This window comes from Melanotaenia boesemani, chromosome 11, assembly GCF_017639745.1.
Source record: "Melanotaenia boesemani isolate fMelBoe1 chromosome 11, fMelBoe1.pri, whole genome shotgun sequence".
NCBI classification, from domain to species: domain Eukaryota; kingdom Metazoa; phylum Chordata; class Actinopteri; order Atheriniformes; family Melanotaeniidae; genus Melanotaenia; species Melanotaenia boesemani.
This window is the reverse complement of record NC_055692.1, coordinates 32,792,794-32,936,972: the sequence shown is the minus strand read 5'-3', so window position 1 is coordinate 32,936,972 and position 144,179 is coordinate 32,792,794. Positions and strand designations below refer to the sequence as shown.

The 144,179-nt window shown below is 38.6% G+C and overlaps 2 protein-coding genes and 1 long non-coding RNA gene across 6 annotated transcripts; 1 reads left to right on the top strand and 2 right to left on the bottom strand.

Annotated features, from left to right (window-relative positions):
• The first annotated feature begins 46,810 nt into the window (after positions 1 to 46,810).
• adgrd2 (adhesion G protein-coupled receptor D2) lies at positions 46,811 to 115,863 on the top strand. 4 transcript variants are annotated; one of them, XM_042000567.1, is made up of 25 exons: positions 46,811 to 47,239; positions 47,415 to 47,472; positions 47,614 to 47,838; positions 47,962 to 48,603; positions 50,899 to 51,021; positions 51,674 to 51,768; positions 54,005 to 54,295; positions 56,116 to 56,227; positions 71,490 to 71,624; positions 71,832 to 71,940; positions 75,680 to 75,785; positions 75,889 to 75,944; positions 76,106 to 76,232; positions 76,332 to 76,435; positions 76,666 to 76,768; positions 84,758 to 84,911; positions 95,370 to 95,503; positions 97,372 to 97,487; positions 101,999 to 102,119; positions 108,494 to 108,535; positions 108,641 to 108,694; positions 108,784 to 108,931; positions 113,454 to 113,512; positions 113,614 to 113,644; positions 115,081 to 115,863. In XM_042000567.1, the coding sequence occupies exons 1-25, from the start codon at positions 47,195 to 47,197 to the stop codon at positions 115,086 to 115,088; spliced, it is 3,198 nt and encodes a 1,065-aa protein (XP_041856501.1). In that variant the 5' UTR covers positions 46,811 to 47,194; the 3' UTR covers positions 115,089 to 115,863. The 4 variants fall into 4 exon arrangements, with proteins under 4 accessions (XP_041856501.1, XP_041856500.1, XP_041856499.1 ...); XM_042000566.1 differs by having other exon boundaries at positions 113,611 to 113,644; XM_042000565.1 differs by having other exon boundaries at positions 50,896 to 51,021.
• LOC121649611 lies at positions 106,629 to 109,821 on the bottom strand. The gene is made up of 3 exons (XR_006012138.1): positions 109,732 to 109,821; positions 107,254 to 107,257; positions 106,629 to 106,640 (listed from the first exon to the last, which is right to left on the bottom strand). It is a non-coding gene; the product is annotated as an uncharacterized LOC121649611 (long non-coding RNA).
• Positions 115,864 to 117,829: 1,966 nt separating the features above from the next.
• LOC121649682 (nuclear receptor subfamily 5 group A member 2-like) lies at positions 117,830 to 138,572 on the bottom strand. Its single transcript, XM_042000684.1, has 7 exons — positions 138,329 to 138,572; positions 136,647 to 136,765; positions 136,200 to 136,341; positions 134,951 to 135,606; positions 128,003 to 128,122; positions 126,449 to 126,596; positions 117,830 to 119,827 (listed from the first exon to the last, which is right to left on the bottom strand). The coding sequence occupies exons 1-7, from the start codon at positions 138,348 to 138,350 to the stop codon at positions 119,574 to 119,576; spliced, it is 1,461 nt and encodes a 486-aa protein (XP_041856618.1). The 5' UTR covers positions 138,351 to 138,572; the 3' UTR covers positions 117,830 to 119,573.
• Positions 138,573 to 144,179: the final 5,607 nt, after the last annotated feature.

The following is a 144,179-nucleotide window of genomic DNA, read 5'->3' as shown; positions in this document are numbered from 1 at the left end:
AACAAATGATCCCCTCTTATGTACAGGGGGAAAATCCCGTTGTACAGGCAGGGAGCCAGGGAGCAAAAAGTATTCCCACCCCTTCACAGTGCCCCGACATCAGCAACTCTAGAGTGGTAGAGCCTAATTCCTCTCAGGAAGACTGGTTCCCAAGCCTAAGCTGTGCTTAGAAATGAGTCTGACTATATCTAGCAGGAACTTCTCAACCTCACAGCACCTCAGGTAAAACAGCAATATCAAACAAGTTATTTATGTTAAGAATTCAACTCTGAGTTTCAATGGCAAGAGCACACCTGGTCCGTGGCTACCATGGTCAGGTTAATCCTGCGTCCTGCTGCTCCTCCCTTCTTTTTGAAGATTGCCAACAGTTTGTCAGAGTAATGATCCAGTTGAGCCATGAAGGTTGACAGCAAAGGAATGGTGGTAATTCGGGTAAACTCTGCATTTACCTGAAACAGATTGAGATAAAATGAAGGTTAATAGCAACACATGGCTATAACTTTACAAGTCTTGGGTTAATGGTTTACATTTAGCCCCCCCCCAATAACACTACCTGATACTCGGAAAACAGAGCTGGCCATCTCTTCTTAAACTCTGCGATGAAGGGCATATCTTCAACTACTTCTCGTCTCCTATGGGCGAAGCTTTTCTCCATCTTGTAGTTGATTAGCTGGTAGTTGTTCCTCTTCTTTACCTCAAGTGTAAGTTCTTCCCTTTCTTTTTCAAGGCTTTCTCTGGTTTCACCTGCTGGGTAATCAGGGCAGAAGTTGACCTCTGCTTTTTTTGGCTTCTTCACCTGGTTTGGACTTTGACCCGTGGCACCTCGCTTTTCTTTGACACTATTGATGCTCAACTCTGGGCAACCAATGTTTCTCAGTCTTGTGCGGTAGTTTGCCATTTTATACTTTAAACTAATCTTCCATCCATAGAAGCCTGTAACTGAACCCTGCTCCTTTAAAGCAGGATACTTGGTTATCAGGGCCCGGGCGACGTCATCAAACTCTGCACTTGATGGATAAACTTTATATTTTACTATTTCTGATGCCAAACCATCAAGTATATCTGACTTCAGTTTGGGACTTGGACTTAGAAGTGTACCACTGTCAAGGAAGGCTTTATTGGCCTTTTCCAATTGAATTTGTACCTCATAATTAAACTGAGGTATCGGGAAATTTTGCGGCCACAGCTGTGACCTCAGTGAAACTGAAGATGTAGATTCAGAGGAGGAAAGTATATCCATGTCTGATGCTGTGGACACAGAACTTTCATCTAAACACTGTGAAAGAGGTTGGTATGTGGTGGTGTCTGACTCAGGTGTTAATTGAATGACTTTCACAGTGCTCTTGTCTTTGATTTCTGAGATGTCTGTCAAGTTGATAAACTCATTATCGAGTCAATGTCTCTGTACTGCAGTCTGAAATTGCCAGGCAAGCTGAATTGTCTTTTAATTTCTTCCATTAGATCTTCTACTGAAACTGGAATCCCCCTTGGCAAAGTCAGTTTTGCTGCATTGTCAACACCAAGTACAACTCTCAGTGATGCAGCCATGTTGTGCTTATTCTGAAAAAAAAAAAAAAGAAAAAAAGAAAAAAGATAAATATCTTCAGACTTTGCATAATAAAATTCACTAATGCAATACGGTTTTGGAGTAATCAAGTTTTAATAATCGATAACCCATTGTACCATATTTCATAAAAATAATTACCTGTCACAAGCACAAATCTTTTTAGAGTCACCATCCGTAAACATCCAACTTTGTAGTCAGCCAGAGGATACTGATCAGAGAGCTCTTTCAACTGAACTACTGCTAACTGTGTTGTTGGATGCAGCTCAAAAGCCCGATAGTGGTCTCTGTACCACGAGGTCAACTGTTTGATAATGAGACTTAAATCATTTCTGATAATGCATAGTTGAATTATTTCTGAAAATTCAGGCAGACCACCACATGCTCCATGTACAACTATCATGCCTTTTTTGTACTTTATGCCACTAACAGTGACACTTTTAGCCAGGTTTACAGTCGTTATTTCTGGGTATTTCTGGCTGATTGTGCTAGCAATATCATTTTGGAGAACATCAACTGGGATCTCTGAGATTTCATTAACATCCAAGGAGAGGTTTTCGTTGTCAGCACAAAGCATATGATGGGAAATCATTAACTGATGTTTTGTTGCCAAAGATAAAGTTACATTCCTAAAGTTATTTATATGCCTTGCAACCTGCTTAAAAAAGCTAAGTTTAGCTTCAAATCGCATGGTCCACAAAGACACAAGGGGACCAAAACATTTTATCATTTCTGGATAGTGTTCCAGAAAATGATGTTTAGGTAACAATCTTTGATCGGGAAACAGTTCCTGATAACGTTTTCGATGCTCTGATATTTTGCACTCCAAGTATGCAATGGATTCTACACTATGAACAGGTGCAGTGACCAACTCTACAATGTCCTTTAAATCCAAAATCACCTGCCAAGCAGGTTCCTCACTGGGAACAAGTTTTCCTACAATGAAAGGGAGAAACCGAAGAAGGCACCAATTTTCGTGGGCATTGCCCCCTACCGAGTGTTTTTTATTAAATGTTTTAGGTAACAAATGAGGCCGGTTAGTTTTGTCTCCCTCCTTGTAAGGAAAGGAATGGATCAGACTGTTGAGGTGATCAAGACTGAACAACTTTTTAGATATAAGCACCTGAATGCACCATGCTAACTCAACAGGAACTATGCCCTCAAACAGGTCGTGGACAATATCTGGTGGATAACCTGTTGTTACATTAAAGTGAGAGAGTGTGCTAGTTAAAATGCAAGACGTTCTTACCCCAAAACAGCTTATTCCTTTTTCTTGAGCTGATTTGACATGAAGCTGGTGAACTTCCTTGGTTCTCTGCTCAAAAACTCCTGTTTTTACTTCTTGTGTCTGGATGTCAGAAACCTGAGCTGTGCAAAATCGACAGAAATATTTTCCTGAAAAACTCTGTACAAATCCAGCAAGCCCATGAGCTCCCAGATTGTCAGCAACAACACACTGAACTGTGCCCTTAATAAAAACTCCAAGATGTTGAATAAATAGCCCTTGCTTTTCAAGAATCACTAAATCATGCAGCAGAGGTTCAAAATATCTTCCCATAGCCAAAGGTTTTAACATAATCACTTTTGCATAATAGTGCCAAGTAGATTGACGAAAGGGTCGAGCTGCAACCAGGAGGCAAGTTCCCCAAAATCCAATACACTGCGCAAAGTTTGTGTTTCTTGCGTGAGGTGCCCAATGGATTGCAGATCTCAAAATCATCAATATAAAAACAAAGGGAAATCCTCAAATCCTCACTAAAAAAAGGATTTTTTTGGTAATGATCACCATCCTAATAGCTCACATATTGGTTTGCCTTTGCACATAAAGTTGTATGATGATCAACTAGCTTTTCAATGATATTTTCACGAGCAAGTAACTGGTGTAGAGACTTTAGTAAGGGAACATACTGGAATGTTTTGTTGGATCTTGCATCCAGTACATACTCAACAGGTTCCACAACGTTAAAATTTTCCTTGTAGTATTGTTTGCGTTTGAACGCAGTTGCCAGTGCACCTCCCTTGGCAATAGCTTTTACCAAAGGATTATTAGCAGAAATGGCAATGCTGAGCTCATTGATTATGGTCTGGTCAACTTGGAGGTTATGTTTACTGAAAATATCACAAGCTGTAATGTGTGATATAGGTAGCGCTGCTGAGGTTAAAATAAAATGTAACTCTTCAAGCAAGCCATCAATTGCTGAACATGGCACATGTGAGAAAACCTCTAATCTCAAAAGAACAGTTGCTAATTTATGAATGATTGTTCCTTGTAAGTTCTCATTTCTGTCTACATCAATCAAATTATGACTATTTAAATCTGAAGCAGTTTCTCCAAGATCATCTAGACTGTCTTTAGGTGTATAATGGTCACCATGTTTCACTAGTTCTACTTTAAAGTCTGAAACTGTGCAATGTGGATGCCTTCTGTTCTTATGTGATTTGTAAGTAGCATATATATTAGTTTGAAATGTACAGTTCTGAAACACACAATTTACAGTTTCATATTGCTTCAGGTGATTGTTGATATGAGAGAAATATTCTCTGCTAGATGGTATTTCACTTCCAGGGCACAAAGGGCATATAAAAACACCTAGTTCTGGACTTCTAGTATGCGACACATCAACATGACAGCGGCTCAGATGAGTTTTTAGAGCATTCCATGTTTTGAATGAACATGGACATTGATAGTATGCACATGGATATGGGTGTCGCTGACCGTAATGATAATGTGTTAATTTGTAGTGTTTTAGTAACTGGTACCTTGTGGACAGAGACTCCGAGCACTGTTTACATCTCCACATCCACAACCTGCAAAGACAGGAGACCATAATTAATAAACTCTTCAGCTTCAGAATAGGTACTTCTTATAAAGCAAGTGGAACATAAAAAATACTGAATGGAGCATTGTACATACCAGTTTGATATTGCCACATTATGCCTTTACATGATCATCAGCACTGCATTACGCTACGTACAAATATTTAGATTTTACAACTATGATATAAAATAAGAATATGAAATGGAGCTCAGGGAGCAAGATTAAGAATCAAAGTGACAGTTGACTGTTGTTACGGGTCAAGTTCAAACAGCGTGATAACATCACCTGGAACACGAAAAAGAACAAATATCTTGCTTATCCTGGAGTATATGACAAGCGTAACACACGTCGCAGGCATTTCGATGCCGTGTTTGGCGCCATGCAGTTTGAAAAAAAGTGGCAGGTAACGTTGCCTATGAGGACTTAATAAATTAAATCTCCCAAGCTAGACTTAAATCAGCGCAAGTTATGATTAATCACAACAAATAAGAACTAAATGACCACGGAAGATATATTTAAACACACACACGCGCGGACATTTAAGCTAGCAATTCCCCTATTTTAACTTTCAAATTGTAAGACCAAAGACAATAACCAGGCAACACAAAACCCGTTCCCCGTACCCGTTCCGTTGACAGAACTTAGGTTCACGCTGTGTTATTAAAAAGCGATATTACTTACCAATTTTTTCAGGGACGATGGTTTCAACGGACATGAACGATTCCTCCCGCTTCCACTTGAACAAATACCGAAAGGGGTGACGACTGTAGCGGGCTCTGCAGCTACTGCGCATGTCTGAAGCTGCAGCTACTGCGCATGTGTGAAGCTGCGTCACAATGAAGTATCTTTGCCTGAGTGTATAATTTATGTGAGAACATTAAGTTCGTTTAAATCGTATGTGTTTTGTCACTTTGACATCTCTTCTTATTATGTTATTCCAATGTGACCTTGTTAAGTTCTATGTAAAAATGTAGTAATTACAGTGATTTTAACTAAACAAATCAATATAATATGAAAAACATCACTATTTCATTTCTTAGAGTGTAAGCGCATTGCAAGGAGTTAAAATTTAATAACAGGGCCGTCAGACCACAACATGACCCTGACAGTTAGAAAACTTACTAAAAGGAGATTACAATACTTTGGTAAATCTGAAAACACTAACAACATAACACTGATTATTCCTAAATCCAAAACTTTGCAATTTCAAAGGGAATTAAAGAACCAGAATTGGGAACAAATCATGGCAATGGAGGATGTGGATGAATGTTATACTTTCTTTACTGCAGTCATCACAAAGGTAACAGAAAAATTCACAAAGCAAATAAAATGCAACTAAAATAAAAAAAAAATTCTTCCATGATTAAACAAGGATATTAAAAAAACTAATGAAAATGCAAAATATGGCCCTAAAGAAATCATTAAGATCAAAACTTACCTTAACTTACAAAAGTTTAAGAAATAAAGTTGTTCCAGAATTACCAAAAGCAAAAGTGTCCTATTACACTCAACTGATAGGCAATGCAAGGGGCAACAGTAATTCACTTTTGAAATATTTAAATACCCTGACCAACACCTAAAATCAAAGGAATTGGGGAACTTATTATAGATGGCAAAAATATTAACGACCATGCCACTACGGCAAACAAATTTAACTCTTATTTGTACAATCAGTAGAAGAATTAATTAAAGACTCTGTGGCCAGTGAGCATATAAATTGCTCAGGTTTTTCAGCCTCTACAGACTGTTTTCATATCAAAACTGTTGATGAAACAAAAGTGGCACAAATTACTGCACAACTGTAAAATTCAAAATCAAATGATATCAATAACATTAATAGTTGCTTTCTTAAAAACTACAATAGCATCTTGATTAAACCGTTGACGCATCTTGTCAATCTGTCTATTAAAACCTGTAAATTTCCATCTGGCTGGAAAATAGCAGTTGCTGTACCAATACTTAAAGCAGGAAGTCTGGACTTAATGTGCAATTACAGGCCCATATCAATTCTCCCTGTATTATCGAAATTGATTGAGAAAGCTGTAGCTGTATAATTAGTTGGCCATTTGGAAGCCTATCAGCTCCTCCACCCACAGCAGTTTGGTTTTAGAGCCAATTATTCGACTGAAATAGCAAACTTCTGTTTTGCATGAAAAAATCCCTGGATCGGGGTCAGGTGGTGGGGCAGTGTTTTTAGATCTCAAAAAGGCTTTTCGAAATGGTCAGTCACAGCCAGCTTTATCTAAAATGTCATTCTTCAACATTTCTCCTGAGGCAGTGGGCTGGTTTGCATCGTATCCTCAAAATAGAAAACAGTGCGTTAAAGTGGCCCAGGAGAAGTCTCCATTTTTTAAATATCCAAATGAGCACTCAACAGGGCTACATACTGGGGCCCTTGCTGTTCTCTTTATAAATGACTTACCCCTTATCTGCCCAGGTGCCAGTTGCCAGCTTTACGCGGACGATGCAGTTTTTTTGCACCTGCCAAGTGCCGGAGCAGGCAGCAAACGTTCTGTCCTCCTGTATGGCTAAGGTGGCTTATTCAAATCCAGCTGGTACTGAATCTAACCAAGACAGTAGCAATGTGTTTTTGTATTGGAAAACAAAATGTGGAACATAGTTTGCAAATACATTTGCAAAACAAAAACATAAAATCGCTAACAGAATTTACATATCTTGGGTTGGTCCTTGACCCCCAACTGAGCTTTGATAAACATATTAAGAAAATTTAAAAAAACAATAAAAAACAAATTGCTAAATTGTTTTAAGCTAATCAGGCACTAAATCCCAGACCAGGCTGCCCTCCTTTATATGGATGCTATGATATTATCACATATATCCAGCGGTGTAGTCTACGTGATACGCAGGTATACACCGTATACCCACTAGAAAAGGTCACAAATTTCCATATTACCACTAAAAAAAATTTGCTAAGATGCGTATCAACATGTTTCGTGACATAACTTTCATTTTTTCGGCCATAAATTAGCCACGAAGCCGGCCCGTTTAGACCATGATGAATTCTGTCAAAAGTAATGTTGAGCCACCGCAGAGGGAAAGCAGCTTGGGGGGAACCGACCAAAGCAGTGAATCGTTAGGGGAGGTGTGTCTGTAGTGGTGTATGTGAGTGTGGTGCGTTCGTGTGTGCAGTAAGTGAGCCTGTGAACTTTCTCCCAGTTCCTTTCTCCAATCTCTGCCACCTGATGATGGTGGGGCATCCTTGGGAGCTGATCCAGGAAAAGTCCACCGCCCGAGAGGAGGGTAGGGGAAGGGTGAGGGGGACTGAGCATCCGTCAACATAACCTTCCAGGAATATTTTGGGGATCCGATCACACCAAGAGGCAGCCCACCCATTTCCACAGAGGCCAGCACAGCAACCATCCAGATCAGGGCAGATCAGAGTCCTTGTCACAGCTGTTGGACTGCAGTGCAGAACCCCCAGCCACTGTGACGAGGGCGATCACAACCCCCAGTCCAAGTAGGCAAAGCTCCTTCCCGTGAGGAAAGGAATGACTGTTATACATCTTGTGTTTCCATTTAGAGAACCAGTCTTTCATGATGTCGGTTATGTGTGGATGCAAACTTTATTAATTACTGGTGCACATTCACAAAGTATACATTTAAGAGCAGTTGCTGCTTTGGGAAGGGTGCTGCGGACAGATGTTACACCAGGACATGATGTATGAGGGTGGGAGGGGGGATCAGAGTATACCCACTAGAATAAACTAGACTACAACACTGCAAAGATCCTATTGCTTGACAGCATGGGGCCAGACCACTCCCTCAGCCACAAAGTGCATTGGGGTCATTGCACAATCAAGCAATAAAACTTATGGACAGAAAACCAATCCGCTACCACCACTGTAAAATTTTTGAAAAGTTTAAATTGCTAAGCTCTGCAGGTTTTAGTGGCTATTCAAATGTATCAGTAATTTAGCACCAGAGTCACTTAGTTGATTTGTTTAGAGACAAAACAGCAATAGAGTCACCAGAGGTTCCATCAAGCAGAACTATAAGCTCCCAGACTGCAGAACTTTGTTTGGTCAGTCTGCCTTTTATAAAGCTGCAAAGCTGTGGAATACATTACCAATTGAACGCAAGACAATATCTGAGTTTAAAGCCTTCACCACTAGGCTTAAATTTTGGCTAGAAAAAAAATAAATAAATAAAAGACTGTAACCACATGTAAGTAGTACTGTGTGTGTGTGTGTGTGTGTGTGTGTGCGTGTGTGTGTGTGAATGAATTATAGATTTGTATTGTGTGTTTAGGTGAGTTTTATATAGGTTTTTGTAATACACTGTTGTATTTGAATGTAGTGTAGAAAGGCCCAACCAGGGCCAAGAGTTGAGAACTAGTTTTGGCTAAAAACTCCGCATGGCATCCGCTACAAAATTCACATCTGTACATAGTCACAAAATTTTGTACAAATGCAGTGTACCTGTCAAATAATTCAAATAAAAAAAAATAAATAAATACACGCAAGTGATGCAAACCATTCAGTTATACCTCTGAACCTAATTGTCATTTTTCCTTTGCATTCCATTCATTTACAGAGGTAAGTCGATGCAATGTCAATCTTATAAGTCACAAAAATACATGTAAATTCTGTCGGACATCCTGCAATAAAATAATTTATCTGTTCAATGTGATAAGTTTTTGTTTAAATGTATTTTGTCATGTATGCTATAGATATTGTCCTTTTAACCCATGGCCTCCCAGCTTTTTTGTTTAGGCAAGGGCAAGGCATTTTCTTTGTATAGCACATTTCATGTACATGTAACCCACTTCTGGGTATGTACACGTCGCTACCTAGGTTCGTAGGAGCAAAGAGGTGAAGCAATAACCAGTACAGACAGGTATAATTAGCAGTTGTAACTTTTTAGTTTTGACTATTATTCCAAACAGTGCGCAATAATTTACATATGGGCCCCTTAATTTAAAATAAAATAAAGAAATTGTCCTTCCAGGATGTTAAATCCAAAGAGCGTTCAATGTGGATCCAAAGTTCAAGTCAACAGTCAGGGAAATAGTCAAGTCAGAAAAAAACTGATGTTGGCTCGCGGTGTCGATCAGTGGGACTGATTAAATCCTACCATACAGGTTGGCTGGATGGTGTGATGGAACTCAAAGTTCAACTGGGAGGCTCGCCATCAATTGGGTTTCCGGTCAAGCTCGTTGAATGCAAAGAATGGGAAATGAAGAGAGACCCGACCTGCATTTACAAAACAGGTTCATGATCCAGGTTCCAATGCAAAATGAGCTAATTAGATTAATCCAAAGTGTTGTACAACATTAAATCCATTCTTTCAATATGGAAAATAAAAATATTGTTTACAGACTGGTCAACGTAGTTATCTTCACAACAAAACTCCTGGTGTCAAAATGTACCATTTTAACCAATTGTAACTACAGTAAAATGAAATCATATTTTACCAAGGAATTCACTTATTTATAAGAACAAATTACCCTTTAAGGTAATTGGCACCTTCCATGTGTAGTATTCTCTTTTGTTTTAAACCCCTTTTAACATAGGATTTTAAACTTAAATGAACAATAAAACAGAGTTTCAACTAAGAAAGAAAAATAAATAGCAGCTGTACTGCTTTTACACATCTCAGTTAACTTATATATATATATATATATATACAGTGGCGGGCCGTGCATATCACACCTAGGCCTTCAATGCCGTGTCACTTAGTCCAGCCTACATTTATGCACCTCATAATAAGATCAATATGACACCATGGCTCGAGAATACATACGGAAGCACACTTTTTAAGCCTATTCATAACAGCGGTGGCAGTAGTACTACACTTAACTGCTCAGTCGATCAGCGGGATGTCTGATATTTACAGTGTGTGTGATACGCGCAAATTGCACAAAAAAAAAAATCCAAGAAACAGCGAGGCCGCGGAAGGTGATTCGCATAATAGCGAGGGACCACTGTATCAAGTTCTGTATTTCTCTGTTTCATATAAAGTAAACTAACTGAGATTAACAATCATTGTGGTTCTGAGCTTCTCCCAGCATTTTATTTGCCTGTTACAGTATGATTATCTCAGTGTTTCAGGAGGCTACCATGAACTACAAACCTCACAGAGGGAACAACATACAAACAATGACTGTAGTGACCTACATGTTGCTATTTTTCTGGTGTGGATCCAACTCAATGAGTGCATGTTCCTTCGTCCAGGAGATACATTACCTATCAGGAATAACTACCATGACTCAGCAATGCTGCTCGATGGAGCCATTGTCCAGCAGCATTTAATGAGCTTCCCTCGAGCGCTCTAAATTACGGCCGTAACTGAGGCATTTTGCTCCATAAAAAAGTGAGAACGTCAACTGCTCGACAATGATGTCAACAACTCTCAGAAGTCTAAGACAACTTGAATGCAGCATAAGGCCCCATTTTGGGTAAAAGTAACATGATATATTATCTCCATTACTCTGTGCTGCAGACGTAGCTCCTACATTGGGTTCGGCCTGGGAGGAAATGCAAATACTTTGCAGTTTTTAATAAGTAAAAACATGAAAACACAAACTTTTACTACTTTTCTTTTGCATCTCTGACAGAAAACTAGAACAAACGGATGAGACACGGAGCCCCAAGACTCATCCTCATGTTTTTAGTGTCCTTAACACTGATCTGTCGACCAGTGGTATCAGCGGATAAGTCCGCTTTGTTCCTGTTAGTCAAGTTCTAGTCTTGAGTCTGCTCCTCCATTCTGGTTCTTCTTCTGCAGTTTTTTGGCAGTTGGCAAACAATGTATAAACAGTGTATATTTGACTTCTGCTGTGTCTTTGTGTCAGCTGCAACTGTTGTAAATAGACTACATTAGAATAACTGTGCATTGCCTTGACAGGTACATCAGTGTGGGAGCACAGGGCAGAGCACCTGATGCAGGAGTGTTTGCAGAGTCGGATTTCAGGCAGGCCCTTGACAATGGTCTCCTCAACCTCCCTACAGCGGATCTGCTTCCAGGCTCCAACATACGAGCCCCTTATGTTCCTTGGAGATGATGCCTACCCTCTGCACCCTGACCTGCTGAAACCATATTGTTACTGCCAGTTGGACCATCAACAGAGAGTCTTTAATTACAGACTGTCGCGTGCACGCAGAGTGGTCGAAAATGGATTCGGAATATGGGCAAACAGGTGGAGAGTATTCCACAACACTATATTGCTGAGCCCTGACAAGGTGCAGAAAATGGTATTTGCTTCTGTGTGTCTCCACAACTACTTGCATGAGGTCAGGTCTGAGACATGCACACCTCCAGGGTGTCATATGAGGCTTCTTTGCTTGTGTTTGAAATTATTTCTGATTATCAACATGTTGATTTATATGTAGATGACGAATTTCTTTCACACATACACATGAAAAACAAAAAAGATTTGTGCTCCCATATGGTCCCAAAGAAGAAGCATCTATTCCTTCATAAAAAATACTAATGACATCAATTCAGTTTTTTTGTTTTCTTTTTTTTGCTAATGTTTGGCATACCCAAAACCTTCATCACCACCAAAGCCCCATCCCCATAATATTTATGTTATACAGAAAATTAAATAATTCCTATAAGTTTTTAAAATACCTAATAAATCATTTAAATAATTAAAGAAATGCCTACCACCCGTGCTGCACGGGGCCACTCAGACCATGTTATGCTTCATGTGATACTAGCTACATACTGGCAGAAACTCAAAGTCTCTTATGAGGCTCCTTAACAGCTGATAGGAGTCTGTAACAACGGCCTGTACCCTGACTTTATATTGTCAACCACAGTAACTGCAATATTATTTACTGCTTATGTGTCTTATTACACATAATAGATATTGCACATGCATCTTACCCTCTACCGGACCATCAGACTGATCTCTCCTTCTGGAACACTGTTGGTGCCAGACCAAAGTCATCAACCCCGGCCAGAACCTGGTCTGATGTTGTTCGTCACAGAGGTAAATCCAGCAGGAAATTTAAAGCTCCAGCACTCACTCCACCATCTGAAGTCTCACTGCATAATAAATATGATGTGTTGAGTCATATTAAAATGAATGATGATGAATGTAATGCAAGGATTTATCAAAATTCAAGAAATAGCCCTAAAACTCAGCCCAGGGCTAACCAGACCAGGAGGAGAGGCCAAAATTCCACAAACAGGAGGACTAGAGAAGCTATCGGCACCTCCACACAAAAACAAATAGACACAATTCTGATTGGGGACTCTATAACAGCATGTCAGGATGGCAAAGACGGAAAATTTAACACTTTTTGATACATCAGTCAGGGAACTGACAGAGATGTTGCCGACCATTCTGTCTTCACATCCAGATGGTATGAAGATTATTGTCCACACAGGGTCTTTTGATATTCTGAGGAGGAAAATTGGCTCTGAGATCCTGAAAAAAGACTTTTCTCTGCTGTTGGAGAGACTGTGTCAGTTGGGAGCACACCATGTTTACATTTCAGGACCCATTCCTACAGCAGGTAAAGGAATTGAACTTTTCAGTAGGCTTCTTGGCCTGAACACATGGTTATCAAACGCATGTATCACCCATGGGATAAAGTTCATTGATAACTTCAATATCTTTTGGAACTGTAAGGAGCGATTCAGACCTGATGGTGTGCATCCAAATCTAACTGGATGCAGATTACTTGGTGCACACTTGCGTCATGCTGTTGGGACGGCAAACCCAAACATGAGTGTACAGATAAGAGCGAAGGACACAGCAGAGAGGCGATCAACTCCCAGCTCTCCCCCCTCACCAGACCCTCTTCTCCACATCACCCAAGGTCTTAAAAGGATGTCTCTATCCAGGTCTGAACCCCAGCGACCACCATCTACCAAGAAATACAGGGCTCCCCCCCCTCCCCCTCCTCATCCTCCTATTAGATCATCTGTCCTGACCGAGCAGGGCATGGGAGGAGGTTCCCAGAGCAGCAGAATTCACAACAAAGATAACATGCCATGATGCATTCAGGGTCCTTGCTGTAGTTTTGCTACTACTGACAGCTGTTCTGAGATCAAGCCTGGACCCAGTAGGATTCCTGTGTTAGTTAGTAAAATAAGGAATCGAACACGGTCAGCTTGTGGGGTGAATCGATCTAATCTGTTAACTGTACCTTGTATAACTCAGAATACAACAGAGACCAGTGTAAACTTCATAAAGCTAGCTGTACTAAATGTTAGATCTCTGTCCAACAAGTCACTGTTAGTTAATGACTTCATCATTTCTCACAGTTTAGATTTTCTTTTTCTGACAGAAACATGGTTAACAGAAGACACAAGTGCTACAGTTCTTAATGAAACAGCACCCCCTCATTTTAGTTTCATGAATAAATGTCGAAACGGGAGGAAAGGGGGAGGAGAAGCTGCCTTATTTAAAGATTCATTCCAGTGTAAAGAAATGTCATTTGGTGATTTTACTTCTTTTGAATATCTTAGTTTTATTTTAAGGGGCATTCCTAAAATCCTATTTCTAATCATCTACAGACGTCCAGGACACTGTGTAAATTTTATTGATGAATTTTCTGAATTATTGTCGGTTATCTCTACTGATTGTAACCATTTCATCTTAACTGGGGATTTTAACATTCACATAGATAACATGACGGATGGTAATGTCAAGGAATTTTGTTCCATATTGGACATGTTTGGTTTGTGGCAACATATAAAACAACCGACCCACATTCGAGGTCACATTCTGGACCTGGTTATTTCAAAGGGTGTTGATATTTCTTCTGCTGCGGTCACTGACTTGGCCTTGTCTGACCATTTTTGTATTTTGTTTGATTTACTGATCACTCAGAATGTTCAACCAACCTGCTTCTCCGTTAGGAAGAGGTACATTAATGAAAGAACAAGTGCTAAGTTTGTGGAGGCCATAGCTATGTTACCAACAACCAGTGCAGAGTCAGTTGATAGACTCCTGGATAATTTCAATCTGAAAATCTTGAATGTAATGGATGCTGTTGCACCGATAAGAATCAAGAGCAACTTGAGCAAACAGAAAACACCATGGAGAAACACCACTGTGGTTACCAGCCTAAAAAGAGAATGCAGAAAAACTGAGCGGAAATGGCGGAAAAATAAACTTCAAATTTACTATGAGCTGTACAAACCAAGCCTGCGTAACTATAACAATGAGTTGTGCAAGGCCAGAGAGCTGCATTTATCTGAAATGATTAACAGGAATGTCAACAATTCTCGCACTCTGTTTGCTATGATTGAAAAACTTACAAATCCTCCCAAACAGATAAGCCCAGAGCTCCTTTCCACTGAGAAATGCAACCAATTTGCAAACTTTTTTAGCCAAAAAATTAAAACAATTAGGCAAAATATTAATTCCACACAGTCAAACAAGAAAATTAGTCTGTGTCTAAAACCCGGAAATAATTCTGATGTCATGTCACAATTTAAAATGGTGAATTTAAAAGTCCTACAAGAAACAGTTTGGCATTTGAAATCAACAACATGCACTCTGGACATGATACCATCCGACTTTTTAAAAACAGTTTTTACCTCAGTAGAAAGTGATCTCCTACTGATAGTTAACAGCTCGCTGGCATCAGGCATTTTTCCCAAGTCACTAAAGATAGCTGCTATTAAGCCACTCCTAAAGAAAAGGACTCTAGACGCCTCTGTAATGAACAACTATAGACCTGTCTCTAACCTCTCTTTTATTTCCAAGATTATTGAAAAAGTTGTATTTCACCAGCTTCATGACTTTTTAAATGAAAGTGGAAATCTTGATAAATTTCAGTCCGGCTTCCGACCTCATCACAGCACTGAAACAGCTCTGGTCAAAGTGTTAAATGACATTAGGTTGAATACCGATTCTGGTCAAGTATCAGTCCTGGTTCTGTTGGATCTCAGTGCTGCGTTTGATACTGTAGATCACAGAATCCTGTTGCACAGGCTGGAAAACTGGGTTGGACTTTCTGGAGCGGTCCTTAACTGGTTCAGGTCCTATTTAGAAGGCCGGAGTTATTTTGTTACGATCGGCAGCTATGAATCCGAGCGAGTGGCCATGACTTGTGGAGTCCCCCAGGGGTCAGTCCTTGGACCTCTTCTGTTCAACTTGTATATGCTCCCTTTGGGTAAAATATTACAAAACTATAGCATTAGTTATCAAAGTTATGCAGATGATACACAACTTTATGTGTCTCTGTCACCAGACGACTGCAGTCCAATAGACTTATTGTGTCAGTGTCTGGAGCAAATAAACACCTGGATGAGGGAGAATTTCCTACAATTAAATGAAGACAAAACTGAGATTATTCTGTTTGGTAGCAAAGAGAAGAGAGTCAGCATTGGTAAACACCTGGAGACTCGGGCTCTTAAAATTACCAACCAAGTTCGTAACCTGGGAGTGTTGATAGACTCAGATCTGACTTTCAGCAGCCATATCAAAGCTGTCACTAAGACAGCTTTTTACCAGCTCAGAAACATCAACAGAATTAAAAGTTTAGTCTCCCAGAAAGACCAAGAGAAACTCATCCATGCGTTCATCTCCAGTAGACTGGATTACTGTAATGGTCTTTTAACAGGACTTCCTAAAAAGAGCATTAAACATCTGCAGCTCATCCAGAACGCTGCTGCTAGAGTTTTAACCAGGACTAAGAGATCTGAACACATCACACCAGTTTTGAAATCTTTACACTGGCTTCCAGTCAGTCACAGAATAGATTTTAAAACCCTTCTGATCATTTACAAATCCCAGAATGGTTTAGGCCCAGAATACATCTGTGATATGTTCAGAGAATATAAACCTAGCAGAGCTCTTAGATCCAAAGACTCTGGTCAACTAGTCCAGGCCAGAGTCCAGACTAAACATGGAGAAGCAGCATTTAGCTGTTATGCTGCAAACAAATGGAACAAACTGCCAGTGGAGATTAAACTTTCCCCAAATGTAGACATTTTTAAATCCAGGTTAAAAACTTTTCTTTTCTCATGTGCCTATGCATGAAATCTGCACGGTAACTTTTTTTTTTTTTTTTTTTTTTTTTTTTAACTTGCTTTTAATCATTTTAATGTAATTTATTATTTTATTGTGATTATGTGTTGATTATGTGTTGATGCCTTTTACTATTCTAAATATCTGTAATGTCTTTGTTTTATGTAAAGCACTTTGAATTGTCCTGTACATGAAATGTGCTATACAAATAAACTGCCTTGCCTTGCCTTGCCTACCTCATGACGGTTTTCTTTTGCACAGCTGATCATTCATTGTTGAATGTGGCACAACAGCTTATGCAGCACACTGCACATTTATGTACATAGAGTAGTTACTCAGTTTATTTTATCCTATCTTTATGTTTATCTTCTATCAAGTTTTTCTTTTTCTAAGTTTTTTATTTTTTATTTATATTCTTTTATGGCATTCAGTGCAGACTGCAAAGTAAGAATTTCATTGTTCAGGGAACCTTGTTTCCTTACAGGGCAAATGACATTAAACACTTTGAATCTTGAGGACATCTAAGAAGTGGACCAGTGGAGCTGTGGACTATGTTTACTACTGCTTTGAAGGGCAATGTGCTGGACCCACCATTCCACAACAGTCCCAGCAAACCAGCCACTTACCCTCCCCCAGCAGTACAGGAGATGTGGCCTCTTTGACGCTGCTCACCTCTAAAGGTCCTCCCACCCCCACCACACCAACACCTCTTTGTCCTGAAGAGAGGTAAACAAAATGTCCTCAAGAGCAAACATATTCCAGAGCTAGGGTAGCAGTGGGGGGTTACGCCCTGTAAATACTGTTTGTGGTGTTTGTTTATTTATTTATTTATTTATTGTGTGTGTGTGTGTGTGTGTGTGTGTGTGTGTGTGTGTGTGTGTGTGTGTGTTTGTGTGTTCTATTTTCATTTTTATTGTTTTTGCTAACCCCAAGACAAATTCATTGTATGTGCAAACTTGGCAATAAAGACCTATTCTGATTTTGAAATTGTTTATTGGTCAGAGATGCTGAGTAAACATGAGAAAATTACTTGGAGTATCCATGCAGTCAACTTCAATCAACTTTGTTTATTAGATTAAAAATACTATGCTACAAAAGCTCCAATGCTGGACAGTTAAGAAAAAAGAAATGACATTGAAAATATGGCTTGTTACATATTTTGGAAGAAACAACAAATTTTATTCCAAAATCATTTAACAAAAGGTTAAAAAAAACAAAAAAACAAAACAAAAGGTAATCTTTAAGCAATCAATACTGTTTTAGCCTAAACATATCTTTGGCCTTGAATGAATCTCAGTGATGACAGTGGCACAACAATGCTTACAGTTTCCTAACCTAACCTTAGTCTTGGTATAGGCACAATGGCCAATGATTCTTTTAAGTGGAAGGTATGTTGCACAGGAAAATGGTTCAAAACCTACTTCCTAAACAGAACATGAAAGACTTTGACTGTAATAATATCTATCACTGTGAAATGTGAGTTCTAGCAAGCACCACACCAGGTCTGTTGGCATCAAAGCTGTGACAGAATATAAGCACACGCAGCAGGATATTAAAAACATTGCTCACTGTTTTCTCATGAAATACTGTCATGTCTATGAAATTATTTTTATATACACATACACAGTGTGGAAGTTTGAATATACATACCTGAAGTGCTGATAACTCTTGATCTGTGGGAGCTTTCGGAAGTAGGGACTCAGGTGTGCCTGCCAGACGATGGTCTTGACCAGGGGTAGCCAACGTTGGTCCTCAAGGGCCCTAATCCGGCAGGTTTTCCAGATTTCCCTGCTCCAGCACACCTTTTTTTTAAAACATATTTTACAATCCTCAGATAAAATCAACTAACCTTGGTGATGTCTGCCAAAGTATTGACTCTGGTCCTCATGAATGCTTGCTTGATCAGTCTAAAGCCACAGTCGGGGGCAAATTTGGTGTGGTCAAAAAGTGGATGCTAAGCGTGGAGTGAAGCTTGTGTCCAACACGCCAGGCGCCGTACCAGAGCATGTTTCTGTTTTGCCCACTGCAGTTGTCACAATGAAGATCTACGTCTATTTCTCCAGCTTTGAAGCTGGTGAAGAAATGATGCATGTAGCTGATGACTTCATTGCTCCCCTTACTTGTCGACATGCCTTCATCGATCAGGAAATTCACCTGTTTTTGCAACCCTTCACAGGAGACACCAAAAAGGCCACATTTTCATGGTGTCAGGAAGTACATTGGACCAGGCTAAAGAGGGTTTGAGGGGAAGTGCATCTGAAGAAGACAGAGGAAAAAAGGAATAGATAAAATTAAGCTGTGTGTATTTTTATACCAGTCTTTATAAACCAAACAACAAAAAACTATAGGAAAAACAAAACAACTTTTGGACTTAAAAGGAAATAATGTGTGATGTGTGATAAATAGTACCTGCTGTGTAAAATCAAAACTGTAGTGCATCCTGACCTTCTTGCTTGCTGCTGAGGAGGGACCAAAAGACAACCGAGAGTCTGTGCAGGTCTTTCTGCAGACAGCAGTCATCTTGTTGTACACAGCTCTCTCTTTTTCCACAAGCTCAAGATGATCCTGTTGCTTCTTGACTGCTTCAGATTTTCTCTCCTCTGAAAGGTTTGCACTCCTTAGCAGCTGGTCATTATTCTGTTGGCACTGCCAGCAGAGGTCCATACGGGGCCTGCAGCTTCTGATGTGCGGGAGTAGCTGCTTCCACAGTGCTTTGAAGCTTGATTTACAAATTGCACGCTCCCCTGAAAAGACAGATGATTATTATTATTTATGTATTTATTTATTTAATATTTATCATTTACTATTTACAATTTATTATTATTTTTTACACATACACATCCCTAGCAGACTTCATGTAGAGATGCCACACTGAGGCCTTGGACACATGAGTTGGCAGTAACTTCACATGCCAATCCCTATGCCCAGGACATCGGCCAGGCAGCATGATGGCGTTGTCTTCAGGATAGTTCTTTATAAATTCCACAGCTCTGTTGATCTGTTCATGGCTGATGAACCTGTGTGTCTGTGGCCGTGGGCTCTTCTTCCTTAAACGTGGTCCTGCCCCATTCTCTTCAAAGTGTCTGATGATGTCAGTCAATGTGTCTTTGCCAATTCTGAAAAAGGCAAACAAAGATAATGCTTGTTTCAGATTATGGTATATTCAGATTATGGTTCATGCTAACAGGCAGTTTAGCTTGTAAAGCAATCACCTGGGGGCAGTTTGGATGCATACATCCATTTACCAGAGGTGAAATGTAACAAAGTATTAATACTTCGTTTTTGGAACATTTTAGTTACTTTCTACCAAATGAAATAACAAATTTAAAAAACATGCTTCCAAAGCTGCATTTTTGCCATATTGCCTAGAAATCCTCTGGTCTTGCGAGACGCTGGAATATCACTTGACAAACACAGTAGAGCAGTTCTGTATTGTTGCTTTCCTAAAGCAGAAGAGTCTAACAAGTAAACCTCCACGGGTCATAAAGGTCACTGACAAGAGGTCCCAAGTAGGGATTAATATGCTCTTTGGGCTCACACGGGCCAGGAATGATTCCTGCAATGACAATGTTCTCCTGCTTAAATCTCTCCTCATGAGGCAGATTCATTACAACTAGATGCATTACACCTATGGAATCTTTAACTCGGTCATAGGGCTGAAACCAGTCCACATTAAGCATGAAACCTAGATTAATTGCTTCACAGAGGAATGGCTTGCTATTATAAGACTGAAAGTCTTTCCAAACCTTTCCATCATACACATCAGCATATATATTGTCAGACATGTCCCGTAGTGTTCACTTCTCACAGGCTTCATTTAAACCTGGTCTATGTACTAAATCTTGCAAACTCTTTGGAACATTTCTGTAGCAAAAGCTGTGTTTAGTGTGTAAATATGTTAACCCTTTTTTCCAGTGACTGTTTTCAAAAGCAATGTTCCACATTCCTTATGATGATGCTTGTCTTGTTACAATGATTTGTGGGCATATTTCTATTCTGTTGGGGTTGTGTTTCTGTGTTTTAGTTTGTTTTTAGTTGGTTCTGCTAAGAATCGCAGGAAGCGATTAAACCAGAAGTGAGCGAACCGGAAGTTGTGTTGATCAGGTAGTAAGCGCATGGCGAAAGGCAAATTTGTTTATTCTGTACAACAATCTAGCACCATCTGCATACGTCTCATGCTTTATGATAGCATCGTAGGTATGTATTGGTTATATGGGAAAGCAGCTACCGTAACCGATGGTTATTTTGTAAGATGATGATTCGTTAAAGTTGTTATATTGAATTACGTAATCCAGCTAAAGTACTGTTGGGAAATATGCCATACTCTTCTAAAAAGGTTCCTAATTCCTATAAGAATGTTAGAAACAAGTGAGTTCATAAGTCATGACAGGAAGAGATGGGTCTAAAATGACAAGTTTAAATGAGTGCATAAAACTTATTTTTATATTAAAACAGAATGGCTAAGCTAATTGTTTTCTTTGTACATGTTTATTCATGCCCGTATCTTAGTAGAGAATTGATTATGTTTATGTATTTCAGTTTCACCCTCTCTCAAATGTCAATAAACCTGCGGACAAAGAGTCAAGTGTCTTCAGAGTCTTGATGTTGGGAAGGTGTTTAGCTGACTGTCAAGATATACGCCAGGCATATATTGAGGACAGCACAACGCTTTTGAGCATGCTTTCGGAAAGTAATACGATTACATCTTGCAGATTTTTTTCTTATGCCTCGTCCATCTTTTACAATTATTGTTCCCTCTTCAAGTGTGTATATTTCGTTACAAACTGGGCATGCCACATAGTTAATGCAGAGAAAGTATTTTTCTGACCATATACATGGTTGAAGGAAATCTTTCAGCCAAATTTTTCAATTTATCAAGTCTGCTACCAACCGCAAAAAGAAATGACCTAAGCAGATCTAACAGTGCAATTTAAGTGTTATCTGAAATTGTAAAATGTGACTTCCACATAGTAAGTTGAAGGATAAAATATATGTAAACCTTGAGTACTGAACATCGTCTACATTGCTTTTATCACTCCCCTCTCCATGTGCCATCTCCCCTGTAGACTGACTCATCACTATGCTGTGAGTTACACAAATATAGGACATTAAACATTAATCCAAGAATTAACCTTAAGTGAAAAATGTCAGGGTCAGATCAGTGTGTTATATCTGACAATGATAATCAAATGTGGCATCACATATAATGTGATCGTATTTATAATATATTATCATATAACTTTACAAGTTTCAAGTATTTTTTGCCTTTTTTAAAGGCAAGTTAGATGTACCCGGCATCCAGAAGGTTTGCTTTTGTTTTTAATCCTATGAGATGGGATAATGTTTCGTGTGAACACTCACTGTACCGGGTTACAGTGTATTGTGTAAAAATCCCCAGTCGTCTGTGTCATTGCAAATCTTGAGTGTTTGAATAGAAGGTAATTAACTACTTGATTTGGGAGATGTTTCAGCTGTCTTGTGGATGAGCTATTCAGCTGCTAAACACACAGGTGGTGAAATTTAGACTTAGAAGCTGTTGTTTTGAACATTCATAATTAGGGGCCGTTGAAGTCCCAGTCGTCTCACCACACCAACACACCAACTATCTTCTTAGTCATATGGAGCATTGTCACGTCTGAGCTGTTTACCTGCCTCTACTGGGCAAGTATGGAGCCTACGGTATGGAACTATTCAAGCTGAAACTACCCTACTTGAGTAGAGGTATTGTAATGATTATTCCAGTGATTCTCAAGCTTTTTTTCTTTGAGGACACCATTCTTGCAAATACCCAAAAGCTGTGCACCCACACAGCCGGCCTTTTCTGAAACTACATGCTTTCACATTTTGGCGGGGTTCACTCGTTTCCATTGACAAAACCAAAGTTAACATGAAGTCTTTTACATTCATATTTTTTCTTTTTTAATCAGGATGAATCATCTGCACTGTAGTGTCTCTAAGACATGTTTATCAATAAAATGATGCAGTAAAAAGTACGGTTACCAGGATACATATGCACTACTAATTTAAAAAAAAAAAATCAACTGGATTTTTATAGTGCTCTTCCTGGAAAAGTGGCAGCTAATCGATGCTAGTGGTGTCTTCAATCTCCACCAAACATTCATACACAAGCAATGTGGATGCTGGAGACAAGGAGGCTGAGGTGTTTCAAGGACACAAGTTACCACAGAATGACTTGGGGGCAGAAATCTGACTCCAGACCTTTCAGTCACTGGATGACCTGCTTTACCACAATAGCCACAGCTGGCTCTCTGCTACTGCAGCTCCACCAGTTCATTGACCTCACCAAATAACAGTACATGGACTCCAACTGTTTGTATGCACATGTGGCCAACTATTTTTTTTAAATTATTTTAAATAGCAGATTCTCCCAGCCACCATTTATTAACTGTTTGACCTGGTTTAAAACAAAAGGTGTTTTCAGGCTCTTATAATGCAGGTTCCATGCCAACAGGCAGTGTAAATAGGTCAACTTATTTAAAACACAGTCCCTTTTGACACCATCCACACACGTCAAATCTGTGTCTTTTTAAGCTTTGATACCCTGGCTTCATAGGACAATTTAGTCCTGAGAGGAAAGATCTGGCTTCTGACTTCAAATGTCTGATTGTCCCTATGACTTGCCAAACACAATCTACAAAATTTATCTACATTAAATGATTCCTGAAAACCAGCGAGACAATGTGCTCCTAAGTTTTCAGCAGAGACAAAAAGCACAGTACCTTTAGCATTAGCCCCCAGCTGCTGGATAAAAAGACCTTAACACGGCCAGCAGCCGTGGTACAAGGAAGCGGACCCAACAGCAGATCACTCAGAGAGGCAAGGGGAAACGTGCAAACAATGTTTATTGATAAGAAGTCTATGTGGCTTGGTCCAGGTCCGGGCAGCTCTTCGGTGGAGGGGTGAACCAGGAGATGCTCTCTGTGGAGGGTAATGTGAGCAGGAAGGCAGGCAGCTTGATATGAGGAGTAGTCCAGATTCTGGGTGCTGGGGTTAACCGAGGGATCAAGGTCTTCGGCTGTTGGACTGAGATGACAAGGTCAATAATCCAAGAACAAGGTACACGATAAATCGTGGAAGAGGCTTGATTACCACGCTGCATAGAATGACAATCTGGCGAAGACTGGAGCTCCTGCATGAATCTAAATAGCCGGGAGTAGAGCCGGCTAACGAGCACGCTGATGATCTGCAGGTGGTATCAATTGAGGCTCCAGCCTCCGCCCTCCGTCCCCATGGCAACCTGCTCAGCCCAACCTGCAAACTCAGACACATACACACAGAGCCATGACAGACCTTGGGTTTCAAGTATTTGTATGTCTTTCAAAAGTGGATCTAAAACAATATTATAACCAAATTTTTTAAATCATCACTCTTACACAAAACTGCAAGGTAAATAGACGACAGAGTGGATCTATATTTGATCGGTAGATTTGCAATTACCCAATACACAGCACACACTTTGTTTCTTTCTGGAGGTACCTAATGGATGACACACTTCAAATTCATCTATATACAAACTGACAGCAATTAATAACTCCTTCCTGGAGAGAACTGGATTTTCTTTGAAGAATAGGCCATCACGAAATGACTTAAATTGGTCAGGCTGTGAGTTAACATAAGATTCTAATACTAACACTTTGTCAAGGACATCATTCCTACTCAGCAATTCAGTTATCACACGCAATATGGGCACATACACAAAGCTTCTTTTCTTATGTGCATCCAATAAATACTCTTTGAATTGTCTTTGAAAAAACGTGATCTTTTGTGATCAGTGTCAAATGGTCCCCTCCTTGACAGAAAACCAAGAGGATTTGTTTCCTGAATGGCCTCTGTCAATAATAATGCCAAAATGTGGCCTTCAATGTTAGAGTTGTGCTTCCTCAAAACCTTTTCAATGGATCTTTTGGTGCATTCTCCAGCTAAAGTACATGCTACATGACAGCACCTGGGTCCAACTGGACTCAAAAGCGATCTGACTATCACTTAATTATGACGTCCCATCTTGTTTCAGTTCATGCTTGTGTTGTTCTTATTCTCAAATGTAAGTCGCTTTGGATAAAAGCGTCTGCTAAATGACTGTAGAATAGAATAGAATAGAATAGAATAGAATAGAATAAAGTGCCGATTTCATAAAGTTCATCAGCTATTTCCTGTGTTGCTGATTTTGATACATGCAAAATTGTCTGCATGCGCAGAAATAACGATGCAAGTCTATGCTTAATTGACTCCTCATTAACATCTTCAGATTCATCATCTTCTAGGGTATCATCTTGAGAAACATCAATAGGGGCAGGTAAGTGAGGAGGCTGGGGGCAGGTAAGTGAGGAGGCTGGTGGCAGGTAAGTGACGCTAATGCTGTAGGTGACGTAGTTCCGGGGGAGACGGCAGATTCAAACTAGGCGCGCCCAAACATTTCTACTTTCATTCGATTGTATTTTGTGCCAACTTAATCAAAATATTCTTTAAAGTAGGACTATAGTGTCTTTAAAAGGTACACTCTGGAGCACAGCGGGGAGGATTTGGCCAGCCTGACAGATTTTATAGATCGTTGTTACGACAGAATCGTCATGGGGAAACCGAACAACACGTCCACCCCCTCCACCTCATCCAAGTCCAAGAGACAGCGAAATGAGGATTCACCTGGAGCTATTTCACCACCGGGAACGACTCAACAGATGTTCTGATCTCTATAGATAAGAAACTCAGTAGTTTTGATGCGCGTTTGAGTCTGGTAGAAATTCTCCACAAGGAGTTCCAGGCGCTACGTGAATCATTAGAATTCAGCCAGAAGCAGGTGGAAAGTCTGGCTGCAGAAAATGCCGGTCTCAGAGAGACGGTAAAATCCCTCACCGAGGGCTTGACCCGTCTCTCAGATGAAAATAAGAAGATTAAGGAAACGGTGATCGATCTGCAGGCGCGGAGCATGAGAGAGAACCTGGTGTTTGCAGGGATTCCAGAGCAGACGGAGGAGGACCCCGAGACCACGGTGAAAAACTTCATCAAAACCCACCTGAAGCTCCCGGAGGAAACGGTGAAAAACATCTCCTTTCACAGAGTCCATCGGCTCGGCGGGAGGAAACCCGGGTCCAGCAGACCAAGACCCATAGTAGCGAAGTTCGTCAGCTTCAAACAGAAGGAGCAGGTGAAGAACCAGGGCCGCGAACTGAAGGGGACCAACTTCGGAGTAAACGACCAATATCCGAGAGAGATTCTGGACCGACGGAGAGTCCTGTTTCCCATCAGGAGGAAATCGATCGCCAATGGCGCTCGCGCTGTCATCGCGGTGGATAAACTGTTTATTAATGGACAACTGTACCGCGACCCGGACATCACTCCGTGGCTCTTCTGATCCCAGGTGCTGTAAGTCAATCTCTCCAAATGATCACTCTTAACTCGCCATTATAGATCACTGACAGTAGAACACACTGCTCGTCTCACCACAGCCTGTACACCTAGATCGATGTATTTTTTTCTGTTTTACCACTCTTCTCACTTTTCACTTTTCACTATCTTTCTATTTCACGTCTTCACTGTTAATTGTAATCCAGCTCGTAATATCAGCAGCGCACGCAACACCGTCAGGACGCACAGCCGCACCATACATGATACATATAAACACTCGCGTTTTATGTATGAGAGAACACGCATTAAGGTAGACTACATATACGGACATTTAACATACGGACAAACGCGCGCAATCAGGCTGCATGCAAACACGCGCGAATACGCAAGAGGGGCGCACAAAGACACACGCGTCAGTAACACGCATGAAGCATTAAACCGTTCACAATAACCATGTTAAAAATCGTCTGTTGGAATGTACATGGGGCCGGTTCCAGGGAGAAGAGGTTGAAGATCTTTAATAAATTACAGGAGCTGCAGGCTGACATTGTCTTACTACAAGAGACTCATTTAACAAACTCAACCATAGACCTTCTTAAAACAGCTCAGTTTCCTCATGTTTACTCAGCTTGTTACAATTCTAGGCAGAGAGGAGTAGCTACTCTTATTAATAAGAGACTAAATTTTGACATAGATAGCACAGTAGTGGATCCGGAAGGCAGATTTCTGATAACTTCATTATCTATTTGTAATATCAAATTATGTATTACCAATGTGTACGGCCCCAATGCAGATGATCCCTCCTTTTTCCACTCCCTGTTTGCTACACTCCAGAATTATTCAGATAACAGAATAGTGCTAGCTGGTGATTTTAATGTAGTCTTGACTGAACAAGATCGCTGCAGCACATCAGGTAGTCATCGAGTCTGGCAGTCGTCAGAAACTATCAAACAGTACATGAAGGATTTTGGTCTTTGCGATGCTTGGCGCTCTCACCATCCTAAACTAAGAGAATACACCTTCTTCTCTTCAGTTCACCACTCCTTCTCTAGAATAGATTATATTTTAAATAGTAACTCACTAATGGGCGACATTTCAGAGACTCAGATACATCCAATCAGCATCAGCGATCACGCACCAGTTTCATTCACTCTGAGAAACAAAAACAATAAACCGACTGGTCAAAGCTGGAGATTTAACACCTCTTTATTGAAAGATCCTGAGTTTATTGATTATTTTAAAAAAGAATGGTCAATTTATATAGAAAAAAATGACATGCCTGAAACTTCAGCGTGTCTTCTTTGGGAAGCAGGAAAAGCAGTAATGCGAGGGAAAATAATTTCCTTCTCCTCACATAAGAAGAAGAAGGAAACAGCAAGAGTTTTAGAATTAGAACTCAGGATTAAATCATTGGAGGAGGCTTACCGCATTTCCCCCGAAGAGCACACAATGAATAATATAAGGAAAACTAAATTGCAGCTTAAAGAAATTATAGATAAAAAAACACAGTTTTTAGTGCAAAGACTTCGCTTGGAGAACTTTGAACATAGTAACAAATCTGGAAAGTTTTTAGCAAATCAACTAAAAACAAACAAGGAGAAAACAACAATCTCCTCTGTTAAAGATCAAGACGGAAACATCAGCCATGACCCAGACAAGATAAATGACACGTTTAGAAGCTTCTATAAAACATTATATGAATCACAGATTAATCCAACAGATGAACATATTGAACAATTTTTAAACAACATTAATCTACCAAAACTAAAAAATGAAAATAAAATAAATTTAGATGCACCTATTACTGTAGATGAACTCCACGAAGCTCTCCAACATATGCCCAACAATAAAGCCCCGGGTCCAGATGGTTACTCAGCAGAATTTTACAAGGAATTCTGGACAACGCTAGCTCCTACATTTTATAATATGTTGTTAGAAATACAGGAAAAACAAAAAATACCGCAAAATATGAACTTAGCTAATATAACACTATTGCTAAAACCAGGCAAAGACCCCACACTTCCATCCAGTTACCGTCCCATATCTTTAATAAATGTAGACCTGAAAATAATTAGTAAAGCTCTTGCCAGAAGGATAGAAAAAATAACCCCTCTTATAATACATCCGGACCAGACAGGTTTTATAAAAGGTCGACATTCATCTACTAACACGCGTAGACTAATTAACCTCATAGATTACTCTACTTTACATAATCTAGAATCCACAATCATTTCTCTAGATGCAGAAAAAGCCTTCGACAGGGTAAACTGGAAGTTTCTATTTGCAACACTAGACAAATTTGGGTTTGGATCTGCTTTCATAGAGTGGATTAAAATATTATATAATAACCCAAATGCATGTGTGAAAACCAACGATCAAACTTCTCCAAGCTTCCGCTTACAGAGAGGCACCAGACAGGGCTGTCCACTCTCCCCCTCACTTTTTGCCATATTCATAGAGCCGTTAGCGGCTGCTATTAGAAAAAATATAGAAATTAAAGGAATCCAGGGCAAAAATATAGAACATAAAATAAGTCTTTATGCAGATGATGTATTACTCTTCCTTCAGAACTCACAAACATCACTCTCTGAGACAATCACAGTTATTAATAAGTTCTCATCAATATCTGATTATTCTATTAACTGGTCTAAGACTACAGCCATGTCCATCAACTGTGACCTACAAAACATCCCTAATATCAAAATACAGACAGGAAACATTAGATATTTAGGTATAAATATTTCCCCCAGATTATCAGATTTAACAAAATTAAACTATGTTCAGCTACTAAAAACAATAGAAGATGATCTCTTACGGTGGAGGCGCTTACCCATCTCACTAATGGGGAGAGTTGCCACCATTAAGATGATGATTCTACCTAAAGTTAATTATTTATTTTCAATGATACCCACTAAACCCTCCACCAGTTGGTTTAAATCTCTGGACTCTTTCATATCCAAGTTTCTTTGGAAAAACAAGCCGTCACGTATCAGTCTTAAAACCTTACAGCAGACTAAAGATAGAGGAGGACTGGATCTACCAAACTTTAATCACTACTTTATAGCTAACAGGCTGCAGTACATCTCCAAGTGGCTCAAACCCAGTTATCTGGATGAGCCGTGGCTAGATGTGGAGCAGGCTTTGTGTGAGGACTTAGTCATCTCTGACCTGCCGTTCATCAGCTCAACCATTAAACCATATAAGTGCTTTAAAAGCCTTAACATCCGTTTTTCCTTAATGGCTTGGTGGGAATTCTGTAAGATAACCAGATCTTCCCTCTTTCCATGTAGACTTACACCCATCTGGACCAACCCTGACATCCTGCAGAACAAAAAGATGATAAACTTCACTCAATGGAAGACTAAAGGAATACAACAGTTAGGACAGATAATAGAAAATCGAAACTTTGTATCTTTCAACACAATTGTCTCACAGTATGGAATCAACAGCAATAAATTCTTAGAGTACCACCAACTAAAATCAATTATATGTAAGAAGTATACCCCTGTACAGTTAGACTTGCAGCTTCCTGTCAGAATAGCAGAATTCTTGAATCTTAATACTCCAAAATTATTATCAAAAATATATAGATTACTTGCAAAGCTAGAAGACAGGATATCTCTCCCAACTTCAAAATGGGAAGATGATTTATCTAATAACTTTGATCAGAAAAGATGGTCACAAATATGTTTAAACACATTTAAAATGACTCAGAATTCAAATATACAACTAATACAATTCAAAATTCTCCATAGAACTCATTATACAGGACACAGGATGTTCAGGATGGGCCTTTCACCATCAGATATCTGCCCACACTGCTCTGAGAACACTTCTGATAGCTACATCCATGCGCTGTGGTCCTGCACACCTGTCCAAAGGTTCTGGATTAAGGTGTGTGAAGATCTCTCAAAATGGTTTAAAACCAGTTTTTCTGCAAACCCCACACTTTGCCTACTGGGCGACGTGGGTGACACTAACATAGGAATACACTCCATAAACTTGGTCCTCGCAGTCTTATGCATCGCAAAGAAAACTATTCTTGTGAACTGGAAAGATAAGAATAATTTGTCTATCCAGCAGTTTAGAAATCTCCTGTTAGATCACATCAGCATTGAGACAATGTCTGCCTCCTCCAGGAACCAATCAGATGACTTTCATTCCCTCTGGTCCCCTGTGACTGGCTACATCACCTAATGTAGGTGGAGGATTGCGGCTTCGCTTGGATGGGGGTGGATATGGGTGGGGGGGTCCCTGGTGGCTCCGGGTCTCCGGTTGTCTCCTGGGTGGGGATCTCGGCTGCTCCGCTGCTGGGTCGGCTGGGGGTTCCGGTCTGGGCGGGCGGCATTGGGTGGGCCCCGGGGTGGGGCTGCCTCGTGGCGGTGGGGGGTGGCTGCCGGGGTGCCTAGGTCGGTGTCCGTCGGCCCCTGGCCGGGTGGCCGGTCGGGCCCGGGGTGGGCCGGGTGGGGGCCCCGGGCTCTGGGGTGTCGGGTCTCCCCCCTCTCCTGGGGGTGGGGGGTCTGCCGCTGCTGGGGGGGGCTGGGCCCGTCCGGATGTGCCGTGCCGGGGGTTGGTCCGTGCCCTGGTGCTTGGTCGCAGCCCCGGAACCTGGGTGGGGGTGTGTTTGTATATAGGTGGGTGTGTGTGTGTGTGTGTCCGTAGGCATGCTGGTGTGTGGGTGGGTGTAGAGGGATGTGTGTGCTGTATGTGTGTGTGGGTGTGTATGAAGGTCTAGGTGTGTGCGTGTATGTGTGTGTGAGTGGTGTGCGGGTGTGTGTGTGGAGGTCTATGTGGGATGTGTGTGTGGGGGTGTGTGAAGGTGTGTATATATGAGTGTGTGCACGTGGAGGTCGAGGTGTGTGTGGAGGAGTGAAGGAGTGGGTGGAGGCGTGAGTATGTATGGAGGTGCTTGTGTGTATATGCGGGTATGTATGTGAGTGCGTGTGTAGTGGTGTATGTGTATGGAGGGGTATGAGAGTGTGTGTGTATGTGGGCACCGGTGTGTGTGTTTATAGGTATGTGCGTGAAGTGTGTTTGTGGAGGTATGTGCACGTATTGAGGTGTTGGTGTATAGAGGTGTGTGAGAGGGTGTGTGAGTGGCTGGGGAAAAAAAAAAAAAAAAAAAGGGGGTTAGGACGTGTCCTCTGGGGGGCGCCCTGGCCGGGTGTTGGGGGCGTGGGCCTGGGGTTCCCTTCCTTTGCCTCGCCCCCCTCCCACTCAGAAAGAGGAAAGTGGCCCCTTGGGCTGGTGGCTGGCCCCTGGGGGGGTTCGTGGCGTGCCTGGGTTGGGGTGCCTGCTCCGGGCCTGTGACGCCCTTCGGGGCCGGCGGGGGACGGGGGCGCCCTAAGCCACTGGCGGGTCGTCTTCCAGGGGGGAGGCTTACTCCCCTCTGGACCTACATCTCCTGACCCCTCCCCTCCCCCACTCTTCACTACATACACAGGTAGGGCTGTGGGAGGTGTGCTTGTTGCGCTGGGCGGGGCAGGGGGGTCATCATAGTGGCCCCGTTGCTTCGCCGAGCGGCAGCATGCCTCCCAGCTTTTAATTCCACTTAGTCACTGAGCACAAATAACATTTGCAACATACAAACACGTTTTGGGGGGTGGAACATGCGAGGTCAGGTGGGTGGGACTGCTCAGGTGGCCCCGCCCCCTCCTCAATGCAGTTACTGCCCCCCAATTTTAACCCTCTTTTTTTAATTGCAAACAGCACATAATATATTCCATCACTAGTGGGGGAGGGAGGGGGGATGGGGTCTTCAAGCGCCCCTGTCTCCATGGATGGCCCGGGGGCGGGGCGGGCCGGGTGGCATGTCGCGTTGGCCCGGGGCGTGGGCGGGCTGTCCCGGGGGGTTTTGGCTGCTGGCCCTGGGGGGAAGGTGCTGTTTTGGGGGTGGGGAGTGGGGGGGCGGGGTGGGGGGGGTGGGGGCCTGGCTCGTGTCTCCTCGCCTCCTGGCTGGGGCTGTCCCCCCGCGGCGTGGGGTGGCGGGAGGATGGTGGTGGGGGGATGGTGTTTGTGTGTGTGTGTGTGTTGGGGGGGTGGGGGGGGGGGTGGGGGGTGGGAGAGTGGTGTGGGTGTGGGGGGATGGGTGGTGGAGGGATGGTGTGTGGGAGGGTGGGGTGTGTGGAGGTGGATGCGTGGTGTGTGGGAGGGGGGGTGGTGTGGGTGTGGGAGGATGAATGGTGGAGGGATGATGTATGTGTGGGAGGATGGGGTATGTGTGGGAGAATGTATGGTGCAGGGATGGGGGAGTGTGTGGGAGGATGGATGGTGGAAGGATGGTGTCTCTGCGCTCCTGGGCCCGGGCCCTCTGCCCCGTCTGTCCCGGGCGGCCGGTGCCCGGGGGGGTCGGGGACTGCTGGCCTCGGCCCGCCGGGGCCGGTGCCCTGTGTCCGCGGGGCGGCTCCTGCTGGGGTCTCCTGCTGCTGCTTTCCTGGGCGGGCGAGTGGTCGTCTCTGTGGACCGGTCGGGATCTGTTGCCTGCGGGGGGGCTGGTGGCCTGGGTCTCGGGACCGCTGGCCTGACTCTGGCCTCTGTTCAAGTGAGGTGGCATCTGCATGATCACTCTGCATGGTCACTCCTTCCTGAACGTCTCCACACAGTCTTTGCGTCGCCGTGTGGCCGAGTTCTCCAACACATCCACACAGGTTTCTCTGCGCGTGTTCTTGAATACAGCAGTTTCACTTATATCTATTATCATATTTTTTTTTCTTTTTTTTCTTATTTCTGTTCTTATTATTATTATTACTCTTACTCTTATTATTATTATTGTTACTATTATCAACTAGTTGTGTAATGACCTACTGGCTAGGATGATCTTAGCTATATACTGTATGTTGTAAGTAGTATGGATTACATGGTCTTCTGTATGATGTTTCAAGTCCCCACCCGCACTCCCCACACCCTTTCTGTCCCTCTCTCTCCCCTCCCTCTTCTTTCTACTTTCTTTTCTCTCTCTCTCTCTCTCTGTCCCCTCCGGTCGAGTCCAGCATTAAGAGTCTGATTTAATAAAGTTTTTCATGTCATCAAGAGGGACTTTATACATGTAGTATAAATCCCTGCTTGATAGAGTAAAATTGCCCAGCACCAGACGGCAGCCAGACAATCATTCTGTTTGCAACGATGCTGGACAAGACAGGTTAAAAAAAAAAAAAAAAAAAAAAAAGAGAAACATCAATGTTGATTGGTGCAGTAACATCACATTCCCCACACTGTATTTCTGGTGGATCATGAATTAACTCAGGTCTTAAATCCTTCAACACACAACCACTGTGACATCTACTTCTATGCACTGTATAATATACAGATATTACACACATATTATGTGGAATACACATTTGAATGGAAAAAACAATGCCGAAAAGGGCATTTCAAAGGTTCTTTAATTTTCAAATGACCTCGTAGATGAACAAAGTAATCTTTAAGCGTACATAGCTCTGAATACTTGCAAAGTTCACAATTCAGTGGGTATGTCACAATGCTGCCTTCAGGAGCCACAGCATTTTGAGTTTGACCAGTCACTGCATCATGCTTAAGTAAATGATTTTTGAGAGCTACTTGAGTCTTGAAAGAGCAAACACAGTCACTGTTGATGCAAGGGAAACGACAAGATCTGCTATATTGTCCATGTTTCAGTTTGTAGTGTTGAATTATACTGCGCTGGTTAGCTGAGGAAAATGGGCAAAACTTACATATCCACTTCATCCACTTGCAAACGCATGGTAATCTCTCCCTCCCTGTGAAAAAAGGTGATGCAGTTTAGTTTACGTTCGTGCATAGCTCACAGTCACAAACATAGTGGCCAAAAAAAAAATAAAATAAAATTCCAGGCAGATGTGGCAACCATGGCATAAGTGGACTAATAAGCTCCACACCAAACGTCTACTGATAAAGAATGCAGCTTTCGTCAAAGTGTAACAACTGCGGTGAAATAAGTTTTAGATTGTTTTAAGTTCAGCTTATTTTAAAGTGACAGTCCAGTGGTTTAAAATGCGATTAAAGAAAAGAGATCTCCAATAGTCATAATTGATTATTTTTAATAAAAAGAATTTAATAAAAATACTACAACAGGTGAAAATAAAATGGCAAACTTGTGTGTTTTTTAGATGGCTACCTGCTACAATTCTTTTTCTAAATCATACTATTTAGAGGCTGTTAAAGAATTTACTTTCTTCTCATATTTAATCATTAAATGTACATTTTTGTAATTCAGATCTTTAGTTTGGACACACTAGGTCATAAGTACAGTTTATTGAAAAGCTTGCTTGTTGTTCATCCTTTATGAGGATTTCCGTTTTACAGAGACTCCGGTAGCTCCAGGGCAAATATCTGTCGAATATAGGTATTTATATATAAAACTGATTTCACCACAGTAGTGTAACAAACGCTAAGCGGATTTGCGGTAGATGAAAGGTGCATCGTTTATTAACCCTAACTTTGCCATTATTATTTACAGAATGAAACTGAATGTGCCATGCAATCGGTGCAATAAATGCAGGAACTACACGCATGTCACACCTTCACTTCTTACTGCGCTTAAGATTTCCCGCCTGCATCGACTGTTACCAAAATTCAAATCCCGTTAACTAACTGCACGCAACTATGCACTCTTGTTTAATATGTTAGCAAAAGTTGTTCACATGCAGTGAACAAACATGAAATCGACAGGAGTTATTAATTATGACAAAAATACTTTTACGTTTATGTTTTTATTTTTTCACCTTGGATTAACGGTCCAATGGTAATTAACATTAAATGTGTAATTTGAGTTCGCTAGCTTGTCTTGGAAGCTAACATAGTACAAGACAGGGGGAAGACAGCTACACTCTTTAGGTTCAGAAACATTTCAGCACTCGTACAGTAAAACAAAAATCTGAACTCACCTTAAATGTTAACCAAAGACCTTCTGCTGCTTCAGTTTTCATAAAAGTCCCTTTAGTCCTGTGGGATGTCGTGAGGCGATGATGGCCGTATCATATCTTGCAAGCACGGGTTGACAAAGGGCACTGTGTGGTGTTTTGAGCATGTGCAAAACTCCTTACTACATTGTTCAAGTTGGCCAAACACGCATATCTGAGTGGGCAGTACTAACTGTCAGATTATACATTAGTTGAAAGGATGAAAACTTAACGTGTTTAGTTGTCTCTACTTTTTGGCAAAAACCAGTTGACCTAACTCGGGAAAAAAATTTGGAGGAACTAAAAGCAAATATTATTTCTTACAGTGTATAGTATGAACAACAGATAAAATGCTACACTGTCCTAGGAGGTTAATACTACTCCAACTGGCCCTCTGACATGGTGTTATCACTACCCAGCAATTGTAGGAACGTACTCTGACTGATAGCAGGTTGGTGTTGATGGGCACGTGTGTGTGTGTGTGTGGGTGTCAGGAGGTGGAGTGACATGGTGAGGTGGTGGTGCATGTGTGTGGGTGTCAGGAGGTGGAGTGACATGGTGAGGTGGTGGTGCATGTGTGTATGAGTAGGGGTTGAGTGGGATGGGTTGTGGATATTACGTAGATTCCTGAGCCTCGTATATAGCCCTCATAATCCGCTGCTTGATTCTAGTTGTGACTGGTGGATCCGTAATGAGCTTTAATTCTGAGGTAATCTGAATTCCAAAAGTGGTGTCAGCTTCTGCAGCTGTTGGTGGCCTACTTCTACTCTGAAGAGTGCTTGACATCTGCTGTAGAATCTTTATTTTCTCCACTTCAGTGGCATCATTGGATTGGACTGGCTTGCACTTTTTGGCTGTGTTGGGATGTTGGGGGGGTATGGAAACTCAGTGGAGTTGATGATTCAGCCGAGCCATTTGACTGCTCTGGATCCTCTGGGTACTTCATCAGTATCACTGCAGAGACGCTCCTCTGTAGCCAAGGTATTTTTGACGGAGAGGGGAAGCTGTAAGTAATGGATGATATGGTTTATCTGGTATAGACATATCTGCATGTAACATAACAACATTATAGCCAGTAAAAGGAAATCAGCGACCAACAAATTCAAAGCAACAAAACAAAAGACAGTACCATATTACACTTATACTGGTTGCTGTAGCACACTGGGTGACGTGTTTTGAGGATGGACAAGAACAGGAGCTTCAGCATCTATTTCTGCTTTGCTGTCAGCCACTTCTCCTTGCTTTTCAGGAGTTTGGAATACTGGGTCCTCAATGTTGTGGCTCTTCCACATACTTTTTCCACTGCAATTATAAGCACCCACAACTGTTATTGTTTATTCCGTGTCTCTGATACACAAACTCACACACTCACGCTCCTAAACTCCACCTATATCACTGTCCAAGCCTGCGGTAAAGACAGGACGTTTCAACACTAAAGTAACCATCAGAAATATAAAAACTGCACAGGCACAACAAATATCTGAAAAAAGAAGACTGAGATTTTTGCAAACTGACTGCAGACTGATGAAACTGCCAATAAAAACTAATGCATCTGAACATTTCTGAACAGCAAGACAGCAACTTTCAAAGCAATGTTCTCATAATCAACGCTATTATTCAAATATTATCTGTGCAAAAAACATTGCACAGTGATAATGAGTGAGTGTAAAAAGGTAAGGCATGAACTAATCCTACAGACTAACTATAACAATAAGGGGTTCACAGTGATTTGACAGTAGCAGCAAAGTTGTATGTATTTGTGGTACTGTGTACAAGCAGAGTTCTATGTTATGTATATGGCCACACAATAATGAAATGTGTAGATTCTCTATATAGTACAAACACTTCTAGTGGGGTACAAAGTAAATAGAAGCTATGGCACTGCTTTGGGATGCAAGCAGAAGTGAAGCTTCTCATGCAGTTGTGTTCAGCGGTAGAACACGGCGTGGAGCAGGACTAGGAGTGACCTACCTATCTGATAACTCCATGGCACTGGCAGTTTCTTGCCAACCTTTGTCCTTTTCGTTTCCTACAACTCCACGAGTTGCTCCTCCATCTCTGAGGTCCACCGGACTTTGGGTCTCATGTCACACAGCTCGCTCTCTGATTGGCTATATTCTGTACCACGTCACCATCCACGCAGTCAGCATGCACAAGTCGTCTGCATTCCTCTGGAATCGGCACTGAAATATTAAACATGTTCAATGTTCCCAATTGTCGGCTACGACCCGTTTCGGAGCGGATTATCGGGACAAATCGGCTCGTAACACACCACAGACCAAATGATGATTGGACAGGGAAATCTCACGATGATCAGGCGTTTGCTGTCCGAGGTCGGGAAGAGGCAAAATCGGGACAAAAACAGCCCAAAAATCATTATGTGTGTACTAGGCCTTAGGGAACTCCTAAGCATCTTAAAAGTCCTCTTCCCTGCTCTTAACAGATCTCACCTTAGGAGCTCTCGTAAGAGATAAAATTCTTTAGGAATAGCTTTTATCTTTACTAGGATCTACTTTTCACTTTTAGGGGAAATTATAAGAAAAGATCATGATTCTCAGAATTTTCTTGGAATTTGGCCACTAGGAGCAACTCTTTGCACTAAGAATCTTTAGGAATATGCCCCCTGATCTGCTTTCTGAGTATTCTATTCAGTTCTACAGTCATTTAGCAGACGCTTTTATCCAAAGCGACTTACATCTGAGGGTTTTTTTTTTTTAACCTGTCCAGCATCTTAGCAAGCCAAATAATAGTGTGGTTGCTGTTTTTTGCTGAAATATTTGCTCTGTCAAGAGGAGGATTATGGATATAAAGCTTCTCTTGATAATCTGATTCATTTATTTATTTACTTTGAATTATGGAACCTACGTAATCTTGCTGGACCTGACCTGGACAGAAAAAGAAGGAAGACAGCAAAAGAGAAAAGCAGAAAAAAGAAAGAGGAGACACTTTTACAGAAAAACAGAGCTGATAGTAATCAAGTTCCTAAATACTAACCAAAAAAAAAAAAAAGAAAAAGAGCACAAACGCATCACAACAACAATCAAACAAACAAAGTACTAGATAAAAATGAAAATTTCTCTCAACGTACAAGCCCCCCGGACAACTCGGTGACTGTGTCAGCATGCAAAGATCGAGGAATAAGGAGTGATCAGTGATGAGCAATGATGAGTGAGATTGTGCAAATGCAACCATGCCTCTACGGAGCTTAGAGGCAGACCATGGCAGCCCAGAGACCCGGGCCCCCAGCAGCAGCCCCGAAGAATAATGAAATTAAACCAAAATAAACAATATATGAAAGATGATATCTTTGTAACCTATATGATTTGGAATATGATCCGATGCCGGCCTTATTATCTTCCGTGTGAGTTCACATCGGTTGTCATGACAGTAGTGTATGTTCCGCCTCACTCCGATACCAACAAGGTCATGGAAGAACTGTTTGAAGTTATCAACAGGGCAGAGACTTCATGGCCAGAGGCTGCGTTTATTGTAGCCGGGGATTTTAACAGTGCCAACCCGAGGAAAGTCCTGCCGAGATACCAACAACACATCAGCTGTTCTACGTGGCAAGAACACACTCACACGTGTTTGCTTAAACATGATCAAGGCCCTCCCTCGCTCTCCCTTTGCGAAATCTGATTCAGTTCTGCTGCTGCCTTCCTATAGACAGAAATTGACGTGTCACGGACCAGTGACGCAGACCATTCAACAGTGGTCCGTCCAATCGAGTTGCAGCATTCAAGCCCATCCCACCAGGCTCAGGCACAGCTTCATAACATAAGACTTCTAAATGCTGTCAGCAGCAACGCCTTTAAATAATAGCATCTTCTTATTGCTTATTAAATATTTTACTGTATAACTTTGTAATATTTGTAATATTCTTGCTTTTTGTGTTCCACTATTTTTATTGTGGTTTATATTCTTTTTAGCATTGTTAGGAGAGCCTGGGATCTAAGAATTCCACTGCCAATGATCGCTGATGTTATTTTTGTGCAATGACAATAAATTTATTCATTCATTCATTTTACCACAAGTCATCCCAAAAGACATACACCCAAAATAGCTTATGAGCAATAGACCTGAACACTATGGTAAAGAAATCCCACAAAACTAGTTATTGTTTAACTTATTATGGCTTCAATTGTGCACATTGTCATTGAAATGATTTTAATTTCTAATTTGCTTCTAATTTATTTTTATATGTATGAGCATTGTAATGAAATATCCTTCACTGATTCATTATGTATAACACAGTGTTATAATAGTTGCCACTTTCCATACCTAATGTTGCTGCTGCTGATGATGCTGCTGCTGCTGATGGTGCTGCTGCTGCTGATGGTGCTGCTGCTGCTTGTGCTGGCTCACCAGTCTCCATTTCATCTGTCCTACCCTCTATAAAATCGTGACATCAAATTAAGTCTGTAGATTAACACTTGTGAAAAATAACATAAAAAAAAATATCTTAATGTAAACAAGTGGGCTGTAGCAAATACAAAATGTATCCAGGAGTAATATAAAAGTGCTTCAATAGCAGCAGTACTGTGTTTTTTTCCTAAAACCTGACTGCAAAATTAACAGAAGCTCATTTTAATATAAAAATTCTTTAAGTTGACCACAAACAAGAGATTCAGTCATTTTTGAGAAAATACACAAATTTGATATTGACCTGTAGTTGGTTAAAACTGCCGGATCGCCTACTTTTAAAAGAGGAACAACAAAAGCTGACTTCCAAACTGATGGAATTTCTTTACTTTCAATCAAAAGATTAAAACATATCCTAAGAGGCTGTGCAACAAAATTAGCAGCCATTTAAAAAGATAAGGTTCTATCAAGTCTGGTCCAGGAGGTTTTCTGTGATTTAAACATTTGAGGGCCTTATGCACTCGCTGACAGTAAAAGGTACAAAATTAAAACATCTGAGGGTTTATACAGGGAGTCGTTGAGGCAGCTCCTATAGAGTCAAACAAAGAACCAGATGCTACAAAATGCTTGTAAAGATATCTTTCTTTGACTGAGCTAAATAACTAACTATCAATGTCCATGTCTGATTCTGACACGTCTCCTACTGGCTCATCTAGTCTGTAACTAATCTTTGCTACCCTCTACCAAATAATGAAATCAAAAAACAGAAAACAAATCAAGCTTATAATAATACAATGTTGTAATATAATACAATTTTTTAAAATCAACATCTTCCAGCACAAGGAAAGCATTACCTTTCCTGGCTATCTAGAGCTGTCATTCAGAAATGGGAAGGGTACTATGGAGTACACAGGAGGTACATGAGATAAATACAACTCCAGGTAATGAAAACTTTGAGTAATAAATAATTAGTAAAAAATTAAAATAAAATTGACATGAAAGAACAAAATCATATTTACTAGAAAGTTTACATTACTATTGAAGCATTTCCCATGTCGTTTTTGCAATTATAATTTTTCCTAACAAGGGGTTTGCCCTGATCCGGTCCAGGGTACAAGACTGGAAAAAAAATATTTCAAAAGGGATAAAGTACTGAAAAAGAACCCCTGCTATAGAGCATGAGCAATCATGATTCAACATATGATAACTTAACATGTTTTTTGTTCAAATTTGGACTTAAATGTGCAGCCTTCATTTGTGTTGAGATGTTGCATTAACACTAACTAAGGATAACTAAGGTTAGCAGCTTAGGTAGCACTAGCATACCTAAACAAAAATCCTGTATAAGTCAGAATGATTGTTGGCTATTGTAGACACGTATATTTCCAAACCCTGATTATAAGGCAACCCCCAATTTCCATAACTAATCTTCAGAAAAAGACTATCAGTGTTTCCCCTAACATTATACCCCTACCAGATCAAACTGAACTATTCTGATCTGATTTCTATGTAATAGCAAGTCCCAGCAGAAGTCCTTTAAGTCTCATTTGCTCAATAAACTGTTTATACTGAGCTCTTGTATTAACAACTAAATAGTCAGGTGTTTTTTTAGCTGATATGCACATAGACTGTGTAGGATACAACATGACATATGTCAGAGCTGATCTCTCTGTCGCGGTCTTGGAGTTTCCCCCAAGATGTGCGCACACATTGACACCTGCGCACGTGTAGCATAATCTAATGTCTTGTGTAGCGACCCCGACGGCGATCTGCTTGTGTCAAACAAAAAATAAACATATTTAGGACAATACTGTATATCTTACCTTTTACTTTTCTTCTAAAACAGCTCAGGAGTTGTAACTGCTTTATTTTAGATTTTCTGTCCATTTTGCTAGCTCTGGTTTGCCGCGCTCGACTGCTGCTGCTCTCTCCTCTGCACATGCGCACACAGAGCCCCCCGGTTATCGGCTGTGGGTTTGTGGCGCTATAGAAGCAACTACTGTAACGTAACGTAATTTGACGCTAATCAGACCCTGCAACCCACAGTCCAGTCCTGCTCAACCCAGCGTTGTTCTGGATGTGAGAGTGAGTGAGTGTGCGAGTGTGTAGCCTGTGGCTGTTGAAAAATAATAATGGAGCGGAGCGGCTGGAGGAGCAGGCGGCAGTTAAGTTTAACAGCGTCTATATACGGTGATTTACATTGGTCTTTGCTGCCGGGACTAGACTCAAAAGACCCGGGGCTAAAGCCCCGGGAAAATCAGCTGACGACGCCACAGGTAACAGTATGAACCTCAGGCCAGTCAGCTCCAGGATGTAGCAGGCTCAGGCCGGTTAGCTTTAGGTGGACACAGCAGGCTGTGGCAGATTAACTCAAGGATGATGCAGTCCTCAAATTTCAAGAACATCCACAATCCACAAAATTGTCAGTCCACAAAAACACTGACTCACAAAGGGACATAAAAAAGCTATAAAATCTTTAAAAATCTTTAAGAACAACAAAACACAGACAGACACATCACAGACAAAAGATATGCTGCCATCTTGGATTTGGATATACAGGAAGTTATTGGAAGCTGTAAGTGAATAAATCAGAGAAATTATGTTGCATTTGCTTTGAAGGTTGTAATTATCCTGTCATAATAATGTGCTTAGATTAGGGCTCAGCAGCTCTAGTCCTTGAGGGCCAAGTTAATGGTTGTCCCAAACATATTTTTTAATTCTGCAACGACCCATTAGATATAGAGTCAGGTGTGTTGCAGCAGGGTAATCTCAATCCTGAATGATGGCAGTCCTTGACCACCAGAGCTGATAAGCCCTAGCTACAATAACATCAACAATCAACTTATCAAATATCTGATTACATAAATAGTTCTAATAGTTGAGAAGTCATTTAACATGTCATTCATTAAATACCTTATAAATTCTTGGAAACCTTATCTAGGACAGTGTCACACCTGAAATGCACATGATTTCTGAAGCCCCTGATATGCATTTAGAAGCCATCACTTCCTGCACAGCATCGCTCACTGCTATCCTCCAGGCGGCCAGGTAATGACACTGCGCTTTCAGCTGAAAGCCAGGCTGTGGAAGACAAGTGAGATACAAAGATAAAAACCATCAACAACACACTACAAAAGAAGATAAAATTTTGCAAACAGCCATTCATTACAGTTCTACTAATCAAAAGATGACACCAGGTGAGTGTAATCCTTCATCGTGGCCATCTGATTTCATTCATCATCTGCAAGCAAGTCTGTGTCTGAAATTAATGATAAGGGACTGAATTTGGTTTAATTTCTGTTGAAATGTACTTCTTAAGGGTAATAAATACTTTGTATGCCATCATCTATAGCCTACTGACAGCCAAACAAGAAGACACAGGTAAAGATAATTTCACTCACTGTTCAATCATAAATAGTAGATCTTTGCAACATGGACTTCCTAGCCAATGAGTTTATCATGTATTATGTAATTGCATTACTGTGTGGCTCACCCCTTTTACATAATGTGTTTGGAAGTTTGCAGTATATATACACATACAAAAAACACTATGGAATCTAATATGGCTGCCAACCTGTGATGCCACAGCATAAAATTAGATGAGTAATTTTACTTTTGTCATAAACTCTAGCTCATATTCAGCATTTTTCTCATTTAAAGTATGCCTTTAAAACTTTAAAAACTCCTAACTCTCAAAACCCTTGCTCCAGCCTTTTAGATCACCTGAAGACTTTTCCAAAACATGTTTGGAGCAGCCCAAAAATAAGGAACTGCATTACTCCAATCACGAAGGAACAAATGCATGAACTAGTTTTTCTGCATCATTGGTGTTTCTCATTTAATGAAATTAATGAACAATGCCAGCTACCTAACACACATTCACATTCCCTACTTGTCACATGCAAGCCTCTCACATTAATTTTCAATGCACCTGATTCCCTTCACTGTCACTTTTCTATGCACAGGGAACTGCTATATAAGTATATATAGCCAGAAATCCTCTGGCAGTAAATGATACGCCCGGTGCACCAATAGCAAACCAGCTTACTAGCTCAGAAAACCCAGCACGTCCGAAAATGTAGCATCATCTCCACTGAGTCCAATCCTGTTCGAAGTGGACACAACTAACCATGGACTTGCCTATCCTTCTCTCCCTCTATCTTTCTTTTCTCTTTGTGTTGTGCCAACACCCTATATTGTTTATATGACTGTTTTTAAAGCCCGTCTCCATGGTGATGGTGTGACCCCTGCTGCTGTTCCTCAGTAGCTGGCCTGATTGATGGCTAATGGGCGGCCATAAAGGCTATCTGCTGTTGCCAGATTAGACCAGGCAAACATGCCCTCTGATTGTTGATGTCCACCAGACATGTTTGCAGGGAACATTCTGCAAATTTCTGTCTGCAGAGTTACAAATATTATAACTTCTGAGACGCCCAAGTACGGATTTAATTAAAAAAATATCAACATTTTGCAGCAGCTAATACTCGACATGGTCCCGACTGCTCATTCATAAAACTTAATGTTTATAAAATATGTTTCTTCTCAACACCTGCTTCCTTCTCTAGGCACAGGTTCACATGGTAGAGATTTTCACTTTATTTCAGCACTGTTCTCCAGCAGAGCAGCTGAGAGAAACTGAGGCGTGTTGCTATTTTTCTGCCCCATCCTCTCTCACTGGGGCTGTTCTTCTGGGAAAAGGCTTCATCCTCCCTCCACATTTATGTCACTGGCCTTTTGTGTGTGACAATGCTCGCCCACGGAGTGTTTGACGTTTCCATACCTCTCTTACAATTTGTGAGTTGTCATGGCAATGCACCGGGTAGCAGCGGTGGCAAAGTTACAGTGGAGAAAAAGCAAGCAGAGGAGGGAGGTCAATTAGCTTGGTCTTCTTTTGTGAAACTCTGCTTTCTGCCATCTGCTGATTAAGAGAGCTCTGACCAGAGGTGTTTGTGACTTCAAGCTAAAAACACCACAAATTACTCAAAAAAGTGGGAAAAACCCAGGCAATGTTCGGTCATGAAGCTGACTCTGAAAGCACTGCATCTCCTCATTGTGGTCAAAACAATGTGGTAAAGATGTTAAGATTTATGTGGTTTTACTTGCTGTGTTGAACCAACCCCCCAAAACCTGAATAGTCTTTGGCTGAATGCTAATCTTCTGAACAGCCGACTTTTTCCTTTTTTTCCAACATTAGATCCAGCAAAAGAGCTCTGAACAACTGTTTACACTCTATGCTCAGGCCCTGTAGTGTGAGAATGTACTCTGTGTTCATAAACGCACACACAAACACAAGCATACACAATTTTCACTCTAGCCTTCAGATGTGCTGCTATTATTCCTGCAAATACAATAAAAGCTTATGGTTGGCTGCAGGCAGAGCACAATGGAGAATTTCTATTTTAAAAGTATATCATTTCCTGATATTTTGAATAAGGTTTAATAGGTCAAGGGGACTTTTACTATCTTGTGTTGCTCTGGGATGCAAAAGGAATGCCTTTTCTGCATTTTTGTTCATGGCCACCTTTGCTATGACAGTCCAAAGACTGGTGCTGACTCATTCCAGCACCGCCCAGTTTCCAACAACTGTTCACTTTACAAGGAAGTTAACGAACAAGTCATCATTCAGTCCATACAACCTAATAGGTTGCTTGTTCATTCCCTTGAGTAAAACTCATGTCTGTGTCCTATAAACTAGCATCCCTAAAGGCAGTGTGAGGTATTGCACATCTCAAAATTAAACTTCCGAATACATTTTAGCTTTTTTGTGAAAAAACTAATGCCATTGTTATGTTAACAAACCACACAATGCCATATATATATATATATATATATATATATATATATACAGTGCCTTGCAAAAGTATTCACCCCCTTGGCCTTTTACCGAGTTTGTTACATTGCAAACTCTAATTTGAATATTTTTTACAAATCAGAATTTTATTTGATGGATCTGCACAAAATAGTCCAAGTTTTGAAGTGAAATGAGAAATATAAATACAAAAAAGACATTTCAAAAATAAAAAACTGAAAATTGCCATATATATATATATATATATATATAGTATAAACTTTTCTTTTTTTCTTTTTGTGTTTCTTTACTGATCAGTGTTCCTTTGGCAGAACTGTGAAACAGGGTGAAAATGACCTTTTATGAGAAGGTTACACCTTTTGGTCTTTAATTACAATGCTGGCATACTTACCAGTCCCGGATCAATTTGCTGATTGTTACTTATACGTATGCTCAAACAATATTTGAATATTTTCTAATTACAAAGTAAAGATACTGGAGAGTTTCTATTTTTTTTTTTTTATTTAACCTTAATTTAACCAGGAAGTCCCATTGAGATTAAAAACCTCTTTTGCAAGAGAGTCCTGGCCAAGAGGCTGCAAAAAGAATCAGTTACAACCAAAATAACAAGTACAACAATTAACAGTTAAAATTAACATTCTGTCTGTAAAATAAAAGATCTAAGAATTTACAGAATTAAATTTTTGCTGCTAAAGGTGGTTCGGACATTGGTTTAGAAATAGAGACCCATATGGTCGGGTTTGGATTTGATTTGACTCACGGCTTCTGTCTGACATGAAGTAACATAATCAAACAATAAATGACAAATATATATATATTACAAGGCATTATCTTATTTAATTTTTTTATGTTTCTTTTTGCAAAACTTCACTGGGATTTAAACCTCCTACAATCTCCACTTTTTTTTTTTTTTTTTTTTTGTCCCTTTGGCCTTTCATTCCGTCCACAGTTCTGGATACGATTGAAATGCACAAATCCAAAATAGTTTTAAAAGTAGATAAACATGTTTTGTTCTAAACAACTTAATTTGACCTTTGGTGCACCTTTTTGGGCTTTTCTCATCATGGTTTCTATTGTCGAGTAGACTTTATTCCACTGGGCTCTTGTCCAATGTTTCATGCTGTGAGCACTTATTTAGGTGGAATACTAATGGCTGGTTCTGCCTCTGTTGGTCTTTTCCTGGATTATTGGATTCAAGGTGTTATGGTGGTGAGGTTTCATTGCAACCGACCCAAAAAACACCATCCCTGTGTGAAAGTTTCTCTAAAAAGGTAAGAAAGCAAGCAAATCATATTGGATGAAATTGTAGCTCAAGCAAAGCATCAAGATGATCTTTGCGTCACACTTTTTTTCTGGCTGTTAATTGTAAAGTTAACCACTGTTATAATTCTGTTTACATCAACTTTAATCTCATGTCAGCTAATGAGCTTGTTGTAGATTTGGAGATCCATTGTTTAAAACAATGGTCTATGTGATAGCCTTTAATCCTCAAGTCATTTACTGTACAAAAAACTGGACAAAAACAAACTATAAAAAATATTTTGTCTGGTTCTGGAGGTGTAGGGAACAGGGAGGTGTAGGGAAGCTATTAACATCAGCGGACACAGAAACTGTTCTCAAGCTTGCAGCAAAAAAACCTGCTGATGAGAGCTGCATGCAAAAAGAAAAACTTCATGATTTACTGTGAAGTGGTAACATGAGGAGAACTAATCTTTTACTGACTATGAAGTACAGCAATGAAACTGATGTAACAATTAACTGAAGAGAGTCCTGTTGAAGGCATAAATAAAGGCTAAGTGGTAAAAATGTCTGCCACCCCGCTGCTGTTCATGAACTCTCTGTGCCAAATGCTTGACACTGCTTGCGCAAGAAGGGTCCTTTTAAAAAATGACCCCATTTGCATGAAAAAGGCACATGGCTTCAGGGTGGCAGGGAGGGAGGGAGGGGTGTTGGGTCTGGAGGAGACAGACGGAGACTCTTGGACCGATGCAGTGTGATCGCCGGCTCTTTCCCAGTCAGGAGACCAGAGACACTGCTGGATATGATCAACACTGACTCTGAGCTATTGGATGAGGAGCCTGGGCTGGATTTGGTTTCGGCTGTCCCGTTTATGTGGCTGCTGTTCCCATATTACTCAAAGGCTCTGCAGTGTTCTGGATAATAGATGGGATTCTACAGCTGAGAAAACAGCAACGATGAATTGTGTGAAAGCATTTTCCAGAATCTCTGAAGAGCAGCTGCTGAAGAATGATTCCCTAAAACCCGTCTGGCTTCCCTTCCCCTGCAATTCTTAAAACTACATTTCAGATATTTTGATTTTGATTACTACAGACAGTTAAGTGCATTATACATTGGATTAAGGGGAAAAAAACATTTTTCCAGGTGAACTGACAACACCTCAGGTAGAGACAACACCTGCTCAGAAATGACTGGAGCCTTGCTTACTGGATTCATACTCTTCTTGCTGAAGGTAATAACTTTCTCCTTTCCAGTATTACATAATAAGTGTCAAATATATGGTTTGTTCATAATTTGTGAGAGTAGTATGAAAATGCTGCACAAATCAAGACGAAAACATTGATGATTTTATATTGTAGCGCATTGTTCCAAAGGCAGATGGGGTAAATTGGACTTCTTTCCTGTAGGTGGTTTGTGAAAGTGAGCCAACACATGCTGGGACAGACAGAGTGGAGGACTCTCATGGTGAGAATGTGAACTTACAGAGTCCAGTTTTTATTTTAGCACCAATTTCTCTGCTTAAGCCTTCAAGCCTCGTGTGTTACATAACGCATATTTGATTTCACCTCATTCTACTCCTGATGTGTAATATGCCTTACTTCCTAGTCCATCTAACGCCACAGTGGGCTCTCCAGCTGGTCAATGACTCGCTGCCCTTCTCCAGAGCTGATAGCTTTTGCAGAGGCCAGTTCGGTTCCCTTCTTCCATTGGACCAGTTAGAAGACCAGGAGGAACCGCTGGAGCTCCTACGACAGATAGGCCTCCGCTCACCAGTCTGGGTCAGGGATTCCAGCAGACCAGTCTCCAAGCCTGTGGCTGTCTCCAGGCAGTGTGAGTAGAATCAGTATATTTAGGTTTTGTTTTTTTGTTTTTGTTTTGTTTTTGTTTTTTTTGTTTTCTTTTTGTTTTGTTTTTTTTCAAAACTAATGCAATTTCTTATTTTCCCTTGTTTAGATTTGCAGTTCTCAGCTCTAAACTTCCCAAAGGAGTCCCGTGAGGGCTTTGCTCATGTCAACATCTCCTTACCTGCCTTGTCATCCATCAGTGTGTGTGTTCGAGTTCAGTGGGACCCAGAGTGGAATGAGGTGTCAACCATCTTCTCCTATGCTGCACCTGTCTTTACCAATGAGTTTCAGCTGCGAGGCCAAGTGGACGTGCAGGGTCGCATCCTCCTGGCACTCATCATTCATGGAAAGCATCTTCCATACAAGGCCTCGTTCCCAAATAACGGAGAATGGCATCACATCTGCGTCACGTGGCGCCGGAACAGCAACCAGTGGGCTATCTATGTGGATGGGGACAAGAAAGACATGGGCTCAGGCAGTGACACGTACAGGGATATCTATAGGGATGGGATTCTGATCCTGGGTCAGGACCAAGACTCATTTGGTGGGAATTTCACAGAGCCTTTTTTTGGAAATATTACAGACCTGAATGTTTGGAACATGTCTTTGGAAGCAAGACATGTTCATAGCCTGAGCTCATGTTTACCCAGTTCACCCATGTTAACCCAGGACATGCTGTTCAGCTGGAATCTTGACCTCATCAGCAGCCACCCTGTGGTCCAAAAGGTGCAGGCTCTTCTGTTTTGCCCAGGTAAAATCACACCGCCTCACTAGAAATATTCAGTGCTTGTAAGATACAGGTTTTCAAGTGCTCTGTTCAGGGGACACAACTAATGTATCCCTTTGTCACAAATCCTCTCCTGAAAATAAAAGGATAGAAGAGCTCTTACACAGGAATTACCTCTTAGCAGCAAGACCTAATGTTTTTGCATTGCCTACATGCTAACCATTTGGATACATGTTTCTTAAATGTAGGACTCTGAAATTTGATATGACATTAGATGACTATCTCAAGCTTCTTCTCTATTAAAATAAAATTCCTAGTCTTCAGTCATTCCTGAGCTTGTGGAAGTTGCAGTGTCTCCCTGCACTGTGGCTCTAAAAATATTAAAATAGATCTTGTTGAAGATATCTACTCATTTCATTATGAGCATGCAATTTTCAAGCAGAGGCCTAAAACTGTGTTCAAAATGGTTTAAAATCTTCTGTACAGCTTAGTCCAATTAAGGGTTGCAGGGAAGCTGAAGCCTATCCCAGGAATTAACCGGCGAGAGGCAAGGCACACCCTGGACAGGTTGCCGATCCTTTGCAGGGCCAACACGAAGAGACAAACAAGCACTCCCACTCACTCCTAGGGAGAATTTAGAGTCACCAATTAACCTAACACACACATTTGGATGGTGGGAGGAAGCCCGGAGAGAACCCACACATACACCACACATCCGGGCTCAAACCAGTGGCTTTCTTGCTATGAGGCCGTGATGCTAACCACCACACCACCCTGCAATTAAAATAAATAGTGAGCTTTTTTATGCTTTACAATGTTTGTTTTCTAGAAGTGTCAGTGGTGAATCCAGTGAAAGCATATGGAGCTTAGCTAACATATGGAATATCAGTCCATCTCAGTCTGTATTAAGCTTTATTATTATGGCAAAGAGAACTTGATGAGATCCCTGAATCAAAGAAAAAATATTTCAGAACAGAAAAAACATATTTACAAACACATGCTATCCCTTTAGGCACTTCAGTTTTAAAAGTTTTTAAGGGAAAATGCAAATAAAAGAAATGTTGATTATGAACCAGAGTTTATGATGGAAGTGAAACTACTCATCTAATTTCATACTGTGGCATCACAGGTCCAATCAAATCCCACTGAGATTAAAAACCTCCTTTACAATGAGGCCTGGTCCAAGATTGGCAGCCAAATACAAAATTACAGTTACATAAGGTACCCACTTAAAACACACAAAAGGCAATTAAAAATAGAAAATTGCTTTTTATAAGCGAATTATGAAAAACAAGTGCATGTTGCAGAGTCAGTCTCAAGAAATCTCTGTTCAGATTTAAAAGCACTCCATGCCATTAACTCAGTTTCCCGTCTTTCTACAACGTGTTCCAAGCAGAAGCCTTTTTACCCAATTCAGACCGAGCCTATGGAACAGAAACTAACAACGGATCATGTGATCAGAGTGATTAGGGTATGTAAGTAGGCAGTAAACAAAGCAGTGCCTTATAAATAAAAGTGCACCAGTGACAGATCCTTCGGGTGACCAGACCATCCAACCCGAGAGTATAAATCCGTGTGTGGTATGTCAACAAGCAACGGACACAGATAAGCAGTAGTTAAAATGTTTAGGTAAATGGTTAGAAATAGGAAGAAAGGGCGATGAGAAAACATCAGAAACAATCATTTAAACATCTAATGGAGTTGGCTGAAAGTAACAATTAAGCATGATGTCCAATAGTTAAAAGTAACATCATTAAACATCAGTTTAAGTGATCGTAAATGTCAGTGGTTTATATTTCACTTAATTTAAATGGGAATTTGACTGTGTTACTTCAGAATATTTTCTATATACATCTCACATTAAACAGTGTCACTGTCACACTCTGGAGTTACTTCCATTGTACATTTCCATAAAACACAGTGGGTGGATTCCTCTCTTACATGCTATGGATTTCAGGGTTTGTGATGCTTCTAGAAACAGCAGGGAAGGATAAAGGAGAGACTGAATCAGTTGGAGGTGGGTGGGTGAGGGAATTAGCGCCATGCTATGTCAAACTCTCCATCCTCCACTGTCCAATTCCTTTAACAAGATCCATGCAAAAGGAATAGAAGTGGTTTCATTTTCTTCTTTTTTTTAAAGCTCTTCTTAATATTAAAATAGATCAGTGACCACTTGATTATCAGGAAAACATCTCTCCAAATTAAATGTCACACTGACCTCACACATTACTCACATATTTCCTTATTAAAGATCTAGTACATTAAAGTTGCCTTTCTCTTCTTCTGTTTTCCTGTCCGACCATGTGAACGTGTTAGCAGGAGTGCACCAGCAGATGGCGCCGCAGGGCTGCAGGACCCTGCAGGGTTGGTCAGAACAGCAGCCACCGTTGGGCCTCACAGACTGTTCTGATCTGTTGCCATTTATATGCAGGAGCAGCAGAGGTGAGTCGCACATCATCGCCAAGATCAGAGTTTTCTGATGGTGCAGCAAGAATTGAACAAATGAGAAAAAACCTGGTTGCACAACATCCGACTGTAGCTTATCCGCCCCCCTGTCCTATGTGTCTATTTTTTTCATTGTTGTTTTAGTGCTTTAGCTGTGTTATTTTAACGGGAACTCTGTAACTCTATTTACAAGTCTCCCGGATGAATAAAAACAAGCTTATCACGCACAATCTTTTAAAAAAAACTATTCATCTAAGGATGCATTTTCCCTGTCCTTCACTCTAAGTTCCTCGTTGTTTCTCCTTTGTTTCATTGGTTTATTTATAGCCAGGTTTAAGAATCAGCAGGAAGGAGTATATTGTTAACTGATTTGTGCAAGGACATTTTCCATCACAGACACGATCAGGTTTTACAAAGCAATTGTTCTGTAGTTGATAAAAAGATTTGAAGTGAGGTAAGTGGACCTCAGTTTTCTGACAGCATTAAGATCAGTTGCCTGCTGTAAGAAATAACCTTTAGCTTCAAGTTCAGTGTTTACGGTAGGACGCCTCAGCTGGGTTTCAGTGAAATGATGATTTGTCTGAGCAGCAGAGAATCATGTCATTTCTGTACATCACTCACTCAGATGTTATGTTGTTTGTGGATGCAGAGCGATACCTGAGGATGAAGCAGATGAGGGAATCTCAGAGCTCTCAGCCAACTGCATTTATGAACCAGCTGATGAAGCTTTCCAATACCAGCGAGGTAGACAACCTATACGTCTTGATTAAAACTTTACCCTGATTTAAATTTTGCATTTCTTGTTTGTTTTTTTTTTTTGGTTTTTAGTGTTAGTTGCGAGTGTGGGTTTTAGGAAGGTCGATTCACAGTAGCAATGGATAATACAAAAAAATAATGTGTGACCATGAAAAAAAGGTTTCTGTAGCCACTGATGTTTATAAAAGCTTTGTGCCAATGTTAATTAAATACAAATGTTTGCCCATTTAGATTTAAGCAATCAAATACTAAGAATCAGCAAAATGGTAAAGTTTTAAATCATGTAGAATGACCTTAGCCAAGTCATTGTCATTTTTATTTATGTATTTATTTTATTTTAGCCATTGATTGTGGGCATTAGTTTTGAGTTAGAAGCTCTAAATGCAAAATTATTCCTTTCTACTCATGGGCAGGCCAAACCTATGTCACAACCCGGTGGTCACGTGACCATGAACAGCTTCTTAGTGAAATTAAACTCCACATCATACCAGCGTCCCTGTAGAAGTGTGCAACTTGTTCTCATAGATTTAAGTTTTCTCAATTGGGTTTTCATTTAAAAAAAAGAGAGAGATCCAAAATGCCATACTGATACTCTGTGTTGAGGCTTCATGTCTTTCCTCCGTCACATTATGAAGGAGCTGCTAAAGAAACATTGAGAACTTCACTAAAACCATCAACAGACGCTTGTTATTTTAACTGTAACCAGACATTTCATTGTATTTATGGCATCTATGTAAAAACAACCACAAGTTTTAAACAGTAAAATCACAATAAATGTTTTACTCACCAGGTTCAAATGATCTAAACATATTCCTGAATATTTCAAAGGACTTTGAAGTGTCAGCATTAACGCATGATAGCCGCTAACCAGTCATCACTTCTTTCTTGGTTTTGTGTGTTTTTTTTTTTTTTGATAGTTCAGAGAACATCTCTTATTGTCTGTGGAACAGGTATGCTAGCCAACCACAGCACAACTTTTCGTCAAAATTTAAAGTGAACTCTATAAAATCAAAGAAAAATCTATGAGGATCAACACTGAAAATCCAATAATTTTACAGTTTAGCAACATTATGTTTTCCGGGGCGAAAGACCCGGATGTGACAAAGTCCACAAATGTTCCTGGATGTTTGCATCTGCCTTGTGTCTATAAAGAACCCTTTAAAAAATTCTTGGATCACTTGTTCCCTATTCCATTTCAGATTTCCAAAAGAAATTTATCAAAATCTGTTTATTAGTTTTTGAGTTATGCTGCTGACAGACAGACAAACCAGTGCTGAAAAAACAACCTATGCCATGGCCTGGTAATGATTGTGTAAACCAGTTTAAAGTCCCCAGTTTGAGTCTGACACGCTGCCTCTTAAAACCTCACTAAAGCAGCCTTTTAAGGCTCTGTCGTCATGTTCTTTTCTAATAAAGTTAAAAAAAGTTCTATCAGACACGACATTACCACAACCCCGTGTATTTCTCGTACATTTTGAAATAGTTTTCCAGTGAAGGACAAACTCTGACACTGAAGAAAACATATAAATTTGTTTTTGTTGTCATTGTCATTATTGGGGCAGATACTGTGGAGGTAGTAAAGTGCAAATAGGATTACATAAAAAAAAAGGTTAGGAGTTAAATTTGATTTCAGGAGGTGTTTTTGGCTTCCTGACAGAACTTCCTGTGAGTGAAAAAAAATGAACCATGAATTATAATATGACTAATCTGGATCATAATTAATTATGATTTATTTAAGTGATTATAATTGTATTCAGTATCATAAATTGGACAATTTTTTTAAGTGCCTCAAAACTCCACATTATGTTTACCACAAAGTTGGGAGGATTACTACATAGGTCATACCAAACTAAAGCTAGTCCACAGAAGAAGAATAAATAAATAAATAAAAAAACTTTTCTACTTAAAACAAGGCAAATAAAAACCCTTGGACTTAACACCAAGATTTTATATATTGATCCTTATCTCTGAGTTGCATTAGCCATGTTTAATAATTACATGTACTTCTGAACATACCGTTACAATCTCAAACGATGAAACAATAAAATTAACTCTGAATCAAAGTTGGGTCAACATAAACATTTACTATAATTTCACCATATTTCAGAGAAAAATGTTAACCAAACAAACAAAATCTGTCACAGCATATTCTCAAATAATTTAAATTTCATACTGACTTAATTTATGTATAACAAATATTTGTGTATTGTTTTTCCACGCTCAGCCAGTACTGGGGCAGCAGCGACTGGGGCTGGACGGCCTGGCCCAGGCTTCGGTCCTGCTGAACATGTCTGCCCAGGCCCTGGAAGTCACGCAGCAGGAGCGACTGCAGCCTGCCGACATGGTGTCACTTATCCAGCTGCTGTCTGTGACCGCAGATGTTCCCTCACAGCCGCCTTCCAGAGCTGAGAATGGCAGCCAGGAAAACTTCCAGGAACTCGGTCAGCACTTCATCAGTGTGGCCGACAGCATCATCAGCGAAGACAACACCCTCACGTGGCAAGCCATCAAAGAGGTAGAACATAAAGTACACAGTGTCGTGTGCTGTCTTCTGCACAGATTAAATGCATCATGAGTTTTCACGTGTGTAGTTTGTGTATGTACTTGCTATTTAACCCAAATCTATTGATCCTTTACATATTAACACGTTGAAATATGAAAATGTTTCATGTTTTAAGACATATTTAACGTTGACTACACTGAGTCTGGGCTGAAGTGTTAGTCCACAGTCAGAGGGATCTCTTTTGTCTTTCTGTATGAAGGTGCGCAAGACCCCATGACTATGGACTGCTATCTTTAACAGGTGTACTTTTCCATTTTCTTTTCTTTTTTAAAGTGTGAAAAAACAGTGAGTTTTGACCTGCATGACAGGAAGTTCTCCTATTTTGAACCTTTATCACAATGAGTGTGGGCTGAGACCGAAATTCTTACTCTTAAATACAGTGTGTTCAGTCATTACTACAACATTGCACCTTTGTGTGTAACAGTAAATTTATGATGTTTCCTTCTTGCTTGGCGAATGAGTATGGCTTCAGTCTGAATTTCCCAAATTTAATTCTACCAGCTGCTTTTTAGGCCGAGCTACTCTGTCTGCAAAGAATGAACTGAGATAAAAAGACACAGTAGCTCTTTAACGCATAGCAAAGTCTTAAAATCAGTTATCGTGTCTTACTATACTGAATGCAGATGCTTCGATGCTGGGCACAAGGGCTCATTCAAGGATTTAACAGGAATGTGAGATACAATGTGAACCTGAGTTATACTAAGCTCCTCCATAGAAACACTGAATGAGAGAATATTGGAGGAAACAGAACATTTCTAAGTGTGAATGAGTAGATCCAACATGACATCCCTTTAATTTCTGTGGCAGTGTCATTATAAAACTCAGGGATTTTCTTCATTTATTCATAGGCAGTTTCTTTATGTTCTGTGGAATTGGCTTTGTAACTGGGGAGATGGAGCAGTGGTGCAGGATCAGCTCAGATGGTGGAGGTAGACAAACTGATATCAGGAAACTAAATGTTTTATTCCTGAAAATGGTGTTTTGTTTTTCTGGAGCTACTCGTGGTGCACATTTCTGCTGTTTATATTTCAAACCACTAGAGGACAGTATAATTCTGTAGCTACAACACTACGGCTCCAGCTGGAACGATGAAGATAGGAGCTGATAAATCCAAAGTCTGCCTCCAATACATTGTTCAGTTCTTCAGTTTTTACTCTGAATTTTTGACAGAGAAACATTTTATCTATTTTATATTTGGCACTTTGTATTTTTCTTATTTTTGGTTTAGTCTTTTTTTTTTCTTTCAGATTTGTCTGTGGACCATTGATGTGTGGAGTATATAGGTCTGCATGACGTATGCCTTATGTGAAGAGCTGTTTCTCTCAACACTTTGCCTCTCTTCTCCCCCCAACACCCCCCAGCCTCTGCCTCTCAGCGCTCCAAGGCCACATCGGTGCAGACTCAATGGATGAGAGGCACTCTGAAAAACTGCGGCTGTACTCATACACAAACCTCCCTCGCTCTGCTCCCAGCTCTGTCTCCAAGGCTCAGCTCTTAGATGGGAACACTGAAATCAGAATGCGGGATTTTAGAACAGACAATGACTAAATCTATGAGCTCTGCGTTATAGGCTTATCTGCTGAGCTTTGTGTGTCCTCCTCAGCTAAACGACGTACACACACAAACAGTTAACTGCACTGAAAGCATTTTCTTTTTGTGTGGCAGTGGATGGTCATTTTGAAGTGTCCTTAGCTTTGATGAGTTTGTGGCGCAGGGCAGAATGGGTGAGTGCTGCTACTACCGCTAACACACTGGCGCTCTGTGTGTTTTAGGTGGTGAACGGCCCCATGGATGTTGTCAAGAGCATTGACCGGATGGTGACCCGCTTAAGCCCTCGCTTGATGGCAGAGACTGATCACCTGACCATCCGCAGTCCCAACATCAGTGAGTCACACTGAAATGAAGGAATCAAGAAAATCTAGCAGAGGCTTTGTCTTATAAAGAGATGGCACATTTCATCCAGGCTCTGGGTCCATCATCCAGGAGCTTTAGAAAACCACACAAGTGTAATTATGTAACACCTGACCTTCAAAAAAGAAGCTGTTCATTACCCGGCGGTGACAGAAACAGTGGAACTGCAAAAAAATGTAATGTTTGGAAAACTGATCATGATCAAATCAGATTCTCTCTTGGCTAAAAGTTTTAGACACTACAGCTTTTAGGTTTGTCTTCTTTTCTTGATCATAATTTGTTTTTCTTTATTTTTGCAAACTAATAATTAAATATTATCTCAGAATCAAATAATCAGATGCTTCAGAGACAAAAGCAGCAGTAGAAACTAAAGACATCCATAACTACAAAACTACAGTAAGTACAATTTACATAACCTATTTGAAGTAATGATTTAGCTACAGTTACAAGAATTACAGAAAAATACATTTATTTGTAATTAATATTATTTATTTATTTTGTCAAAACTTTTTGGACAAAATTATTTTTAGTAATGAGATTGAAAATCACCCCTACAATCTGACTGTCTGACTGTCCCACCCCCAGCATTCATACATCATCATCTCACCACCTGCCTACATGGGGATGACATTTGTTTGTCCCAACTGTTCACATTTTATAAAGATGATCGACAAAGTGATAAATCCACCAGGTGTCACGGCTGTGCAAAGTCAGTTGACTTATAGAACTTCAAACTTCACTCAAATTTTTTTCTTTGTCACTAACATACAGTAAGTCTTGTGCAGCAGTGTTGTACTAGTTTCTGAAAAAGTACCAAGTTACAGTTACTAGTTACTACATTCAAAAAGTAACTCACTTTGTGGATTACTTAAACTAAAAAGTAATGCGTTACTGTTAAAAATAACTTTTTAGTTACTTTTGTAAAATAACATTTATAAAATTCTCAAATTAATATCATTGTAACTAAATTACAGTTTTGTACGAACTATCAAACAAACACTAATTTATTTAAAGTCAGGCCAGCAGATTTTTTGAAATGGAAAAAATAGAAGAAAAAACAGCTGCTCAAAAATGAAATCCATGCTGCATGTTGAGCCCTCCAATGCACAATGCATCTTTCTCCTGCTCTTTTTAATATATCATTTTATTTACATATTTCCTTAGTTATTCTTGGGCATTGTTACTATTTGAAGTTGTGCGCGTGGGTTGGGGCGTGCCGGATCGGATGGTATACAAATAGGTTTTCAAAATATTAATAGAAACTTTTAAATTAAACAGGAAACAACTCTACACAACTGACGTGACACTTACCCCTCCTGTGCACCCCAGCGCATCCCAGAAGAGCCTTGTCGCGGCTCTCTGCTAAATTACGCTCCAAGTCTATTTTTGACGGAGCACGCACCCAAAACGCATCAAACTCAGTAGTTTGGTGGCAGACAGGAAATCAGACACGGGAGCAGTGTAAAAACTTCCTTTTTTTTTTTTTAGATAGAAGCCCCCGTGCATTTGCTCTGCTGAACCATGTAAACATTATGTGTTTAATCAGTCAGTGTTCTTCTTTTCCATCATGGACTATGAGATGTTTATCCTTGAAGTGGAGAATCACAAGATTTTTTGTTTTTCCTGTGATTCCATGATCTTGCGGATCCAGCTAGGCAGACTGCAGTCGCGGGTGCTCTGCACCTGACTCTCTCCTGGTGCGGACTGAAGCGCCACGGAGGTCAGAACAAAACTGTGGCGCAGCTAGACCGCGGCGCACACGCACCCGGTGGAAAGAACGCCATAATAATTTCTCAAGATTTGTGAACCTTGTTGGACTGCCTAGGGGCCTTTTCTTGAGGCTTTAATTAACAGCTTAACGAGGTAGTGAGAAAGTACGAAAATTAATACAACATGTAGAAAATATGACACGGACAACGCTGCATGCTCAGACCCACCCTGCAATGGAAGAAGTTTCTCATTAAATATAAAATCACCAGGTCAGTTGTTTATTGCACATAAAAACACAGACACCCCCCACATTTATCCCCACCCTGTCGCAGACAAAGCTTCTTGTGTAGGATGAAATGACTGAACTAATGCAAACTTTTTTCTTGTTCTTGCTGCCTCGAGAGCAAGAACAAAGTTCTTGCTTCTTGCAGCGTATTTAACAAGCTTTACTTGCTGCTAAAAGGTGAACCGACCCCATATAAACTAGACAGATACAAGATTATCTTAACCTGCTTATAGCAGAACATACAATAGAATAAAACTTAATGTCAGTGTTACTAAGCTCACTTTGTTTGAACCAGCTGCTGATGATTGAAGTGAAGAACTTCAGCCTCATCTGGACGTGATGATGGACCTGCTGTTGTGTCTGAAACTGAGAACCATGTGGTTCATGAAGATAATCTTTGTCAATACTGATGTCACGATGTTAAAGGCAAAGGCAAATTTATTTGTATAGCACATTTCATGTACAAGACAATTCATAGTCTTTTACATAAATCATTACAGCAGGGTGCAGACAAGTGCATTAAAAAAATAATAATAAAAAAATAAATAAATGAAGATTAAAAGAAATGCAATTAATGAAATAAAAGCAGAAGGAATATGCTAAAATAAAATAGATAAAATGCAAGAAATAAAGACAATATTAAAACATGATTCCAGCTTAAAAGAACCAGATGTAGATTTTGACTTCTAAATAAAAACTATTGAAAAGCAGCAGAGAACAGGTGGATCTTCAACCTTGATTTAAATAGACCAATACATAATAAATGTTTCAGCTGATCTGAGGCTTTCTGGGAGTTTGTTCCAGACATGTGGAGCATAGAACCTCAGCTCCCTCCCTGAAACTGAAAGGTTCAGTATATGTGATTGTTATGCAATAAGCCATTTGCTAGGATACCCTAACAAACACGAGCCATGTTTTGTATTGTACCTCCTGTCGTACTGTGAACTTCTTCTACTCTGTATCTTAGAAGATGCAGGCTGGACAGCTTTCTGATTCATCCATCTATTTTCTATGGACCATTCCCCCTGACGTTACACTGTTTGTTTACACCAGCACAATGGGTGGCAAAAAGCTAGCTGGGTTGAAGAAAACAGCAGATGCAGATAACATTAACATGATGTAAAAATTAGGGATGTCCCAGTGATATATTTAGGAGTTAACGTTACAAACAATTACTGTGAGAAAACATGGCCGTTTAAAGATTTAGCTGTTGTTTATTGAGACCACAAAGGAAAATACATGTCCAGCTTTTCCTTGACACTTAAAACTGCGTCACCGTTGTGATCCGCAGCAGAGGCCGAATTTGTCTAATACCCAACCAGTTTCACCGCAGTCGCTTTTCACTGTGAGAAACTTGAGAATGTTTTGTTTGTTTGCTGCTAACGATGCACCAATCCACATTTTTTTACTTCCGATCCAATTCCGATACCAGAGTTCTATTATTAATGCTATTGTTGTTTTTTTTTGTTGTTTTTTTTATATATGAGGCTTTAATAAACTCCTCTTTAAAAGCAAATATATGTACAAATGCATGTCCCAAAAGGTAACTTGAAGCATAAGGTCAGAAAACAGGAAAAAAATCCCATCCGGAAATCAAATATGCAACTGTAATGTGAAATTTATTCATTTTCAAGACATAGTTACTAGATACTACGTACTGGTGCAAAATACAAGATAAAAACAACAACAACAAAAAAAAAATGTCAACACCACAGATCTCCACTATGCAGCAACACAGCTTTTAAGTGTCAACAAGAAAAAAAGGAGAAAACTTCTAGACTACACCTCTCCAAATAAAATTGGATCATCTGATCAGCACAAATTAGGTACACAGCCTCTTGTAGCATAAAAAAAGAGAAAAGTTTCAAACAATGTGCATTTGATCAGTAAATTCTTGCTTGTGTAGCAGCAATGAATTAAGAAGGTGATCTAATGACAAATATGAATAAGTATACTGTAAACATCAATAACTGTGTGCATTTAACAGCACAATTCAAACACAGCAGGTTTGGCAGTGAAGGTGAACTGATTTAGCTGAACACTAGAGTCTGTAACCATGAAGAAAACAGTAAAACGTGAATGCCTGATGGAGTGACCTGGTGTTTAGCAAATCTTACTTTGCCACACAGCCACAGACCCACACAGACACCCCACACATCCACATGTGAAGACACACACACAGACCCGCAGATACACATACATAGAGATCCACGAGTTAAAGCTTTTTCAGTTTAAAACCAAGCCAACATTAATAAATAGAGCACTGACATAAAATGTGCCTCACCTGTCCCTTTAGCTTTTACGCTGTCTGCTGAAAGTTTACTTTGTATGTTGCTGTCGTGCTTTGGGGGGTTTTTCCACACTGCGGACATGTTGAGTGGAAAAGTTTGCTAACCGGAGTGCTGCGTGTCTCATTGGGACGCATACACGACGCCTCGCCAACGTTGTAGACATAATTATTGGATCAGAAATTTCCCCCAGGTTGGATCGGAAATTACCGATCCATGAATTATGTTGGTGTCGGAACTTGATACCGATACTGGATTGGATCGGCCCCATCCCTATTTGCTGCTTCACATAAAACACGACTTCCATATAAACATATTACTTGACCGTCCTCCTGGTTACACATGAACAATGTTTTTGTATCCATTTCTTGTTGCATGAACAAGAAATCTGTTCAAGAGCTAAACAAATGAGCAAGACCTATAAACAAAACTTTATTGCAATTTGTACTCTTCTATTTTTGCTTGCTGTTGTCTTTCAAACTTCCAGATACTTTTCCTTTTGCCTTTTCTTCTCAGGAGTGCACACAAACACAAAGATGGACTGGACATGGGGACAACGGTTTGTCTTTTACCTAGGGGAAGACTAAATTAGCCTCAATTACATGTCTGTTAACACCAGAGTAATGTGAAATGTCTGGTCCCAGGGCGCAATAACGTTAAACCACTGTCTTCACTTTTACAGAAATATATATTCTCAAAATTCAAACAGCCTGCCATAAATACACCTGGAAAGTGTATGTGTTGCTGCTGTGGACTAAACCATTTTGCACAATTTTAGAGAGGTGATAGGCCATCTAAGAACATCCATTATTATTATAACACAAAATTTATTCTGCCTGCATCATTCAGGCAAACTGACTTTGATTATCATATTAATTAATTAGACATTTTAAAAACACCAAAAAAAAAAAAAAAAAAAAAAAAAAACTGGGTTCTCTACAACGCAATACAAAATACAAAAAATTTTAGAGACTCTTGGGAAACCATTTTCTCAAAACAGAAAAAAGCAAACAAACGAACAAACCAAAAATAAAAAAACAAAAACAAAAGAAGCAAAACAAAAGTACTTGTGATTAACAATTATAAATCTGAGATGTTGAAGCCTAAAGTGTCCATTTTTCCCATTTTTCTTGACACAGTTCTTCTTGTGTCCTTAGTCTGTGTGTCAGGATCTCCATCTCTAATATTCCTTTTACAATTCGTAGGCAGTCTTTAATGGTAGGTGGTTCCGATCTGTAACATTTTTTAGTAATAGCCTTTTTACATGCTGCTAAAAAGATATTTATTACATATCTATAACTTTTATCAGTATTATTTCCCATACAACCAAAGTACATCACCAGACATGTTTTAGGAATTGTGTAGCCTATTGTCTTGACAATTACTGAATGTACATCGTCCCAAAATGACACAAGTTTAGGCATAACTAGAACACATGAGCATGATTTACATTAACATCTCCACATGGACTTTTAAAGCTGTGATTTTAGGAGTTATGAAAAATCTAATTATATTTTTACAGCAGTGTTTCCCTCCAGATTCTTAAGGAGGCTGTTGAATGCTGTGTTCTCCAAATCTTCAGCCACTCCTCTTCTGAAACATCTATTCCTAGTTCTTTTTCTCATCTACAGTGTTATGGGTTCTCTTAGCTATTAAATGTTTGTAAAGGCAAGATAAAACTATACTTCTTAGAGTGATATATTCCAATAATCATTTCTACTAATTTGTTATTATTAAGATCAATATTACTTTTTAGTTTTTTTATCATAAAAGTCTCTTAATTGAAAGAAGCGGAATTGGTCAAACTCTTTCTTTAGTTCTTGAAAACATTTAAAACATCCAGTTAGTACACACCAAGCTGTTATACCTTTGTTAATCCCCTGTTTACATGTCAAATCCTGTGTACCTGGGATAATTTTATTATTATAAGCAGGCCATTGAAGTAATGGTAGTTCCTTTTCTAATTTGTTTTTCCTTATCGCCTTTAGCCCAATCCCCAAAGTAAAATATGTTACTTTACTTACTTGAAATTTCTCTTCCATGTATAAATTTTTCAATATTTTTCCATTTTGAAACATAACTTATATCACACCAATTTAATCCAGGAGTTAGTTGAGAGGCATGGCAGTACTTTGAAACTTGGTAATGCCATTCCTCCCCTTTTTTTCAATTTGTAGTTTTTCTAATTTTATTCTCTATTTTTTAGCATTTCATATAAACCTTGAAATAAGTCTGTCCCATGCTTGGAATTGCTTTTCTGGTATTTCCACGGGGTGTGCTTGAAAATAGTAAAGGAGACGAGGCAGGACGTTCATCGTCACCGTCTCAATTCTAGAACTCGGGTCAAGATTAAGGATCCCCCCCCCCCCCCCCCCCCCCCCTTTTTTTTAATAACAAATGATATGACAACATATATGACAAAATACAAAACCGCATATATAAAATATACAGTATAAACAACAATATCATATTTCAAAGTCCAAAAAAAAAAGAAAAGTTATCAGGTATAAATCAAACCTCTTCAATTTCCCCTTCTTTTGATCCCTTTCTTTCTCTTTCCTATCTATATATATCTTGCAATCATCAGTATGATTGTAAAACTTTTTGTAACACTGGAAGTCAAAAATAAGAACCAATCTTTCCTTTTAGATAATTGAACTATCAGGTAAAAGGGAACAATAGGGGAGTACAAATCAATTAAGATATTTTGATATAAAATGCTTAACAGAGTTGCTTATAGACCAAAGCAACATGAAAAAAAAAAAACGAAAAAGAAAATTAAAAGGGGCTTAGTTTAACACATATTTCTCAATGAGAGTGTAAAATTTCATTGCTTGGGCACTATTAATTAATTTTAAGCTTTTGTGAAACAAGGAAAGCTCATTTTTTAAAGCATCCATGTTGGAGGACATTTTGCTAACCTGCTTTTATGTATGTAAAATTTAGTAAAGATTATAATATTATTAATTAAGAATAATTGATTTTTCTTCGATAACTATCCCACATTTTATAAAATTAAATGAGGTAAAATCTATATGTATGGATTTGTATTGGAGCCTCTCTTGTATCAAATGCCATAATTTATGAATCGTTTCACAGCTATAAAACAAATGTTCTGTTGATTCGTTACCCTTACATAAATAACAGCTATCTACTTCAAATTTAAATTTGGATCTGATGAATTCATTGGAAGGATATATTCCGTTTATAGTTTTGAAGTGAATTTCTTTCTGTTTAGGAGGAATCGGAAATTTAAGGCATCTTGTTCTGATTGTTTTGACATCTTGTTTACTATAATTCTGAAGAAGAAAGGATCTTCTTTGTTGGGCCTGGAAACATTATGTTGACCATGTACTGTTTTAGAAATCAGTTATTACATTTTTTATGCAGAATATCTAGACCATTTAATTTCAGACATTGTAATGTGGGTATCGGTGTGTTGTTTGTATTACTTTTAATCATTGGGAGAAGTGCTAAAGGGATGTTATTAATAATTCTTCTGTATAAAGTAAAGGTACAATTTAAGTTGTATTTGTTGTTAAATTCCTCCAGATTTAACAATTCTCCACCGTTGTTCATGAGATGTACAATCAACCAGATGTTTTTCTTTTTCCATTCATCCATATATACAGATTTTCTTCTATTTGTGATCACTCTATTGTTCCATATAGGCACGTTATGTTGGCTAAAATTGTGCTTGAACAACATCTTCCAGTAAAGCAGGACTTGCTGGTGAAATGTTGAAAGTTTTGCAGGGAGTTTCGATATTTCAAAGTCACTTTTCAATAGAAAATCTAGTTCACACAGCTTATTAAAGACCAAAGATGGTAACGCAAACCATATTTCATGGTCCTTTTTTAAGAAAGATTGGATCCATTTAATTTTTAAGATACCGTTCACTACTTCAAAATCGATTGCTCTTATTCCCCCTTCATCAAAATCCTTTAATAAATCACCTCTCCTAATATAGTGATGTTTCTTTTTCCAAATGAAGTCAAAGTTTAGTTTATTTACTGTTTTTATTGTCTTTGGGGGAATGGCCAATGAAAAAGCAGGATAAATTAACCTGGATATGGATTCCATTTTAATTAAGAGTGATCTTCCTAATAGAGATATATCTCTTTGAAGCCAACTTATTAAGTATGGTTTTTGACTTTTCAGTAGTGTTATGAATATTGTTTTTAACTCTGGAATCTGGACATTTTGTGATTTCGATTCCTAAATATTTTACTACTTCTTTTACAGGAATATTCCATAATGATGCATGAGGGCAACCATGTATATCCTGAGTTCACATTTTTCCAGGTTCAGATGTAAACCTGATGCTTTAGAAAATAGGTTTATAGTTTTTAAAGCAATAGGAATTTGTTCTCTGTTCTTAAGAAACAGGGTCGTGTCATCAGCCAGCTGACTTAATAACAAATGTTGATCATTTATGTTTAGTCCTTTAACCTCTGAATTTTTAACAAGAGTTGCTAGTAGTTCAGCTACAGTGATAAATAGGAGAGGAGAAAGGCTACATCCTTGTTTAATCCCTCTTCCTATTCTAAATCGAGGACATGTACCCTCTGAGAGGGAGATACAGCTGTTAATATCCGAGTGTAACATAAGAATGATGTTCAGAAATTTATCTCCAAATGCCAGGTTCCTAAATGTTTCATAAATAAAAGTATGTTCGACAGAATCAAAAGCTTTGTAGAAATCCAATAAGAGTATGAATCCATCTTCTTCAATTAGATGTTTGTAATCAATGATATCCAGAACTAATCTAATATTATTAATCTTCCCCTAAGAAAACCGGATTGAGTTGGACTGATTATTTTTTGTAACCCCTCTTTTAATCTGGCTGCTTTAGCAGATGTAAGGATTTTGTAATCTGTGTTTAGGAGAGTTATTGGTCTTAAGTTATTTAATATTCTTTTGTTTTTACCTGGTTTAGGTAGCAGTTTATTTAAACCTTGCTTCATTGTTGTCATCAGTTCCTCATTGTTAATGCATTCTTTGATTGGAAAGTAACATTTTAATTTCATCCCAGAAATGCTTGTAGAAATCTGCTGTAATACGTTCCAGGGGAACGAACTAATGCCATCGTTTTTATGGCGTTGTCTAATTCTTCTATTTTTAAGTCTTCCTCACAAATATCTCTGAAAGAGTCATCAATTTTAGGGATCCATTTGTCTATAGTTTAAAAAAATATTTCAGCATTGGATTTTCTATAGGCTGATGTGTATATTTCTATAGAATTTCCAGATTGCTTCTGATATTCGTTTTGGATCAAAACGCTCTTCTTCGTCAGTTATAATAGAGGAGATTGTATTTTTTTCCGGTCTTTGTTTCTCTAATTTGCAAAAGTAGGAGGAATTTTTTTCCCCCTTTTCAATCCATTTAGCTCTGGATCTTATGTATGCACCATGAGCTAAGTTCCTTATCCTCTTCATTCCAATTTTCTTTGTTGTTTTGAGTGAGAAGGGTTTTAACCAGTTCAGATTCCTTTTTATTATTTTCTTCTTTCATTTTTTTACTAAAGGATATAGATAGAGAATTTTAGAAATTCCCATTTTTGTGTTGGTGAGCCCAAGTATACATCATCTTGAATTTCCAAAATAAGGTTTCTAATTCCCTTACAAAAATCTGCATTGAACAGTAAGCTGGAGTTAAATTTCCAGTAATCTTTAGGCTTCCTTTTGTTATGGTTTGAGATAGTCAACTCTATTATACAGTGATCACTTAAGGGGCTATGAGATATTTTAGATTCTGTGACACATCTTTCTAATAGACTGGATATAAGCCAAGGGTCAATCCTGGACCTAGTTTGCCCGTTAGGTTTAAACCAAGAAAATTGTCTACGATCTCTATTTAATGTTCTCCAAATATCCGTCTGGTGATTTTCGGTCATGAAAGTTTCAATAACCTGGTTCAGGTGAACCTGTGAATATTTTGTTGGCCATCTGTCCATCCACTCGTCTGGTGTTAGATTAAAATCACCTCCAACCACCCTGTGTTCTGTTATGAATTTGGTTGGAGCCGTTGATAACAATTGTTAACTCCTGTAAAGGTTTTCTGTTTTTCTGTTCATTGTTGTAACCATAAAGATTTACCAAAATCAAAAAGGTGCTATTAATTTTTAGGATACAGGCTATCCAATGACCACATTTATCAGTTTCATGGGTGATTATTTCACCCAGGCATCTGTTAAAACATATGGCAGTTCCTGCAGATCTGTTCGTCCATGGCTGAGTAGGATTTTATCTCCCCATTGTTGAGTCCAAAAGTGTCTTCTTGAGTGGAATGCGTTTCTTGAAGAAATATGCAGTTTGATTTTTGCCCTTTCAGAAATAAAAAAAATAGCTTTAACAGAGTCTTTGAGTCCCCTTAGATTCAAAGAAGAAAAAGAAATATTAACTTGCAACTGGAAAACTGAACACCTATAACAAATAAACAGAAAGACTGTTTCAGTAAGGAAGAGTGTTGAAGAAGTGGAGAGCGTACTTGTGAGAGTCCCTTGTTCAGTCGTCTCCACTGCGTTATTGCAATCATAGATCTGCCATCACCCTCTATGTATTTCTTCTTCAACATACGCTTGCCTTCGATGAAGCCGTATGGACCCCTGAAGCCCGTCGCCTTGCCTTCCTTCCTCGCCTGCGTGGCCACATCGCCGGTCTCGCCAGCCAGCCCTCCCTCATTAGATCTTCTGCGAAGCGGATTCCTTCTGTTTTACACACCGTCGCTGACTTTGATCTCCTCCAGATGTCATCTCTTATTATTCGTTTGGAGAAGAGAATGATGATCTGTCGGTGTCGGTTGTCAGATCTCCTCCCCACTCTGTGCACCACATCTACCGCATTGTCAGTCTTCTCTTTCAGGTCTGGTGCAATCTGGCCCAGAAGTTTAATAATGTCCGTCCTTAAGTTTTCATTGCTAGTTTCTTTTTTCCCTTTAATGCGAAAACACCATCTTCTCTTGTATCTCTCTAGTTCGCGGATTCGATCTTTCATGACCTCGTTTTCTTTTCTGAGGGTATCCGCTTTCTTCTCCAGAAGGTTCACTTTTGTTTTGCATTCCTTCAACTCCGTTTTAGCAATAGTAGCTAGCATAGTGCTATGTTGTCTCATCTGCACGTGTATTTCATCCATACGTTCATCCACTCGTTTACCAAGCAAGTTAATGGCTTCTAAAATAGCATCCATTGTTTGCTTACTTGGTTCTTCTGGGGGGGTACCTTTCACCTTTTTGTCTTCTTGGTTCTTTTCTGGTGTATTTAGCCAAATTTAATTTGTACCCCGAGTAAAATCTTCTCCTTTGTAAATTGTGAATAGAATTGGAGATAGGCTACATCCTTGATGAGTTGAACGTTCGAGTCATATGGTTTCAGTTAAATTACCATTGACTTTGATTCGAGCCACAGGTGACTAATAAAGTGTCCTGACACACTGCACTGCTTTAGCATTGAATCCAAATTTGTTTAGAACTTCATACGGAAAAGACGAGCTAACACTGTCAAGCGCTTTCTCTGCATCTAGACCTACAAATACTACTCTAATTTCTTCTTCTTTTATGTGATCTATAATATGCAGACTCCTTCTAATATTATTCTCGGTTTAGCGACCCTGTTTGATCTTCCCCAATTATATCTCCAACAAATTGTTCATATCTTTTAGTTGTAATTGAAGTGTAAATCTTATAATCTACGTTAAGCATGGATATTGGCCTATAATCTGCACAGGTCTCACTTTTCTTCTTTTTGGGAATGACTGTTATAATTGCTTCTCTCCAGGAGGGGGGAAGAATTCCTTGCTCTAATGTATGATTAAATGATGCTTGCATCACTGGTATGAGTTCGACATGAAATGATTTATACTATTCTGATGGTAGTCCATCAATATTGGGTGTCTGATTTGTTTTGAGTCTACAAATCACCTTCTCTGCTTTATTTCTTGTTATAGGAGATATTAGTAGATCAGTTTGTTTATTTGCAATAGAGGGAAGATCTAGGCTCTGTAAGAAGTTTTGGATTTGGTCATTATCTGTACCCGTTGGTTGACTGTACAGTTGTTCATAGTAGCCAGTTGAGAACTGGCTCCATTGTAACATCTCCGGTTGGTATGTTTCACTTCGACCTCAAAATCAGAAACTAAACATCAAAAGTTTTTAAAAAATGCAACTTCTATAATGCAGTTTCCAAAATCTTCCCAAACACAGACACCAGGGAAACTCTTGCCTCTGTAATGTAGGCTACGTTCACACTCCAGGTGCTCCGTTTTGTTTGCGTGGTCGTTCACATTATCATTTTAATGCCACCTTCATCACACTTAAGTGTGAACATGCGTGGCTGTGAAGTGACACCATGCAGAAGAAAGCTCAATGTCACACAGTGTGTGATGTATACAGAAGTAAATATGGATGCTTCATGCTTGTGGACATCAGTTTTGGAAGTACTGGCACAGTCAGAACCAACTAAATTTTGCTCAATTCATGAATGAAATTATTCAGTATTGCCTTGAACCCCTTCCACAGGTGCAGAATTGGGGCGTTGGTCTCAGATAAAATGCAGCATGACCGTTACTTAGGTCCCTTCGACACAGATCGGATATGTATCCAATCTAGGACCACATATGAAAGTGGCTTTGGTTGGATTTTTAAAAATCAGACTTGTGTCATTCAGACTGTCATTAAAAAATCTGATTTGAGTCACATATGAGCAAAAGAATCGGAATTGAGCTGCAGTGTGAATGAAGCCTTATGGGGCATTAATCATAAGTTTTACTTTGTTTTATTTTTAGCATGTTTTATTGCTACATCTGTTGCACCAAGGCACCCATATAAAAAATTACCTTGTTTGTATCTCAGACACCAGCAGCTTTGATAAAATAGCAGTAATTGATGCCCTTATAGAGAGATTGTTTTGTTTAAACATAGATTTGATTTAAGATAGCTTACTCTTGGCTGAAAAGTTACATGGAAAATAGGCAGCAATGTGTGCAAATTAATGAGACTGTGTCAGGATTTAGGAAGGTTAACTGTGGGTTACCCCAGGGATCGGTGATTGGTCCAAAGCTTTTCTTACTATATATTAATGATGTCTGCAATGTTACTGAAAGGTTCAAATTTGTTATTTTCGCAGATGATACAAATCTATTTTGCTCTGGGAAAAATTTAAAGGAACTTTTGTATGCTATTGAAAGGGAGCTAGACATTCTCAAAACTTGGTTTGATGTAAATAAATTGTCTCTCAAAATTAAGAAAACTAAATTCATGGTTTTTGGTAATCAAAAACAACTTGATGGGGATATTAAATGAAAAAATTGTGATGTTGAAATTGAAAGAGTTTTTGAGACAAATTTTTTAGGGGTTGTGATTGATCATAAATTAACATGGAAACAGGATATTGATCACATTAAAGAAAAGATTTCAAAGTCATTAGCAATCCTGTATAAATCTAGGGATATATTAAACTATTACGCCTTGTATATATTATATTGTTCACTTATACTTCCTTATATATCTTACTGCGTGGAATTGTGGGGGTCGACTTTTAAAACAACTATAAATTCAATAGTCATACTTTAAAAACGAGCTATACATATTATTAATAAGGCTGGTTACTATGATCACACTAATCCAATGTTTATAAAATCACATGTTATGAAATTTAAGGATTTGGTATCATAAAATAATGCAAATCATGTTTAGAGCTAAAACAAAGTGTGTACAAAGGTTTTTTTTGTTTTTTTTTTCAATACAGGAGTGCAAATATGATTTGAGAGATGTTTGTAAGTTTACTGTACAAAAAAGCAAAAAAGGGGATTAAAAGGAGATGTATTTCTATTGTTGGGGTTAAATTATGGAATAATGCTAATGAAAATGTTAGAAGGTGCAAATCGCTTTTGGTTTTCAAAAGAATGGTTTATAAAGCTATTTTTGAGGGTTACAATTGTGAATTGAAGTATTCAGATGTCCACCACATGATTACAACACCTTTGATAGCAATCTCAGCCTCCAGTCAAGGCTTGGAGGACTTTTCATTTAAAGATTTCTCTCACCTTCCTATTTCTACTAACTTGATTAACTTTTCTTCCAACCAGGTTAAATAGGAACACTTTGAGAAAAGTCAACAAGCTGCACGGTTTAGTTTAGTTTGCATATAAATCAGGAGTTATTTTACCTCCAAACGAATTACCCATTTTGGAAAGCTTTGATTTGATATGTTTTGGGTTGAACTAAAATGTTGAAAATGCAGATTAAAAGTCATGCAGTTGTGCTGAGTGAGAGCCTTTAGTTTTTTGTACAGCTGTCTGTCATATCCTGGCCCTGAAGTTATACCACTTCTTTTTTTTCTTTTTTCTTTTTTTTTTTATAGTGGGCTGGTTTGTCAATCCTTGTTTGTGGCTCTGTGATGAACTGCCAACCTATCCATGATACACCTTGCCTCTCGCCTGATAGCAGCAGGGATAGGCTTTAATTTATTCTGTTAGATTTAATTAACCTCCACGTTCATTTTTAAACGCAAAGTCGTAGATGTGTGGTCTTGGAGTTGTAATTGTAAATGGTTGTTCATTATTCACTTTCTCAAAATAATGATATCCAGTGTCTGCCACTAATTCCTGACAGGTTGAAGTAATCTCTTGGCTTCTTACAATTAACCAGAAATATGCTAAAGTTACCATGATAATAACTTTTCGGCTTGCATTTATTCACCTTAGTGGATATTTGGACGATTGCCATTGTTTGAATAGTTTCGTTTAGAAAAATAACAGATGAGAAGCAAATAGAAAGAAGATGTGAACATCATTTATATGAATATCATCATTCAGGATATAGTGCACAAACCTTTTCCACTAAATCAACTTAATGAAAAAATATTGCTTATGTCATTTCTTAATGGCTTATGAATAATTATCAATGAAAGTGAATATCAGCTCTGTAAATATGCTCTTTGTTTATTTTCTTTCAGAACTGGAGGTGCAGCAACAGAGGCTGCAGGAGGGATCCAAAGTGCCAAGCTTCTGTGGACCAGAAACAGAAAAACTCACCAAATTAGACTGTATTTCAGTCCCGCGTCAGAAAATACAGGATCTCCATAACAACGGTAGGCAAAAACGACCAATCTTTCTACACATGCTCTTTCAGCCACATATTTAGAGTTGAGCATTGCAAGTGAATGCAGAGGACAATGCAATAATGCCAGGCTTAGGAATGTATAGCTTGTATTCACACACTTACTGTACAATGCATTTCTCCTCCTATTAGTGTTTTCTTTGTCTGATTCAATCTGGCCGGTGTGTTGAATGTACAGGCTTTTATAAGCTCACCTTGGTCAACACGTGGTATGGATCTCTGAGGCCTCTCTTTAACCCAGAGGAGAACATCAGCATGGTTCCTACTGTCACTGATGGCAGCCAGAGGTAAAATCGTAGTGCAAGTGTGGCTGTAAATATTCAAGTATTGTGGAAAAGGGTTCCTTAGAACTTAAAAGTGTTTAAATATGCTTCTGTCTAACAGTAAAACCTTTTTTTCCTTGTCTACATGTCATGTTATGAAACTGCAATGAAATTTTAATTGTTTGAATGACTTACATTTAAAAACAGACAGACTAGCAGTGGTAATACTGATGCTAGCATTGAATAGGAGACTTAAAGGGGTAGTGCATGCATCGTGGAAGGTCCAGAGAGCCACTTGGGGGTCCAGAGTCGCAGGTTGGGGACCCCTAATGTTGTGTTTGTAAACCAAAATTTGCTACATTTTGTTTATATAGCTGTAGGACTTCTTTTAAAGGAAAGAGACATTTTGCATGTAACAAAGGATTTATCACATTGTTTAATGGTTCGCTTGGTAAACCGAACCAATTTTGTGGACTCAGCTGCTTCGGCCGTCACTCAATTGTTTCAAACATCAGTGGTCGCCACATCATGCCTCAGCACAGCAGTGTCCTGGTAGAGCAGGGCACAGGAGGATGTGCAGGAGGTTCACAGAGCAGCAGAATTCACAACAAAGATAACATGCCATGATGCGTTCAGGGTCCTTGCTGTAGTTTTTGCTACTACTGACAGCTGTTCTGAGATCAAGCCTGGACCCAGTAGGATTCCTGTGTTAGTTAGTAAAATAAGGAATCAAACACGATCTAATCTAACTATACCTTGTATAACTCAGAACTGTTTCTTAATGAAACAGCACCCCCTCATTTTAGTTTTATGGATAAATGTTGAAACGGGAGGGAAGGGGGAGGAGAAGCTGCCTTATTTAAAGATTCATTCCAGTGTAAAGAAATTTCATTTGGTGATTTTACTTCTTTTGAATATCTTAGTTTTATTTTAAGGGGCATTCCTAAAATCCTATTTCTAATCATCTACAGACGTCCAGGACACTGTGTAAATTTTATTGATGAATTTTCTGAATTATTGTCGGTTATCTCTACTGATTTTAACCATTTCATCTTAACTGGGGATTTTAACATTCACATAGATAACATGACGGATGGTAATGTCAAAGAATTTTCTTCCATATTGGATGTTTGGTTTGTGGCAACATGTAAAACAACCGACCCACATTCGAGGCCACATTCTGGACCTGGTTATTTCAAAGGGTGTTGATATTTCTTCTGTTGTGGTCACTGACTCGGTCTTGTCTGACCATTTTTGTATTTTGTTTGATTTACTGATCACTCAGAATGTCCAACCAACCTGCTCCTCAGTTAGGAAGAGGTCCATTAATGAAAGTTTGTGGAGACCATAGCTATGTTACCAACAACCAGTGCAGAGTCAGTTGATGGACTCCTGGATCATTTCAATCTGAAAGTTTTGAATGTAACCGATGCTATTGCACCGATAAGAATCAAGAGCACCTTGAGCAAACAGAAAACACCATGTAGAAACACCACTGTGGTTACCGGCCTAAAAAGAAAATGCAGAAAAACTGAGCGGAAATGGCGGAAAAATAAACTTCAAATTCACTATGAGCTGTACAAACAAAGCCTGCGTAACTATAACAATGAGCTGTGCAAGGCCAGAGAGCTGCATTAATCTGAAATGATTAACAGGAATGTCAACAATTCTCGCACTCTGTTTGCTATGATTGAAAAACTTACAAATCCTCCTAAACAGATAAGCCCAGAGCTCCTTTCCACTGAGAAATGCAACCAATTTGCCAACTTTTTTAGACAAAAAAATTAAAACAATTAGGCAAAAATATTAATTCCACACAGTCAAACAAGAAAACTAGTCTGTGTCTAAAACCCGGAAATAATTCTGATGTTATGTCGCAATTTAAAATGGTTGATTTAAAAGTCCTACAAGAAACAGTTTGGCATTTGAAAAAAACAACATGCACTCTGGACATGATACCATCCAACTTTTTAAAAACAGTTTTTACCTCAGTAGAAAGTGGTCTCCTACTAATAGTTAACAGCTCACTGGCATCAGGCATTTTTTCCAAGTCACTAAAGATAGCTGCTATTAAGCCACTCCTAAAGAAAAGGACTCTAGACGCCTCTATAATGAACAACTATAGACCTGTCTCTAATCTCTCTTTTATTTCCAAGATTATTGAGAAAGTTGTATTTCACCAGCTTAATGACTTTTTAAATGAAAGTGGAAATCTTGATAAATTTCAGTCCGGCTTCCGACCTCATCACAGCACTGAAACAGCTCTGGTCAAAGTGTTAAATGACATTAGGTTGAATATTGATTCTGATCAAGTATCAGTCCTGGTTCTGTTGGATCTCAGTGCTGCGTTTAATACTGTAGATCACAGAATCCTGTTGCACAGGCTGGAAAACTGGATTGGACTTTCTGGAGCGGTCCTTAATTGGTTCAGGTCCTGTTTAGAAGGCCGGAGTTATTTTGTTACGATCGGCAGCTATGAATCTGAGCAAGTGGCTTTGACTTGAGGAGTTCCCCAGGGGTCAGTCCTTGGACCTCTTCTGTTCAACTTGTATATGCTCCCTTTGGGTAATATATTACAAAACTACAGCATTAGTTATCAAAGTTATGCAGATGATACACAACTTTATGTGTCTCTGTCACCAGATGACTGCAGTCCAATAGACTTATTGTGTCAGTGTCTGGAGCAAATAAACACCTGGATGAGGGAGAATTTTCTACAATTAAATGAAGGCAAAACTGAGATTATTCTGTTTGGTAGCAAAGAGAAGAGGGTCAGCATTGGCAAACACCTGGAGACTCGGGCTCCTAAAATCACCGACCAAGTTCGTAACCTTGGAGTGTTGATAGACTCAGACCTGACTTTCAGCAGCCACATCAAAGCTGTCACTAAGACAGCTTTTTACCAGCTCAGAAACATCAACAGAATTAAAAGTTTAGTCTCCCAGAAAGACCAAGAGAAACTCATCCATGCATTCATCTCCAGTAGACTGGATTACTGTAATGGTCTTTTAACAGGACTTCCTAAAAAGAGCATTAAACATCTGCAGCTGATCCAAAACGCTGCTACTGGAGTTTAAACCAGGACTAAGAGGTCTGAACACATCACACCAGTTTTGAAATCTTTACACTGGCTTCCAGTCAGTCACAGAATAGATTTTAAAACCCTTCTGATTGTTTACAAATCCCACAATGGTTTAGGCCCAGAATACATCTGTGATATGTTCAGAGAATATAAACCTAGCAGAGCTCTTAGATCCAAAGACTCTGGTCAACTAGTCCAGACCAGAGTCCAGACTAAACATGGAGAAGCAGCATTTAGCTGTTATGCTGCAAAAAAGTGGAACAAACTGCCAGTGGAGATTAAACTTTCCCCAAATGTAGACATTTTTAAATCCAGGTTAAAAACATTTCTTTTCTCATGCCTATGCATAAAATCTGCATGTTAACTTTTTAACTTATCCTGCTTTTAATTATTTAAATGTAATTTATGATTTTTTTGTGATTCTTGCTACGTGTCGCTGCCTTTACTCTTTCTTAATATCTGTAATGCCTTTGTTTTATGTAAAGCACTGTGAATTGTCCTGCACATGAAATGTGCTGTACAAATAAACTGCCTTGCCTTGCCTTGCCTTACATCTACTGATTTGTTAATCTGACATTAACACATAAAGGTGACATGGGTTTATTAACAGTTTATTTAGTGTTTTTAAGAATTAGTTTTATGTTGTAGCTTTGACCTTTTGATGCATTTTTTTTAAACCAGGTATCTGGGCACTTTTCTGGGTTCTTCTGTTATTTCCACCACAGTACTGGGAGATGACCAGCCAGTTAGCATGGCAGTTCACTTCCAGCTCCAGCACCGAGTTCAGGTCAACAAAGTCTAACATTTGTTCTCTTGGATATGGTCCTAAAAAAAACAACTTTATTTTATGTTCATTATCATACTTATCATATATCCTACTCTGTCAACAGGATTCTGTTGGTAACGTCTTTGATCCAGTGTGTGCCTTCTGGGATTTTGACCTCAAGTAAGTTATGATAATTTTACCAAATTATCATAAAAGGGAAATTAATTTACCTAAATTACAAGGAAATATTTCAAATAAGTAAAAAATGTTGCAAAATATTTTAATTTATGACCTCCCTGTGAATATGTTGATCTGTAAATATGTTTTATTTGTGTTATTAGTCCAGAAGCTGGTGGGTGGTGGAATACCAAAGGCTGTGAGGTGGTGTCCAAATATTATGGCTACACTGTGTGCTACTGCAACCACACCACCAATTTTGCATTGTTGCTGCAGGTTTATGAAGCTCAGGTAACATTTCTTAGTCCAGCACTCATTGTGGACTTTGTGTAGACTATCATCAACAGCTAGTTATAAAGTACCTGCTCTTTGTTTGTGTTGCCATGTTAGAGAAGCCCAGAAAATGAAAAAGCTCTGCAGGTGCTGACGTTCATTGGCTGTGGAGTATCTCTGTGTGGCCTCCTCTTCACCTTCATCCTCTTCATTGCTGTGGGGTGAGTCACAAACACCACAGAGTGCAAGCTGAAAGCATCAAGGGTGAAACACATTTCAGAAATCCCTGCCAGATTAACATCAATAAATGAAAAAAAAAAAAAAAAAAAGCTCTGTAGGTGTGTGAGCATCAGCACAGTGGAAAATTTCTTCATAAAATCCTCTTTGAACTATTCTTCAAACCTTCACACAAATATGACCCATACCCTTTTGCATGTGGATCTCTGTGCAGCGTCCCTAAATCGGACCGTACCACTGTCCATAAGAACCTGATAGTTGCTTTGGGCATGGCTGAGCTGCTGCTGATGTGTAGTGACTGGGCATCTGAAAATGAGGTGAGTCCCTATATTTTTGAAAAACTAAAATTGTGTTAGAGTACTCAAAACATAGAAAGAAAACAGAAACTAATGAAGAGTGTGGCTGCCTAAACCACCACACGTGGCCCACAAAAGACTTGCCAGTGTTGTAACTAAGCTAAAAGTGGCACAAGTAGAAGATTAGGCCTGTCTACTATCTTTGGAATTCTTTTTGTTTTTTTCAAATTATATGTTTAGCTAGTGTTAGTAAGTGTTGGGGTAGTTACTCTAAAAAGTAATTAGTTACTAGTTACTCATTACTTCTGTAAATTGTAATGAAATTACTTTACTAGTTACTGCATTTGAAAAGTAACTTCACTACTTATTATTTTACCGTTTCTTAATTCACCGTGCAGACACGAAAAACATCATAGCCGAATCATCACTGTCTGTCTGCAGAGTGTTTACTGTATACTGTAAAACCACAAGAACAGCATCCCTGTCTGTGGGAAGAAATGGGCACACTTGTCTCATAATCATGTTTTCTAGTATTTTTCTAAACCTGGGCAATTCAATAGTCGACTGGGGGAGCATGTCTCCAACAATGAACCCTGCAACTAGCCTGCAACTCTGCTTTTCTCAAATGTCAAAAAGATGTCATCTTTGTTAGAGTTGTATTTTATATATAATGGTCACAAATGGTCAGGCACTAATTGTAACACATAGTGAGTTGCTGTTACAGCCTGTCAAGTTAGTAAAACAAAGGGAGACATGACATCATAATGGTGGCTGAAGACAAACTGTAATATTAATAAGTTTTTGGTGCTGCAGTGTATAAACCTCCTCCCCTCTGCATTCACATCTCTCCTCCTAAAATACGCCTCAACCTGCAGCTGACGGAGTGATGAGCGCTCGTTCTGTACTCTCAGATATTTTGTACGCTTACGTTTCATCTGCAGTTACTAGCTGCTTAACTAATGCTATGCTTGGTTGGGATAACAGCGATGTTATTGCTAACATAGATGGGTGTTATTTTTAGGATATTTCTGAACTGCCGACATTTGCCAGTTCTTTATTGCATGCTCTTGATGTGCTATTACGGCTACAAGTCAACGTTGCAATGCTCTAACAGTTTACATGCACATCCTGTTCTAGTGCTTCACATTTCAAAATAAGAGTTCCGCTTACAGAAGCTAGCCAAAACATTATAACGGGGAACGCTTTAAGCTAATTTAGCACAACTTTAGCAATGCAGTGTAAATAAAAAGCTGACCGACACAGCGAAGCACGCGTCATTTGTCATTACACATGGCATAGTTAAACTGAAACTGGAGACATGCTGAGTCATTATTTTCCCAACATTACTATAAACTTACCTGTTGGCAAGCTCCACTCGGCCCATTGCTTTAATATAACCTGGCGAGCTACTAGCTATCCCGGTAGAAAAGACAGGGGGATGACTGTGGGATTGAATGGAGTCAAAACTTCATCTAGTGGACAAATACCGCAAGGACATCATTCTGCACGACTCCCAACACTAACAGCATTTACTGTTTTATGAGAAGACAAAATCAGCGTATAATCAGCAAAACAACGGGCGATATTAGCCATTTTGACAAGGGCTAATATCGCCCGGGTTAATCGGCCTGCCGATTAATCGGTTGGGCCCTATAACAAATCAGAATTTTACACATTGACAAACATGACTCGAGTAATGCAAAAAAACACGTTACTGTAGTCCAGTAAAGTAATTTTGTTTAATTTTAAGTGTAATGCATTACTTTACTTTGTTACCCAAAAAAGTAAAATTGTTACTATAACGCGTTACTTTGTAACGTGTTACTCCCAACACTGATGATAGTAATACTTTGTGTTAGATACTAATATTAATAATATTACTATTTATCAGTTGTGGAAATTAAGTGACACCCTCATCCAATGATGAGCTTTTACATATCTAAAAAAAAAAAAAAAAAAACTGGCACAGGTGTACAACTGTAGATGCACAACAATACTTTACAGACATTACAATACTATACATACAGACATACTACACTGTCATCCATTATCTAACAAGGGTAAAAAGCAGCCAGGTGCCTCAAATAAAACTTCATAATGATCTTCTCTATTTACAGCTTGAACTTCCTGCTTCTTGTTTCCTAACAGATGTCTAAGGGCGTGTCCCAATCCACGCACTTCTATACTTCTAACACTACATTTAAGTGCCTAGGGCAAAAATTTCTGACACAGAAATTTCTGCTTTTATTCCTTACTTCCTGTTCTTTCATGTTACAAAATAAAAGCCTCACAATTTGCTTAAGCCAATAATCCAACAAAATAACTAACTCAGTGGAAAACTGAGTTACTGATGTCTTACTTACATGAAAAACAGAATAACTTTGAGATCACCAGTTAAGATACCTTTATCAATAACTGTAGACCCATGTCTAAAGTCATCAGTCCAGCCATCCATGTTGCCAGGTGGTAGCAGGCACAAGTTAATAAGGAATCACTACCACTGCTGGACTTGTCTATACCAGATGGTTTCTGTGGTTTCTAAGTATATTCCAACATGTAAAACTTACATGTTGGAACATACTTAAAATAAACAGAGAATATGCTTTTTTAGCATGAGAGGAGAAAAGATAAACAAATGGAAAAAAGATGAGGGGAAGAACACCAGTGATTCCTGTTTTAAGCATAAACTGTGCAGGAAAATCACCGTTACCCACAGTAACTTGCATCACTTTAGCACTGCTGACACAAAAGATGGTATATGCTGCAGGATGGGAATGCAATCTCTGTCACTTTGCAGAAGCCATGTGGCCTTGGGTCTAATTAAGTCACTTAGAGTAAAAGAAAATGACAAACAAAGAAAATAAATAGATTAGAATCCTCCATAAACACTTTAATTATAGCAGATTGAAAAAGACACATTTATTTAATATTTCAAAAGGTATTAACATGGAGGACTTTAAGAAAATATACTGTATACAGGTGCTCATCATAAAATTACAATATCATGAAAAAGATAATTTCCGTAATTCCTGACAGAAATATGTCAGTCTGTGAGGAATGAATGTCTACATTATACAAGTTTCACTATTTGAATGGAATTACTGAAATAACTCAACTTTTTCATGATATTCTAATTTTATGACAAACACCTGTGTATAAGAACATGAGAAAGTCAAGTTTATTTTCCATCTGTGACCATAAGGGATTAAAAAAGTGGCTGAAACAAGTCTGCAAAATAAGCAGGGACACATTTTAATATTAAATGATTTGATAAAAAGAAACTTAAGATCAGGTCCAGCATGCCATTGCCGGGGATATATCAGGAGTGATGTGTTGGGATTTATCCCGGTAGCAATATTTTGCTTTATTTACAGGTTCTTTACATGTATATAACAATAAACATGTCGCTTGATGACAGATGTGTGTATTACAGTTTCAGCCTTACATATGGTCTTGGCACCACAAAAGCTGTGTTGGAGACATACGGTAGTGTTCCAGAGGCTTACTGGAGGCAGTTTCATGAGCTGAAGAGGCAGCAGGGTGAGTCATATTCAGATCTGTGGCATCGGCAGGAGATAGTTGGCTGATCATTTTGAGGCTGTAGGTAAGATTGGGGTTGGAAGGAGCGTTCATGATGATTGAGGTGAGGTGACCATCACAGGCCAGCTCTAGATGGAACTTTACATTTCCCAGTGACTGACGGTGGTTTTTCACAGCAGTTTCGGTCAGGAGGCCTGAGTTGTTACATACTCTGTGAGAAGTGAGAACTTTTTTCTTGTTCTTGAGGCCATGAGAACAAAATGATGTCATTTTGCTCTTGTGGTTGTGAATGGGGACTGTTCTCAGTGCAACAGCCAAGCAGAACTTTGATCTGGCTTCTCGTGGAGTATGTAAGTTGACAACCCAAATAAAGGTCAAGGTTCCCTTGCAGATCTTTGTTGTTTTCGGTGCCATAAACTGGGTCACAAGAAAACTCAGTGCCCTAGCTTTGCTAACAAGCATAATACTCCAAAACCAGTGGGCCTTGAGACAGTGGAGGAGGAGTCTATGAACAAACTGAAAGATTATGAGGGGTCCAGTCTAAAGGTACTCTTTCTGGTGCCAGTGAGGGACTGGGAGTACTAGTTACTATTCTAAGGGGGTACTACGCAGACTTTAATCAGGAAAGCATTGGTGAAACTTCCAAGCTCTAGTTCAACTGGGCAGTTTACAGTGGTACAAGGATTGGGAGGGTATATTAGTGGCAGGTCTAATCAGTGTGGCTGAGGCACCAAACCTTCCCATAGACCTAATTATGGGAAATGATGTGGCTGGAATTAAAGTTGCTCCAGTGGTATCTGAGTATCCGGCGGACTATTCTGAGATCAATGAGTTAGAGTTCCTGAGGTTTTTGCCTCCTGTGTGGTTGCCCAGGCACAGGTGGAGAGGATCCCCTTAGGGGGTGAGATGAACAATAGTATAGGGGAGCAGTCATTTGGGGACTTGGTAGGGCTCCAATTTTACATCCAAATTATGCAGACAAGTAATGGCTGAGCTGAAGATATCTTCTAGATATTCTTCTGCTTATCGTCCACAATCACAAGGTGCCATAGAAAGATTTCATGGGACCCTTAAAAATATGATAAGAACATATGTGGAAGCTCATTCTAAAGAGTTGGATGAAATCTTGCCATTTCTTTTGTTTGCTGTCTCTGGTGCTCTGGTGTTAGAAATGTTTCTTAGGTAAAAAAAAAAGGCTCATCTATAATTTTAATGTGATTAATACACAACAATACAGGATCCAAACTATTAAAGTGTTAGATTCTGTGACAGATTCACAAATGGAAGCAAATAATTGCTGCAAAATCAAACTCAGAGTGGAGAATGGACATTGTTGATATGCATTTGCCTTTCTCTCAGGAAAAAATTGATACAACCAACCAGGAGTTAGAAACGCTCTATAAACAAGGACAGTGGTACATGCATGAGGCCAGCATGGCACAGAGAGGACATTCTTTGCTAAATACTTTAAAAAGGTTGTGGTTTTCTCACTGAATGGTAAATAGATTCATGGGGTTCATGGACAAGAGGAGCAACAATGGCCTCTGCAGGAAGAAGACCAGACTGCAGGCAAGAAGAACTGAAAAGACTGTAGTTCTTTTCTCTGCAGCAGTGGTGGAGCGAGGCTGTATACTAAGAAAGGAAATGATTGTGTTCTTCTCGCTGTCACATCAGAGAGACATGAGAAATGAAACATTATTACATTAATAATCTGGATCACTCCCCCCAGCAGTTCAGGTTTACTGTCTGGTGGTGGTGGTAGACTGGATCCTTGTGTGGCTAGCTCCACATTGGAAGCTGTCCAGGCTGCTGACATTGGGGCTGGGGTCTGTCTCAGTCTGATCTATGCCCTTTCTCTTTACAAAAATGTAAGACATATCTTCCTTTCTCTTCATTCTTACATCTTTCTATACAAGATCAGAGTGGTTACAGGATATAATTCTTCACATTTTTATGCTGTAGCTGCTTCAAAATCAACTGGCAGCCTTGCTAACATCCAGTTTAAATGAAATTGGATTATGTAGTTTTAGCTTAATCGGCGCTAACTAACGTAAATACTCTTTGAGCATCTTTAAAGTTTTTTTCAGCTTTCAGCAAATCTTTATTAACTGAGTTGATTTGTTGTATTCACTAAATATACTCACTGGAAACTAAATGTGACATGGTTTTGCCACATTATCTTAAAATCCAGAGATGGGTAACAATGATTCCCTCTGTTACATTTACTTGAGTAACTTTTTTTAAAAAAAGACTCCTAAGAGTAGTTTTACTACCATACTTTTTTTTTTATTTGAGTAAATATGTGAAGAAGAAATACTGCTCTTGCTCTGCTACACCAGACAACACTCGTTCTCTTTTTCTTTTCTTTTTTCATCATTTAGTCGTTTAGATATGTTTTACTTTGCCAGGGAGATGTTGCCAGTTTCACCAGTCAGACATAGCCATGCAGTCACATGACCAACACAAGCCATGGCATCATACCTGCACAAACTTCTCACACAAGTAGACAGAGAATGAAAAACCCATGAAAATGTCAGAGGGAACTGTCTCTAATGCGAAAAGTGAAGACATTTAAACGCCTTTCGTCTTTTATACAAAACATGTTTTGCCCACGCAGAGAGAGATTCAACGACAAGTTGGATATTTTTCAAATAAATTAGTTTGTGCTCATACTGTTCATTTGTGAGAGACGTTATCTTTCAGGGGTCTGTCATCTGCATGATCATTTTCACTGGAACAAAAATATTTGTTGATCATCTGGAGGGCTTCTATTGCTTCACTTTAAAGTGCAGGTCTGACATTTAGTTTTTGTTTGATATCAATGGACCATGCAAAACCAGAGATATTATAGGTTTCATTTAATAATGCAAAAATATTTATTTGGGTCTCAGAACCCCTCAGGGGGACTTTGCTGAGGGGTTTGCCCTCGAGTTGTGTGACAAAGTTTAAATGTTTGTTCTGGTGATAAACCCCTTTTATCCATTTCCTTTTTGCCACCACTCAACAACAAATGGTAATTTCATTTGGGACTAACCTGCCTCTGTCGAAAGTGTGCCTGATGGGCCGTCTCTTCTACTATGCTTTAATGTCAGTCATAAATGTAGTACTTGAAAAGGCTAATGTTTCCTGAGGTGGCATTTCACATAAAAAAGTTTTAGAACCACTGATATCGACCCTTTTAGTGTTTATAAACATTTAGTTAAAAGCAGCATAAGCTAATCAGATCACTACACATTTTCTATGGATTAGCTTTAGCTACCAACTAAAGCAAATTATGAGTCAAGATCATTTTGGTAACTCGTCTACTTACATTATTTCTAAAAAAAAAAAAAAAAACATAAAAAGATAAATCAGATGTTAAAATCAAACTGGCACTGAACTTGAGTAATGTTATTTTGAAGTAACACTTCTCTCACTTTTTTACAGTTTTTGGCTATTTTACCCACTTCCGTTTAAAACTAATCTAATACTATCATTTAACTAGATTAGCACTGCTACGTAGCTTCATGCCAACAGTGGGTTAATAGCCCTACATAATAGTAGTTTACTTGCACAAGGACAAATTCTCTACTAGAAATGTGAAGTCAAATGTTGATATTTTTAAAGGATGACTAGTCATTCAGTCATTCATTATGTACCACTTAGTCCATAACGGGTCACGGGTAAGCTGGAGCCTATCCCAGCATTTAGTGGGTGAGAGGTAGGGTACACCCTGGACAGGTCACAGTCCATTGCAGGAGACCGACAACCATTCACACACACACACACACACACACACACACACACACACACACACACACACACACACACACACACACACACACACACACACTCACTCACTCACTCCTATTTAGAATTTAGAGTAACAAATTAGCCTAACATGCATGTCTTTAACTAGTTAGGAAACTATTTTCAAATATACTTCAAATTGCTGTAGTTACACTGGTGATTCCTGGGTTGGATGATTGAAAAGATGTTTCTGTCCCCTTCCAGCGACTTGTCAATCAACTGAGGTGGCACCAGGGGTGTCTGATCAGATTTCAAAGGTGGCCATTGTCAACCTGTTCCCCCCTCTAGCTTCACCCCAGCAGTGAAAGAGAATAAAGAGCCTGAGGTTTAAACTCAGTGGGGGCCAGAAGGAGCTCAGGTTCAATAATACTTTACTTGACAATTATTGTCAAGGCCGCTGTTCATCAGTCCTGCAGTGGACTTACAATCACCAAGTACCTGGTTCTGACCCAACACCATGAATTTATCCTAAATGGAGCTGAGCTGAAGAAGCAGAGAAGACATTTTCTGGTTTGTCAAGCTGATTTTGTGAAAGACAAAGAGTGATTTCTCTCGACAGTTAGTGTAGCTTACATAATATATAATACATAATAAGCTTACATAATCCTGACAAAGCATAAAAAATAGCTGGGAATAGAGCTGCCTGTAAATCATGGTTTCCATATACTTTCAATCCTGCAGGCAGCATGTTTCCTGGTGACTGCACTACTTCACCTCTTCTTCATGGCTTCCTTCTCTTGGATGCTGGTGGAGGGTCTTCTGTTGTGGAGCAAAGTTGTGTCTGTCAACATTAGCGAGGATCGCAGGATGAAGCTCTACTACCTCATCGGCTGGGGTAAACTCTCATCTTATTTCAGTTTTGTTAAGTTTTTTTTTTATTTATAAGATATGAACAGTGGTGTCTGTATGAACTATGGTTTCTAGTAACATTGCTACATAATTGTCCATGATGTAAAGAGTGATTCTGGATAACATATTATTTGTAATTTATTGTTCCATCTTGTGCAGTGGTACCAAGATCAGGAAGAATTTATCAGAATTGACTTTTTCTGAAGAATAATATATACTGAAACATCTCCCAGAAAAGATTATACAGTAGTTCATCATACAACCCAGATCCCCAGAAAGTTTGACGCTAAGAAAAAAAAACTAAAAATACAATGATTTCCAAATCTCAACTAAACATATTTTATTCCCAATAGAAGATAAACAACATGTCAGGTGTTGAAACTAGAACATTTACTATTTCATGGAAAATATTGGCTCATTTTGAATTTGATGGCTGCAACATATCTCAAACAAGATGGGACAGAGTGATGTTTAGTATTGTGTAGCGTCCCCTTATCTTTTAACCACTGTCTGTAAATGTTTGGGAAGTGAGGAGACCAGCTGCTGGAGTTTTAGGCGGGAAGTGTTGTCACCTTTCTTATGTGTTCCTGAGAATAATGTCTGATTTTGACACAAAGCTGCCTGAGGGCCTGAAGATTACAAGCATTGATTTTTGACCTTCAGTCTTGTCCAGTGCACACAGAGATTTCTCAAGATTCTTTGCATCTTTTGATGATATTATACAGATGATGGGATCTTGAAAGTCTTCACAATTTTATGCTGAACATTTTTCTGAAATTGGTAATAATGTTTCTGAAACTATTTTAACATTTTTTAGACACAGTTTGTCTCAGATTGGTGAACCTCTGTCCATCTTTACATCTGAGAGACTCTGCCTCTCTGAAATGATCCTTACATGCCAAGTCATGTTACCAACTGGATGCCATTAAGCTAATTAATTTTCAAATGATCCTCCAATTGTTTTTGATTTGTGCCATTTAACAATGTCTTGTTGCCCTTGTTCTAACTTGTCCCTGTGTTGCTGCCATCAAATATCAGAGTTTAAACATCAAAATATGAAAAATAAAACAAAATAAATATGGCTTTATGAGATTAGCTAATAATTGCATTCTGCTTTTATTTAAATTTCTTAACTGGGTGCTATTTTTATTAATTAGTGACATAAAGAGACCGTATTGTCAATTTAAGGCTGTGTCTTCAAAATACTCAGGATCCGTCACACAACTTAATCCTCTATCATAACAAAATAATTCTCATCCCTGATGAAAATGAACTGATGTAAGGTGTGACACTACTGTTTTTTAAATAAAGGTGCCTTAATGCTTCCGTCTTTCTCTTTAGAAGAGTGGCCAAAATAATAATAATAATAATAATAATAATAAATCCAAAGTACACGGTTAGGGTTAGGGTCAGGGTTTTTATTTAGTTACATACAAATTTAAAAGCGAAGAATTCTAATTTAAAACCTCCATCATTGGTTCTGCAATTATCAGTTTTATGTTGATATTGTTTTTAGTAACAAACTCTGAACCTTTTCTCTCCATATTAACAATTTATTGAAACAGAATTCTTTTAACACTCATTAGGCCAACATTTTGTGTGTGTATGACTTTAAGAATTGTGAAAATTTAGGCTTTCTACATTAGTTTTGAAAACTGTAGTAATCAACAGAGATATCTAAAATCCTCTCTGCTGTGTTACACGATGTTTGACGTTTATTGGTCCAGAGCCGTGTTTATATTCAGAAAGATATGAGCTAATTTACATACTGACACTTTAGAACTCCTAAAGCAGTCTGAAACCCATCACACATGCTTCCTTGTTTTTTTTTTTTTGTTTGTTTTTTTTACTATTCTCTATGAATCATTACGGCTGGGAGTTGAAATAATGAAAAAGGATGAAAATTTAAAATATTTTATTTATCATAGAAGAAAATATTGACTTGTTCTGGAAGGTGATGACTTGCATACGTTACTGTTTATGGGTCAGGGTTTATTTTTTGGATACTGTCCTACAAAAAATAATGTGGTCCATCTTACAGTTTCTAATCCTGTGTCCTACGTTGGAGGTGTTGATAAAAGTACCTATTTCACATAATCTAGTGAGACTGGGCTTTTTCTGTTCCCATGACCCTCACGTGTAAATAGTTCTGAGAGTGAAAGTTACTTCAGCAAAGTTCAACTTCCAAATGACTGAAAAGCGTTTCTACCTTGCTGTCTATTACTGTCAATAAAAAGCCAGGAGTTCATGACAAGATGTAGGAAGGTACAAACAAGAAACTTTACATAACCTCAGTAATCAGTTGTACCTCCTTTTTATAAGTCTATTAAAGAAGATTAAAAGTAACAAGACACAATGAAATATTTTCATTCAGATGTTTTCAAAAGGTTTAATCTCGAGCATGTATTACATGTTTTATTAGCTTTATACCTTCATCCCAGTTCTTCCTTTGTTTTTTTCCACCTAAAGACAATCCCCCAGATTCAATCAGAAAAGTTCCACAGCTGTCAGGCTGGAATTTAGAAACCTTGGGCTCCTTGGACATGATGATCCCAAAATACAGTAACTCTCAGGGTTCCCATCACCAGACCAAACTGAGATTTTCTCTTCCACTGGAGATTAGAGTAAGCAATAGTTTGACAGCACTCACAACAATGAACAACAATAAAGCTTCTTAAAAAAGAAAAAAATCATGACTACACTGGAGGCCTCTGCTCCCAGAGTCATAACCATCACGTGGGGTAATCATTATTCCATATGCAATTCCTGGATTACAAAAGATGGAAATCCAAAGTTACAGCATCTTTTATTTGTCCTTGGAGAGGGTGAAGTCGGTTTGCTGCAGGTGTATCTCAGTCTTGAATATGTATAAAAACACGTCTTAAATATTTTATTTGGAAAATATAACTTTGAATATTTGTATGTTTTTAACTGTTTTGTTATGTTCAATAAAACCCAAGACAAACTAAACCCAAAAGAAACCACACCCTGGTGGAGAGGAGTAGAGAGCCTGGGATACAAGAGCTTATATGTCCTATGCTCTTAGGCTCCAAATCTGGATGGAGGATGTGATTAACAAATCACAGCAACTCCTATGACATCTTACAAAGATGGAAACCATTATCACACAGCATGCATCACAGGGTCATCACAGTAGCTACATTTACAGGAAGATAAAGCAGACTATACAACTCGAACATCCAACATGTTGTACAAAGGATTAAAAAGTTATGATAAACCTCACTCCTTCTAGTGCAGGTAAATATTAAACATAGCCCTGAGTTCTACTGTTGTTTTTCTTCGATTTGATTTCACAAAACGTTTAAGTGATCGCCGAATAATATCGATCATTCAAGATGTTTTTCCAACCATATTTCTTCCTGGAAGACGATGGTTCCCCACTATCCTTCCAGGTTTTAATAATGTGTTAGACAGTTCTTAACCCAGTGTTTGTGGTTTCTGCGTCTCCTTTGATGTTGTATTTGCCTGTTGCATGGCAATACATTTAATAAACTTGTAAAACACACTAAAATCTTTTCCATGCTTTCCATAATGACATGTCTACTTGTGAAGAACACTAATCAGCTGGCTGAATAACATACAGACATTTCTATTACCATTTTTATCCCCTGTAGACTTCCAGCATTTTTTATACTCACAACTTCAACAATGCAATCTTTTCTTTCTTTTTTAACACGACTAAATCTTCTGTTCCTGCTGGCTCTCTGATGGATTTGCTGTATTTTGCTATTTAAAAGTATGAAGAGGCTTAATTTTTTTTCCTTTTCTTTCTTTGTTGCAAGTTAACTGCGACAGTCTCCAAATGCAGGCACACTTCAGCTCCTGACCTTTATACTATTCATTTGATGGAGTAAGAATGAAGGAAGAGTCACACGCATGTATAAAAAGATGTTACATAAAATGTGTTGCATTTGAGTCCTACAAAAAGAAGAATCTACATCTTAAAGAGTTCAAAAATTTAAATCCTTCCTCCAGTTTGTGATGTAGAATTAAAACTCCCTACACTTATCTCTTACATGGACTTTTCATCCCTTTCACCTTTCCATCTCTTACATTTACAGGATTTCAGGGCCGGCAGTGGCGCAAATGAGTGAAGCCAAACATAAAAAGATAAATATATTAAAAGCACTATTGAAATGTTGGCTTCTCTTTGAGGCATCAAACTGTACTTAAAAATGATAAATTGAAGTCAATTTCATGAAATATGCAGGGTAAAAATGTGTTTTTTAAGACTAAAAAGACAAAAATATGAACTGAGATTGCATGTGTAGAATAAAATATGGCTATGATTGTCAGTATGCTTTCACTAAATATTTCTAATACTTTTTTTATATTTAACCTCATGGTTTTGTTCTATTTTTGTGGACTATGGGGAAAAATCTTACAAATATACAACTCTCTGCATCTTGACACACTGACAAATTTCACATTAAACTGCTAAATCTAACTAAAAACAAAATAATAATAAAAAAAAATGCTAACTTGGGTTAACTGAAACAATTTTGTTTGTAGAACTTAAATTAAATCTGAGTATGTTGTAAGTACGCAAGTTTGTCCAAGAAACCTGATCCGATCAAATCTTGCAAATTAGAAGTTCATCTCAAGTTCATCGTATTTGTTCTTGTTCTTTGAGCTGCTTTACAGAAGGAATTGGTGTGGATGGGGTCTTTGCTAAAATAATGTCAGACCACCAACATCTCTACAGTGCAGCAGCAGCTGTCTTTACCATTACTTCTAACGATAGGGATGACAATAATAAACACAAATACAGTTTTATGTAATCTTTTGTTTATATGAAAAGTGAAAAGTAAAGGCTTAAAAGTCATCCGCAACTGGAGAGCAATAACGTAATGTATTTATTATTTATTTACATCATTTACAAGAAATCATTTATTCACATTATCAGTACAGGTTAGTACAGGTAACCAGTATTTTTATGGCTGTAACATGTTGCCTATACACTGAAACGATGGCGCACTATAGCTGATATGAGATCAGTAAAATCAAACAAGAAAAAGAACAAGTATAAACTCTTTGCAGTTTGGGGTCATCCTAAGGAAAACAATCATTAGGGTGACGGGTCGGTGTGGAAGAACCATTCACGGCTACAACAGCCTGGCCCTCCTCCTCATGATTGTGTTGGTCACTCAGGCACCAACTGCAGCCCAAGCTGATCCCTCAAACGTCCAATGGGGTTGAGGTTGGGACTGCAGGCAGGTCATCCATCCTCTGGAGGTAGTCTTTAAATGCTGCTCTATTGGGGCCAGTGTTTTCATCTTAGAGCAGTGGTTCCCAAACTTTTTCTCCAGGGCGCCCTTTTCATCAACCAAAATAATATCAAGCCCCACCGATCCCACATGCACGGATGCTTTGATTAGTCAAAACACTTGGTATTTTTGTATTACTAAATATTTCAGAGTTTGCGGCTTCTACCGGCTAGGAGAAAACATTAGCAGTGAAATTAATCTGCAGCCCCATCTGGAAAAAATCTGGAAAACAAAAAAAGATAAATATGTTTGCTATAATGAACAACATTGAATAAACTGTTTACAATATAAACACAATTACAAAAATTTAAAGTTTTGAAAAAGAAGTCTAAACGCATATAAACTATTTCACAAAGATCACACAGCAGTTCTAACCCATGACTACCCCTAACTAACCCTAACACTCCTCTGTATGGATCTGTTAACTTAATGCATCTTCCAAAGTGTAATGAATGGCAGGAGCAGTAATTCTCTCTGGCTAGTCTAGTATCAGTCCTGGATTGTTAACCCCATGAACACCACCAGCAGCAGGTGGTGCATGTATGGATATACAATGATAGTTTCACAGATAGTTTCTATATTATTAGATATAGCAAGTAACAACAGGCAACAAGAAAAGCAGTATTTTAGTTAGTAGTACGTTTTAAAACCGTTTACTCAGTCACCACATTACTACCTCCAACCTCATCGCTGGACATAACAAGCTACCTCATATATGGTATCAATGCTTACACGTATGAACAGTTCAGAAACTACAAATCTCTGGAAGTTCACCAACATTTCAGGAATGTCTGGAAGCAGGATCTGTTCACACTTCCACCGCAGGACTGCACAACACCGTCTCACTGCAAAGGTAAGCTCACCTGCTGTTAAGTGAAGTTATGACTGGTGGTTAGAGTTACTTTACTTGTTTTGTTTGATTTTCTTTACTTATTTAAATTCTAAGCATACATAATTAATATGCATTCAATGTTGCAAAAGAAACAACTTAAACAGAAAACTTCATATTTATATTACATAACTCAGAAAAAGTTTTAAATGGTCTAATAATCCTACCACACTTTCATACAACATAGTTACACAAGCTAACACGTCAGTCTGGCATCAGCCTGTAAACCAGAAACTGTAATAATATAAACGTCCTTTTAAATGAAGCTAAATGAAGCAAACGGTTGAACATTGTTGTAAACGGTTGTTTGTCTACCAGTGTGTGTCTACAGGTCCTGCACTCCCAGCACCTGACTGACTCTCCACTGAAGCTCTGGGTCATCATGGAGGTCTACAGCCTGCAGCAGATAAAGAAGACTTCTGGATCTGCTCTCATTGGTCCTCTTGTTAAAATCTTTGCACATAGTTTGCAGTTTTTAGCACAATTGCATGTTATGTTGTTTCAGTGTTGAAATGCCATGCAAAGATGTAAAATTCTCTCACTACATTACTTGGAGATATTTTGCCACAACTTCAGTGTTTTTATTATATCACGTGTGAATAGTCTGTATTTTCTTTTATTGAAATTTTATCTGTTTGCCGTTGTGCTGCTACTGTTGATTCTGACTGAGAATTTCAATAAAATCTACTTTTATGAAAAAGCAAAACTGTCAAGCTTCTCATCTGGTTAACCATCATGTTTCTATTCAGTGTTTATTTCCACAAGATTTTTTCATGTAACTAAAATTTAATGTAATGTAAGTGTCATTATCAAAACTGACACTGGTTATTTATGTGCTTAGGAGAATGAAGAGTCAAAAAGATGCCACTGACACACTTTAAATATTAATGTTTAAGCCATGTACAAAACAAAAAACTTGCACATTTTTGCTGCACAAATAGTATGAAAAAACTTCCAACTGTCTGACTGTACACACACATCATCATCCTCCTCATCATCATCATCATCTGATCAGCTGATCACCATCTTCTCCAGCCTCTCTGGTCTGTAGCTGACCGCTTTACTCTCCAGCATCAGGTGTCCTCTTCATGGTCTGTAGCTCTCCAGGGTCTGCATCCTGGTGGACTCCATCTCTGCTTGCAGTGTCTCTTTCCTCAGCTGATCCGTCTTCTTCGTCTTGCAGAGCGTGCAGCGTTTGTGGGTGTAACTGATGTGTGTCCTAGAAGCAGGGATGGTGCCCAATCTGAGCCTCCATCATTTCTTAAGCTGGTTCACCTGCAGTCACATATTTGGTGTTATTAAAAAACTAGTTAACAATGGATGCTTCCATTACATTTCACAATCTTAACCACTTAATCCAACCAGTTAACATCCCATCAGATCTCACAGAGCACTCTGTATCTTTAAAATTATTCTCTCTGTGATGTTTTTATATAAAGATGATAAACAAAATAAACACTGATCAAATTTCTATTTCTATTTCCTACCCTCTTTGCCTGTAGTTTACAGGTGAAGTTAGCTAATGTGAATATGGCGACTTTAAAAAGCCAAATAAAGTATATTCATTAACATTACTTACACAATAAAAACAACAAAAACTCTCCTACTTGCCGAGAGCAAACACGCATGAAGGGAGATGGTGGTGAAAGTGATGTCCTTCATCTCACCGCTGCGACCGGGCCATCCGACGCCTCAGTTACATCCTCAACCTGTTGTCTACAGCCTCTTTTAAAAGCTGTGACCTACTTTTCTACCTTTTTATATCGTGTGACTTAGTGTGGCAGGATTTCACACAGCACGAGACTCGTCACCTGACAAAGACCGATTGGAACAATGCTGACAACCCAGCAAAGATCAGTGATGAGCTGGAGTGGTCTGCTCTGATTCTTTACTGACTGGATGATCACGGTTCAGTTTTACTGGCTGTACAAAAAATGGCTGGAATAATTATGATACAACAAAACGGCGCTTTTATTGCACGTTTTACTTGCACAAAACATCATTTTTAATGCACCCTTCTGATTGTTTACAAATCCCAGAATGGTTTAGGCCCAGAATCCATCTGTGATATGTTCAGAGAATATAAACCTAGCAGAGCTCTTAGGTCCAAAGACTCTGATCAACTAGTCCAGACCAGAGTCCAGACCAGAGTCCAGACCAGAGTCCACGCCAGAGTCCACGCCAGAGTCCAGACCAGAGTCCAGACCAGAGTCCAGACTAAACATGGAGAAGCAGCATTTAGCTGTTATGCTGCAAACAAATGGAACAAACTGCCAGTGGAGATTAAACTTTCATCAAATGTAGACATTTTTAAATCCAGGTTAAAAACATTTCTTTTCTCATGCGCCTATGCATGAAATCTGCATGTTAACTTTTTAACTTATCCTGCTTTTAATTATTTTAATGTAATTTATGATTTTTTTGTGATTCTTGCTATGTGCTGCTGCCTTTACTCTTTCTTTATATCTGTAATGCTTTTGTTTTATGTAAAGCACTTTGAATTGTCCTGCAGATGAAATGCGCTGTACAAATAAACTGCCTTGCCTTACATCTACTGACTTGTTAATCTGACATTAACACATAAAGATGACATGGGTTTATTAGCAGTTTATTAAGTGTTTTTTCAAGAACGTCATATTTTTTTGTCGTTTACCAAAGTTTTAAAAAACTATGTATTTTATGCCATTTTTGCCACATAAAATGGTGCTTTCACCACAAAACAGCAAAGATAGATATGCCTCATCATATTTTCTGTTTTTCTTTTTTTTTTTTTGGTAGTTGAGATGAGATGTTGTCAATTCATCATCATTTGCCCATTGGTACTTTCACAAATTTGTCTATATTTTGTTTTATTTAGCCTTGCCCAACAACATGACAAATATTAATATCATGTTTGATCTTTTCTAAAAAGGGTTTATATTGATGTTTTCTGTTTCTGAATGTTGGGCCCGTAAACCAAACTACATGGGATGCAGGGGCGTAGACGCTTCTTTAAACGAATTTTCAACTGCTTAGGAAGCTATTTTCAATCATTTTTTAAACACAGGGCGATATATTGATTGGTGGATAATTTTATTTTTTTTCTATAATCCTTGTTCCCAGACTTAAACACTGAAGTAATTGTAACAGCTTTCCACACTGATGGAACAATAAAATGCCTAATTGACAGATTAACAAACGATTGGACATACAAGGACATCTTTGAAAGCTTTTATAAAATTGGTATCTTTCCCATATACGTCCTTAGTTTTTCAAAACTTTTATAATAGAGTTTATTTCTGTCTCATTAATTTCTGCTACTGTAATAAAAGACAAAGACTCATTCAGCAGATATGTGACATTTTTGTATGACAGAAAGTTGTGACATTTCACAGATTGAATCTTTAAAAAAATGATTGAATTTAGTTGCCACAGCAGCTGGATGTTTCACAATTTCATTCTTAATTTGTAATTCTAATTTATTGCTTTTGTCTGTCTCGCTTTCAGTAATTTTATTAATTTCCCAAACATTGTTGTCATCACCATTAGCAGACTTTAGATTTACGCATTACTTGAATCCCTTTGTTTCTTGCTGACGTGAAAAGTTGTCTCTAAAGAAAGTCCAGTTTTGAGCTTTTTTATTTTTTTTGGTAATAGATTCCTAGTCTTCATTGGTAGGTCTGTTTTACTTGTTTTTATTACAGTAATATCTCTTGAGGCCCAAGCACAGTTTAAAGTTAACCATGTTTGTTTGAGTATGAACCTTTTCTATTTTATGATTTACACTAATTCCTGATATTCATTGTCTCCCGTCAGGGTTGATTATTTACAACATGTTCAGTTTCACCTAAATATTGTCCTTCTTGTCTCTTCGTCTGAAGAAAACATTATGTGATGTTATGTTATGTTATGTTACATTGCAGCCTTAACCCAGATTTCTTTTTGTTATTTTAGGTTGTTTTTTTTTTTTTTTTAAACATCCTGCAGCTGCTACTGTTCATGTACCCAAATCCATCTGTGAGTGTGTTATGTCGAATGATGAGCCAAGAACACAGTGTGAGTCAGTTGCACAAACAGCCAATCTTCAGGTGTTACTCTCATCTCTCTATGCAGATGTTCTGAATGCTGCCTCAGACTAAACAGGCAAAAAGACGAGAATAGACTAAATATTTCACATGAACAGGCGCTGCAGTGGTCACTGTTTTAGAAATATGTCTTTAAACATGCATGTTTTGTTATTGCAGCAACCCCAACCCTTCATCTTCTTTCATGCAATTGTTTTTCTTAGGACTGCCGGTCCTGATAGTTGGTGTAACATTGGTGATATCAGTGAACAAGTACAAGGCAGACGATCACTGCTGGCTAAACATGAAGACTGACACAATCTGGGCCTTTGTGGGACCTGTTATATTTGTGTTGGTGGTATGTATGCAGACTATGAATGTGTATTGTCTTTACACCTGTTTCATTGTGTTTCACTAGTTAAGCTGCAGTTTGGCTGTAATTCATGTAGATACAAAAACAAATTTATGTGTTGTTAAATAAATTTAAATAACAGGGTAAAAAGCTTTGTTCAATAGGTGCTAAAGCACTGTTTAGGATAAATAGCACCTTAAAAGGATCATAGAAGATGACAGTACACACATATACACAATGCTGAAGTAGTCACCTGTATCATCGCTGGTAGTCATTGCTGCACCTGAGACAACTGGATCCACTCACAGATGAAAATATGTTTATGTCTGTAAGAATTTTGGCCACTGATGGCACCCATTCATTCACAACGGTGCTTGATATTGAAGTAATTTCTATATCCATCTTCACCACTAGATATCAGTAATTCTTGAACACTGTGCCTTTAAAGCCTGAACAAAAAAAATAGCGATTAAAAAATTCCTTAATTATTATTATAATTTTTTGCTAAATTGTAATAATAATAATTTTCATATAAGTACCGTTTATTAGCGTGTGATACGTCCAAATGACTGTAGAGCAAAACGTGTCCATCAGGGTACAACCTAATACCTGTCCACTCATCCAAGTATCAGATTGTATACAACGGGGCTTTGTGCAATGTATTTACGATAAAATGATCCCAGAAGTCTTTGAAACTGTATGTATTAATTATGATATTTGAGGTGTTTAAAAGTTATTAGTTTTTGTGTCTTGTAAATTTAGATGTGTAAGTGAAAAAACAGCATACACAGACACACACACGTCTTGGTCTGATGATTTCAAAATGTGAACTGTATGAAGGGGAGGACTGTTTAAATACAAGTCATCTAAACAGAACATTTAGTGGTTAGTTCATGGTTCAGACACATCTTTTGTTCTTTAGAGAACATCATGCTGAGCAATTAATATTTAAATATTCAACAGTTGTGCATGTGCATGTGGAAGTTTAGAAAAAGTCATATTAAGTTCACACATAAAGATATAGTGCATTTTAGGTGTGTTCTGACATCATACTAAATATCCTTACCTTTTGTGTATCGTGCATGTTTTTTCTCCTGTGGACTTTGCAGCACACCTTTTCAAGTTACACCTAGAAACCTTTTAGTTTAGCTCCTGTCTTCTCTGCTGGCCAGTGATCCTGGTGCAAACAAGGCCAAGCAATGATGTTACCTTCCATTTCTGATAGCCACAGAGCTGTATAGACACATGACTGTACCATCTCTAAACCAGACAAAAGCTTGACTACAGATGTTGCTGGAAAAGACACAGAACTGTCTTTATTTATTTAAAAGTGAAAAAGACAACATGATAACACAGCAACCAGCAGCCAGTCCAGTTGGTTTCAAATTGGTCTTAAGAAGTTTTTCATTGTTTCTCTGCATTACAGTTATCGCTGATTCCTGGACTGTGAACATAAATTCAAAGCTAATGCTAAGATTAGCCACATTAGCTGCTTACAACTACCACCACAGACTCTTCTGTTGTTGTGGAGACAGTCTTGCTCAAAGTAAAACAGAACCTTGAAAGCCAGACATATTTTAAGTGACATAATTCCAGAATTATTCTAAACACCCATTAAATCCAAAACAACGTTAAAAAGACTACAGAATTCAGCTTCTCCACCTGAGAGAGGCCAGGAGCTGCAACACCATGAAGTACTGAGGTATTATACATTATTATGTGTGAAAGCTGCTTGCAGTGATCTGTTTTCTTCAGCCTGAGCAGGAGGGAAACAGTTCCCTCCTTTTCATGTGAGCTTGAGGCCAAGTGGATCTGCAATGGCACAGCTTCTGTTTGCTGGAGGCCGTGTTGATGCTGTTGTCCTCTGCCTGCAGGTCAATGCAGTTGTGCTGTGTCGGGTTGTCATGGTGACCGTTTCCAGTGCTCATCGTCGTGCAAAGATGCTCAGTCCAAGCTCAGCATCAAAGATGCAGACCTTTGACCTCTCCTGGTGAGATACAGTAGCATCTCTACCTCTCTCTTTCACTCTCTCCCCTCCTGCTTTTACTGTGCTCTCTTTCTTGAGTTGTTTTTCTCGTGCGCCCACGCTCTCTCTCTCTCTCTCACACTCTTCCCCTCTCTCACACACACACACACACACACAGACTTGGTCAAGCAGGCCATAGTCAATAGAGACAGTGTGAGAGATTGGGAGTTCACTGTGGGAGTTGCAAAGGCTTATCAACTTAACACCTGGTCCAAGCACAAATGTGAGTGTGTGTGTGTGTGTGTGTGTGTGTGTGTGAAGTACATTTTGGATCTGTTTTTTAAACCTCTACTCTGCCACAAGTGTTTTCATGTTGTATTACGTGTCCAGCAGTGCTGCCTACTGCTCAGTGTCTAAAACAAGCAGGCCAGTTTACTGAACAAATCTAATTATTGGGACTTTAAGCAGGCATGTAACACAAGCATCCAGACAATAACAGTCAGTATTATCTATGAGGTTATTCCCTCAGCCAGAAACAATTTTACACATACATATGACATTAATATTTTTTTAGATTTAGATTAAATATTTAAGTTTTTCTGTGAAGGAAATACCGCTGTTAAAAAGCATCTTATTTCTTTAGTGTTGGTAAACTAAACACTTGTTGCATCACTGTTTGTTATTGAACTGTATGTTCTAATGTGATTAATTGAGATTAATCTCAGATAATCTTGCAATAAATTAGAATGAAATATTTGTATTGTTGCCTTAACTGATTTTTACGTTTGAGTTATTCCTAAAACTAAAACATCATCATTTCCTTTGTGTTTTTTTTCTGACTTCCTCTGCCTGTGTCACCAAGCTTGACAATTTCTTAAAGTATCAAAAGTCCATGACCTCATCTATTAACTTGTTAGGACCACTCCTGGCACTGGGTGCACGGTGCTCCTGAAGGAATAGCCAGCATGCACGATGTTGCGAAAGATGGTGATCCCGTCGGGAGCGCCAGAACTCCTGTTGGTCTTAAGAGGTTAAAAAGTCATTTCCAATAGCAATTTGTGGATCCTCAGTACTGCAGATACTAGCATTTTACGTTCTAGAATCGATTTTCATGTTAGAATATCAATATTTTACTGATTTGGGGTAAAAAATGCAGTTTATTGTGAACTGGAATACAGTAGAAAGTAATTAGAATTAGAACAAATGACATCTGTTATGTGGATTTTTAGAGCCGTCGTTGCCCAGCAGCATCTTGAGGCTGAAAAACAGCACTATACAATTTTTGAACATTTTACAGCATTTGAGATGCAGAGTGAAGTTGCAGCCGAGTTTTTACACAAAGCCCTAGCAAGTGGCTGTTCTGAATGCGCTTCATGCCTGATTCAGAAAAAAACTAAAGAAAACATTGTCGTAGGAAGAAAGGAAAAAATAGTCAGAGACAGAATAAGAGATAAGACCAGAGTCAAGATAAAACTGTTTTTGGTGGCTGTGGAGCTCACAGTACAGGTAGGATGTAAGAAAGATGCTCTATTAGCAGTCGATAGGGGGCCCTGAGAAAATAGTTCTGTAGTGCAACATTAATATTATTTAAAAAAACTAATGAATCTGCAGCTAGTTATCATCATTGTAGATGTATTTTAGAAACCTGCTTTTTGTAATGTACATTCAAAGTACCACATAACTTCACGAATAATATTGGTGGCACATCTAGTATGTGCAGTATGTATAAGAGACAATCACATGTCAGAAGTAAATAGCTCTTTCTAGTGATTGATTGAATAAAAGAAAGAAAGTTGCACCAACATGTCTTCTGGATAAGGAGGGACTGGGATCTCACGTCTGTATTCAAACAGATCCTCCTGCCCAACTCTGTGCAAGCTCTCCTCTATTTAAGGAAAGTAGTTGCATGTTTGTCTTAACCTGGTAAAAATGCCAGAATGCTGTTCCCTTTCTCCTTGTATCTCTTCATTCCCTCACAAGCAGACTGAGAGTAGATGTATCTGCCAGCTGTGTTACGTCAATTCAGGAGATTAGAGGGAAAACGACTTTCAAAAATAAAGAGAAGAGCGAGTGGGCTTTGTCCTTGCAGACACATTGCAGTCTGAAAACTCAATCTTTACCCAGGTGCAGCAGTGTGACAACAATAGTGGTTTGAACAAAGGCAACCTTTCTGCCTTGCCCCATGAAATGGTTATTGGCCATATAAGCGCCAGGATCATTGAAAGGCTGATTGCAAAGGAAAACTGTCTGGGGGAGGCACTAAAATCTATAGTTGTGCTGAGCTTTTTTATGAGGATTCAAGGTGGAAAAATCTGACAATAACTTGAAAACTTCACTTTAAATCTTTGTCTGTCTCCACTTATTTTCTCTAAATTGTTAAAAATAAGAAGCACTTGGCCAAATAATCCCTCCTCATGTGTTTCCCAAATATTCCAATACTTCATCAGAAGGATACAAAACAAAAAGCCAAAAGAAACATAAAATAGAACAGACAGAAAATCAGATACAATCTAAATACTGCAACAATGGAACCCACATTCCTCCCAGTTCAACTCATACAGTGTTAATTTCTTCATGGAACCAACTATCAGCTAACTCTTAAAACATAGTTGCATCAAAGTCCAAGTACAGCAAATTCAGACATCTACATGGAAACAAACTCTACATGTTAGAGAGAAGTTGTTCAAACATGTTGGAAAAGTGTATTTTATAGAATTGGAGAGTGTAAGGGTTTGTCATTGCTTTCTATTGAAATGACACAGTGGGCTTGTGTATTTAAGAAGATAAAAGGCAACATCAACCCTACCCCCCCTAATTAGCCGCTAATCGTTCTTCCTGAAGTCAGAGAACTGCATCTTCTGTGGATACCAAAATGAGTAGAACTCGCAGTCGGTCTAAACTGCAGAGGAAAAGGGTGAAGTTTAAATTTGTGGCACCACTGCAGACCTGGAGCGGCGCAGAGCAACTAGTTAGTGAACACAGTGTGGATTCATCATGTGCAGAGCTGCAGTTGTAAAAAGCTCAGAAATGCTTCTAATACATTCTTTATTATTCACTTGTACTCATTTTTATCAGAGTCAGCTGAGATTAACAAATATATTGATACACTGCTCCCACTCCTGAATGATTTTCCCACACCTAACTGGCATGCTCATGCTGCACTGATGAAAACTCCTGAGTTGAAGCTGACAGGAATATTTAATTTCTGCAGTGTGTGATTGGGATTTTACGTGTAAGATGTTTGCTTTGGTTAAAATGAACTTGTTCGGTGACCTGTGGTGTGGTGCAGTGTGAGGGCTTCTTTTCCGGTGATTGTAATACCTTATTTTACTGCTGATGGAGTTAATCATTTGTGTTTGGCAGGATGATTAACAGTTCATTTGTCTGTGAAGTGACTAACAGAGTGTGTATTTAGGCTACATCCACAGAGATAGAACTGGTTTTGTTTTAAGAAAAGTTTTCCATAAAGACAAAATAATTAAAAGAAATGTGTGTCCACACAAAACAACTGAAAACACTGTCGTACCAGAGGCCTGTAAATCCTGCTCAGTAGTTTCTGCAGCACAAGCAACTTTGTAATCCTCTATCATTGTAGCCGTTGATGGGTTGATGGGTTTGTGGATCCATGGTGTTATCAGTTCAGAAAAGGTGCATATGGGTTGAAAAGGTGGAAACAAAATTGTGGCACTTTCAGATTTATTCACTTTGCGATCAAGTTTTAGAAAATGAACATGTTCGTAAAAAGCTGGTTCTGTGTGGTCAAAACGTCCAGACGTTAAAAACTTTAGTGAATACACCTCAACTGGTCTGTGTGGGTATGGCCTTGCATTTGCTTAACTCTGACTTATAGCTTGGTACATTTCTTTGCCGGAACAATACTGATCAATACATTTGTTTGAATATGTCAGATAGGGCTTGAAGACCCTTCAGGACACCAGTAAAAATGGGTAGATTTGTTGGTCTCTCCAAATTCTCCCTAGGAGTGATTGTGTGATGGCTGGATGGAAATAAAATATCAAAAGTGGTTTGTTGCAAATTTGTGACAATAGTCATTAAGAGTTTAAATGAATTAAGCTGTCAACTGTCTGCTGAATAATTATGTAAACTGAGCAGAATCTCTTTTCTACACTTACAACACAATCATCTCCAAGAATGGACAATAGCTACGTTGCTCTTTCTCTGGTTTCTACTTCATTCAGCTCTTGTCACTCCTCTGATTTTGTTTTGATGTTATGCATTAATGTCCTCAGCCTCAACTCAGACTGCAAGTTCAAATCCCATCTGGCTTTTACACTTAGAATGAATGTACCTGGTTAGTGTTTGTTACAGGCTACACGGTTTGACTTTCGTTGGTCATTGGACTGTGAAACTGCATTTTTTTAAACACATGAACAAATAAACTACACCTTTAAAAAAATGGTTTTCACGAGTATATTAAAGTGTCTAAAATTCCCACGAGAATATATGAGCTGTATATAAAAACAAAAGTGTCTTCATGCATTTACTGTTTGGTTCTTGTTTGTGTACATCTGTAGGGCTGTGACCCGTCCAGTTCTCATCCTGCTGCCTGTCCTGGGTCTGACGTGGTTGTGTGGAGTGCTGGTCCATCTGTCTGTGGTGGTTGCCTACATCTTCATTGCACTCAACTCTTTTCAAGTAAGCAAGACTCAATTGTCACCGTGGTAATGTTATAGTATTCCAACAGGAAAACAAACAACGCCACAGCGTTTGTATCCCATCAACGGCATCATGTGGTCAAGTCAGACCACCATGGCAGTTGACATGTTTGAGCCATGAAAAGATTGTATGGAACAACTTGCAAGGTTATATTGAGGAAGCCAGATGTCTTGCATGCAGGATGAGGAGTTATTTTATTTGACAAAACCAAAATGATGCACACAGCAAACATTTCAGCCTGGTATAAATATATTAGATATTAGATATGACCATTTATCAAATAAACTTGTGTTAGTTAACAAAAAGAAACCTGAAAATTGCTAAAGAGCAACAGATAATTTATATTTCACTTTAGCTCCAGTATCGTGTATTTTTTAACATTCATGTGCATTTTGCATGAAGCTATTTTTCTTTCTTTTCTTGCATTTTCTTTTCTTTCTTGTACAGATATCAGACTATGGAAACCTGTGCATGTGTGTGTGTCCATAATCTTTCTGTTTAGCATCAATACCCAGTGTTGTTCATGTTTGAACTAGTTCTTGTGAAGTGTAAAGGTCAGTTCATATAAACCAGTTCACTTCATGTTTGCGTACTTTGTTCATGTGAGTTCATCAGCTAGCAGAGGCCTAATTACATGCATGGCAGTTTCACAAGCACCATCACATTCATGATAACTTGAGCAGTGACGGAAAGAATGCAATCCTGCCAATCCTTTTCTACACCTTCGAAAAATGTAATTTTCTTAGGCAGATCTTTTTACTGGGTGCCATAGCTTGATTTCAAATCATTTACAACGGCAAAAATCTTTAGACCTCTCATCCTGAACATGAAGAAAAGCCTGTTGATTACCTAACCTAGCTAAAGCAGCTTCTGTTTGTGCTTTCATCAACAAGTAAAGAAAACTGTTTCCAAAACTAAATTAAATATGAAATTATGAATATTAGATATATTATAGATAAATAACCTTGAGGGCGGTGGCCTTTCTGTGTGGAGTTTGCATGTTCTCTCCGTGTATGCGTGGGTTCTCTCCTGGTACTCCGGCTTCCTCCCAGCGTCCAAAAACATGCATGTCAGGTTAATTGCTGACTCTAAATTCTCCCTAGGTGTGAGTGTGTGTGTGAATGGTTGTTTGTCCCCTATGTCTTGGCCCTGCGATGGACTGGTGACCTGTCCAGGGTGAACCCTGCCTCTCACCTGTTAATGCTGGGATAGGCTTCAGCTTACCCGCGACCTGTCATGGAATAAGCGGTACAGAGAATGAATAAATATAAATAATGTAATACATAAATCAGCTAAGCTGTTTGTTAATACAATGATGGTAACACATACAACCTACTGTATGACAAGCTAGGCACTGGCATGTAAACCAATAGAAACAGTGTACAAACAAGCTATATATATATATATATATATATATATATATACTGTATATGTATGTATGTATGCAGTAAGCGTGTTCAAACTTTTACCTGGTACAGTATATTTCTTTTTATTCATGTCTTTATTGTGCACTTTTAATCTCCTTCTGTTAGTATTTTTGATTTATTATTGTATATTGTGTTGGCCAAAGGACTTGAGGTGACTTTCTGATTTGGTTTGTGATGCCATTTGATGTGAATTGATTACTACAGCTGCAGCCAAATATAGGCATGACCTATGCAATGCTAAGGAAATCTAATTGTAAACCTATGCAATGCTGAGGATCAGACACTTTAGACTAAAGATGAAAATTAGTTTTGCTATAATTTTGCATAATTATATTTTAGGCTTATTAAATGTACTATCCCTTAAAAAACTAATTAAATAAAATAAATTTAAAAAATGTTCAACTCACCTCAAATAAAGTAGCATGCAAAGTTTTCCAGGGGGCTTGACTTTAAAGTTGTGGATGAAGTTTGGGAACCACTGTGTTATTGTCAGGCATTGCAATTATTGTTTACAAGGTATTCGTGCTTGTGACTGTTGCAGAATTTGCAAAGTTTGGTGGCTTATGCTGCAGGATGCATGTGCATGACCAAAAAGAACATGAAGAACTTATGAAAATGCCCATTTTATTTTCAGACCCACTTTCTTTTCTCTAAATGGATCTTTTTAGAGAACATCTTTATCTTTTTATTACATTTATAACGATGAATGTGTACTCATGCACCTGGTGTCTTTGGATATGTGTGTATGTGTGTGTATGTGTGTGTGTGTGTGTGTGGGAGGTGGCAGCCAGTGCTTTGAACGACAGGTCATACCAAATCTACCTCCAACTCTCCTCCCTAGATAACATAACACTCATTTCCTTTCTCTCACACAATTCCTTCTCTTCCCATTTTTCTACACTCTGTTCCTGTTTTCTTATACCTTTCTGTAATTCTCTGTGTTTATACTTTCTTACTGCTCCTACTCCTCGTTGCCCTTTCCGGGTCTTTAATTAATCAAATTGAGCTAGCCCCTGGGTGACCCCCAGAGAGCTGCTAGTTAATTTAGATTTACTGCCAGTGTCCAGTTGAGGCCAGATAACACTACAGTAGGAGTTCTTCCTCATGAAGGTAGGAGTATGACGCTGAGCCAGTCCATCTCCTTACAAAAAAAGCAGAAATAACTTCATCATTGTTTCATTTACAAACAAACTCATGAGGAACAAGCTAGCAGGGAGTTTATATTTTGTTGGGCCTTGGAGAAGCAGACCTAAGAACTACAAACTTTCTCCATCTAAAAGAACCTAAACTTTAAATATTTAATAGGCGTTTGAGAAAATGCTAATCTTCTAAATTTATGAGTAGTTACTTACCACTCCTAAGTTCTAACATAAAAACAAAACCTTAGCTTAATCATTTTAGAAGTGCACTACAACCCATTCAAGCACACACTCATACAGCACTTCCTAGTAATTATCCATGGAGCAGTTTAACACCGTCACACAGGGGCGATGCTACACATGTAGCTCTACGATGTACCCATTACCATCACATTTCTACCACACATACCTGCTATATCTACAAAACAGACGACATTATATTCCATTTACTTCCCTTTGTTAAACCTGTTATTACCACTACTTCCAAACAACTGAAACCAGATCTATATGGAAGAAAATGTTTCCACAAACATTGTGAACGTGATGATTTGTTAGGTATACAACAAATAATCTGCAACATTGAACAAAGGAAAGTCAAACCCTAAAATTATTGCATATTTGACATTTCTTAATTAAAAAAAAAACAAAAAAACAAACATATATATATATATATATATATATACATATATATATATATATATATATATATATATGTACATGAAGTTGATTCAGCCACTTCAAACTAATGTATATATTTAAACACACTTTACAGATTTAAACACAATTATATTTCCATGAAATCCTTCCAAACTCTATTTTTATTGAAACATGACACTAAAGTCTAAACATGGCTAAAAGATAATGTCATAAAATCTTTCGTTTGCTAGTGGTGTAGCTGGCGGTTCCTGGTTGTGTGAGCATAAGCAGGCGGAGAAAAGCTAACTGGTACAAAGTCCCTGTAGTGAATTTAACAACTGACAGTTCACAGGCTTTAACGAATCTTTTATAAGTTAGTGTTAGCGAATGTGATTAGTTTAGATTATTCCAGGGCACAGACCTCTGGGTCTGGCAACACCTAAACTATCACACACATTCACACACCGATGGAAACATCAGAGATGACATTGGGTTCAGTGTCTTGCCCAAGGGCACTTCAACATATAGTCTAGGTCTAGGAACTCCAGTATCAAACCACCAACTTTACAACTGGCAGATGACAGCTCTTTCTCCTTAACTCCAACCACTTGCTTTCATCAGGAACGAAAGCCAGAGGTTGGAAGATGATCAGATAGTCATACAATATATTAGCTACTATTTTACTAGATCCTGGAGGTTTAGCAAACCCTGACCAGCAGGGAGCTGCATTACATCATCTGCGTTGGATCCTTTATCAATATACATCTACTTCTCTTAAACAATTTGAATTCAGATAAAAGGAGAGTCCATGTAAGTTTAAGTCTCCTTCATCTGTATAGAACATGTAAAACCAACCGAGGTTAACCCTAAAACACAACAGCAGGTAGAAGTTCTGTTGGTTTCTGTCCTCCACCTGCAGACACGTCTCGTCTGTGTGCTGCGACACTTAGAAAATACTTTTACATTTTGATATTGTAAGATTTAATAATATCTCTCTAAGAAAAAAAAGGAGACGAATAATTTACTGCTCTCATCTCCTGAAGCGTTTATTTATTTGTTGTTGGTTTAACTTTTTTACGCATGTTGTTTCAGAGGATTCTTGAGTAATACTTTTCTCCTGCACTTAAACTTTAGCTTCAAATATATATTTTTAGAATAAATGTTGGGTGAACCTGAACGAATAAACCAAACAGGGATGTTTTGGCTTAAAACTCGGCAGAAATAATTTTCTCCATTTCCCTCACTCCCAGTAGAAACACGTTCAATTTCCATTTGACTCCTAAAGGAAGCTGCTATCACTATTTATGTGTAAATGATGGCGCTCCTGAATGCAGATGACCATGAACTGGCACCAGCAGGTGGTTTAGAACATGTGGAATTTATTAACAGCTGATTATTTACTAACTAGCATACGACTTATTTGGTTGATAAATCTAGATTCTAAATATCATATGTAGGATCTATGTTAGGACATCTGGAATCAGATCAAACTATGCACATATAAAGTACATAAAAAGCAACATATTTGTTTAATTATTTGCATAATTTAAAGGATTCTCCTTGTTTTACTGTCTATCTCTTCACTTCTCTGTCAGATCTGACCATTTTTTCCCCAAACAAATAAAAATAACCAGGTAACAATGATAGCATGCATCTGTAATAAAGGATGATCTTTAAAAAAAGTACCCCTATTCCAACATCCACCACAGCATGATAAACTTTCATATTCTTGATAAGGGAAAAACAAAAAAGCCTGTGTGCTATTATAACCTCAAACCAATCATAATTATCAAAATTAGCTTGAAAACTGTCCACTACAACTTTGAATGCTCAGCCTCAATAGAAAATATAGATTAAAAAAAAGAAGAAAAGCACTGCCTCTAGCACTACATGACAGCACCTGGGTCCAACTGGACTCACAGCAGTCTGACACCATTTAATTATGACGTACCATCTTGTTTGAATTCTTACTTGTGTTGTTTTTACTCTCTTAAAAGTCACTTTGGATAAAAGCTGCTAAATGACTGTAGAACAGAATAGTGTGGAATAGATATGACAAAGAAACCTTTTAATTCTTTGATTTTATATGCAATTATTGAGTTTAAGCTCATTGGTGTTTGTGTGTCATGAAAAAAGTGTTGCAACATAAAAAAGCAGATCTGAAAGTTAAAAGGATTCAACTGATTCTTGAGATCTAAGCAGGCTGCATCATGTCTGAATGAGTTAATAAAAGCGGCGACAGCGTAACTGACCTGTACTTTGTGAGGAAAGAAATAAGAGTTTCAGGTTGTAACGTGAATTAGCACGTAAGTCTAACGTGCTGTTAGACAGCAGCATTGCTAGCTGGAGGAAATGGTATTGATGTGTTGATGAATAAACTCTGTACAGTACAAATCTGGATCATAGGAAGCACTGATGGAGTTCTGACATGGAGAAATTTATTCCCACTGTTTTCTGATTTCTTTGGAGAACTGAAGTTTGATACATAAAAGTGAAATTGGTTGGTGCAACATTAGTGTAATTCAGACCATGAGGGACATTATTTCAGTAAAACTGGAGTTGCAGAAAGTATTCGTTACATATTTTTATGTCTAACTTCCCATTTGCCCTAACCTCAGCCAGTTTTCATGCACTGCTTCTAGATTTTCTAGATTTTTCAGTGAAATAAATAACTTTATGGTAACGTGGAATTGCTTTTACAAGCTGTGTATAACTTTTATTTTAATACCTGGCAAGAAAGAAGAAATTATTATATCTTTAGCTCAACTTTACATAGTTGTATTCAAACAACACAGGTACAAATTTTTACAGCCTTGGTGCCACTAATGTTGCATAAAGCTGGGTGAACGGATGTCATTTATTTACTATTTCTATTACCAGACTTACTCTAAGACAAAAAACCGCAATCTTTGTGGAAAACAAAAGATTTTTCCAAATAATATTATTCTAGAGGCTTTGTCTGGATTACTCAAACAATAGAGGCACATTATGGACTCAGTTGTGATTTGAAAGATATTTACTTTTTTGTTGGTAAAGAGAAAACTACAGTTTAACTAAGGTCCAATTGTGAAGCACTTAGTGGATTTAATGCAGCTCCATTGTCAGTAAAAGTTTCTTTTCTTTTTCACATGTTCCTCTCTCTTCTTCACAGGGCTTCTACATCTTCTTGGTATATGCTGTGTACAACAGTGAGGTAAGACAGCGTTGTTAGTGCTGCTGTTGCCTCTGCAGCAGAATATTTTGTCTTGTGCAAGGCCTCTTAGTCAAACTGTGGGCATAAAGACTGCCTTTCATTTAGGTGAGGAATGCCATAAAGAGGATCAAAGAAAAAAGAAAGGCCTTGTCTTTCACGGTGAGTGGGCAAAGAGCACAGAGGACTGACAGAAATTACCCCCCCTCAACCAAACATTTATGTAACGGCATTCACGTATGTATTTTCAGAACTGCTCCCAGCCAACCAGCTTCCTACCATCTCAGAGGGCTCCAATTACCTCTTGGAGCCGCAATCCACCAACCCCCTACAGCCCAGAGACCAGTGAGACTTCTGGACCCACGAGCTCCACCTCTACGTCACTGGTCATCAAGAATGGTGAGAAATGTACTGTATTAAAGTACGTTTTCAAGTCTAACAATACTCAACTTGTGTTTCAGGATGATCTAATAACAATGTGTTCCGTCTGTTTGGTGGGCATTGGGTTTATTACAGTTTTAATTTGCATAGCTCCGCCTCACAACAGAAGTTCCCAAAATTTTCTCTGACCAAGCACTTGATTAAAAAAAAAAAAAAAGACTGTTGGATCCTCCCACAGAACCAGACTTCTGTCTCAAGCTCTCTAATATTGTATTTTTTTATGATTGGTTTGGTACAATGTTGACGAAAGAGCCTTTAAAAAAAAAAAAAAATAGTTAACAGTTTTGGACAAAAATGGACACTACCTTATAAAAACTACATTTTGTCACCATATCAAACACACATTGCTTATATAGGGAAAGTCCTTTTTTAATCTTTTGCACACTTTTACCTTACTCATGATTTGTGTATTAAAGTCTTTAAATTACAGAAATAAATTCAGCAAGAACTACACAAGACCAACAATGTAGACTGAGGAAAATGCTTATTTCTTACCATGTAGGTCTACTAAAAAAGTCAGGTTATGTCAGTTATGTGCAGGGATGGATTCAGCACACAAGGAGGTTCTTCTATCGTTCCCTTGCAAATAAAGATATCTTGTGATGTCAATTAAATCTTATGGCCAGATGCAGCTACACAAAGATGCCACAAGGTATAAAGTAGTTTTTTTGTAAATTTACGACAATAAGGTGTCATGGGTTAAAAAAAATGGTGGGATTTTGTAAGAAAATGTGATAAACACTTGGATCGTGGATCACTCATTGTGGATTTACCACGTAGAGTCTCTAAATAAACCACGTTTTGTGACTGGACTGTAAACCTCCTGGGTGAGATGTCTGAAAACTTCCACAGATGACCTGAAGGGTAAACTGTCAATCACAATTTCTTCCGGAGTTACACACTGCCATTCCAGATAATTCCTAGCGCTCTGTGGTGCCAGCTTCTGGAGAGCGCTCATGAGTCATCCAGTTACATCACTCCCTGGCCAATGGTGGCCTGCAGTCTGTAGACACTACATTTTCAACTCGACCCTGCTCACTTGGAACGGCAGCCGAGTAGGTCCTTAGACATGTCGGGAACCAGGTGATGTTCTGTAATGGAAAACCCCAGAAACAGAGTCAAGTCAAGCTGAGAAGGTAGTAGTGGAAAAGGGGCATTAGACTAGTGACTGGTGGGTCGCAGACCCAGTTTCAGTGGGTTCCAGGCCTTTACCTGGGCAAAATGTTGTCAGGATCAAAAAGATCCCCTGTTCTCCCATTAAATCTGCCAGACTCCAGTCTATGATATCAGGTTACACCTCACTAATGAGCAGAGATGCCAGTAACGCGTTACAAAGTAACGCGTTACAGTAATCTGACTACATATTTTAACAAAATATAATCTAACGCGTTAGGATGTCCTACAATGTAATCAAATTACCGTTACTCTTCACATTCGTCCTGCGTTACTTCGGCACTCCCCACTCCTTTCACATATGATTTGAAATCAAGCGCCGTGGACGAAAGTGTATTTATCTAACTCAACACACCTTCTCATTAACGGTGGTACAGAAATTTTATGTACTCGTAAGCATGCAGTTACCTTTCTTCGCTGAAACTTGACCTTTTTTAAATCGACAAACACAAATCATTCACTGCACATGACTTTAGAAAAAAATATGATATAGAAACTTATTACCCTGGTGCATGATGGGAGGTCCGCCTCTCCACTTCCCTCATCAGAACCTATTCCAAACCGAATTGATTTTTTTTTTTAATAAGTCCGTTACTATTTCATTATTTTCTCATGTGTAAACGTAAAACATAATGCAGATTTGTCTTATGCTTTTTTTTTTTCTTTTTTTTTTCGTTTTTTTTTCCCCCGTAATTTTCAAAACTTGCAAGCTGCCTCTGGAACTGAGGTGGACGTTAAAGTCCGGTTATCGGAGAACGTGACATGAACTCATGTATTTACTTATGATGGTAGGGAAGAAGCACTGAATGATTTACAAAGTTAATAAGAGACTGACTATGTTCATAGAAGGTGAAAAACAATTAAAAGTTACAAGTTGCAAAACATTGTAAAGTCACCATTCGTAACTAATGCACTTTCAGTAAAGTATATGCGAAAAAAAATCGATTGTCATTTTTTTGTTTGGGGGGTTTTAACTAATAAAGTAACTAGTAATCTAACTTAGTTACTTCTAAACCTTAGTAATCAGTAAAGTAACTAGATTACTTTTTAAAGAAGTAATCAGTAATCAGTGGTCAGATTACTTTTTCAAGTAATCTGTGGCATCACTGCTAATGAGGTCATTAGGAGAGCATTTCATGTTGTGTTCTTGAATCTTTTCTAAATTTTTTATTTATTTGGAGTCTGTGGTTAAATGTTGGCTGTCATAGATTCAGTGAGTATCCTCAGCTAATTTAATTTTATTTACCATTTAAAGACAGACTAAGAAGATTTTCTTTACTTCTGAGCTGCACTTTGGATTCCATACGTTTTACAGGTAAAGACTAGTCTGGGTCTGTTAAAAACAGCTGTTACAGAAACATTTTGATTGTTACGGCAGCGTTATGTTTACGGGTTGATTAAGTGACTGAATAGTTTTACTAGCACAGTGGTTGTTGTTAACAGTTTACATCAACAAATATGTCATCTATCCGATTAAATTCAATCTGATCAGAGATTCCAGCAGATGTGGATACATGGATTCTGGATAAAGTGATCTGATCTGTTGTATGTACATGAGGACAGATTTAATATGAATGCTTTTGACAAGCACAGTGCCAACTAGTTAAAAAAAAAAAAAAAGAAGGTTTTGTTTTGTTTTTGTTTTTTTTTAACCTTTTGACCATCTAAATCTGGGATCACCAGCTCTGGACCTCTTGAGCCAGTGTTCTGCAGGTTAGCTGCAACACACCTGGTTCCCGGGGACTAGTTCTCCAACAGCTTGTTGTCAAGGTCTGCACCAGCCTCCTTACTACCCATTATTTGGGTGAGGTGTGCTCCAGCATGGACATTCTGAAAACCTGTAGGACACTGGCTCAAGAGGTCCAGAGTAGGTGATCTCTGGTCTAAATTCTCAATCATCCTGAACTCTTTCAGTTTCTAACAAAAACATTGGATTCATTATGTCACGTAAACACCATGTGGAGCAACAACATACATCACAGAAATGATCGGAATGAGTACACATGATTGTTTTTTCCAGCTATTCTGATGGTGAAAAGGTTTAAACCATCCCCATCTATGGATTGAAAGTTCTTTCCGATCGAGGCTGATCGGATTGGCTGACATGTTTACGTGACACATTTTCATTCTGCTCGGACGTTTGATCGGATCAAGGGGCACGTGAACGTAGCTGAGAAAAAACTTTACATTTCTGAGGGTTTTTAAAAACTACTTCTCAGTTGTTCCACTTCTTTATTTCATGTTTATTTCTCTACAATCTGCAACAGAACCATTTTTTTATTGAATAAATTTGAAAAGTTAAAAATTTTCCTCAACTGGGTGGATCTTAAATGCACACCAGTTAAAAACCACTGCATTAGACAACCTTCCACCCCCCAAACCTCCCACACACTGCTGGGTCTTTATACAGTGTATGAGTGCATTTGTAGGTCTTCATTATTTGCTTTGAACTACATTTTCTTTGCTCACAGTGTGTTTTGATTTGTGTCCAACTTTAAGGATTTTAAAGAGAGTCTTGCAGTAGTCAACACCTTTATGGTTACAAATATCTACCAAAGCAATAACTGCACAGACCTTCTGCTCGGTGCCGTCATTTCTGTGCTTATAAAGGAACCTGAATGCAGTGAATGCACAATGGATGTCGCCTATTCAGCAAGATGTGAGAAAAAATAAAAGTTATAGTTTTCCTAGATGTATCTTAATCACTGTGAATATTTGTGAACAGTTCACAGTCGCTTCGTGTCACAAAAGGAATAAAAGAATAATAAAAAAACACATTTCTTCCTGGAATGTGAAGCAGCACACAGCCTGTTCATAGTTAACACATGTCCAGACTGTGGAGATGAGGTATGTGTGCAGGAAAAACAAGCCTATGGGTATCTTTTGGGCCTCAAAAAGCCTCTCCTTCACATTCACCTGTGCTTTAAAGAAGTGTCTCCTGCACTTGCTGAAAAATTTGTAGCAGTGATGGACATCAAACTACAGATGATGTCCTGTCCATTCACTAGACAAAGCAGCAATCTGGCCTGCTGATACAAAGCTGGGTCAGTGCTCAGAATCAGGAGGACAACAAAGCAAATCTGCCAGCAGGAAGAATGAAATGAATTTGTCCTTTAAGTCTCATCATGTTCTTTTGTTATTCAGATGTTTTATTTTTTGTTCCTCTGTGTGCTTTAGAAAGCGTGCTTTGTATGGCACTCAGTAAACTTGGCTTTGTCTCATTGTTCTGGCCTTGCATAAACAAATGTGTGGGTCCTGATGAAAACTTTAAATTCACACGGCTTTTATTTTATTATTCTTGTTTTAGAGAGTTTCAGAAAGGAGAGCTTTGTGAGCTTCTCTTTGAAACAAGCATCTGGAAACCAAGTGAGTAAAATTAGCTTCATAACTGGACCATGTTATATATTGTTTATTATTATACTGCTTGAATATGAATACGTTGTCTGTATTTTTTTTGTTTTGAGCAGGTGGTTCAGCTGACAGGGTTCAAGCCATCAGGTAAAACACTGACATAACGTGATGCTGGTTTCACATCATTTAGGAGTTTGTAGTTCACATACTGAGCTTTACAAAGGCACAAGTCCTATATTATCTTATTGCACAAAAGACAAAAGACCATAAATTTATGGACAAAAAACTCTCAAATGATTGTGTAAACTGCACCAGAAGATGCAGAAATGAATGCTTGCATGCTAAGTGCCATGTTAGTTCTGTGCAGAAACACCCATTGCTTAAAACCAGGAAATAGATGGAAGTGCAGCTCCTGTTACTTGGTCACTGTCTGATAAAGCAAATTTTAACACAAATATTTATTTTTAATGTACAAATTAAGCAGCCCATCCACAATATTTTGTGGCCGCGTGGGTCCTGAACCCTTGGCCATACGGTGGCTGCTGCAGATTTCTGAGTGATGTGAAACACAGCTTCCATCCACACCTGCATTCATTCAGAGTTTGTAAAATAGTTTGATCATTGCTGTGATCCATGCACTTTTGACGGTGAAATATTCTTTGCCATCTGTACTTTTCATGTCCCAGCTTTCACCCGAGGCCTCTGTCCTTCCTTGTCCTTGTCCTTCCAGTGTCAGGAGTATGCTGAGCTCACCCTGCTGTTTTCTTAATATGCCTTCAAATCAAACTGCATATGGAATATTTGAAGCAGCCTTGACAAAGAGAATAAAAATAAGCATTTGCAGTTGAGTGAATGAAATGATTCATGCATAACATACATAGTCAATAACGCTGTTTCAAGGCAGGGCTGTAGGTTAGAGTCATTATTACGCCTGTTATACCGATATGAAGGTAGTTATAGAGATCAGCTTATACAATAGATGTCATTTGTCTATTGAAAGCTTTTGAGTATTGTTGGAGAAAACATGTTCTAATGACTTCAGTCCCATGGGTCAGAGCTCAGGCAATGATGAGGAAGATTCACATGTGATACAAAAAGCTGAGTGGAGGTTTTATTTTTTCCTGATAGTCTCTATTTACCTTTCCAGTGTGCAGCATTAGGACTGTGTGAAAACTGCCCCCATCTCCTTTGTTGATGGGAACATACAGACGGACACAACAGATGGTCCCCATGTTTCCAAAAGGTTAAGTCACTGCAGATAGTTCTAAATTGGCTGACAGTAAGGAAAAGGAAGTTTGTAATAGATTCATTAAATGTTGAGGCGTCTGTGAGGAGTGCCTGATGGACGGCATTCATTGTTGAGAGAAAATAGAAGTTCATTCTCTTAATCAGGGAAAGACAACTGTGGCCATTCACACTATCAGCCATTAAGCACTCCAGCACCTGCTCTCTCTCCCTCAGCCTTTCACTCCTCTCCCTTCTTCTGTTCTCTTTTGTACACGCACACACTCGTCACGCAAAACCATGAAACATCGGAGCGAGCTGGGAGTCGCTGCTAATGCTTTCCACTTTATTTCACACAGGTTGTTGAACGGCAAGTGGACTGGATCCTGTACTAATTTACCACACACTCATCATCACTATAAAAGAAGTGGACACACAAACACACATTGGATGGAGAGCGTGGAAGAAAATGTGCATGAAGGAAGATGAAGCTCCTCCTTCTCCCACTGTTACTGTACTGTTCTCAGATCAGTATTCATCTACGAGCTCACTTACATAATATCCCACAGTGGTGAGGACGATTCTGGTCAGCTTCAGTCTGTTTTCAGGTGCTTCAGCTGAAAGAGGAACACTTTTACAAACTTGCCTAAAATCTGAATTGAGCTTCAGGACTCTTTTGGGGCAAATGACAACTTCCTGCAGTGTGATGTAGAAACCTGAAGTCTAACAATGGATTTCCACTGATTATCATGTACTTAGACCTTATTTAAAGAATGTCTAACCAAGTAATAGGATTAGTTTTTTTATGAAAAAAAATCATCAGACGCGATTCTTTAAAGGATTGAAGAGAATTTTTTACATCTTCAAACTGCTTATGCTTACAACAAACACACACAGAAGCAGTTCAAAGGTCAGAAACACCTTCCTGTTCTGTGCATGCATCATGTGCTGGATTCATTCTCTTTTTTCGAGCTTCAGTTTCATCATGGATCATCAAGTTCAATAATGCATCTAGTGCTGTAAAATAAGCCTGAATAATCAGACAGGAAGTGGCTTGATGTGTTGAAAGTGTGCACATTAACTTCAGTTTGGTACCAAATACCATTGAGACATGTTTTTTTTTTTTGTTTTGTTTGTTTGTTTGTTTTTGTTTATTTTTTTCTCCACACATTGCAGAAATGTCTGTACAATTACAGCAGTGGCAGCCATTTTGACCCTATCTTCCTCCCTGCGGTGCTTCCAGATGCGGAGGCCCTGCAGGCTGCTGTTCATAGCTCTGCATGACTCAGCTGAAGTAGAGCTTGATATTAAAAATCATGGTTTCATTGATATTAGAAATCTTGTTAGACATCATGGTGACCTCAACATGGCCTGTATGCTCTATATTTAGACATTTACAGTATGTAGGTGGACATTTGTTCTTCCATTAAATGAAGTCATTCAAATGTGAATTGATAAAGAAAGATGTGTTAATCTTTGGGGAAATTACAAATCTCCCAGTGAGACTGTTTGTTTTAAATGTTCAGAGTAGATGTGTGTTTCTGCAACGAGACAAGGCTCAACCCTGTGACTGCTGTGTTGAAGCATGTACTTATTTGCTGTCATTTGTGTACAAGTGATCAACACTGTGCAAAAAGAGCCGACACAAGTGGAGCTTTACCTTGTTGTATTTTATTGGTTTGATGCTATTACAATAAAATATATCTAAAGAAAAGAAAACATTTTGGTCATTTTCTCTTTTGGGAGAAAAGCACCTCAGATAAAGACGGACAGACTGTCAACTCACAGGAGAAAAAAAAAAACTAAAAGCAAAAACAAAAAAAAAAAAAACAATATCAAGAGAATCAGTTCCACAACAATAGCGATTGGACCTCAACATAAAGCAGATAACTTTTTCTGTGTTAAAATGTTGAAATCTTCATATTGTAGTAGATATTCACTTCACAACATAAATATACTATACAGTGATAACACACAGCTGTCAACTGGAAAACCATGGTGTGTGTGTGTGTCTGTGTGTGTGTTAGGCAGACACTGCATTAAGGCAGGCGGAGTGATTGTCTATGACACCTTGAAATGGCGAACAAGGAATAGGCAGAGTAAAAAGAGTTTTAACACACATGGGAGACCAGTGTGGGACAAAACACGACAGTAGGTGTCACCATGGACTCAACGACTACGCAGCGTTTTCACCCAGACCAGTTTCTGATAGTGTAAAATAGGCTGATAAGGCCTGCAATATTCTCCACTGAATGTCTAATATCAGTCAGTAATTATCATGCTTACCAGTGCAGAGTTACAGTGACCTGGGATGATTACACCCTGGCATGAAATATCCTGGATTTATTACTGACCTGTCCATTGTACTGAACTGAGGAATAATCATTCATTGCTTTAAATGTCACTTCTACTTGCCCACCCTCCACAGCTCTGAATCTAAGCACCCATCTCTCATTTTTACAGTATTCAAATACATTTTAATGCTCATTTATTGCTACGCTGCCAGTCTTCCATCATAGCTTTGCAGCTATTTGGCAAAAAGTTAAAGCTAAAATAAAATTTAAAAAAACAAAGGACATAAAAATCCCTGGATCCAGATTCTGATCTGTGGTAATAAAAAAAATTCAACCACTTTTGGAAAACTGGTTGTGAAAATTTGTTCAAATAAAGCTGTAATATGACCTCCGCAGGGAAGCTAAAAGCAAAATCTGAAAAATACCCACACAACAGCCTGCAGCCAGCCTGGCGTACACCCAGACAAAAGTAATGCCAACAAAAAGCTCTGATCTGAGGAAATATTTTTAACTGGAGTTCCTTAAATTTTTCCTTGTGCCACTTTAAAAATGGCTGGTTTTGTTGGGGGCATATCACCAACAGACGTCTCACTCACTATAACTCATTATTATTATCCTGCTCTTTTTCTTATCTTAGCCACAGTTCTAATCAAATATAAATTCAAGCAAAATGGCCGTTCAGTCTCATTAACAGAATAATAGCAGGACACGATCTTGCTAGCATAAACACTAATAGGTCTGCATTTACATGAAGAACAAAATGTGGATTTGTCTAGCATCAAAAAGAGTTCCCACAGATAAATAATTGAGTATCTGTCATCGTATTCAGTGATAAAAACCCAGCAGATTTCGTCACATCGTTGGTTTTTGCTCTTTAATTAGTTTGCAGCAAGGAAAACAGAAGGTTTAGCCCAAAATGGCGTCAGCATCAAGCTTTATCCACTAAGATGAGTTCATCTCTGGTCCATGTAAGTTCAGGGTGTTAAAAAGTGACACAAATGTAAGTGAGCTAATTGGTTGACTGGTTTCTGATCCGCCCAATCAAAAGAAACGAACTAGGAATCCATATGTGGCTGCCCTTCTCCCTGCGTCGCCATTGAAAACTGAAGGACAAGCATTACACATGCCTCTGTTCGCTTTTCACTTCTTTAATTAAAAAAAGACAAACTGCCCCCCATGTTATTTATATCAACGTTAACATTTCCCCTCCTCGTTCTGCTCCTATCTGGCCTGACTTGCACTTCTTCCTTCTTTTTTTTTTCTTTTTTAATCTGACAAATCATTGCTGTGTACATTTCTCCTCTATTCTGGCTGTTTTCTCTATGATCCTTTTCTTTAAATCCAAATTTATTTATAAAGCACATTTAAAAACAACAATGGCGGACCAAAGTGCTGTACATTGGGTATATGTGACATAAAACACTGGCACAAATCACAATAACTCACATACAAAAAAACAACTCGTGATGTGCCAAAGAGAAAAGATGGGTCTTTAAATAAAATTTAAAAGAAAACAGTGACGAAGCCTGCCTTACATGTAGAGGTAACCCGTTCCATCAATTCAGTGCCGCAACAGAAAAACAAGATCCTCTCTGAGCTTCAATCTCGTCCTTGGAACAAAGAAGAAAATCTTCTTTCAATCTCTATTTTCTTAGAAAACATTTGATACTCACCTAAATAGCAATGTTTTTCATTAAAAGTCTGCTTTGGTAAATCACTTCTAAGTTAGCAGATTGAAACCAAACTTCACTGAGCCCCATTAAGCATTTCTATTTAGGTTTTCAATCAAGCTGAAGACGATAACTGTGGTCTCATCTGGTCTGATGAGATGAGTGTCATGTTTTTCTGAAGTCCTTTCTCATGTAATGAAAATAATCTGTGATCAGTTTTGCCTCTAAAACTGGGTTCATTAAGACTCACTGTTATACTAATTTTTGATGTCTGAAAGGAGGCTACAAAATCTTTTCATAAAAGTGCAGAGAAGATCACCCAGCAAATAGTCTCACCCCTTCAACAAAGTGGCACCATAAAGTGTTCTGCTGTGATACTTAACAAATACACAGATGTGAATATTAGAAAAAAACAAGAGACTCTCCTGGAAATCGTGTTTAAATGGCCGCTAAGCTTGGTGTCAGTTGGAGACTCTTTTTCCAAATTCAGACATTAGTTGGGAGGCTTAGCTGTGGAATGTAGAAAATCTGGTCATCAGTGTTGGATTTATGTTATATCTAGTCAAAAAGTACATAATGTAACTCCACCCACAGATCCAATTTTAGATGTTTGAAAACAGGGTAGAAAATCCAGTTTATAAAGGTCACATTAAAGTAGCTGTGCAGGATATGAAAACAGTAACATTCAAAATCTTTGAATTATCTTGCCTGTTAATTCCAAACTCTAATTAACATCTCCGTTCCAACTCAAAGAGAAGCCCTAGCAAAGACATTACAGGGTGAACCTGTTTATCTTTGATTTTTCCATCTCTTCACACTTTTCCCTCCACAAATACGGTCTCACCTATACATACAACACATGGTGGTGGAACGTTCTGCATGGACCTCTCACACACATGCTCTCTTCGCGTGCAGCATCTCAATGAGCAGGTTGTTGCAGGGCACCTCTCCACTCAGATGCATGTAGCAAAGGTAGTCTTCAGCCTGTGTGCTGAGGGAGCGCAGCTCAGGCAGCCGGACCACCAGCTGGCTGAACTTGTCCTGGAACTGAGGGTAGGTGGACAGGGTGTACTCCAGCAGAGCGCCGTTCACCTGTTCCTGGACGCCCTCCACAAAAGCCTGGTTCTCCAGCAGCTTAACATCTGCATGCACACAGAGGAGGAAATCATGAAGCAGTGAAAGAGGAATACATGGATTCTGAGGGACACTGAGCTGCTGCATATTGTTAGTTTTCCTTCTGCACTGGTCAGTGATTTTAACAGTGGGACAAGGTTATTCTGCAGGGCTTCATTATCCGAGGGACAGACACCAAAATCCCAAGAGGACAACTCCTGTTGAAACAGCATTTTTCTGCTTCCTGTTGTTTATATTGTTTTAATATCCTTCACTTAGGGAATGAAAAGTGTGTTGTTAATGTTAGCTTTAAAATAACTGGGTCAAGGTTTGAATCAAATATCAAGGTTAGACATAAAAACCCACAATAATATAAATTTTAGCACAAAAAACGTTGCTGACGTGTTCCACAGCTGTCATGTTGTGAGCTCATACCCTGCACATAAACGTGACACGTTGGGGTTTTTTTCTGCATTTAAAAGCTCCTGACCAAGCTTAAATTTGTTCATCTGATATGCTTATTTACACATTGTACTCGTTATTTATATATATAAATGTATTTTGGTATTGTTTTTTTTTTTCTTTTTAATTATCATTATTCATTTTTCACAATATATAATGCCTCCCTGAACAAAAGACAAAACAAAGAGATGACATGTAAATGGCTGTAACTCCACCAGGCTGCTTTATACTGTAATCTCAAGGCTGTGGGTATACTTGCTTTTTAATCATTGGTTCATGTAGTGGTTTCCAACCTATTTTCCGCTGAAGACCCCCGTCATGCAACTATGGACCCCTCATCCTGCCCCATGCTGAAACCATATTTGGCTTTATGCTTTATTATATAATTATACATGTCTATGTATATTATTATTATTATTATTATTATTATTTATCAATGCATAGCCTTACTTTTTAATAGAAATTAATCATATGCACTGCGGTGTTTCTCTGATATGTTTAATAATAAAATGATGCAGGAATAATCAAGGTTACCAGGTTACATGAACTACTCCACTACCATAGCTCTACCACCTCACTGACCTTATTAAGCCGCACAGTACACTGGACAGAAATTGATTGGATTCACAAGGTGTTTCCTAATAATTCGTTTTCAGTCTGAAAAAGGATATGTTTTAAAATGTTGTTGTATAGCAGAGTTTGATCATTTCCATTTATTTACTTTGGGATCTGGTTTAAAAATTTTGTGTTTTCAGGTTCCAAAAATGTCGGTTCTACAGTTTGTAAACAAAATGTCCAAATGGTTTTAAAGAAAAAGGATACACCTGCGGATACACCTGAACTCATCGCTGTGTTGACATGGCCTTAACTTAACAATAACACAGTCACTGTACAGTCAAAGCCCTGAGCTCTTTGGGGACCCCACTTGGATGGTCAGGTTGCGAACCACTAACGTATACAACAGCTCTGTTGTGAGTATAACTGTTCACATACTGGCTAGTGCACTAATTTTACTGTAACGCTCCTCTAAAGGGTATAATAGGGCTCATTTGAACTTACTTTAAGTACATGAATAGCTACGACTATATCAAACTTCCACAGCTGCCCACATAACGTGTGCATTCTTCATGTCGGTATGGTTGTTAGACAACAAGCCACTGGAGGGCAGCGCAATAGCAAACATGATGACGATTCTCTGTCCCTGTTCCCAGGCGACATAGCTTCATAGATGTTTTTAAAGTTTCATACATATTCACACAGCCTCTTTCTAAAAGTTACGAAAATTTTGTTTGTCATCTTCTTATTTGTTTCTTTTGCTGGTTGCTTGTGAGCTATGCTGAGCATCAGTGATTTTTTTATTATGGGTTAGGGTTAGCACCCTAAGGTGCTCTACAAAATTGGACTGAGTTGGATTGGACAGTACCCCCTTGATTTTTGGTGGTACTGCTCTGTTGGCTATGCATCCACAAGCTCTCTGAAAATGTACGGATATACAAACAAAATCAATCCAGGACATAGACAGAACGCTCAGTCTGAATCATTTAATGTTAAGTATAAATTAGCTTTTAAGGGGTCTGGTTTAAGACAGGACGTCTTGGTGCAGTTTGGTTTGATAAACCCTGATCTCTGTTGTGTTCGTACAGCCATTCGTACTCTCAGGCAGTGTATCAGCAGGATGATGATAAATGTGTGACATCATAGCGCCACTTTCTTGAGTTTTGATTAAGAAGAAGGTGACCCCAAACAAAGGAGGAGAATGGTGGACATCCAGCAGTTTGTGTTCTTTTTTCTTGTCTTACAGCTTTAAACAACAACAACAAAAAAAATCCCTTGTAAACATGAAGCTGTTTCTGCTCTGTTTTCAGTGCTCAGTAACGTAGAATATGAGGATCCTTTCGTCCAATCAATGGATTGCAGTGCATCAAGCTCCACCCTTTAGGGTTAGATTGGTAAGATTGGGACCCCAACAAAAGGGTCCCAAAAAAGGGGATGGGTTGTATCAGATACTTTGGCACTCTTCCTAGTTTTTGCTTGTGGAAACACTATAACTGTGTACCGATCAGTTCAGAACTGACTTAGACCCAGACACATTGGTGGAAGACTGGATAGAGTTGCCAAATTTTTGGGGTGCTAACAAAATGATGACCGTGGAAACACAAAGCATTTGGTTCATTTTTAGATCAAAGCAGAAAAAATTATTGTAGATGGTATGTAAGGTCCCTAAACCAAGCACACTGTGTCTTGTCTACAACATCTTCCTTCATTTTTATTGCTGTCAACCTTGCAGCCTTACAGCCAATCTAAGGGTGTCTACACTGCTCCTCACATATTAGAGCTTATGAAAGTCATGCACAACAATGCTTCAAAACACCATAATAGACAGATGTAAGGGTAATTAAAGATGCATTACATAACTGTCTGACCTTAAAACTCTGCGTTGCAGACTAGTTTGATGGCACAGCAACATCTATTATGTACATTTCTGGAGGCATCATGAGGCTGAGAAACCGCACTATATCACACTATGTCACACGCTACCATGTATAAAGAGAAACTACACTACAACTGAGGAATGCAAGAAAGTCCTATTTCTCTGACGTTATTAGCAAAAACTTCATAATGATCGGGTCTTATTCACTATTGTCAACAGATTAACAAATCCTCCTGTTTCAATAGCACCTGAACTTTGTTCCACCAAGGCATGCAATGAGTTTGTCAAATTCTTCACAGAAAAAATCCAGAATATCAGACAAACAGTTGGTTCATCAGCAGCAACAGGTTCAGGAAATATACTGTGTCCACTGAAAACCAGCTTAAACACCATGACACAGTTTAATCCCATTAGCAGCAAAGATCTAGGTGATGAGTTGAACTCCTCTTCTTGCTACTTGGACATCCTGCCCACAGGCCTTTTCAAAAAGGTCTCAAGAACTCTAGAGCCAGATTTGTTACAGATTGTTAACTTATCTTTAATTTTGGGCGTCTTCTAAAAACAGCTGTAATCAAACCCTTGCTAAAAAGAGAAAAATCGAGACAAGACACAAATGAGCAACTAGAGGCCGATCTCAAATCTTCCTTTTCTAAGTATGATAATCGAAAAAGCCTTTTTCATCAACTAAATGATTTCTTTTAACACAAAACAACTGCTATTATGTCTTCCAGTCAGGTTTTAGACAGCACTGCAGCACTGAGATGCTCTGACCAAAGTCATTAATGACATATGTTTGAATACAGATGATGGAACAATGTCAGTCTTAGTCTTACTGCACCTCAGTGCTGCATTTGATACAGTTGACCACAATATATTGCTTAAACAACTGGAAAACTGGGTGGGCCTCTCTGGCACTGCACTACAATGGTTTAAATCTTATTTAGAGAATAGAAAGTACTTTGTGTCAGTAGGTAATTTTACATCTGAGCAGACAAGAATTACATGTGGAGTTCCCCAAGGTCCCATCCTGGGTCCTCTTCTGTTTAACATCTACATGCTCCCACTGGCACAGATTATAAAGAAAAACAAAATTAGTTGCCATAGCTACGCAGATGACACACAGATATATATTACAATGTCACCAGGAGATCGAGGCCCTGTACAGGCTCGTGGTAAATGCATTGAAGAGATTAATGACAGGATGTGCCTGAACTTTCTTCAGTTAAACAAAAACAAAATTGAGGTGATGGTTTTTGGAGCCAAAGAGAAATGATTAACTGTCACCCCTGCGCTTCAGTCCATACACCTAAAAACCACCAATCAGGCCAGAAATCTGGGTGTATTGATGGACTCAGACCTTAACTTTGAGAAACACATTAAGGGAATCACAAAGTCAGCCTACTATCACCTTAAGAATATGTCAAGGGTGAAAGATCTGATGACTCAGCAATACTTGGAAAAACTAGTCAATGCTTTCATCTTTGGTCGGCTTGATTATGGTAACAGTGTCTTCACAGGTCTACCTAAAAAACAATTAGACACCTGCAGCTTATTCAGAACACTGCTGCTCGAGTCCTCACTAAGACCAAGAGAGTGGACCACATCAGTCCAGCTCTGAGGTCTTGACACTGGATGCCTGTTCGTCAGAGAATAGATTTTAAAGTTCTGCTGCTGGTGTATAAAGCTCTGAATGGCTTAGAACCAAAATACATCAGTGACCTCTTGACCCAGTATGAACCTACCAGAACCCTCAGGTCATCTGGATCCAGTTTCTTATCAGTCCCCAGAGTCAGAACCAGACATGGAGAAGCTGCATTCAGCTTCTATGCTCCACATGTCTGGAACAAACTCCCAGAAAGCCTCAGATCAGCTGAAACACTCAGTTTATTTATATCCAGGTTAAAGACCCACCTGTTCTCTGCTGCATTTCCATAGTTTTTATTTAGAAATCCAGATCTGCATTCGGTTGTTTTACGCTGAAATCTTAACTTTATTTATTTATCTGAGCTTTTTCTTGCAGTTTTTATGTAATCAATTTTATCTTTTTTCTAATGCACTTGTATTTTTTTTCTTCCCCTGCACCTTGCTGTAATGTTTTTATGTTTTCTGTAAAGCACTTTGAATTGTCTTGTACATTAAATGTGCTATACAAATAAATTTGCTTTGCCTTGCCTTACCAAGCGAGCATAAACACACCAAATGTTTTGAACACATACTGTGGCTGATCCAGCAAAGAAACAGAAGAAAACATTATAGGAGGAAGAGAAGAAAAGAAAGAGAGAAAGACACAGAGCAAGAGATTAAGATAAGACTGTCTTCTCCTGTCTGGAGAGAGCTCACATTACAGGTAGGATGCAAGATGCTGATGAGGCGATGGTTAAAGTGTATTTTCAAGTTCATTTTTATAAACAGCCAGTATTCTGCTTCCCTGCTGGTCTAGTTTAGACTCCAGTGATTCAACCATCATACTCATCATCATAATCCTCTCTGACGTCTCCCGTTGTTTCCTGTGTTGCAGTCATTTTAGTAAAGTATGGTGCCATGGCGACATATTAGGATCTCAAGCTTTATCTTCAAAGTTTTTCATTTGTTTTATTGAAAATTAGCCAGAGAATAATAGTGTGATGCAGGATCATGTTTATCTTTGTTGTTTTATTTTTTTCTTTTAGAGATTTTTAAAGGAGAGGCTCAAACTGCTAAAATCTATTGTTTCCTTTAAAAATGAGATCATCTCTATTTAGAGTCATTGCTTTAACTTGTTCCAGCATTTTCTAATATGAAGGATCACTTGATTCAATTAAGACACTAATGTATATATAATGTCCATTTTAAGTATCTTACCTATATGGTGTGTGTGTGTAGGTGTGTGCGTGGCTGTGTGCGCATGTATGTATGTGTGTCTTTGTGTGCGCATGTGAGACAACAACCTAGCCGTCTGACTGAATAGCATTCAACATTAGCTGAGCCCATCTCGGAGAATCTATTCACAGAATAATTAAATGTTTTGAATCAATGTTTTCAATCATCTTTTCAAACTGCTTAAGGGCAATTAAATTAGCCCCAACAAACCTGACTCTGAAAATGAGAGAGAGTAGGAGCGTGAGCAAAGAAGCCGCTGGCAAAGACGGCAAATATTTCCTGCGTATGACAAGTGCTCTCCCTCTTCAAAAGCTCTTTGTTCCCCGCTTCGCCAGCGCTAAACAGCAAACACTTCTGGGAATCTGGGCAAGCCACGTCTATGCTTTCTCCATCTGTACAAACCACTGCATGAATGTCAGCCCCACTGTCAAATGATAGACCCATCCATTACTCTTCCTCTAAATACCATTAGTGGACAATGGGTGAGGTCGTCTTTGTTACTGTTGGTTTTTGTCGAGCCTAGAAATTTAATTAAGTGAATTTATCTGAGGGGGTGAGGTTAGATTGGAAAACACTTGTAACCTTAATTTAATAGGAACTGCTGATAATCTGCAATTATAACATATTTTTCATATTTGTTATTCAAATTCTGAGATGCAGCCCAAACAAGTCCATTGATTTTTGCAAAGACTTTTCTCCTGAAGATGCTGCTTCCCCAGAAGAAGATACATGTAGAAAAAGAGACTTAAAATGAAATATATATGAACTCTCTATGAGAGCTGATATCAGCTCCTGGACTAATGGGTCTTAAATGGAGAAAGTCATAACAGCAGAAATCTTTGTAAAAAAATTTTTTTCTTGTTTCTTTTGTTTAGGCACAAACATGAGGGTGACTCACTGGGATTGAACAGAAGCAGGAACTTCAGACAGGCGATCTCTCTACGGTCGACCTGCAGCACCCGCAGCCTCGCTGCCAACTCCTGACCTCTCTGGACCAGACTGGACAGAGTTGCTTCACCTTGCAGAAGGATAGAAGACATTTCCACCTGCAACCACAGATACACACTTATTTTCTACATCCACTTCAGTGAAACCCTTAGGAAATGAAATTTAAAGCTTTTTGGATGCCAAATTTTGAGGATAATTATATTAGACCCCACACTTATTCAAGCATCTCTGAAAAGTTCAGCATTTTTCTTAGTTTCTAAACAAATTATGTTTGGTTTCCAAAAACAAGCATACTTATTCTGTTTAAATGTGTTTAAATATGCTCTGCTGAACTGAAACTATGTTTGGACATAAAAAAAATGGAAAAAAAATAATTTAAAATAAAATAATAATAACTGAAACAAAGAGATTAAATGAAAAGGCTAGTACACCTACCAGGATATATAAGATTATCACTACACAATTTTAATGACCAAAATATTCCACAGTAAAACTATACATAATAATAATAATAATAATAATAATAATAATAATAATAATAATAATAATAATAATAATAATAATAATAATCAGCTCCTTGGGGCCTAGTGCCAAAACTAGCTATAAAACTCTTCTGATCTTTTTAATATAGCAAGTATTCTTTCTTTTGGTCTTTTTGGGACACTTCCAGAGAAAATTGCATGAAATTCTGCTTTTTACAATTACATTGTGCACCACTGCAGTGGTTTCTTGGCTTCCAAAGAGAGTCATTATCTGATATTTAAAACTTAAATAAACTGTATAGTTATCACCATAAAGCATACACAGACTTTGATAGAATTTCATATATAAAACTATGAAAATGGTGAAGATCGGAATAGAAATTATAAAATTGTTAATTATATGTTTCAAATTTGGTCAGCTCTTGTATTTGGTGAGTGTTTTCTTTTTTAGCCTTAATGTCTAAATGTTATTGATTGCAAATTAGCCAGCAGCTACAAAAGAAACTGAGCTGTATGTGTCAGCTGTTTGGACAGGTATAAATGGACGTTTTACAGCGATGGCTTCACATGCCTTCAAACTGTCAGGATGCCATTGGTCAGGAGCTAGATTCTGGCAATGATTACATTTTTCCAGGGATAATAACCTGACTGCAGTGTGCTGTGCGGTCATTTTTCTAAATGCATATGGCATGAGTGGGTGATTTTATTTGCTTTTGTGTGAATATTAGTGAGAAGGACCATCTGAGTTCATGCCAGAGTTTTGCAACCTTTTGGGTTATCAGGCAAGAACATGAGCTCAATACAAAGTTTTGGGACTTAGTGTAAATAAACAAATGCAAAGATAGTATAGTGTTTCAGCCACAGTCCTGGCAATCATTGCATGGCTTCAGCAAACAAACAAAAAAACAAGCTTATGCTGCATTTAGGACAGAACATTTTTTAACACTTTCTGAATGAAGTTCAGTGAAACGTAAGTGAATGAGGCAGACTGCAGACGGGAAGTTGTGTGAGGGAGTTGTTACCTCCTGGCCCGTCACCAACAGGATACTGTCCTCCTTTCCATGCTGCACTTGTCTGAAAATGTGATCCAGAACCAGAAGTTCAGACCAGCAGTTGTGAAGCAGCTTCATTTGATCTCCCACCTTCAGAAAACCAGGAAGCGTGATAAAGAAAAAAGACAGATTAACAAAAAAGTGAGATTGAAAAAAACTTGTGTAGTATTTTAAGTCACATATTATTTTTAAATTATTAATTATATAAAATAATTGAAAATGGTGCAAACTCAGTCAACAGTGACAAATGACTGTAGATGGCAGTGACCATAAAACATAGAAATTAAGGTAGTTTTTTTATGTCTATGTGTGTGTGTGTGTGTGTGTGTGTGTGTGTGTGTGTGTGTGTGTGTTCTCATATCTCAGGTACATGTGCTCTTGCCATGTTGCCCCGTTTTGTGTATTTACGAGCAATGTCTGAGACCTCTTCAACCTCCCAACCTTAACATTCCCACCTTTCCCAGTCACATCTGCTCTGCTCTGGGGGATGGGTGTGTGTGTGTGTGTGTGTGTGTGTGTTTTCAGATTGAGCTGCCCTCACCCCACTGCAATATTGTCCGTAAAGTGAAGGACGTGGCAAGCAGTTAATTCTGCAGCCTCAGCTGCTAATAGGCCGGGACACACATTCATCTGACACGAGCTGACAGAGTTACTGTTCATCTGAATGAAACTATATATCAGTGGCAGAGAAGAAGGTCCAATCTTGTTGGCGACACTCATCTGTACTGCTGCAGTGGTGGAGGGCTGTATGCACAGTGATAAAGGAAGGGGTTAAGGAAGTAAGAGGTCTCAGTGACCTCTTGTGCTTCCTCTCCAAGAAGAGTTGGACACAGCCAAGAAAATTGAAAGGAAAAACCCCTCAAACATGCTGGATGCAGGGAGATGGGCTTCATTTTGTCCCCCACACAGATGCTTAATGTTTGCTAAATGTCAGAGTGTGAAACTTGGATAAAACTGATATATCTGCTTAAATGGACTACCAGTCAAGTATTATAATTTATCCAGGAAAGCCACATTTGTCTGGTTTGTCGGGAAATTATTTTACAGCGTGTAGCCCACTTTTGACAACATGTCCTGTTAGTAGTATTGTGTGTTAATTCATTCCTAAACTTTAACAAATTTACCAATCTCTAAACTTAACCATAAATTTTTAAGCCTAAACCTAAACAACTATATATTAGCAGGAAAAACATAGTAGTTTTAGAAATGTTGAGCAGTTTCATGTGGCGCACAATGCAAACATAATATAGTTTTGAAAAGCAGACACATGCACCTGTAAAAACTATAATTTTCTCCCTGGAGGTGCTCCTGATGTGATCTGCTTTGTTTTCTTACAGGGTACAAAGAATGCTTTCTGTACAGATGTAGCAGCCAGTTGTTTTTGTTGTTTGTTTGCTTTGTTCTGGATTGATTACACAGTTGTTGCTGTTGTTTTAAAAATTTTTTGTATCTTTGTCTCATTTTTCTTTGCTTTACTATTTTCTTTTGTCTTCTGTTTATTCTCCCTCATCTTTTGTTCTTCCTGTCAGATCCAACATTAACCTGTAATAAACAAATGAAATATAAAGAATACTAAAGTGTCAACGGAAGCCTTATATTTGCAAAGCTTCATTATCTTTCTATCCATAAACCTCTGGTTAGCAAAGCAAATTTTCTCAGCACAAAGGGACTGAAAGATTATTATTTTGACAAGTTTGGACAAATTCAACTGGGAAAAATAAATAAATTGAACCATTTTTCTTTTATTGTGAAACAGCGACATTTTGGACCATGGACGGTGTGAGACTGAGGTGGATGTTGCTTCTTTGAAGATCCTCTTGTTTTACATTATGTTGTTACAAATGTCGCGTTCTCTCAATTTCTCATTGTGACTAGTAGTATTCATGATAATAAAATGATCACAATGTCAAGAGGAATGTTGAAAATTATTTTTTACAATGAAACTAAATCATGTTGGTTTCTTCAGTTTTATCTTTGGTTTTTGGGTTTTGACCATGTATTTTGGCTATTAACTCTAAATCTATTAATGTTTAAGTTTTATCAACTTAGATCAAATCATGATATTATCACGTGTGTATTATCAACACAATATTCATGTTTTGATTATTTTTATATTACAATTATTTAATAATTTATAGTTATATATATCAGAGTTCACTTAGATTAATTAATTATGGATTGTTTTTATATAGCACTTTTCAAGGCACCCAAAATGCTTCACATTGTTTCCGTTATTCATTCACTCCTCATTCATACTTGCTGATGGTAGCTACATGTGTAGCCACAGCTGCTCTGGGGCAGGCTGATGGAGACGTGGCAGCCAATCCAATCCACACCTCTCCAACCACCACCGAACATTCATCCACATTCATCCTGGAGGCAAGGAGGGTGAAGTGCCAAGGACACAGCCACAGATTGACTGGGGGAGCGGGAATCGAACCACAGCCATCCAATATGAGGATTTATAAATACTATATAACAGCTTTCATTAAAATCAATAATACTATTTGTAGTAATCTATTTATTAATTTTTATACTAGCATTTATAATACTATAATAAACTGGCGCTCCTCTCTGAACAGAACGGTGACCCTCTCAAGGGAGAGGCGCCATCTGCCCCAACTCTGTCCGTTTCTTACATATTTTTTTTTTTTTTTTTTGAAGAGGGGGTGTCAAACCAGCAATTTTTAGACAAAGGGACAACCGCTCCACCTCCTAAGGTACAACCACCTTTGTCAGCTTCCTCGTCAGTCGTATTTTGTAGAATGACTTAATCTTGTCAGACTAATCTGAATCTTTCTTATTAAATAAAAGTAATGAACGGAGGCAGTTATTTTTATTTTTCTATAATATTAGAACCTTTCTCTTTATTTGTTGTCTTTTTCTATTTATATATTGATATTACCATTTTCCATCCGTCCGTCCATCCATCCATCATCCACAAGTGTCATGTAGTGTAAATCTGATAACATGACAGCCCTCATTCTGGTTCTATCGTTGGTTTGTTACTGACATTTAAAGTCATTGTTTTCATTTTATTTCAAGTGTTGCCTTTTTTGCTGCAGTGGTTAATGTTGTTAGCCTTTTCTTATCAGCCCAAAGTTTCACACTGCAGACTATGGAGCAAGTGTAAACCGGCTTAGCTTCAACCTTTAAAAATCAGCTCTATTAAAAACAAAGTAGTAAAAAAAAAGACCAGAAATGATTGGAGTCTACTTCCTCGACCAAGAGTCAGCACCAGCGATATTTATACAATCCTCATGTTTGCTAATTAAATGTATTATTTTGTAGGCAGTGAAGCAGGCAGAGGTGTGGCTGTTTTCAAGCCAGTGTTTTTTTTTTTCTACCGTCTGAGTCTAAAGCTGTGCTGCAGCCATGATTTGAGTCTCAGGAACCATCAGAGACAGAGAAATCTTTGCTATTTGCTTACATAAATAGAGGCATTTTCTGGAGAAAAACAACCCATGTATGGAGAACTGTTCATGACTAAAGAATATTAGAGCAAGCAAGCTGACATAAGTGAACATAAATTCCAAAAATTCAAAACAAAGCATGCATCACCTAAAACACAGCTTGCCATCACTAATATTTGCTATTTACTACAATTTATGCTAAAAAAAAAAATATTAAAAGGTGCAGCTTTGTCTGCAGCTTGAAATGTGTATGTAACTTAGCATTTATTATATTTAGGGTGTGCACCTCTACCATACCCTCCATCTTTAACAGGTAAATAGAAGGCCAAGCACAGAACAAGATAAATGCCACCTCTGGGGGACTGCAGCAATCAATAGCTTCCATTCCACAAACAATTCAATAACAATGTAGGCGAGCACAGAGCAGAGCTGCAGCGAGAGCTGACATTCCCGCGTTATCGTCGGCATGGAATGTAATTATCCGGCCCAGGGAAGCAGCTCTTTCAGCGGGAGGCTTTCTTGGCAAAATATGCACAGCTTTATTCTCACTGTCCTTTTTGGCCGTTCACTGTCTGATTCTCCACGGAAATAAATCAGACGCAAATAAAAGAGGGCTGGAGGGGGGAGGGGGGGACTGCTGATTTACAGAAAAATAAATAAATAAGCCAGGGACCTTATTACAAAAAGAGTTTAAAAAATTACTGGTAATGTTTTGGCAGGTTCAAAGCTTACATTTATTTGTGCTATAATGCTGATAATGTATCATACATAAATCAAGAAAGTGACAATTTTCACATTATTTCACATTATTTCAGTTGGAAATATAATATTTTTGGATCAATAGTTTTACTGGTTATTTGTGTCTTTTAGTGTCAGGTTTGCATCGACAAGACATTCATATCCTTAGGATTTGTTTTCTTTCATGACAGGACAGGATTTTTTTGTTTATTAAGATTTAACATTTTATTTATTTGTCAGTTCTCAACTAAACGAATTCTGTGTCCAAAGTGTAACTAAACTTTGACGGTCATATGAAGGAGACATTGTTGATAAAAAGCATGGAAACAGCTCATTAGCTGCATGCAATCTCCTCACAAAACTCAGATCATTAAAACTTATGGCACGATAGATCACAGCAATTTTAATGGTATGATTTATTTCTCATATTTTTACATGGAAATAAAGGGTTCAGATGAATTACCGCTGAAGATGGTGATGCATCAAAAAATACAGCATGATGATCACGTTGCTTTAGGCAAAACAAATATTAGGGGTTATATTCAGTGCTGCAGTCGTTTAACTTAAATCTACATTACATGTGTGTGATGTGTACAAGTGCTGTGTCTGGTAGCACTGAGATACAGTAAGCATCCCTCCAACACAGTCAGGACAAAGATACCTTGTTCTGTTTTGGGAGAAGATGCAACAAATATCATCATCACCACAATGTGAACTTTGTTTCTGAGAGAAGGAGCTGACAAAAGTAACAACTAAAACCACTAATTCGTCTGGAAAATTCAGAAGAGAAAAGAATCCAATCATTATTTTTTGGTGACTTTCATACTTTAGCATCTGGTATTTGAAAAGTTGTGAAATCAGCTGTGATGTCAACATATTCAAATCATTGGCAGAATTCACAGATCTTACTTTCTACTCCACATCTGCATACGACGTTGGTGATGTGTGAAACACATCATTATAAAAATACAGCTGCAAGCAGTCATGAGGAGGCCCAGCAGCTCTGTATGGTATAGTTGCCATGGGAACTAGATGTGACCATGTTAAAAGAACAGCACCGACGGGGAAGAAAAAGTTTTTTTCTCTCTCTCTCATTTCTTGAAACAAATGCTCAAATGTGATTTCACTCTTTATTTGGCTGCTGATTTTTGATTGGCTGTTCATAGAAAAACGACATTTTGTTGAAGCATCTCAGATATGACAGAAGCTGAGCAGATGAGGAGTCCTCACGGTGTTAGAAAAGTGGAAATATTAAACACCATATGCAAATATAACATAATCTTTATGGATGTACACCTAAAACATCAGGTAGAGCCAGGTTGATCCATACTAAGGACAAAATGCTTGCTGAGGTGTTGGACCTGTGTGAGTGGGAGTGTGTCAGGTGGAAAGGTGGTGGAAATATTTTCCATGTTAATGCTATGGTCAAAATGAATAGGCACCCAAGGGGGGCAAAGTTCCTTGTGTGCATCTCTGAAACAGAGCAATGGCTGGTGGGGTCCCGGCTGTCACAGGGCCCTTAACACATCAAGCTACTTGAGATCTTAGTGCTACCTTTACCTGGTTGGCAAAGACTCTACATGACATCTACTTCACTCTTTAGCTTTGAAGAGGTTGCAGTAAATATTAGTCAGCAGTCCAGTTCTGCTAAAATATGAGAGAGAAAATGCATAAAAACAAACTAAATATTAGCCTCATGGCTTGTAGTAGTAGGCCACACAGCTCCCAGTGACATGCAGTCGGAGAACTGCTCTAACTACACCTGAGCAAACACACCGCCTTCACGAATCACCACATCAAGGCCAGAACCAACCTTTTCTTACTGGTTCTAATTTTTTAATTGGCTGAAACAGTTTGACCATGGGGTGTCGACATGTTTGTCAGCAGAAGGTGGGAAAGGTGATGTTTTCTTTGTTGTGTGATGTCGGTCTGATTTGTCGGGAAAGTAATATGTCACCTGGAGAGCAAGTTGCATGAAACCACAACGTTAACCACAACTATTGATTTCAATTTGACTGTGCAACTAAATCATCTGAGCTGTGTCTGTGGCTCAGCCCACAAAGACTGAGTCCTGTGTTGGAAATGATGGATGGGAACACTGATGCATGGTCATTTGCTACTCTTTGAAATGTGTGTGTGGTCTCAGACTAAACCTCATCTCTTAAAAACTGCAACATTACAGACATCTCTATTTGCACATTTCTAACTAATTTTATAAGCATGTTATGTGTGGAACTGCTTTTGCAAAAATAAACAAAAACAAAGTAAAAACAGGATTATCTGTTATAAAAACTTTAATTTTCTTAGCTTTCACTGTTATCCTGTGCTTATTTGAGCAACTACGTCAGTTTAGACTTTTAATCTGTCAGTTTTTATTTTTTTGAAAGCTTTTAAAAATATCTTTTTAATTTATAAACTATTAAGCAATGAAGAGGAATATAAAATAAAACTATCAGGTTTTTTAAACTTACTTATAACTAATCAAACAAAACAAGAGAGCTGCAATCAGTGAACAGCCATAACTAACACACACAGAGCTTTTTCCCCTGTGGGTGCAGAATCATTTATCTTTTGTAAAAAGATAAATAAGGAATGTCAGACTTAATAAAATATGTGGACTGTTTCAAGTATTTAGAAGACGTTATAAATACTTAGCTGCCACTAACTCGTGATTTTAAAAATATAGAGCCTTTAAAATCTTCAGTATTGGGACAGAGCTTATGCAAGTTCATGACAGTGTGGACAGGATGAAGAGTTTGGTACTCACCCTCAGCTCCTTGAAGAAGATGCAGCTCCGAGCCCATTCCACGATGGAGAAGAGAGTCTGGTCTGCCATGCGGCACATGAGGCTGAAGGTGCTGGGCTTCTCCAGCCGGCCCCGGCCGCTCTGCTCCTGTTGCAGATGAGTCACGATCTTATTCTGCACCACCAGCTCATCTGGGTCACAGCGCAGCAGCTCCAGCACCAGTGGCGGCAGGCTGGGTGGCTGAGGTGAGGCCGAGGGGTACATGTCTGGGTAGGGGTATCCTGTCAGGGACTCAGGGGAGCTGGTGTAATCTGGACACTCAGCTTTTATTGCCCTGCTGGGAAAGGCTGTGTACTGGTACTGTGGGTTGAGAGGTACATGGGACTGCATGGCCATGCCCAAGGATGTGGGTCCATAAAGGTTGACATCGTAGTCTGTGGGAGTGATGGAGCTCGGGGTGGAGGGTAGCAGACTTTTGGAGATGGTGGGCAGTGTGTGCAGAGTGCCAGTAAAGCTGTAGTCAGTCTGCAGAGGAGAGGCCGGCGGAGGGGCAGAGCTCTCCAGCTTGAACCCGTTGGATCGTATCAAAGCCTTCTTCTGCTGCTTCAAGGCCCTGTCTCTCTTGTACATTGGGCCAAATTTATTCCTCCCCCCACGCATACGATCTGCACGCACCGCTATCACACAAGAGACAAGAGGTGAAAAACAGATTTACAGATGAAACACCAGCTTTATTCATCAAACTCCTGCGTGAGCACTGAGAGAGTAAACTCAGAGGTCTGATTTCTGCAGGATTCTCACTTGTTCTCACAGAGAAAATAACAGACATGGCGCTTGTTCTTGCTTCCCTTTTTAGGGCTGAGAAGAATCCCCAGAGTCTGTGCAGCTCTACTCCTTCTTTCCTGGGGAGTCTCCAGGGTTTTATCAGTAAGTCAAGAATGTGTCCTTTTTTTCTCTTTTTCTTTTCTCTGCTACGGAAGCAGGTGCTTTCCTTTGGACTGCTGTCTGGGAATAAATCCCATATGTGTAGGAAGCACCGTGTAAACCACAAGCCAGTACAACAGACACATTTAGACCTAATTCTTTCAATCATCATTTATTTATTTTTGTGGCAATTGTTAAAAAAATCGAATAAATGAAAATTATTTAATAAAATAAATAAAACGCATTTACATTAGTGGAATTATTACATTATTTCATTTTTAAGTGAATGGGATTTTATTATTATTATTATTATTAATATTAATTATTGGTGATGTGTTTCTTTTACCTTCTAGCCGCATGCCGACGTTGAGGCATTTTTGGAAGCGACAGAAAGGACATCTCTTCCTCTGGGTCTTGTCTATTTTACACTCCTGGTTTTCCGCGCACGTGTACCTCTTGTTATTCTGCACTGTCCTCTTGAAGAAGCCCTGAAACAGAACCGGAACGTTAGAATCAGCAGACAAGACAGAAGATGGTAAAGGAAATTTCGGGCCGTGACGGATGTTTTCTTTCTGTTACTGCACAACAATGAAGGCATTAAAATGTAAATAAAATAATAATATCGTAAGTGCAAGGTTGCATTTATTTATTTATTATTAACCTAATAATTTGTCTTTAACAAATGGCTTTAAACTCAGCAGCACCTTCATGTTTATGCTTATTGTGGCTAATAATGATTCAGAGCTGACTGGATGTGATGGGAGGACAGACGCGTTAGTGAAGGAGAACCCACCTTGCAGCTCTCGCAGGTGAGCAGACCGTAGTGATATCCCGACACTTTGTCTCCGCAAACAGGACACAGCTCTTCAAGGTCATCATCATATGTGTATTCCATTACCTTCAAAGTCACACCTGACACACACACACACGCATTCACACACAGCGCGCATGCACCATTAATCAGGCACTATTTGTAAAGACAAACATAATATTTCCTGCATTTGCGTGACCCAAAAAAAAAAAAGAAAAACAGAAATTACTAAATTACCAAAAATATTAATAATAAAAAAACAATTGCTTACGCGTCTTTTTTTATTTTTTCATTGTTATTTTTCGCATTTATTGCTGTTTAAAGATATCAGTAAAGGCGGTAAAATATATTATTTGAATTAGACCATATATACTTTATAGGCTTATATATATATATATATATATATATATATATATATATATATATATATATATATATATATATATATATATATATAATATAAGCTCATTTATACATATGTGCCAAATTTGATAGTGATGACTACCTGGGTGTATATGAGGCTACTCTTCAGCCAACACATGAAAATGAAAATATGACCTGTGCATATTTAACAAAATACCTGTTTTTCTGAATTACTGGGCAAAATTTTTTTTATTTATTTATTTATTTATTAATTACTTCATTCATTCATTCATTCATATTAATTTATTTATTACGTTTGAGAAAATCCGGATCCACTGAGCTGAAAGAAAGAAAGAAAGAAAGAAAGAAAGAAAGAAAGAAAGAAAGAAAGAAAGAAAGAAAGAAAGAAGGAAGGAAAGAAAGAAAGAAAGAAAGAAAGAAAGAAAGAAAGAAAGAAAGAAAGAAAGAAAGAAAGAAAGAAAGAAAGCTAACGGCAGCTGTGCAGGCCGCAGTCACTTCTCACGCGTCGTGAAGAAGCCTGCAGGCGGGTGCACGCTCGCAGAAAACAGTTCGCGGATTGTCGGCGGATGAAAGAGTGAAGTCGCGCGCGAACAGGTGGATGAAAAAGTAGGGAAAACGGTTAACTATAATTAGGCCTGCGACTATCTCTGTCAATAAATTATTATTTATTATTATTTCACTTAATTAACAAATTTATTATTATTATTATTATTATTATTATTGTTATTAATAATAATAATTAAAATAATAATAATAATAACAACAATAATAATAATAATTACCATTTAGATGTTTCAAGTGCTTTCAAGAAATATTTCAGTAGGTTTTTATTCTGCTGTTCAGTATGCTACACTTCTATTTTTATTACGTTCTCTTGTCAGAAATGAAAGCCTTGGCCTTTCTGAATCTACACTGTTTTTAGATGATCTTTCGTTCTTCTCTTTCTTTTAATAGACCTTGTATTGGGGGTTAGATTGTTGTTTCAGTTACTTGCAGTCCTGAAAACATAATTACTGCTCCTTCATTATTCAGTTACATTACAGTAGATTGCATGTATTTATTTTAATGATTAATCCACATATTAAAGATCATTAGATACTTTGCAGTGTATTTAGGGAGGTTCAGGCAACTGTAATTTTCTGTATTTTCTGATAGCCCGTGAAGATGATTTATCGATTTCTTGACCTATACATAAATAACATATTTTAAAATATAAATGCTAGGTCACGGTCAAGCAAGCTATTAATGCAGAAGACGATGGATAAAATGCACGGACTCACCCTGAGCCTTGTCTCCCAACATCTGAACAACAGACAGCAGCCAGGCAGTGATGATTGTCAATTAAAACCTGAACGTACTGTATGCGCTGCTGCAGCCTTACATGGGCTGCTGGGGAGAACGAAATAAAAAATAATAATAATAATAAAATGAAAATGAAAAAATACAGCCAACACAACTTCAGGTAGATTCTATCTATGCTTCTTGGTGTCGGAATGAACCAGATGTAGCCTAAATATATGTGCCGATGACCACTGGCGAACACAGAGTGAAACTCTTGTAGCCGGAGTGCTCTTTACTGTCCTTCCCTTATCGTCAAAGTTAGGCTGCCTCGCTGCTATTGGTGGATCCAGAGTCACGTGACAGATGCTGGCTGCCTCTTCGTAGAAAAATGCCTGGACAGAGGAGCAGAACGGTGCCGATGGAGAAGCTGCACTCACAACATGCAGACGCACGAGATTTTATTTTTTTAAGTCTTCTGAAGCACAAATTAAATCAGAATTTAGACGAACTTTTTAGAAAGTGACGTGAATAAATAATAATAATAATAATAATAATAATAATAATAATAATAATCCATCGAAATAGTAGTCGAAACTATGGACTCGGTGGCCTTTCGTAGTAAAGCAACTTATTTAACTATAATATATTACAGTCAATAAATAAATGAATACAGCATTTTTATTTAAAAACATTTAGCTAAAAGTTGCGTCTTCTTTCTACAGTTACAATATTTAATATTCATTCAATAAGTAGATGACTACATACACACACACACACACACACACATATATGTTAGGTAACACTAACAGTGTGTTTCAGCAGAATGATGCATATCCACATTAATAATAATTGACTCTGACAGAACATTTTTGCATGGTAAGCGCGATTAAAGTCAAACTGCCTATTGTTAGCTGAGGCAGGAAGCAGTGGGTGGCTGCTGAGGATCCGTCAGGTTGCTGAGGGTCACTCCGTGGAAACACGAACAAAGCTGAGGGGTCCTCAACTGGTATAAGCAACGGTGTACTTTAAAAGACAGGAAAAGCATGTTAAAGACTGCTGCTGATGATTCATTTAATTTGTTTTAATTGTGAGTTTATGCCAATTCACAAAAGTGGTTTAAAGAGTCCAATAAGAGTCTGATTCAGTCCAGTCATAATCAAGTTCAAACTATTGTATTCTAACTTATTTATTATTCAGTTCTATCCAATACAATATCATCATTTTAAATCTTCATTTTCATCAAGTTTATTCCAGTTCATTGCAGCCTGTGTTTATATTGATGCCAATCCATAAAACTTTCCTCTCTGATGTCATTTTAATCAACAATTTGCCGACAACAGACCATAAAATGGTTTTTACATTTAATAAATTTACCTTTAATTCAGTTTTACCAGAATGACTCGATTTAAAGATTATTATTTATAAAATACCCGGATAGTCTTGAGACCAATAAATCTTCATAATTTTTTATTAGAGCTTGGCTCATTGAGTCCTCAATTCACTGATTCATTAATATAGACAAAGTAAAAGAAGAACTTAAATGTTTGATCAGTCAGGGTCTTTACAGCATTTAAAACCTCTCTCAGATATATTTAATTCTCAGTCAAGGTGAAGATGTAGAAATTAAGTAAAAAGAAGCTGGGCGCAGATTAGTTCTCCATAGCAACAAGTGGTGATGTGACACATGTCATTATGTTTAAAAGTAGGCTAAAAATAGAATAAATAAATAAATAAATAAATAAGGTGGATGGTTTTGACAGTGAGTTTAAGCAGAAACATCGAGTGGGGCACCGCCTAGTGGTAACTTAGGAGGAAGTTATGGGTCAGTTGGCACTTGTTTTATTCGATGTCTATTTATGACATAAAAATATCTAATGTTATATTTAAAACAATATATTGATATAATAGTTGTAGTTAAGATTTCGGCATCACTGAAATCTAAATATATCAAATTATAATGAAAGGAATTAAATTTAAATTTGGCCACTCAGCCCTTTTTTCTTAGGTCATATTTTTCTATCACACACACACGATGCAGAAGCTTTAAAATGGCTTAATGCACAGATCATTAAGCAAAGCACATCACATTATCTGTCACTGGACTGCTTACTTAGCACAGAGTGCATGGATGGAGGATCACTTCTATCTATCAATGTGTTTCACCCTTGACCCCCCAGAGTCAGAGCAAGGTCTTCTCTCGGCCTACATGCTCCTCCTACTATTAGGAGCAGGCTGACTGGAGGAGGGGGGCCCCCCAGTCAGCTGGGCCCTCTGTCACAGGGGCCAAGAAATATGGCCTATCTGCTGTTTGTCCCTAGCATGATTTTGTTTTGCGAGTGTGCTGTGGCTACTGTTGAGCGGAGCCCCAGCATCAGACAAGCTCTGTCTCTGTCTCCCAGATATATTTGTACAATAAATAAGGAGGAAGGGCTATGAGTAGACAAGTGTTTTGACTTCATCATTTATATTTTGTTCATTTTCTGTCCCCCCCCCTCCCTCCACACAGACCCACACCCACAGAGATTTTCTGCTGCAGTGGCAGGATCTTAGTGGATAACGAAGATAATACTGCAATCGCTCTGGGTGAAAGCTACAGGAGGATGAGCTTCTGTGTTCTCCTGCAGAATCTGAAGATAGTCAGATTTCAAATTGTGGGCTTGTTGATTAGTCGATCTCATTTTATTTCTTGTTGCAGCAGTCAGAAAGTAAACAGGCAGCACAGCTGCTTTAACACTAGACTGCTCTTATGAAGTTTAAAATTGTTAAATGAGCACTCTGGATCACTGACAGTCACTTCAAATTGTCACATTTTTTACATGTGACGCTGCTGTTCAGGTAAACCCAGACCCCAAAAGTCCATGTGTAATTTAACAATTTTTGTTCATATGGACATTCTGCAGCCTGTTTGTGCTCATTAAACAATGGTTTCGACCTCATGTTGCAATTCCAGAGGAAACTATATTCAAGTAAGACTGTTCTGTGCAATCATAAGTTTAAACCCAGCTCCCTCAGTGTGTCCCCGAGCTGTAAGCTTTCCTTAAAACCAACCGTCTCTGATCCTTCTGTTATACTCAAAACAGGTTTAACGAAGAGAGGAGAAAAATTAACCTTCTGCATAAACTGAATGTGTAACAACTAAACTGCTGAAATTGTGCCAATTAAACAGATTAAGTGCTTTCTGATCAAGTCCTGCATCAATAGTTGATGCTGTTGTGAGAGAACAGTTTGTAATCTCAGTGTTGGATAAGTCTCAAGGTTTGTAGATTAGTACTGATAACAGCACTATCACAACGGTGTCTTTGTACACTGACAGTTGACCGTGTTGGTGTGTGTGTGTGTGTGTGTGTGTGTGTGTGTGTGTGTGTGTGTGTGTGTGTGTGTGTGTGTGTGTGTGTGTGTGTGTGTGTCCACAGCATCTGAAATTAGGTTATAACTATAACAATTTAAATTACCCAATTGCTCAAATTCAGCACTTCAATCTTTAGATTTTTTTGACACAGGTAAGAACAATGTATGTATGTATGTATGTATGTATGTATCTATCTATCTATCTATCTATCTATCTATCTATCTATCTATCTATCTATCTATCTATCTATCTATCTATCTATCTATCTATCTATCTATCTATCTATCTATCTATCTATCTATCTCATCAAAACTTGACAATAGAAGATGGAAAACATTGCTGGTCTGATGAGTCTCCATTACAGCTCCACATTCAGATGATTGGATCAGAATTTGGTGAAAACATGGATCCATCCTGACTTGTATCAACAGTTCAGGCTGCTGCTGGTATAATGGTGAGGGGATATTTTTTGACACACTTAGTACCAGCATGGCCTGGTTTAACCACCACAGTCTACCTGAGTGTTGTTGCTGACCATGTCCATCCCTTTATGACCACAGTGTAGCATCTTCTGATGCTACTTCCAGCAGAATAATGAACCATGTCACAAAGCTCAGATCATCTCCACCTGCTTTCTAGAACATGACAGTTTACTGGACTCCAACGGCCTCCACAGCCACCAGATCTCAGTCTAGTAGAGCAGCTTTGGGTTGTGGTGGAACGGGAGATTCTCATCATAGAAGTGCAGCCGACAAACCTGCAGCAACTGTGTGATGCTGTCATGTCAATATGGAGCAAAATCTCTGAGGGAGGTTTCCAACACTTTGTAGAATTCATGCCACCAAGAGTTAGGACAGTTCTGGAGGGAAAAGAGGATCCAACCGGGTACTAGCAAGGTGGACATATTAAGATGGCCAGTGAGTGTTTACACTTCTCAATGGGATAAACAGCAAACTAAACATTTGTGATGACAGGAAACCTCTGTGTCATCCACTGCGATTGGACATCCAGTCTGAGTTGGGTTGCTTAGTAACTGGTTTTTATCAAAACTGTTGAACCACGGCACATCTTTTGTTCAAAGCACCATTTAATTACGAGGAAATAAAACATATGAGAGCTGTTAAGAAGCTTTACATAAGTCGCTAATTACACACCCAGTTTTCCCATAAATAATACAAAAAAAAAAACACACACACACACACACACACACACAATCTGCCTTTTAAAGTTCCAGCATGTACAATTTTTGAACATCTCTGTATTTACTGGCAGATGGGCTGTAAGGTAATGGCACCAACCCTTTACCATTTACATTTACCTCAAATGTTTGAAGAACACGCTGTACACCATGCTGAGATGTGCCAAGCTTTCAGTAATATCTCTTTGAGAATCACCTTGATGCTGCAAAAGTACTCATTTCTGTCTGTCAGACTGTCTCATCCTTTGATTATTAATAGATTATTAATAGTCTTTAAAAGAAGCTGCTAGTAGACTTGAATATTGTTTATGTCTGTCTTGTGTTTCTGGTCAGCTTATTGAGCCCATTCACATGAGCATCAAAATCCAGTATCTGGGAATAATCAGATAATTGTAATAATCTGAGCTGACGTGTCTAAATGCACTTCTGAAATACCAAATAAAAAAAAATCTTTGCCTACATTCAACAGTTCTTTGTCGGATTTATTTTGAAGTACATACTTCCGGCTATACTTAGCATTAGCTGCTAATTTGAGCGGCTAGAAGCTGCTGTGTAGTCTACAGGTGAATGTTTTATTCTGTTTATACTCTGACTTCCTGCAGCTGCACGCCATCTTGTTTTTCTTTTGTGTTCCGTTCAGGTCGTGACTACATTGCTTCCATTTTCTTTAATGTAAGACTTTGGAAAGACGTCGCATTTGTAAAAAGACTAAATAATCCAATATACAGGTTTATAAGCACAAAATATTTGGGAGAAATATATATGTGTCAATCTGATTTCTCATTATCTGATAACAATCTGATAAAGGATATTAGATTTAGTTGTCTACATGACCACTTAATTATCTGACAACTCCAGAAATCAGGTAATAATCAGATTTTTGGTGTGCATGTAAACAGGCTCATTGAGATCTAACTCTGCAAGTTCATTTGTAAAGAATTATATTTTATGGATTTGTAGCTACAGTTGTCACCACAACATGCTAGTGGTGGGCAGATCGATCCAAAAATCCGTAATATCTATACCAATGTTGTTATGAATATCTATTGATTCTACTGTGATAACATCCATACTTCATTATAAGGTTTGAGAACTATCAGAATCTCCATAAATGAGGAGGATAAAGTGTTTTTGGGTGGATTTGGTTGACGGCCTCGACAAGGCACCTATATGCCCCAAATCTGCTTCTCTCGACAAGATAATGCCAAATACAGATATTTAAAATAGCACCTGTAACAACTTTGTTGCTGGACATCCAATTATAAAAAACCTAAATGTATCTATAATCTATCACAAACTCACC

Excerpts from the sequence above, each read along its gene's own strand:
- adgrd2 (XM_042000564.1), top strand. The coding sequence starts at position 47,195 with ATGACTGGAGCCTTGCTTACTGGATTCATACTCTTCTTGCTGAAG. Across the intron at positions 47,473-47,613 it reads CAGAGTGGAGGACTCTCATG|TCCATCTAACGCCACAGTGG; the intron begins GTGAGAATGTGA and ends CTTACTTCCTAG. Across the intron at positions 102,120-108,493 it reads TTGCACTCAACTCTTTTCAA|GGCTTCTACATCTTCTTGGT; the intron begins GTAAGCAAGACT and ends TCTTCTTCACAG.
- LOC121649682 (XM_042000684.1), bottom strand. The coding sequence starts at position 138,350 with ATGTTGGGAGACAAGGCTCAGG. Across the intron at positions 136,766-138,328 it reads GTTGGGAGACAAGGCTCAGG|GTGTGACTTTGAAGGTAATG; the intron begins GTGAGTCCGTGC and ends TGTGTGTGTCAG. Across the intron at positions 136,342-136,646 it reads TCACCTGCGAGAGCTGCAAG|GGCTTCTTCAAGAGGACAGT; the intron begins GTGGGTTCTCCT and ends GTTCTGTTTCAG.